The following is a 144,179-nucleotide window of genomic DNA, read 5'->3' on the forward strand; positions in this document are numbered from 1 at the left end:
CTGAACACACTCTGCTGCTTTTGCCACATGTCAGGAAGTGACACACGGTGCTGAGACTACATCTTTATTGCTTCAGGCAGCATAGACTGGAGAGCAACTGAGTTGTGCCAGCCCCATGGCTCCCCCCTGCATCCCAGCACCCCTCAGGACAGCTGCAGCAGAGCCACAGGCATGCCCAAAGGTTTACTGCATCCAGCGAGGGCAGCAGCACCTTGTCTGTCAGCTGCCGGCTGTGGCAGCACCCGCTAGGTCTTGCTGCTGCCACGGCTGTCTGCAGAGGGGAGCTGAAAATCGGTGTGGACGTGGCCTGTGTGACTTCTCTGCCAAGCACAAAGGAGGAAAACTCGCCTGATGGAACTTCAGCCTAACACAATGCAAACAGCTGGGTGGCACCCAGTGAAACGTGTGACAGTGTGAAAACACAGCAGTCACCCAGGATGTCTTACATTCTGCCATTGCTCAGGGCTGCCCGCAGCCACTCTAGTCCTTTAGCAAGAATCCGGGCACAGACAAGGAAAATCAACCACCTGTGGATATTACGAGTCCACTGAGGAGGAGAAAAAATTATATCTCTGCTTTTTTTTTTATTTCTTGTGACATGTGCACCACGTTACATCTGCATGTGTCAAAATGTATTATGTCATGTGGTGCTCTGTAACCTGGTGGCACTGAAAGGGTGTGTCAGGTTGCAGAAGTAGCTTACTCAAGACTTAAAATGAACAAGAGAGGAAAATTCAATAACAGTTTCCAAATAGGGGACCCAGCAGAATTTGCACTTTTGTCTATGAAATTGTGCCAGCTGGGATTTCCCTGCTCACAGAAATGCATCCTGAGCAAAACCAACCAATTTTGCCTCAGTTGTATCTAATCGCTATGAAGTGATGAGCTGAACTTTATTAAACAAGGGAAAAGAAAAACAATGTCAGAACCAATACTTTATTATTTGAGAAGGTTCATCATATTTGAGGCTTTCAACTGCAAATTCATTTGTCTGCCTCACACATGTATAAATGCATGTTTATGCACAGGGAGTTATTCTTTCATGCTTCACTTCTGCTAAAATAACATTAAATTGATACCATTGAATATATAGTGTTAAAATGCTAACTTTTAATATGATTTACTTTATATTGTTTGGATTTTAAAATGTTAATTCAAATAAGAATGGTGTTTGCTTTTCCATTCAGCATTTTGTAAAAGAAGAAGAATCTTAGAAATATCTAAAAGATCCAGGTAACCACAAAAGCTCATATCTCACTGAAATAACTGGATACAGGAATATGCAGAACTGTTGCAAATGGCTGAATTTAACAACGGAAGTAAAGAGCAATATATTATGACTGAGTTATATTTGCGACTGTTAAGTGGTAAAAACACATCCTTCTTTTGAAAGAAAGCCAAATATATCTTCTATATCATCTATATACTAGAAATGGAAAGTAACTCTTAAAATACGCAGTGGATTTTTCTTCCATCACGCACATCTTTATTTTGCTAAGTTTCAAGCAGCAGTTTTTGCTTGCAAAGACTCTCTGGAATGGTTACACTGGAAGCTTAGCAATCTCCTGCATACAATTAGCTCAGCCGAAGCCCTGTGGGCTTCCCACTTGGTGTAAGAATAAAGGACACCCTGGTGCCACAGAAAGAACTTTACAGCTCTGTAATAAAACTCCTGAAGTGGTAATGGCAGCAGCCAGGACAGTTGCTAATTTAGGAGAAGCAGGGATTGTTTGCAGGCAGAGCCGGTGTCATTTGTTAAACCAAACAAGGAAAGTGAGAACACATCTGTGTTCAAGCACACAAACATGAGGTTAAACTGAACCCAAAGAAGGGTTCACATCCTGCAATTTTTCCTCTTTTCATACAGTTTTAACATTTTTTTCAGGTATTCTAATAAGATGATAAACTTTTAAAAAAATCAAGGTAAAATGATCTTAAAAACATTTTAAAATTGGCTGATTAAGTTTCCTTCTCAACCAGGCTCTCTTCAGCTCTGCCAACAGGCACATTAGAAAAAGGCTCTGCTTTTTTAAACTGTGCATGAAATAGACCTTTTTAATTCTGTAGCAGAAGAGACTTTTGCTGTTCTTGGTGTGGAAATGAAAGAGGTGTTTCCTTTCAGCCCAAAATAAATGCTCTCTCTCACTTGCAGTTAAACATCAAGAGATTTTCCCTGAAGGGTGATTTTTTCTGCCTTCATGCAAATGAAAATAGGACACATGTGCAGGTCTGAAAACAAAAACATGTATTCTTATTGAATTCTAACCATTATTTATAAAGTTTTAATAATGTGAAGATATAGAAACAAAGCCATACAAACTCAGAAATTTCTTTTAGCCTATTTCCATGAAAAAAAAAAAAAAAAAAAAAAAAAAAAAAAAAAAAGAAAGAAAATACAGAAGCAAATGTGGTTCTGGTTTCTCTTTTTCCTGCGCTTAGAACCAAGGAGTTGCAATACAATAACGAGAGCTTAATGTGCACTGGTTACAAACAGCAAGTGATAAATTGTGGTCGAGGAAGTGGTTTCTGTTCTCTACAACAGCAGGTACAAGTGGTACTTGAGTGGCTGCCTGAGTCAGGCACAGAATTTCTGTAATACTAAGAACAAGAAGTCAAAATAAGTTCAGAAGCAAGTAATGAGAGTTAGACGTTTTACTCTGCAAGGCATTTACTTGGTCCTAGCCCGGTGAAGAAAGGACACAAATGTAACTTTCTTGTAGCAATTGACACCAAAAGTTGCTTTGCTCCCAGAATTTAACCATCCTTAGGGTACTTGTGTCTCCGTCCTCATTGGTTTTACCGATATCCAAAGCTGTGCAAATACAGAACTTCACACAACGTGGAGAAGTTCACATGTGCATTTCCCACCATTTACTCCAGCATACCAATATATACATATTCAGCCCTGATATTTTACTACTTCAAGATTGTCCCGGTTTGCCTATGTTGTGCTTATTTGCACCTCTAGCAGGCCACAGTAAAACCATAATTTGCACCTTTCGAGGGAGAAAATTCAGAGGCAGAAAAGAGAAAGGTGTTACTGTTCAAAAGCTGTCACAACAGAAACTTAATCAGGGAAATACATATAAAAGGGAATGTGGGACAGTATGTGATGACAGCCTCTTGTTTCAATGCCTGTGCACAGCATGAGGCTTCTGCATCACACTACTTCTGAGCAGCTGAGACACACTCTACTTTCCAGGTGTCTGAGCTTGGTAAAGCAATCTCTTCATCATCTCACTTGCTCTGTAATGTGATCGAATCCATCATTCCTTTTGTTATCTCCTTTTGTGTTTGCTTTGCCTTGCGGTAATTTACTAACTGCAAAGCAGGCAAGTGCTTTAAAAACATACAAGGCTACTGCAAGTCAAGTCATACTTATCAGATGTGCTGGTAATGAATCATGCTGACAGATTGGCTCTGTTTACCTTAAACAAACTGTCAGAAATTTTCCGTACACGAACCAAAGCATGGGAAAGGCTTTCAAATACACACACAGATCAGATCATAGCCCAGCACGTCATATTTGCATATTTCATAAAGGTATCACATGTACGTTTGCATGTAACGATCTGAACATGCTGTTTACAAAGATATTTGGTATCTCTACAAGAGAAAGCAATTAAGATTCATGCAGCTAATGGGGCAGGAGTGGATTTTCTCTCACTAGTTCTGCTCATTGAGGCTGTCTGAGGGCTGCAGGAGCTGCCAAGCTGCAGACTGCTGTGGTTCTTTCAGTGCTCTGTCTCTGCTTTGTTCCAGGCTCCCAATGGTTTTGTGTTGCCCTGTGCTGCACTGCTACTCCAGATGGACTGTGGGACCATGTGGTAATGAGGAGTACGGGAGTACATGACAGCACAGTCTGCTGGAGTGGCCAGAACACTCATGTGCCACAAAGTAATGAGCAGCACTAAGATGTGTCCGCTTTACATTGCCTGGGAATATCCCCCTCCACAGGGGGTTGTATAATACAATCTTGCTTTCCTTTCTCTGCTTTAGCCTCACAATTTTGGTTCAAAGATCCATTTTCTTAGTAATTTTAGAGACATTTTTAAACTTCTTGAAGCGACACATTCTCTTGACATGGTCATATTTCCACAGCCTTAAGCACACATTCATAGAGCTATGTTCATGTACAGTTTGTTTTCTGTGTTTACCTACTTGCCACAGACACCCCTCAGAACATAGCTCTATACTGTGAGAACAAGGTGACATTCTCAAAAATGTGCTTGGACTCCTGTGATTCCATTCCAGTGCTCTTAAAAGAAACCCTTTCTTTGTCTAAAAGATCTTTTAAAATAATCTACTTCCCCTCACTGGACTCAAAATTTAGAATAAAATGATACCAACTCCAGTTGAAATTTATGATTGAAAGTTCAATACTGTAAAATCTGGGGAATTAAATAGTTCATAATAAAAATGTATCCACAGCCTTGCCCAATATTTAAATGGAAGTAAATTGGCATGATCTGAAGCTAGAGTAGAGGAAGCAGTAGAGGATTGTTTTGTTTTTCACTTTTCTTTGGTTTATTTTTTGTGTTTTCTACCTGTGAAAGTAGTCAGAAAGCCTCTCCCTGGGGCTGTGAGGCATCATGACTGACTTTCCTGAGCAGGCACCATGCCCCAGATGCTCCAGATCTGCACTTACCCAAAGGAGCTGGAAAGCATTTAAAGTGTGAGCAACGTTTCACACTGGAAATAACTACAACTACAGTTGAGGATGGGGAATGTCCTGATGAGAAAGGGAACACTAGCTACAGCTTATTTATGTGTACAGGAAATCACTTAAGATTGACTTGGGAACCCAGCAACATTGTTGGGATAGGCTGACTTACAATGAAAAAGGCTTTCCAGGGCTGTGTTCTGCTCTAAAAACTAGCTTAGAGCTGCAGCAGCTCTCCTGTCACTAAGTCTGCCTGATCCCCGGAAAACCACAGCTTGTTTGCATCCAGTACCACTGAACATGGCAAATAAGGCACTCTGAAGGGTTCTGTGGTTATAATCACAGCAAGTGGATGTGATACTAATGCCTGTTGTGTGATCAGAATGCAGGACAGGTTTGTAAATTGGCATCTCTCCACATTAAAAAATAATTAAGTAAAAACTAGTTCCCTCAAGGTATTTTAATGCTGGTGAAAAATTGATTTGTTTATATAGAGAAAATAGGATGGGACAGGAAGTTCTTGGCTTAGTAGGGAACCGGGTAACAGTTCTTTCCCACTAGGTGAACGAAGCTCCTGACTACCCAAGGTGTAGTGCTACAACCACCAGCATCTTTATGAAATGGATTGAGAAGACTGTGCTATGACTTTTTGTGCTTGACTTTCATTGTCTTAGTTTTATTTTGGTTTTGTGATTTTTCAGCCATCAGCACCATAGGCCAATAGCTGCAGAGTGAGGAAGGAAATGATGAGTTGTTCTAACCAAAATACCTGTAATACTGTGGCAGCTAGCAACTTCCTTTCCCTACATTTATGGCTGTCTGTTACTTGCCGGGAGATGAGTCTTTGTAGAGGACAAGAAAAGGAAGGTCTAGAGAGATTCTTGTGGGTCATTCAGACCTGAAGAAATCCACCAGAAAGAAGAAAATACAGGCAGATGCAAAACCTGCCTGAGAGATTTGTTTACATAGATATTTCTTTCACTTTGTTTTTAAGGTGCTTAACGATAAAATTTTAGTTTTGTAAACATGGCAGCAGAAATTTTTCTATTTCTATACAACTTTTCACATTCATAAATCTGGAAATAACGTGCCATTTGTCAACTCCAAATGAAATTGCAACCTTCTGTTCCGTCTTGAATGCTATTATCTGTATCTATAATACAGGCTACAGGAATGAAAAAAAACTAAACTAAGACATTCTCCTCACTTTGTGATACTATAGCAAACTGCAAATACATTAAAAATATCCCCTCACTCTACATGTTACATAAAGTCCTGGAAATGAATTGTCCTCAGATGGCTGATTTTTTTAAACAACAAGCTAAAATGAAATATTTTCTGATGGCATTTACATAGTCCTGTGAAACAGACTCTGCTCAGGCTTCAGCTTTGGGCTCAGCATTTCAGGGACTGAATCTGTCAATCACCAAAGGGCCCTGGGCTCTTTCTCATCTCCTTGGGTTTGTTGACAGCAGCTTCTCAAGTCTGCAGTACCCAGATTCACCACCTACACAAACAGATGTATACACAAAACATTTAAAATAAAATACCTTCAACCGTGGTTTGGAAAAAACCCCAGCTTTTTCTCATGGGATGAGAACAAAATTGTTGTGGATTTTTTTTTTAACGCAGTTGCAAGGATGCTTCTTTAATTGTTCCTTTTCAATTTTCCTTTTTGACACAATTGAAACAATTAAAATAAAATAATTTTATTCAGTTCACTGATAAAACTGCTGAAAACCTTGAAAACCTTGGGACACCATAATAGGGCATCTTTTACATTGCTAGAGAAGACACAAGCAGAAGGAAAAGCTTTTCAACCAATGGGTCTCATGTCTGTTCTGCTGGATTTATTTATAACATTTTATGTCTAGCAGTTTCAGTGGAAACTTTCAAAACTTTACAGTGCTGTGGGATGTCCCAAGCTGCTTATAAAAATGAAAGATCCTGTTAGTTAGCAGTTCCTTTTTTCCAGTGATAGACCTGGGTAAGACCAAATTCTCTGTGGTCCCTGGTTAATCAGATTTTCTCTCATATAAGACACAGGAGATGAAAAGATTCTGACTTTTTTTAGCTATGTTACCTAGTTCACTGGAGTTGCTTGCGTTTCAGACAAATCTTCCTGCAAGTAGCTTCAGGTGTCACATGGCAAATTTCTGTTCATTTAGTCATCCTAGAACTGTCTCTTTTTCTGTAAACGCTTAATTCTCTCTCCGTTTATCTCTTCCTCATTTTCCCACTACCACTTTTTAAAAAGTAGCATTCTGCTTTTCTGTGTTGCTATGACAACATTTACACATGCCTTTTGAAGGCAAAATATGTGGCTCTCTATCATATTTTTGTCAGCCCTTGTGTTAGAGGGACACACAGGGGAATGAAGGCAATTGCAGATAAAGCTTTAGGCAGCAGACTGCAACTTCATTTATCAACATACAAGGCATTTAATTGAGTCTAGCATGGAATTACCTATGCGCTCCCTCAAGACATTTGTTTGTTTAATCTTCTGAGTCTTCTTCAGTGCAACAAAAAAATTAAAGAAGAAACCGTGACGACTTCAGATCTGCTTCTCTCCTGCTTCATCTCCTGCAGGCAGAAAGAGCAGCAACAACATTCACAATGGCCTTTATTTCTAGACCTTGTCAACTATTTACAGAGATGGAGAGCAGCTAAAAGCAACCAAAGGTTCCAAAAGGGTGCAAGTTACTTTTGAAATCAGAAGGCAGAGGCAAAGAGAAAAAGCCCTTTCATTTACCCTCCAGTTTCTCAGAAGAAGGTGTCTGAAAATGCACATTGCACCGCCAAATATAGGAACTAATGCTTACCCCTGATAAGAGTGACGGTTAATTCTACGGGCAGAGAGGGTGCTGTGCTCTCTCAGAATCCTCGCTGCCTTCCTTGCCAATGACTTTCCATATTGTGAACAGCCTGACTGAACTCTGCCTCTTCACAGGCCTAGGAGCTTGCTGGCAGCTGACCTACAGAACTAAAGAAAAAATCTCCTCCAAAGATGGAGGTTTTGAAACAATTGGGGTTTTATTGGAAATGCCAGGAGCTAAATAAAACCTCCCTTCACAAAACGACTGGGCCACAGGATCTTACTTACTCAAATAAGTGTTACAGGCTTCAGCACTCTGTGTTTGGAAGATAAAAACAGATGGAGACATCACATTCCCTCCAAGCAATGGAGTTGGGCTGGCTCAACTGACACTTATTTCAGATCTCTTGAGAAGATATGCAGCAGATATCTCTACATTTCTGGCACTGTTAGCAATCTGAACTGCCTCTTCTTACCAGGGAGCACAGTCCTTTGTTCTAACAGAACATATCTCTGACACCTACTAGCTGAAAAAAAGACTTGTTCTTGCACAGCATGGGAAAATACACTGAACACAGCCTACAAGATGTGAAACCATGTTAACAAACTATAGAAGCAACACATTTGCAAACAAAATGTGTTTCATTTAAGGAGATTATTAATATGTTCTCTAAGTTGTAATGTTCTTCAATTTTCTTTGAAATTTTGAAATTTGAAAAGGTTGAAGGAAATAATGGTGCCAGCTGAGTGGGTTTAGAAAACTCACTGCAGTTAGAACTAAGTCCTATAAGAATAAGGAAATTCCGATATTAATCTAGGCTGTCTGAGCATGTCATGAATTCCGGGGGAACCACAAGAGCCTCTCTTTCTCCAGCACAGGGATTGTTGACTGATTTCCTGTCATTTTCACACACAGAGATATCCCTCAACGACATGCAATCTACACAGACTTTTGCAGACAGTTAAATAAACTGAATGTTATCAATGTAGAACAAACATGATTTAGCACGCTCAGAGGCCAAATCAAGTCTGCACAATGCCAGTGACAGTTCCACTTTTGGCAGAAAGGCTAGATCCTGGCAGTGTCTCTTCAGCACCCATCTCCAACTGCAGAAAAGCAACTTAGCAAAATAAGAAGCAGAAGGTGACTGCAGCTGTCATGCAGAGAACCTGATGATATCCATCCCCAAAGGCTGAGGTCTAAGTCTCATCTCCATTTCTAAGTTCTGTTTTTATTGCCCTGTGACATTCTGTCAGTGAGAGCATCTATTCTCTGGATTTGATTAGTGGTGTCCAAATTGTAACCACTGTCAGCTTAATGTTTGGGGGGTTTTAATTTGAAGATGTGTGTTAGAAATTAATTCTACCACCATGAAGGACAGTGATCTGAAGAACTCACCTTTTCTACAGATTTGCAGGACTTGGGAGATACAAGGCCATTACTTAAAGAGGCAAGTTTTGGCACATATCATTAGCATGTGTTACATTAATGATGGGAAGAGCTGTTCCTGTGTAACATGAGAACTCAAGGGAAAAGACAGTAGGAGTAGGAGCCTCTCAGTTTCTAGACCTTTTCAGAGGACCATTCTCTCACAGGGTCATTTCTGTCCCCACTGGAGAGCAGAGGGCAGCTCTGGGTGGGATGTGCTCTGGTGTGGCCCCAGGCACACAGGCAGAGGGGGAACCCGGGTGCCCACATAGTAGTGGAGACCAGGCGCAGCAGGATCTCACTGCATCTCAGTCCTGCTCCCTTTTCCAACATATTTTTATGCCTCTGCACAGATTGACTGTGGCACATTTATATCCAACACTGCTCCTCTACAGCAGGGAATTCATGTTGTGAATTTATGGCTATTATGTCCCACTTTAAGTTACCTCATAGGACAAAGCAGCTGTATAACACATGGTCCTCACAGCCCTCCTGCACTGGAAGCATGCTTGAGTAATGGGCGGTAGTCTCACCCAGCCTCTGTTATGTGTTGTCACAACAAACCCATCTAATGTGGTAAGAAAATTTAGACAACATCCTTTTCCCTGAGGTAAGCACTTTAAAGCTCGGATTTCAGCTGAGAGATTTAAGAAAAAATAGGAAATGAAGTGCGCCTTTCTTCTGAAAGCATATTTTTGAAATCTAAGTTGTATATATTTTGGTTATATCATTCTGGTTTAAAACTCCATTTGGGAAAAAATCTACAGAATATATATAAAACAACCACTTGGGTTTTTTCCTTCCCCCAAGTCCTCAGTGATATTATTGCATGTATGCAAATAAGGCCATATTTATTAGTCCACAGTGCAGTCTCTCAGATCATATTTTCTGCCCCAAGGGAGCAGTCCTGGAGTTTAAAGTTTCCTAAATCAAATAATAGTAAAAAGAGAACCAACAACTTCACACTAGAGACAGTGAGGATTACCAGTTCATACTAAGTTCCCAAATCAGAAGTGCTGACCTGTGGCCACATAACACTGTGTGTATTTCCAAAGGACTAAATGATCTGTACCTGTAGATCCTACCAAGCACATATAATTAGGTATTGCTTTTGTTCTGCTTGTGCAAAATACCAGTCTGGAGACACACACGTGGATGTAGAGGTTACAGTCAGTGAATGCCTAACCCACTTAGGGCGTGTTGGTTGCTGTTCTGTTTTTATCAAGAATTTGGTTGCTTTGTTTTGGTTTTAAGACCCAAACAATGAAACTTTACTCCCCAACCATGGAAAACAGTTCATAACCTCACATTTCCATGACAAGAGCTCTCTTGATTTTCAGTCTTAATTTTCAGTCCCTTAATTTCTACTTCTTAATTGGAGCTGTGTATGTGCCATGCTAGCTACTTTGTCTCCATTATGAAGCTGTAGACCTGCACATATTTATGCATACAATTAACTTTGTTATCACAAAGCATATGAGATGAAGGTGGTAAAGCAATGAGTGTGTTCATGTGTATAGGGTGTTTGGGATCTAGATATCCTCAAATATCTTAAACGCTGCATTGTCAACCTACACATTTTGCCTAGGTTAGTCTCCTGTCTGAAAGCAATCCATCCACATCATTAAACATGTACTGATTTTTCCATGTTCAATATCCTGTCTCTTCAGTCAATTGGGCATCCTGGTATATACACAGTATTCCAGGTCTGATTTCTTTGCATCTCTTCATTGTCGTATAACATTCATTCACACGGTTGGTCACAACCATTGATGTACATCCATGTTCAGAAAGACACAGCTCCCAACTGGAAATGGTCCTGGGGGTGAACAGCATATGTTCCATTTTATGACACTGGAATGTGTGTTGCCCAAAAATTTTCATACTTCTTTTTTTTTATAATGTATGAAATACATTAAAGAGGACAGAAAGAGTATGAATATTTCATAGACTATGAAGATTTCAAGTACTAGAATTTAAAGGATTTTATGGTGTTCCCATATAAAAAGAAAAAAAGGCATAAGTAATAAGTAAATAAATAAATAAGAAGTGAAAGAATATTAAGTAGCAGCGTGCTAATCATTTTGAACATAGAAATATATAAATAAATCCTTATTTAACCCTCAGTCTTACACACTTTCAAAAACAGAAGATCTGGCATTAATGTTCAGCAAAATCCAGGCTGTCCAAAATCATCAGCCCTCCCTATTATTCAGCTGATATTTTCATCAGACAAGTTAGAAAGAGTTGCGTCTTCCCACTACTGTAGCCTTCGCAAGCAGTAGCAGGTGGAAAGTCTTAGAGCAAATACACAGCGCTGTCTTCTTTAATAATGATTCTTCCACACATTATAATGCATTTAAGTGCTGTGCTTGCTCTTTAAGACGGCCTCATCTTGATAATCAATGTAGCCAGTCTAGTGAAGTGCCACATTCCTGCTGTGAGAAAGCACAATTCTTCTTACTGCCACAGCCCCCTGCTGACATGTTTTACGACATTTAAGAAGGAAACTGTTAAACCTTACTTCTCTCTTCTCCCTCAGTGCAGACAGAAATCTTCTTTCCTGCTGGTTTCTTTCTTGAATTAAGAGCCGTTAAGATGTGCCCTGACTTTTACCCTGAGCATTGCCCTAATTTTAACCTTGTGCAACGGTTATCTTAATTTTACTCAGATTATTGGAACTGACTCATTCAATAAGACAAACTGAAAGTGTCTGGTAAAAGAATAGATTTCCTATAAGCTCGGTAAAAAGGTCATCTTACCAGGCTTTCTTCACAGGAAGCAGGAGTCAGTCTCAGTGCACTGACATACAAACCCCATCTAGTCAGACTGGGGCATTCTTGCTGCTGTAAAGAATGCAAAAAGCAAAGAGGCTGTGCTTGGAATTCTGCAGCTTCAACATCAGGCACGAGCCTTCATGCCATGAGCCCCACTTCTCACCAGCAGCATTTTTAAAGAGGGAAGGGAAAAGTGAAATATAGGAGTCAATAACTCTGTCGAGCTGCATAAGCACTGTTAATGGATGTTAAAATTATGAGAAGATGATACAGGTGCAGGTTTTATGAGTGTGAAACTTTACCTTGACATAATGAGTAAAGTTAAAGCCCAAGGCTTTTATGCCATTATGAGATGCTCTGTCAGTGAGCACTGTAACCTAATTAGTTTTGATGCAGCAAATCAGCAAAGCCACCATTGGTTATGACCTCTGCCAAGAGCATGAGAGAGCCAGACAAATGAAGCTTAAGATGTTATTAGTTGTTCTGTTCCAAAGTTCCAGATAAAATATGACAGGATGTTGCTGCTTGACTTCGGCATCGGTTCTCCAGATGGCACTCAGCACTGGCTTGTAGCGAGGCTCGCAGGGAGGCTGCCACATTGTCTCTGTCAAAACGAAAGTTTTCCAATTACAAAGAGATAATTTGAAAAGATGCAAACTTAATCTCCTGAACGAAAGGTTGCAAGCTGTGTAATAGCAGTTGAGGGGAGAGATTTCGCATAGTTGACTTGCTGTAAACACTGCTGTTCAGGAAAGCTTTATTATCCTGCCTAGTGAAACAAAGTAATCAGATGCTCTTGACTGTGCGTTAGGACAGCTGTGGCTGGTCGAGCCGTGGCATAACCTCTTTGGTGGAATTAGGGGGTCTGACCCATCTGCAGGGTTGTTGGTGAAGATCAGGAAAGAGATAAAATGGTGTAGGATCTAAAAGGAAAATTAAGGACCTTTGAAATAGCTGAGACCTGTACTTGTATTTTATGGTAGATGAAGTAAGTTCTGCCAGTTTGTTTGAAGGAAATAATGTGTGTTTTTTTCTCAAATTATTATGAAATCTTTAGTGGAAAAAAAGGAACAGAATGTCATGCAAGTGGTGAACTTGTGGAATGTTTTAAAATATCTTCATATTTATGGCACTGTACCAGGCATGTTTAAGTTATTCAGCTGCCACTCTGGCAAAACGACAAGGTAATGGCCTAATAACAAGCAGAAACAGTATCTAACCTAAAGATCATTTTGAGTTGCTAGGCGCATCAGGAACTGTATAAAGGATAGAAGACAGAGTAAAGAAAATGTCCTGCACTTGACCTATGTACACAAAGAACTGTTGAACGAATGCACCACATTCAATTTGAAAAGCTCTCAGTAGTAAAGCTTTTATATTTCACTTAGTATCCCTGAGTGAATCACAGCTGTGCTTTTCAGGGTGTGTGTCCCTTTCCACCAGACACTCTGCTGACAACTGAAAGCAACATGTTTCAGGAACGCTATTTAAAAGACTTGAACACATGAAATTCCCTTTAAGCATAAGAGAAAAATCTTCATCTAGTGAGGATGGTCTAACAAGGGAACAGGTTACCCGAAGAAGTTGAGGCATCTCCATCCCTGGAAATACTCAAAGCCTGGCTGGATGGGCAGTCAAATGGCTCTGGCTGACCCAGATTGAGCCAGTGGTGGGATTGGACCAGCTCTGGAGACCCCTTCCAGCCCCAACTCTTTTGGCTATCTATGAGTCTACTCAAATTATCATCTAGTAAAAATTATTATCTACAACAAACAAATTTTAAAAGAAAGTCACACTCTTTCTGCTTATAGGGAGGTACTCATAGGAAAATATGCAAATACAGGCAAGCAATATCAAACCATGAAGCAGCAGGATTAATTTCAATTCCCTGGTTCCTAAGATGAAACTGCTCAAGCAGCCACAGCAGCACACAGAGCAGGAGGTTTGCTGCCAGGACAAGGGCAGTACGAGAGCAGCCCTGTGTGACTTTGGGCACTGGCAGCCTCCCAGAGGGCCGAGCACTCTGTGGGTATCCAGAGCCTAACCCAGCCTGGGTCTGGCACTGCATCTTACCCCTGGTCTGGGTGCTTTGTGTGCTGCCCAGTGCCCGAGGTGTGAGGGCAGCCCTGCACACCAGGGTGCTGCAGCCACCAGAGTGGCCTGGGCAGCTGTCTGTGTCCCACTGGGGCACTGCCAGGGAAGGGGAGGCGTAAACTGAGAGTGGCTTTTTCCCTCTTTCTGTCTTTAAAAAGGCTGAGGGACAGAGAAGCTGTGGGAGGGCAGGGGGCTCAGAAGGAGACCTTACACATGACAAGGTAGAATTGCAATTTTCCCTTTGCAAGATGAGTTGTAAATAGGGATGACAAGGGAACAGGGCTTGGACCTCTGCACAGTCTTCTGGATTATGTTGTCCAGAAGCAAATCTCCAAATAGATCTTCAGGAGGGACACTTCTCTACTTATTTTCCAATTTAGTCCAAATAGCTAATTCAAAGTCAGTGACTTCTGGCTTTAAGATGTTAATTTCTTTCCAAAGTCTGTATTTGCATACTAGCTATGTTGGTACATGGATTCTTTTGGCTGTACACTTATGTCTGTCATAACTGCCACTGTGACCCAGCCCCAAATATTTAGTAGGAAAGAAACATCTACCTTTTAGTAAGCAGAAATAACTGCCTTGTAGCAGCAGCAAGTTGGTTAGTGCTCAGTGGAAGTATGAGATGTGCTGGTGGATTTCCCCAGGGAAAATCATGCACAGAGAGAGCTCAGATGTCCTGAAGCTTTTTGCTGGGGCTCTGCTCTGCCAAGTAGGGAACAGATCAGAGATTGTGACTCTGGCAAAAGCCCTCATCTCATGAATGAAGGTGTGGGATGGACATGAAAAGCCTATAAGGGAAGAAAACTCTTACATGTTTGATTTGTTAGAGATGAGGACTCTTTTTTTCCTCAGCAAATGTAATGTTCCCTCGAATGCGCAGCAGACCAGGGACTGCCAATTCTTCTTGGTTTAAATTATATTTTCCCTTTTGGCTAAAAAGAACCATGAAAAGCCTCCTACTCCAAAGTATGGCTGTAAATTCAACATTAATAGTGCAACAGAATAAGAAAAGGACATTTCTTTTCCTCAGTGAAACAGCAGGGTGTATAAATCTCCAGTGCAACTGAAAGAGGACTGAAAGGAGGACTCTTTAAATGAGATTAAAGAAATAGATAAATGCTAAATATAAAGAGAGGAAATCGGAAATTCATGCACAGAAAAATGAAAATGTCTAAAGCAGAACAGCTTGGGGGAAGTGATTCTAGTTTCACATAGGTGTGGATGAGAACAAAACAATGGTGAAGGGAAACGCCCTACAAGGCGTACATATTTATTTACTGAAAAATTTCATAGAGCTATGGGGTTTATGGTCTAATTTTGCATTGTTCACAATATTTCCAAACCCTTTTGTCTCTAACCATCCCTGCACTATGAATTGTTCCCTGCTTTATCTTTTTCCTCATTGAAGAAGTATAGGTCTGATGCAACCATATTTTTGCAAGAGCACATGATGTTCATTAATATTATCTTTCATGGAAATTATTGGAAGTTCCCTCTGTGCTTTTGATCAGGTGAAGCCACTTTGTTCTGGCTGTTTGGTTGCTGATGATGGTGCTCTGGAAGGCACACATGCAAATGGCAACACCAAAATGAAAAATACCCATCTTCTCTCGGCCCACTACCCAATAAAATTCCCTTTGGTATTCACAAAGTTTGTGATGTTTTTCTATTCCATGAATTTTGGAATGTCAACTCCTAATTCTGTTCTGGGATGAAAGGAAATTCTGAAATGTTAAGCCTGGTATTTGTTAATGTGTGTGCAGCACACAGAGAGTTCAAGGCTTAAAATTTTCTTGTGTTGGACATTCTGTATGGACATTATTTTAATAATAAGATCCTGTAGCATGGTTGGAAACATTCTTTCACAGCTGTTGATGTGTTAATCCAACATGGGAAAGAGAAACCAGAAAAAACATTTCAGCCATAGGGTTTAAATTTTTATAAAATTATAATAGTGTTAAAGCTGACAGCATGTTTACATCTGGATCGTGTATGATAGCAATTGATACATTTAATCTGGCATGTGGCATAAAACAGGATTAGATAAGGTTTTCTTCTTAGCCATGCTTCTCTTGTGCAAAAGAGTATTTATAACAGTGTTCTCAACAAGTCACATCTCAGTGCTGGATACTGTGTTAAAATTTCTTTGTGCATCAGCAGTATTTTCCAAAGGTTATGTCCCTGTTATTTGTGCTAATTAGCAATGGATTGACTCTGGGGTAGATGACATGCTCAGGAGCATGGAGGTTTGAGTTCAAAAGCTCAAACTGACCAGATCATTCCCCAAATTAGCTGGTGGGAATGCATCTGAAAAAATAGGCTGGAGCAGGACCTCACATAAAATTTGATCATTTGGAGCTAGATTACTCAGAAGTGAGAAAAAAGTATATATTAATGGGAATGTTAGGAAAGACTGCACTCGAAACTCTAAGCAAGGGCCCAGGTGCTACTTTATTATTTGATGTTTCTTATCCAAATGGCTTAATCTTCAAGTCCTCCCATAATTTGAAACTGCACTGACTTCTATTTGCATAGTCCTTAACAGCGGCTAATTTCTGCATGCTTTCCTTCCCACTTCCTCAGCTCCTACAGCACTATCGTTCCAAAACTCAACATGCAGATCCAGAGCATTACTTTTTTTTGTGAGAAGCCTAATTAATTTATAATTACGCATTCAGAGAAAACCTTCTCCCTCATATCCTGGTGCTGAGCATCTCTGTGTATGTCACCACACAGATGCTGTGTACTGGGGGCTGGAGTGCCTGGCACTGTGGTTCCCTGACAAGTAGGAAAAAGAAGAGTGTGTGCAGTGTGTATTACTGATTGCTGACCACTGGAACTCACTACCCAATACCTAGACGTGATGAGTGAGGGGAATGGACACTGAATGTACTTTGCAACCCCCAGTGATCAAGAGTGAGAAATCATGCCTCTACGTGTGCTGCAGGTGCACATTCAAATTCACTTTTAAGTAATGAAGACATAAACAGAGTTAAAATAGGTAAGGAGACCATTCTGCTAGTTATTTTCTAGGCTAAAGATATAAAAACCGCAATATTTGATGGTGTGAAAAAAATATGCAACTCACAGCCTAGAGAAAAATGCAGCTGTGTTTTTATAGAAGTCTACTAAAGACTGGAAAGGAAAATGCATATTTCTGTATCTAGTAGCAAGCACTGCTGACATCACTGTGTCTGAATAAGAACAAACACTAGTAATATAGAAATAATGAAATACAACAGGATTTGTATTTGAAGAGAAAGACAACTTATTTCACTATGTGTCTTGAGTCCATTTAAAAGTCATGCAGTCTAAAGGAGAGAGCTAAAGCACCACAGACAGGTAATAAATAAGGCCTCTTAGAAATGCCTGCTCTAGCATGTGCCTCTCCATCATGAAACGGAAGCATTCAGTAGAGAGGAAAATTGACCAGACACTGACAGGAGATAATGGACTTATCTGTTAAAGGAGTGGAGATAATATAATATATAATATGGCATTCTTGATAACTAATCAGAAAGATCTACCTGCACCAGATTTCCAAGGTTATTTGTAATTGAATGCAACTGAATAGCACTAGAAAGCAGTGTAAAAGGAGAGGTAGAACCACAGCTGTTTTACAGGAGCAGAGCAAGTCTGAAGATAGGGTCCCCATCTTGAAGGGCCCCAGTTTAGGACAGATTTAAGCAAGCAGCTAAGCACTCTGTAGGAAGAGGGCAGTTCATTTTGCTGAGAAGGGCAGACATCTTCCCATCCTCCCTGTCTCTGTGTCTCTGGCCCACAGCTATGCAGTCTCACCATTCTAGCACATATCTGACCCCACACTGACCTGATGTAAGGCAGCTGCACAAAACTATGTAATTTTTTTTCGCCTATGTTCCTTGTTTCCCTTTTTAATGAGTCGGGTTGGCCTGCCATTGATTTGTCAGCTGCTAGAGGGCTGGAAATGCAGTTCTCAGTGGGTACAGCCCTTAGTCCTCAGTGCATGGTAGTAGCCATTGAATGTGTAGGGCAGAGTGGGGCTGGCAGGGCTTCTTACTGTGATTCAACAATGTGATGCCTGACGTGTGTTGAAGGATTGCTTTTTCATTTAGTGTGGGCTCAAACTCCCCACATCTGCACCAGTGCAGTATCTGTTGGGTTTGGTGCAGCTGGTGTAGGGCCAAGAGAAAAATTTAGATAGTGATGTTCAGATCTTTCATGGAAGACATCTGGGCCTATTCACTGCACATATGTGTAAAATCAAATACTTACTTTTTCTGTTCTTACCCCTTTTTCTTCTCCATGTTTTCAGCAAAGGTGGAGTTCCTGTAGAAGAAAACCCATTCATTTCTTAATGATAAAGGCATTTAAAAAAGATGCATAGGGCAAGCAAAGTGCCAGTAAGTGGTGTGTAAACATCTAGGGATGATGACTAAACTGTGGTATTGATTTTTATTAATTTTAATTTTCCAAATATGTCTTGGTTTCTAGAGCAAAATGAAAGCATATTTTGGGCACTATTACCAGCTAGCTCTGCAAAAGTAACATTTTGTCTGCAACAATTAGAGCTGTGGTGCTTCTCTTTTCATTTACAGGTACTTTCTGTGGCCACTCAATCTCACACTTCCAATCTTCCCATAATTTCTTAATTTATCAAATAAAAAGGGCAATAACCCAACAGTTCCAGAATCAGCTTTATCCCTAACCCTAGTGGTTGTCTGAGGCTCAGGCTGAGCCTGAGACACCTGGCCAGGGAGTAGAGGATAAGCTCACACAGGGAGCAGTCTTTGGGCAGCATGGCCTCTCCTTTGGTGGCCTCCATCCTACAGTTCTCCAACCCGGGGCCAGGCTTTGTCTGCCTCCCAACCCCACTCCTGACCCTAATGGGATGAGAGCAATAAAAGCCCACTGGGATCACAGCTGTCTCAGAAGATGGCAGGATGGAAGCCAGGATGGGAAAATCTGCACTTTCCTGTCCATGTCTTTTGTCCCACAGTCAAATGACCACCCCTTTCCCTAGGAGGAGGATGAGTAGAGCTGTCCATCTGTTCATTTGCCGCCAGTCAGGTCTAGCTCCAGAATGTGTCTTATTTTCTTTGCCCTCACTGTCTTGCTCCTCTTACTTACCAGAAATATTCATTAGGCTCATCCAAGTTTTTGGGTTTTATTCAGTGGGACTTTATTTCTGCCCTTTGCATTGTCTTGGATTTCTGTAGACAGAGTGGAGGCTGGGCTGGCCCTCAGTCACCAGCCCTCTGAGGAGCAGAGACCACCATGCTGAGCAGAGCTGGCTCCTTGCCACCTGCTCCTGTGATAGAGGATGGGTGTCAGAACAAAGCTGGCAGCATGAATTGGCATGATGAGGTGAGAAAGTAGGGTGCATGGTGCTCCAGCTGATGCTTGCCAATGTAATTGCCCTTCAGGCAATAATTCTTGCCAATGTGATGGCCTCCAGGGACCTTCTGCATGCCAGCGTCAGCCAGAGCCACTTCTGCTTCCCCATCTCTCAGCCGCCGTGAATGTTAACCTTATATTAATGCAAGACTGAACCCCTACCTTCACATTAGTATTTCATAATTACAAATTGAAGGAAATTAACTCTTCTTTCAAAATGCTTAAAGTGGGTGGTAAAGAAAACATTAGTGAGGCTTGGAAGGATGGTCTTGGGAGAAAAATCTTTTGTAATAGTGCATAGTACAAATGCCATGAGGAAGGTGTACTCATCTGGTGCTTGCAACCTGCTTGGCACTTGCTACAGTAAATTAGTTGGTGTTAAACCAGCAGAAGCAGCTCCCAAAGCCTCTTTCCCAATGCATCACTAAAAATGGCTGGTTACATCAGAGTCAATTGTATGACAACAAAAGCAGGAAAGCAGGAACTACTGTAAACTTAAGGGTGAAAATAAGATGGAGACAAGACCTGAAAAGAGCTAGTTCAAGTCCCTGAATTGTCTGCAATAAAAAAAAAAAATCTTTAGTCTTAGATTCCAAGAGACAGTCACATCTTCACAGTAAAAGTTCATCCTGGCAGGTCAGAGCAGGTAGTAACCTTGTGGAATTTTAAACTTTCCTGTCTCCAGTGCTTCACAAATGTTTGAGTCCCAGGACACTGCAAGGACCTTATCCACTGCGTCTGAAGATCTGGGGCTTGAATACCAAGGAACAGCTTGTCATTACACTTTCAAATTGCTCTCAGATAACTTTCTAATTTGATTCTTGTTTCATTGGTGCTTTTATATTATTGCTGGGCAAATTCTCCTTAGCTCTGAATGACTCTGCCATTATACAAAAAATTTGTTGGGTTGTGAAATGTTCATCATCTCTTTGTAGCTCCCCCTCTAACTGGAAATTTGAAGGTTCCCAAAGTCCAGCCAGACTGAACAGCAGGTAGAAGGTACAACACTCCAAGGGAGTGGGCAAGAAGGTTCCCCATGTAGCGATGGTCTCTAGGGAGTATCGCTGTGATGGATGGGGCAGATAGGTCATGCAGTGCCTAGGGTGGAGGCATGGTGCCATGAGACCTCCCACAGTACTGCTCTGTGCATAACTTCCAACCTGAATCCTGGCCTGATTGCAAAAAACCTGGACATCTTTAACCAGCTTTCCAAGCACTTCTGCTGACTGTCAAAATTGTCAGATGTTTAAAAAGCCCACATCCAGGCAGTACTGGTTCCTCCCAACACAGTCTGCGGATGTAGCAGTACTTTTGTAGGATTTCCAGCACGTTTGCAGACATTACAACACATTCAAGCATAAATCTCATCAATTTGCATCAAACATCCTCCTTTGCAGTTTATGGCTATGTAAATGTCTTTAATAAAAACCCTACCACAGGAAACGTCTTAAGACAACTGCTATTTCACAGCTTCACTACAGGTTCCTAATGTAAGTTAATAAGGCAAACACAATACCTGACGTTTGCAATGGTAATTGCACAGGCCTCACTGTGAATGATGGCTAAATCCGACTGTGCATGACTTCCTTAGCAGAGTGTCTGAATTATAGTGTAGGTTGAAGCCTGAAAAATCAATGGCTGCTATAATCACTCAATTAAAGCCTTTGAAAATCATTAGCAATTTGGTAAATTTAAAATACTTAACCATACGTCATTTTTAAACAGAGAGTGCCAGAGCAGCACAAGTCCATTTGTTACACCGGGGAGCTGCTGCCGGAGGGGTAAACAGGAACAGCATTAGTGCACTATGGCTGAGTAGGCAAGTGTATCACGGGAGCTGAAAGGCTGAGAGACACAAGTCACCTCCGTGAGCTTTACCTGCTTTACAACATTTAGCCGAGGTTACTCTTCAAGTAGCCAAATACATGTCAAAATCCTGGAAAAGCCTTGCTGGCCTACAGAGCAGAGTGCCCTCCAAATGCCACAGGTCTGGGTGAACTCCGAGCCAGAGCAGCAGAACAGACTGTGCAAAGGAGGAAAGGAAGCAGCAGCATCAGAGTCCTTTGTTACTGACAGAAAACCAGTGGATAGCAAGGCCTGCTTTTAGTGGGACATATGAATGAATGCGGTCTATAAAAAGAGCGAAAATAACTTACTGATATCGAGAGTCTAATATTTAATTTCCTAAACAAAACAGAAACTGAACATGATATTTTACTCCATCTGGACTAAATCGATCCATCTGCAAGATTTAACTTTAAAAGATAGTTGAAAATATCTCTTCTTAACTTGCGTCTTTATTTTCTTTAACAGCCTGTTCTTTGGAAGCAGTGGCACTAAGTGCAGCAGCACCACTATTCTAAATATATGGTTCGTCTGTCTGAGAAAAAAAGAGACACTGGAGGGAATGAGCAAGTTGACAGGCACCGGCCAGCGCACCAACGCCTCGTGTTCCCCTAGGGCTGTTGGACTTACGTAAGTGCTATTTAACTTTGTGGGGCTTAGGCAGCTTAATGAACTTCACAGAGATGGAGTATGGGGCTAGGGACAGCGACTTCACTGATCAGTTGCAGTTTCTAATTTTTAACAATTTTGGGGTAAAACTAGATTTTAAAATAAAGCGAACCGTGCGTCTTCAGAGTGCAACGCGGTGGGTGTCGAGCAGAACAGGCAGCAATCGCTCCCGCAGGCGCATCCATCCCCACGGGCAGTGGAAGCCGCGGGGTCCCGCCCGCCCGTACCCGGTGTAGGCTCGCCGCCTCTCCCGCTGCTCTGCCGGGCGAGGGGAAGCGGCGCGCAGCTCCCGCACACGCCGGCACTGCGGGGCTTGTGGCGCCGGCCCGGGAGCACAGCCGGGGCCCGTCACCCGGCGGCCGAAGGCTGCTGGCCCCGCCCGGCCCCGCCCGGCCCCGCTCGGCCCCGCTCGGCCCCGCTCGGCCCCGCCCGGCCCCGCTCGGCCCGACTCGGCCCCGCCCGGCCCCGCTCGGCCCCGCCCGGCCCCGCTCGGCCCGACTCGGCCCCGCCCGGCCCCGCTCGGCCCCGCTCGGCCCGACGCGGCCCCGCTCGGCCCGACTCGGCCCCGCCCGGCCCCGCCCGGCCCCGCTCGGCCCGACGCGGCCCCGCTCGGCCCGACTCGGCCCCGCTCGGCCCCGCCCGGCCCCGCTCGGCCCCGCCCGGCCCCGCTCGGCCCGACTCGGCCCCGCCCGGCCCCGCCCGGCCCCGCTCGGCCCGACTCGGCCCCGCCCGGCCCCGCCCGGCCCCGCTCGGCCCCGCCCGGCCCCGCTCGGCCCCGCTCGGCCCGACTCGGCCCCGCTCGGCCCCGCCCGGCCCCGCTCGGCCCGACTCGGCCCGACTCGGCCCCGCTCGGCCCCGCTCGGCCCGACGCGGCCCCGCTCGGCCTCCCGCCCCCGGCTGAGGCGGCCGTCCCCGGTGCGGCAGCGCCACCTCGCGGCGGCCGCCCCGCCCCTGCAGCTGCGCCTGGGAAAGGCGACCCGAGGGACAACTTCTCATGGGATCTGTTGAACTGTTTCCCTGCCTCGGCATTTACTTTTTTTTTTTTTTTTTTTTTTTTTTTTTTTTTTTTTTTTTTTTTTTTTTTTTTTTTTCCACGTGGAAAGGTAGGAAATTGGCTGGACTACACAAGCCCAAAATTTGGCTTGTTTGGTCCTAATTTTAGTTTTTCTTCGTGGCTAGGTCCAGACACTAATATTTTTCATGTAAGAAAGGCAATTCAGGTCATTTTACAGTAAAATATCCACTGAATCAATGAATGAAGCTTAATCGATACTTTAATGGTTTTAGTTCTTCATAAAATAAATACTGATTAAAAAAAGCTGTTCGAAAACAGTAACATGTAAGAGTGAATAGAATAAAAAATTTCACTTTTCTGTAATAACTGATCATTGCAGTGAAATGGCAGCACATTTGTTCCCCAGTTAACAGGGAAACCCAGGCAGGGGCAGAATAGCACAGGGTGTATTAATATTTCTCCTCAGAAATTGACTACAGTTTTAAAATTGTCGGTCACTTTAAGTCCACTGCCTATGAATTAGGAACTGTAAGTACTGGTAACCTTTATTTAGCGTGTAGTAAAGAGTTTCAGCTGGGTGCAAATTTTCACAAAAGTACATGCATTTAAAATGCTGGAATACATAAACACAACCCTAGACTTCTGCACGTGGACGAAGCTACCTTCCTGAGTGTAAGAAATGCCATCACACTCCTCTGTACTTCAACAGTAGCTTCGTTCCCCTCCCATTTATCACTTCTACGTTTGCGGCTCCAACACTGCTGCCTGGCGCTGTGAATACATGCTAGGCTGCAGATTTCCAACCCAACTGTGTCCTTCAGACATACATCCAATGGCTGTGTTCAGAGGAACGGTCTCCCACAAGATTTGCTATTCACCCTGTCTCCCTATATGATATCCCAGAAAACCAATCTCCAGGATGACAGCTCATTCAGCACTCCGGAAATTTACCCACGCTGAGCTCCTCTTTAAATAATGACCTGACATTTGTTCTGTAGAGGGAGACAAAGCCCAGACTGATGAAAACGTTGGCAGCTGCTTTCATTTGTGCCATTCAGAAGCCAGATGAAAATTTGTCCTCGGGGAGCCATCACTTCTTGGCAGTCAGACCTGTCCACTGCACTTTGCTATTACTTTTGCTGTTACCTCCCACCCCTGGTGCACACAGCACACACACACAGTCAATATTCAAGGCAGGCAAAACTAAAATTTACTGCCGAAAGCCATGAAGGATTTCATGTTTCTGAGAAGTGGGAGTTAAGATCACATTTTAATTTGGTGCTGATAAATAAAAAGCAGTAGATATTGGGAAAGCCATTTGTTAGACCTATATAAAAGGTTAAATTAGCTATTACCCAGAAAAGAGATCCCAGCTTCTCTGAACAAGTTTAATGAAGGCATTAGCTAAGCAATAAAGGTCAAAGAGGCAAAGCATTCTGGACTAGTAGGCAAACAGATCAGAAAACATTGTTCGAGATGAACTTTGAGTTCATATTTTGCATATAGTGTGGAGCACTCATTCCTTTAAATTAGCTAGAGTAGAATTACAAAATGTACAGACAAAGGTGACCAGGAAAATCAGAGCATATTCCACACAAGCAGAGATTAAATAAACGAGGACTTTCTGGCCTGGTAAAAAAGAGGTTACTAGGAGCTAATAATAATGATGACACATAAGATCACTAACAGAATCCAGGAGAGGAGATGCAGTTCCTCATTATTTTTCACAGGATAAAACTGGAAGACATAAAATGGAGTGCTCACATACCAGGTTGCATGAAATAATTACCTAACAAAGTGCTTTTTTCCCCACAGCCAATACATAGCTAGAGCATGAACTGTCAATGGATGTTATGGTAGTAATTTAGGATGGTTAAATGAGGTTTTACCTTGGACCACAAAGTTACAAAATCCTTCCCAATGCTTGGAAACACTGTATAAATAGATAGGGCCATCCACACCTTAGCTGTGGAAGAGCAATTGCAACAGCAATGAGACGACTCTATGCATGAATATTCATGCATGTGGTCCCATCACATCTTAGATCCCTCTAGATGCAGAGCCTGTGGTCCCAATGAAGGGAGAAGATATATATATATATTCATACTGTGCCTCTTCTATCTATTCCTGGCAGTTTTTATTTTTAAGGATCCCCAAATTGCTGCTAGTATGTTGGGTGCCATCTATTCTACCCAGCAACAGAGGAAGTCATTGCTGCCCTCCAGAGACATGCATGCAGAGAGGTGGGGAGAGACAAGCTGAAGCAGGCTTCCCTTTTTAAGGATTAAAAAAGCAAAAGCCCCAGTGTACTGCAAATGTTCCAGCCACTCTTTTGCAAGTACATGATCTGCTCTCTCATCTAAGCTGAACATTCTAAACACTCAAATGTGTCCAGCTCTCAGTGACATCAGCCAGGTCAGGCAGCAGTACAGGCAGCCGTGCTGTTGGTCCTGCTTCTCCCTTTGGAACCAGTGCTCTATTACATAATCCCTCCTGTTGTCCTGGAACCTCTGCAGGCACTTTCAGTCAGGAGTAGTTAGTGAAGGAAAGGGAGTGGGGATTCAGCCTTGGAAGTTACTGTGCAGCACAAATGCAACTGGTGCCACCAAGGAGAAGTTGATGGGATGCTGTACATAAAGCAGCGCCAAGTTCTCAAAAGCATCTGTTTCCCTGAATATAGCACAGGCTGCCAAAATACAGCACTGGTTTATGGCTGAGTCAAATTGCACCTTAGTCACACTACTGTCACTGTCCTTTGCAACTGCTTTAGTCCAGGATTCCTGCACAAGCCTTCCTTCTTTCATGTAAGTATCCATTGATGCCTTTTGCTGAAGAAAATGCAGGCAAGGTGGAATTTCCTCTTCAGCCTGCAGTCAGGAGTCCTTCCTTTGCTGCTGCTACCCATGCAGGCAAAACCCCAGGGGCAGAAGGGCAGGAGCTCTGTATAGAAGCTGCTGTGGTCTGCAGCTGTCTTCCCTCCAGCACTGTGGGGACCCATGCAGAACCCTCGGGCAGTCATGCAGCCACAACTCCAAACTGCACCCCGCCACTGCAAAGCCCCTCAGCCAGAGCCCTGCAGCTCTCCTCTCATGGTGCAGGCAGGTGAGAACAACTCTGAGAGGACACAAATTTGGATCACACACATGAAGGTGAAGAAAGGAAGAAGCTTAGTCTCACTTTCTGCAAATACCCATGGCCAAAAATAAGCTGGTGCAGAGCAGGAACTGTGTACCACAAAGCCTGGAAGAGTTTCCTTTTCCACCCAGGTGGTAGGGGGGGAGCAGAGCATGAACCAGACCTGGTTCAGTGGCTTTCCTTATGAGGCTGTGCAAGCCTGGCCCAAGGCTTGGGCTGCCCTGTAGTCTTGCTTCCTATGACTCCTTTCCCTTCCTGGCTACAGGCTTGGAATGATCTCTACTCAACATTGATCAGTGAGACTATCTCTACATGAGACACACCACACATCACTGGCACACCAAAAACATTAGTACAGAAACAAGGTTGATATTTATTAGCTTCTCCATTGCATGGAGTGTCTTTATTTTTAAAACATATTTACCCATCCCTTCTCACTTGCTCTGAATGGAGCCAGCAGCTCAGCTGAAGAGGTGTTTGCCCCTTCTGCTCCTCAGCAGTGTTACAGGGTGAGGTGACTGCTGGTTTCCACACCAGATCTCTTTATGCCAGATCATCATGGAACCCAGTTTGGGCAGCTTCCCAGCCAGCTGCACACATTCCGCATTCATATCCCAAAGATAAGAGAAAAAGAAAAGACCATCCAAAATGGCAAAGAGGGCATGTGCAGTATCTTCAACTTCACACAAAAATGTTCACTTTTTCACAAATACAGAGCCCAGTGAATGGTGACAATTTTCTGTTCTATCTCCTTAAAACAGTAAAAGAGGATCAGTGCCATTCTTTGGTAGCATACAGTATTCACCCCAGCACAGCCAGGAAGGAAATAGCTCGAAACCAGATGGTCTTTGCAACTAGTGCTTTGGATATATTTCCAGCAGAGGTTTCTTCCCTCCCCACGAAAAGAGACACACATTCTCATTTAACAACTAATTGATTTATTTAACAATACAAATTTCTTTCTACTGCATGGTTTAGCAGAGAGAACTTGAGAAACAAAATTAGCCTCTTTTTCTTTTAAAGTTTAAATGTTTACACAAAAACAACCTTTACTTCAGTAAATATAAAATTTACACGCAAAAAAATCTACATTAAAAAAGAACAGAATCATGACAAACCAACGAAAAAAAAAAAAGAAGAAAAAAAAAGAGGATGGGAATTCAGTGTAAAGGATCCAATTGCAAGGAAGGCAAGATGGGGCAACACTAACAAGACATCCCATTTGTACACCTAGGTATCTGAAGTTGTAGGTACAATACAAACCCAAAATACATTAAAATTAGAATTAAAACCTGTCTTTTTATACCATATTATTTCATGATATAAATATCTGTAAATTCTGTAGGCAACACAGCTAATGTGTGAACTCCATAGTTTGCTCTCCACTGGAAGGTCACTGGAGCGGTGCACGAGCACCGCGTGGCCCACGAGTGCACTAATGGTCAGCAGGGAGCAGACTTTACACGTGCAGCCCAGATGTGATAGCCCCTTGTTTCTTTGCCAATCTGTGCTATTTCTCACACATCCAATGACATGACAAGAAATTCTGGTCACCTTCAGCAGTGATTTCCAGCACTTCATCTCCTGGCATTAGTCTGTTACCCGACTTAGGCATATTCACCTGCCAGATCCTGTTTCTCATTCCCTTTTGCACTTTTTAACCTGAACTCTAAAGCTATCTTGTAGCTACCAAGAGAGACTGGCTTCTAGGTTGAGATATTTGGGATACACAGTTCTTCAAGCCACCTTCAGGCATCTGTAGAAATATTTAAAGTAGGGTGGACAATTCATGGTCAAAGGTTTTGTGATACAAAAACCAGGGACTTGTATAGTAATGGTTAACTTTAGATCTAAATTTTTAGCATTTTTTGTATTGCTTTAATATTTAAACTTAACATTCAGTTTTCATATATTAAATGAGCAGAGCATCTTATTGAAGGAAGTACTATGTTATCTCTGAAAATACCAGCTAGTAAGGGAGACTGTAAAATTTAAAATTAAGTGTAATTTAAAAATCATTTAAAGAAATCAAGTGCCTTTTTTTAATAATCAATATTGTGACTGGCAAACTATAAAAGCTTAAATTATAAAACTATTAGTGACTCTACCTTTTAAACTGTATGTACTATAAAGCTGTATTTTTGTACTTACAGATGTTACAAAATTTCCAAGGCAGAAAGTGAAGGGGGAAAAAGGTAGTCTAAAACACTTTTAGAGATTTCATTTTTACTAAGAAAGGTTATTTTCCCCACAACTGTTTTTGTGTCATATAAATCTGACTAAATTTATTGTACTCCTCTTCTCTGGGTAGAAGATACAGTGTTCAATCATGCTTTGGAAGACCTTTTTCAATGGATAACTTGGTTCTTTAGGTCAGCAAGTCCAGAAACAAAAGCACCAGACTACCTCTGACTTGGCCCTCCTGCAAAAAACCCTCTGTAGCAAGACTGAGGCAGCCTGTTCTGAGAGCAGGACTGGCCCTGAAGCAACCAGCTACGTTAACTTCTGGAGTAAGCTATGAAATGTGATCATTTCAACTTGAGAAAGAGCTGAAAAGCATTCAATTTCAGAAAATTTTAGAAATTTCACTTGTTCTGCTAAAAACAAAACAGGGAAAACTTAAACAATCCACAGGTGTGCATTAAACATTTAATAGCAAGCCTTTGCTTATGTATATTAATTTAAAAATTATCCACAGGGATCTGTGATACATTGGCCTTGCCTTGTTACTATAATTAAATTTATTAAAATATTAATTTAAAACAGGAAAACAAAGAAACTACTCCTTGGGGAACATGTTTATTGTGTTTGAGATGATACACTGGGTGCTCTCTGAGCTACAAAGGGAAAAAGGAAATCCTTTCATTACAAACTGACAAAGGTAAAAGTTAAAACAGTTTTCACAACAGCATGTACCACATATTGGAAATAGATCTGGGTTTAATACAAATGACATAATTCCTAGTAATCTACAGCTACCTTTAATAACTTCATACAGATAATGAATTAGGCTAAAATGCACTATAATATTTGGTTGACTTCAGGAACAGTATCCTTAGTACATCACAAAATACATTTTGATATCCCAAAGAAGCAAGACTTGCAAGTAGGCATTTTAAACATAACTAATCTACAGCTACAAACTTCTACTCTTGATAGCATTTACCTTTTTGGGGGGCAGTATCCCAGTCTTCAAAAGGATAAAAGCAGAGTAGAATCAGTATAACATATACACAGAAGTCCGTATTGTAAAGGCTATAAAGATTTGTTGCACACTGCAAAGTTGCCTTCTGCACCTTCACACTGCACAAGTAGTTTGTCATTTATGTTGCATATCTCTTGGTCCACTGTCTGGCTATCCTGTCATGTTCTGCTCTGTTGGTCAGGTATTGAGTGGCTATGCTTCCAACCAGAGGGTCAGCTGCAAAAGGCAGGAGAAAATGCATCAGAATCCATCCCACAAGTAACAAAAATCCTCAAGCAAAACCACTTTAAAACACAGCATCCATTCCAAAATATAGTTTAGATGAGAAATATAGTGGAGCTCTTATCATACAAGACATTTCCAAGAAAGCACACATGAACAAAGCACAACAAAGAGGGAAAGAAAACAGGAAAATCTGTTGTGGTTATCTGCATATGAATGAATCTTGCCTCAGGCAGGTGTTGGGGTGCAGGAGACATTCGGTGAGTGCTGGCTGGCACCCTCGTGTCAGGGGCGGTGCACAGCACTAGTGTGAGTTAGAGCACTAGGGCTGCGGAACGCACCGAGGGGAGCTGCTTCAGGAGCCATCAGCTTTGTACCTAAGAGGCTGATCCGTTTCTCCCTAACTGTGACCACTTTCTGTAAATGAACGGCAGCACTATTGCTCAGTTCCTGCCCTGACCGCGGGCAATTAGCCTCCATTGCCTAATGACACTGGTCACACAAGTTGTTGCTGAGTGAGAATGTGTGCTGCTTCCGTGCAGCTCCTCCCCTCCCCACAGGATCAAGGAAGTCACTCACTTTGAAAAAGTGAGAGTTCACTCTGAACTCCCCACATTTGCAAGATTAAACCTTTCAACTGCTGTCTTAAGAGACTTCCTGCAGCACCTTCCGACTCGCAGGATTTATAACTCAGGAGTATGTTGCTCCTTCCTGGAATAAACGCTCATTTGTTGGAGCTCATTCAATAGAGACCTTCAATGACATCAGCTTATTTTCTTCATCTTATCTTGCAAAAAAAAAGGACTTAGTGCTATTTACTTTCTATTGTGTCACAGGAGGGAAAAACACCATTAAAAGTGGGACCATGTCCAATCTGGAGTGCTTTATCGCAAATTTCAAAAATATTACATTTTATTTGTTCTGCATTAAATCAAATATACAAATTAGGTTCCATGGCACCTAAGTCAAACAACTGAGAGTCTCTCAGTGAACTATCAGCTCCTTACCTGGGTTGCAGTCTGTCAGAAGAGAACAAATAGACAGCAGAACCTTTGAAATAGTCAAAGCAGGGCTCCAGTTGTCTTTCAGGATATCCAGACAGATGACTCCCTGACTGTTGATGTTGCAGTGATAAATTCTGGTGCGGAAAGTAACCTGGAATCACAGCACAAGAGACAGAGAGAGTCATTCAGTGCTGCCCAGGGATGGTGCCCCTTGGCTCTGGGCAGCCTGTGGAATGCCCAGTTCTGCAGAGGCAGCTCCTTTCTGCTTGGCTTCCAAACCACAATAGTTTAACAGAAGAATGACTAGTTTCTGTAGCCAGGGCTGCCTTTAAAAAACCTACCATGATGAGATATGGGGCATAAACTGCTTTCACACAGGCTCTCTGTATGGTACCCACAAAAATTAGAACCTACTTAAGTAGCTATTTAGTGAACATACCACATGTCAGGAACATTCTAATCACAAATGTAACTTTACTTTGGTTTTTGAAGGTGAAGAAGTTCACAGAATTTGTCTGCATGTGCAGTATTAGTTGATCTTTTTCCTTCTTTCAGAAGCCTAAATACAGGCCATGAAAATTAGTCTTGTTAAATTAACAATGAAATCTTTGTTCTTACCCTTCATTAGCCAGAATATAATATACAGCCAAAACAATGCTATTAGACCAACTAAACCCATCCTTGGTTTTGAATGATTTCAGACTAATATTGACAGAGCATGTGAACATTCTGCACAAATAAGAAGTGAGAAATATGTGACTGCTTTAATTGCACAAAGCACAAGAAAACAGAGAAATTTTTCTTTTTAGTACTGATGGGAGGGGAAGTGGAAATCACAATGTATCCTGAAAATTCGAAAACTATCATACTCTAAAATAATCTACAAGATTTGAATGAGGAATTTGTCTAAAACTATGCATCACTTCAGCATAACATTTTTAACTCAGAACATATAAAAGGAAGGTATTAGATTTATAGTAACAAAGCTAGAGCCCCCAAAGCTGTAAGTCAGAGGAAGTTGTGTGGTAGAATCGATTCAGTTGTGAGAGTTTTGCAGTGTTTTTTTCTGGTGACTTGGTCAAGAGTTGTTTTGGCAGTAAGAGAGAGGAAAAGGGAATGACCTTTAAATTCTTTCAAATCCATTAGTAAATTACAATTTATTAGGTGTCCATACTATTTCTGAGCAAGGAATTGACATTTTAATTTAAGATTAGCTTAATTTAATAACAAGCGCTTTTGCTCAAAAACTTTATCAAACAAGATTGCTGATTTTAGCAGTAGTAAATAGACATTTTAAAATAGCAGAAATTCATCACACTAATTTACTCAATTTTAAGTCACAATATAACACCTCAGTTTTCTATGTGGACTAATTTTAGCTTTTTTTTCTTATTTATTAAAAAAGACATGATAATATTTAGTATAGAATCTGGCTCATAATAGAAAATACTATTACACATATATTTTAGTAGCTAGAATGAGAAGAAGGAAACATAAGAAAGTCTTGTGTTGTCTTCTACTAGAACTACAATTTCTTGAATCTTACCTCTTAACCGTAATTATCATCTCATTTATCACTTGGTGAAGTTTGGAAATCAGTACTGACTCAAGTATCAAGAAGTAACTTAGATAGGATTTTTCTGAGACTGCAAGCCAAGATTTTCGACCTTGTAGTTTTCAAGAGAACATAAACAAATTTGATATTCAGAAAGCAACGAGCACTCACTTGGCTGCAAGCTGCATTCTTCTCACATGAAAAAATGATAAGCACAATAAAAACCTTACCCTTACCTTTGGTGGCTTGAATGGATAGTCAGATGAAAATGTGATATCCAAGAAGAAAACGCCTCCTTCATATACAGAACCTGGAGGTCCAAGTATAGTAGATCTCCATTCATAAATGTTATCTCCTTTAGGACCGGCACTGTGTAAAGAAAAAAGAGGAGAGGGAAAGAAAGAGTCAGATGTACCTTTGAGAGAGGCATTTTTTGGATTTCCTTCAGCATTCATTTCATTTAATGAAAAACCATTTGACTATTTTTAACACCTGCCCAACTTCCAGCTGATTTCAGTGGGCTCAGTGTTTTAAACTGCACAAAAGCTGGGTACTCTGCTGTCCCTTTGGAGAAACAGCAATGAAACAGAATGACCATGAACTACTGTTCATGGTTTGACACCGTTCAAAACGTATCCCCTGACGCTGTTTTACACCACAACAACACAAGACTCTGACTTCAGAAGGCTGAAAATGACTCCTTTATTTTTGGGATGTGTCTCCTTTATATACTATTCTACACAGACCAATTTGATTGGTGAAGCAAAGACAAACCTCTTCAATCATATTGGTCAGACCAGAGGGACATCAAGAAGAAGTCCCTCCTAGGGAAAAAATGTAAACAGATTTGCAGTTACAAAAACATGTCTCTTGTTTACAGAAAGTTCCCTGAGAAAGGAATTTCAGAAACCAAAACATCTCAGGCACAAACCAGGGCTACATATCCCAGATCTATTTTCTTGAGTATGTCCTTGCTCTAAGGTTCTACATCACCCTTTCATCACCCTTCCTCCACCACACTTTCAATGCCACCATATTCATACACAAAAGGAGTTTTACATCTTGACCATATTCATCTTCTCCAAGCATTTAACAGATCACACCTTCATAAAAAATGTGGCTTTCAAGTACATTGATACACATTTATTGCTACGTGTTTCATAGGCTAGAGTGAAATGTTACACCCTTGGGCAGCAAAACTAGGGAAAGGAGAGAGAATCAAGTAACATGGAATTGAGATTCTTGCAGCAGTCATTCCAAATAACTGTTTCTTCAAGATATATTTGTGTTATGCCTCTGGCAATCGGCAATGAGATGAGCCAAAAATACTTTATTTTAAGAAATACAACACTGAGTGCATTTCTCACTAAGGGTTACTGCATAATTAATTACTAAAGGTTTGAAAAAATGGATAATGAACCAGCATTTTCTCAGCTTCTGAGCTATCACAAATGCTATTATCACACAGAAGCCATCTAACCTCCTCACAAAAAACCTTAATGAAACAATAAACTCTTCTGCCCCCCCTCAAAAAAAAAAAAAAAATCACCACCCCCAAAAAAATCAAATCTTTAAGAAAGTCTGGATAAAGATTAACCTAACCTTCCACAAAGGGTCCTGAACCCACCCTGCTGAGATCCAAACTTACTGAACTGGCTGCTGCAGAGAACAGCACTGAGCTCATGCAGACACAGGGGACTGAGCACATCTATGCAGAAAAGTCAGTAACACAGCACTGGAAAAGATCCTTTCAGTTCTCCCCACCTGGGCAGTTTCCCAGGCATCACCTCCATTTCCCAGACATGCTGAAGCAGCCCCATCCTTCTCCCTCTGTGGTGCCCAGGAAGAGGCCCCGAGCACTGTCACATGGGATTGCAGATGAAGCCAGCAACAGGGCAGGGCACCACACTGCAGCCTGGGAATGTGTGGTTTCTGGAGCTCCTCGACACCCAGAGGAAACTCCCTACAAATGTTGAGGCTCTTCCTATGTCATGTCCCCACGTATTTGTCACACATCTGTTTGCAGACTGTAACACACAGCATGCTGGACATTCATCTTTACTATGTAGTCAAACATGGAGACACTCATCACAGACAAGGCATATGAACAGTTTGCACTATTGATCTACAATCCCCACATGAAAAATTTAGCTAGTTTTATATTAAGATCATATTTGAGAAAAAATGCTGGTTTTGATTATGAATTCTCTTTCAATTCATAATTTCCCAAGATGTTTTTTATCTTGTAAACATTTCATGTACCAAATGTTGCAGTTCTTTCATAAACAGGACAAAATAATGATGGAATTTGGATGACATCCTATTTGATTAAAACAAAAAAAAAAATTATGAAGCTGTAGCTATTTTCCTGTTGCCAAAATGAAAGCAGGTAATGAGAGAATGCTGGCCTCCAGAGCACGGCTAGGAAAAAAACCAAACCTACAAGTGCTGTTAAAAATAACATTTGGATCTAAAATCTTACTTTCTAATTGCAATGCATGCACAAAAGTGGAAGGAAAATATTAGATGCACTTTAAGGAAACAAACAGGTCCATTTTTGGTAATGCAACAAACCATTTGCACCTTGAGTCACTGCAGAAGATAATTTTATTCATGTTCCCTAAAAAGCAATTATTGTAGGAACTGAGAATATTGGGGCAATAATAACAATATTTAAAACCCACACAGGCCGCTGAAATGTTTCAATTAATTCTTGACATTCATCAAGCCTACAGCTAATTAGTATTGTGCTTGAAAACCAAATTTCTGTGGAGCAAGTCAAATTTCAGCATTAGATGTCCTAATGACTGTTTTGTAGTTTAATTCAGAGGTTAGTGCTCTTGCCCTGCATGTCAGGTACCTTTCTGTCATACACCTCCAACAGCTGGATGCAATTCCATCAAATTAACGAAACAGATGTATCAAATCAGTGACATGTCTCAGCCCAATGACTGTCACAATTAAGTGCAGCACCAGTCCAGGGTCAAACTATGTGGTAATCACTTACCAAGTCAGAGCACGGGCATGCATGAGCCCGGTGCCATGGCCCTCTGCCTGTTATTGTATGCTCTTCTCCTCCACGCTACCACCAGCAATACAGAAAAGGATCGGGCTATAACACGAGAAGGGTTGCAAGGCTCTAACCTTGTAACAGAGGAAAATGCTATGTTTGAAACTCATCCTAACTGCTGAGCAAAGATTGCTGCAATGTCAACAGGAACACAAAGTTGCAACAGTAACTGCACTTAAAAAAAGAAGATTTTAAAATGTTAAATCATCATATCTGATTGAGATTTCTTAAATTTCTATTTAACAGCTGAAGCAGTGTCTCACTTCCAGTGGTGTAAAAGATACCCCTGCTTCAGTAGCAGCCTAAAAATCCCTGCAATTGCTACATTATTGGTTTGAGGAGTCACAGGACTACAGATCAGAGTCAAGACATCTCACCTGGCTTTGGCAACCTGTGTATTTCCACTAGGAATCATCCTCGGCCAGCCATACTCCACTTTTGTCTTCTGTATAAATGCCAAGGTAATCTTTTCTGGAAGCAAACAAATCCACTTTTTCTATGACTCAGCAGAAGACAGCAGACCAATTCCCAGCAGCGGCAGCCCCTGCAGTGATTTGCACAAGGACAGGGCAGCGGGGTTCCACCCACTTGGCTGCCTGCAGGCAGAGCAGAGAGCAGCCCTGCCCTCAGGCCACACCTCGCTGGTGCCCGAGCTGCGAGCGGCGCTGGGGCCCCGCTGGAGGCACTGCCTTCGGCTCCGTCTGCAGAGACACGGGAACTGCTTCTCCGTTCCCAGAGAACAGCAGAAAACCCAGGCTGAAAGCTGGGAGTAAGGAAGCTTTACTCTGTCCATAATTTTCGACCGAAAGTATTTTCTCTACTGAATATTTCTATTAACATTTTATATTGATACCAGTAGAAATGCTGTTCTCCTGCTGGGCACTACAGAGGCTGGCACAGGAGGCCTTCTAGGAGCTGTTATTGAGCTCTTCATTCCCAGAAGCTCTCCTAGTATTCAAGAGACTTTCCTACTGCGAGCACAGGCTGCAGCCATCTCACCTAAAACCCTGACAACTGTGATGAGTGACAGCCTGGGACTCTTCTCGCTGTCTGCCACACTGGACACAACATCCCAGGCACAACACTGCACAAACTTCCATGGTTTTCTTCCCCTTCTCTATTCATCACTGACAGACCCGGCTCCTTACAACCTCCCATGTGGACGCTATACAGACAAAAAATCCTCCTCTATCCAGTTCTTTAAAACAAAATCTTGATTGAGCAACAGGTCTGATGACAACTTCAGTGTTTTGGCTAGAGCACACAAGTGCAGCCCATTGCTAACAGACTGCTGTCCCCCTAAATTAGCTTCTGAACATCACAAAGTCAATGAAGACACCAAAACTTCATTCTCAATAAAAAATCCACTTGATTATTTTTTTACAATATGGACTAAAAAAACCCTCAGACAATAACAAAGCAGTTTAATTGAAATGGCAAAATATTATTTGCAAAATTAGAGGGGTTTATACATTAAAGATGGATTACTTTTAAAAAATAAATTAGAGTTAACTGGCTGCATCTGCTTCCTAAGCAAATACTCATTAAACCACTTCACTGAGGGATATATACCTGATTAGGATAAGACAAAGGATTTATAACCATGTTGTAGCCAAGCTAGTCCACTGAACAGATTTAATTTACAGGTGTGACTTCAGATGGTGAATTTGAAAAGACAAGAGGTTAAACTTGAGGTGCCCATAGGTTCACACCAGGTCTTTCAAACCTAACTCTGCTGAACCCTGGCTCTCAAGTTTCCCAAAGATGAAGAACAGCTTTTCCAGCACAGTGCTAAGGGCATTCATGTGACTGCAGCAGCACTCACACCAGCAAGAAGCCTGTTAGAGTCCCAATGCCATGGTTAAAGAAAACAAAGTTCAGCTTTTGTTACAATTCATTAAATCAAAACACATTGAAGCTGCCCATATGGAACTAAATGCAGGACAAGAAACTAAGACAAGAAATTCCCAATCTACATGATGCTGGTAGCATTTTGCTTTCTGCACTTGCTAAATGCACTGCTGTCAATAGCACTCCTCTAAAACACAAGGCTCCAAATTTGGCAACAGAATGCAACTTCATAGTACTGAGACTGTACTAATTGAGAAGAAAAAGGATGAAGGAAAACGTAATTTGTCTCGATTTGATGTTAACTCTGTGTTATGCTTTATTATGATATAGAATATAGGTCTGCAACAGCATACAACTGGGGGTGGGTGTGCTTCTGTTTAGGAAGCTTCAACAGTGAAGTCTGTCAGACTCTAAAAGTCTTATGAGAAATGTCAGTGGCATTATAAAACTAAAGGTATTGGTCTACACCTCAAGAAGACCACCAGGGGTTGCCTACATGGCACAGGTTTAAGTGGTGGAATATTTTCTCATGTTCTCTCAAAGGCTCCACCCTCAGGTGTGATACTCAAGCAGGAAGAATCATAGAACTGTAAAGGCTGGAAAAGATCTCTACTGACCATTACAAAGGCAGAAGCTAACAAACCAAATGGGGTATCTAGGAAGGAAAGACCTCCCTCCATCCTTCCCAAATGTTTATGTCAAAATGAGATTCAGCAAAAGTAAAACTCTTGGAAGTTCTTCACGGACTCCTCAGCCACAACTCTGTCATGATGCAATTTTTACAGCGGTGTAAATGAAGACAGTCCTTTAAGAGAGGGATAAGATACCTCTTTTGATTCTTATTTCAACTGAAGGTACTAAGTAAAGAAAGAAAAATGCCCTCAAGCATTTTCCACAACCTTGTGCTTGAAAAATTCACTTCATAATACTACAGTATAGTGAAGTTCTGCAAAACCTTCAACGTGGCTTTGGAAATTGACTTTTACAAATCCTGCTGGAAGAAAGGCACTCAAGATGTTACCAGCACAAAAGGCTGTGTTTTGGACACCACAGTCTCAGCTAAAGCTGTTGGATGATCTAGTTCAGTGTGACACCACAAAATACTAAAGAGGTTGTGACAGATCCCATCAGCATATACAATACAGGCAAATGCACCCCATCTCTAGAGAGTCTGCCAGCTTCACCCTCTCAGGTTCTGAGCTTGACGAACTCATTTCCAGCTGAAGAAAAATGCCCCAAGCTCAGGTAACTTCAACTTATCAGAGAGGTGGAGATTCATATTTACCATGCAGGATATATAGTGTGGATGCTGATGTTTGCTTCTCAAACTACCCATACAGTCAGGGTAGAGAGAAGAGTGACTGCAGCACATGGAACATGTAAATAGTCCCTAACACTGATGTTTTCCATCTCCCTCTGGTGACACCTACTTCTCACCAACAGCATGGGGAGCCTGCCCCCTAACTCAAGCCACTAAGCTCAGCACTTGGGAAAATCCTCCCCACTCCTCCATGCAGTGACAAAGTGAGTGAAAAGAGAGCTAGAAAACACTATCTTGTAGCACACTACCTTTTTATCTAGCACCATCATGCTGCTGGTAATTAAATAACAAAAAATAATCTCAGAAGCAACCAAAGGATCTCTATCTGGTACAAGCTGTCTGAGTTGCTCAGTGAGGTCTGGAAAGAGCACAAATCACTCACCAGTAGTTATGTTTTAATGTTAAGCATGGGAACAGAAAATGCCCCAAATATCTTCTTGCTTTGGTATTTTCAACATTTTGAAGAAAATTTGGGCATTATCCTTTTTTTTCTTAATTCTCTTTTCCAAGTGTGGAGGCACTCTTGTGGTTTTGGTTATAGAGCACAAGAAAGGAAAGGAACATTAATTAAAAGGTATGTGTTTGTGGGTGGCTTTCAGCACTGTGACCTGTGACAAGCATGGATAACAATTTCCATTTTCTCCATTTTTCAATGCCTTGTTTACAAGGCTCTCCGGAGTGCTTATTCTCAGCATTCATATTATCACTACCTGGGCACTACATCCCATAGACACAGAAAGCATTCGTATTTCACTGGCAAGAGCTACAAGTGTAGCCCTATTACAGCATTTTCCTAAGGTTGGACACATGAGGGCTGTCTATAGCAATGTATCAAAACCCTGCAGAAAACATGTTTTGATAAGGTGCTCACTGTTATTAAGGTTTACATGTTATGTGCAATTTTTTACAAAGAACAAGTTTCAGGCTATTGTGTTCTTTATATAGTTACAACAGTTTTTATTTTACCTGCCACTGAACTACCTGCTACATTTGTTTGCTGGAAAAGGTTATTTACTGCTTCTAGTAGATCCACAGAGGCTCTGTGGAATTGAGCATACAAGGATCTAGTTCAGTGAACAAGTCTTTCCTTCTGTCACTTCCCTGAAGTTTATCATGTCCTTAACATTGAAATCTAGAAATTAGCATTAAAAAACCCAAAAGAAGCAACAACAGCCTATTTTTAGGCTCATGGATCCCCTGATAATTCAGCTGTTTGTAAAGCAGTGCAGGACTTGTGCCCAAGGACATGGGTCAATGCAAAGCAAGTGCAACTTGAGAGCTCCTCAAAAGCAGCGTGGCTGCTCCAAGAAAAGTGCTGATCCAGCCTAAACTAACTTGGCCAAACCATAAATGTTCAAAACCCATCAATGGATTCTGAGCTTTATGCTTAATCAGGTGTCATTTGTCCTCCTGCAGCCAGAGTAGGGCATGAACTCTAGTCACTTGCTCTGGCTTAGAAATGTGACCATGTGGCTGTGTTTGGTTCAGGTCACGTTGTACCATCAGCGGATCTAAGCCAGTGCAAATCTGCTATTAATCACCCTGATGGGAAAGATGGGTTTCAGACCAGTAGAACCTCCAGCACTAAATTTGACTTTAGTAGAAGAATAGACACTGTTTTTACCAAAGCAAGCTAAGTAACAAATCATGTGCTAATTCCATCAAAGCTATAATATGTAGAAAACCCAAGCAATGTATTTCGGAAAGCTGACAGTTTTTCCACTGCCTAAAGCCCCATTAAATTGGTTCATTGCTACAATAGCTTTAGATTACTTTCCTCCTTGTATTCCTGCTAGTTCCTAGGACCTTTCTTGCTGCTGTTAGAAGTCTGTGCAGGTCCTTTCCATCTTCCAGAACAATTACCTACCCTACCAATTATGGAGGCAGAATTCCTGTAACTTTTTTGTGAAAAAATAACTAAATACCAGAACACAGTTTGCTAAATTACAACAGAAATACTTAATTTAAACCATGTAACAAAACACATCAGATTGTCTATGTCTATGCTCTTGACAGAGGAGTTGTATCCAGGCAATACACATAAAAGTTCACCAAACATGAGTTCTGAACACAGAAATCTCAGGACTCACAGGCACAAAGAAATTTTAAATAAACCAAATGTTCAGCAGGAAGTAACTTGAAAGAGGCACAGAAGTCCCTCTCCTATGCCTACACCAGAGAAATTATCCATTCTACCTAATGAAACACAGAACAGGACAGTCTGTAAAGGGAGACATTTCCTGCAACTCCATCATGTGTTGTTCATAATAACAAAGTTTTAATTTAGCATAAAACAAAAGACCAGCTCACTTTCATCAGTATTGAAAGACCTGTAGTACTAGTGTGAGAAGACTGTTTTCTAGCTGTTGATATAAAGCTCAATTTGTACTAGGGCCAAATAACTTCATTGAAGAAAATTATCTAGCAGGTACACAGTTCCCATTTTCCTTCCACTCAAAATTACTGATACAACTGGGTTTAACAAACATGGAAAATTTTGCTTTTCTTCTGTGAGAGAGGATCCTTCTCAACTCTCTAACACAAACAAAACTAATCTGGGATACACAGATATTTGTTCTTTGGTATGTTCAGCCTCCATACTGATTCTAGCAATTCACACGAAAGAATCACATAGTACCTGAGAAGTTGTGCAGCCTGTCCAGTTTAAGGTGTCTGCCCACAAATACATCCAGAAAATGTGTGCTGTGGAATATGACTGCAGTGTAAATCTGCTAAATCCCAGAGCATCACCTTACCCACTGGACTGAGATTACATTATCAGTAAGTCATTCAGTTGTTCTGGGGTATCCACATGTTTCAGACATCAGCCACCTCCACCCTTCACTGCAAAATCTTCACGTCACAAAGCTAAGTGACACTGAGAAATCCAGGTTAGGATTTCCTACTAGTATTTTCAATGACACTTTTAATGTCAACAAAGAGAAAAACCTGTTATTCTCAACATCCCTTATGTGCACCCTTCAGATGGAGAAAGAAAGAACAGTTTAAACAATTTCACTAAAAGACCTAATTAAACTAAAAATACAACTGGCTTTAAAAATGTAGTAAACTTATAAATACTCATGCCCAAGAACAGTAAGTAGGCAATTTGCAACAGACAAAGCCTGCAAGTTAACTAAGCTGTTCAAATGAAATCCCCAGCTATCAACCTACACTAAATACTTCAACATTAGGCAATTGCAAATGTATTAAAAGTCTGACCAATGTATTAAAAAAATCTTCTACTGCTCTGCAGATTAACTTTTGTTTTCTAAGGAAGGTACCCTCATCCAAAAATTGAAAGGAACACTTATGAACAGTGTTTTTCAAGACATAAAGCACATTGGTGAATTGGAGAATCACCCCCACCTGACAATTGAAGCCTAAAGGCAGACTCTGTGATTAAACTTGTGAACAGTGTTAATGTTGTGGAAAAATTTAATTCTAATATCATAAAAGGATAAAATGCAATTTATAGAACACAATTTATTCAGGTACTTCAGGAAGGACCAAGAAAGAGAGAATTGCTGAGAAGGCACCTTCACTGAAATGTGTATGTATCTACCTATCATGAACACCCAACATGCCTGCTGCTCCCACAGTGGAACCTCCTCCTCCACCTCCAGGATGTCCAGCATTCTCTACTTCACAACAAAACAGCTAGAGGTTGCCTTTTCCCTCTCCTCTAAAAAATCAATTTTCAACTTCAGCAAAGAAGTTCCAGCTTGCCCATACAGAAGTAAAACCAAAACCAATGAATGAGATAACGCTGCCTCCATTACCACACATTAACACTCTGAATAAGAAGCACCTACCTGGGGCTTTAATGACTTCTAATATGTGCATATTAGTTTTGAACTTAGAGTTGTTTCATACTAACTTCCTGAATGTTAACCTGTAGCGAGCACTGAGTATTTTCATTCAAAAGAAGTCTGTATTTTCAGCATCTAAGTCAGTTCTTGGTCCAGTCTTCCGAATCTTCTAGCACAGGTTTTCTCTCAAATGTAATTCTATTATTACTTTTAAATACTTTCTTCCTCTTGTCTCTATCCATTTCCACATGAGACTGTACAGCCTAACAAACCAGAAAATGCTGTGCCATGCTCCCTGTGTCAGATGCCTACCTTGAAACCATCAAAGTCTGATGCAAATATCTGTAACTAGAAAAAGGCTGTATTTCTCAAAAAATTTCTCCTTTCCCAACATGCTTGGGGGTCACCATGTGGACTAGCTGAATTGACAGTTACCTGCTTTGAAGGGCTGAATCGGATGAGGCAAAACTCAAGAATCATGTTCAGCACAGCAGTTCAGTGTTCAAAAGGTTTGTCTTTAGTTATGTCTCCACACCGGCTAACAAAATTTCCTACACTGAGGGTTGATTAAATGAGCTTCTCACTTTTTTGTTTTTGCATTGAAATAAACAGCAGAACTCTGGCTATGAGCTTTAAACTCTGCTTAGAGCAAAATGATGACAAGCTTTATCACTGCTGACAATTTTTACATATCTAATTTATTATTTGATATTAATTGCTCTGTGGTGCTGAGCAGGTTGAGAAGTAACCAGTGATTACTAGCAAGACTCCTGGAAGCAGCAGCTGGCTGCAGACTGGCTTGGATGCCAGCACCAGCACAAGAACTGCTGCAGTGGGGAGGAGGGCAAAAGTGGGACTGCAGCAGCTCTACCTGAACTGGCTTAACACATGCTGGAATGATATCCTGTGTGTGCAATTCCAGAGCTAGAGCAGGGATAGCTCAGGATCCTCCCTCTGACACCATTCCACAATGTTCATTTAGTATGTGAATTACAGAGTGACCCAACGTTATGAGCATTAACTGCCCTATACCAGCACAGGGCAGGATCCATTTGGGTTCTGAAACATTAGCCCAACAATGTCCACTTCTCTAGTTAAATATGAGTGCTTGGAGAGTTTCAAAGCAAAAGCAGTTGAGGATTGGAGTCTGTTTTGTGTAATGTAAAACTGGAGACAGCTGAAGCAACACTTGGTACAGAGAATATATAAATGTAATTCGTGGATAAAAAGCATTAAAACACTCTGGGAATACCAACTTTAGTTCCAAAAGCAGAGCAATTCAAAGGAATAGAGAAAGCATCATGCATACAAATATACAGACATCAATGTCTGCTATGAGTTCATTTTACTCCACAAAGGTGTACTACACTAAAGAAAAATGTGAAAATAATAATCATTTCAGGGGAAAGAAAGGTCAATAAACATCTGAGTGAAACAAATGTCACCTAGTAAAATACGTTTATTGAAATGTGAGATCCAGCCCAACTATTGCTTCCTCTACCAACAATAATTCAGTGTTTAAAGCAAATGTTCTCTGTGGATATAGTTGTGGTGTAAGGAGCAGAGACTGTTTGGGTTAGCCCTGCGAACAGGGCTTTGTACTCCTCTTGTAAGGGAGCTGCCACTGCTCAGGACAACCCAGGGAATTTGTGACCCCCATGGAATTCTGCAGTTGAATACTGGTACCACTAGATTAAGTTATCCTGGAACTCCATCGTAAGAAAAGTAATTTTCTCCCACAGCCCAGATCCAAGGCAGCTGTTGGAAAGTGGCAGTTTACTGCCTGCAGCAGGATACAGCAGCTCAGACCTTGGGCAAATCAAAAGCACATGGACAGCACCGACACTGGGTGCTGAATCCTTCTTTCCAATAGCTCAGGTAGCTGCACCAGTTGCACCACATTCAGGAATTGGATACTGCTACAACACACACATGGAATGCCTGTGATCTTAAGAAGAAAAGGCTCACACTGTGTATGGTTTTTATTTGAGGCCATAAGCATGATTCATCAGTGGAGAGAATAAGCTTAATGTCTACTGCAGCAAAATTCATCAGGTTATATACAAATTAAGTATAATCTCTTCCAACATGTCCTAATCTATATTTATACATAACTCTACTTCCTTCATATTTTCAGTTAGTATAATTTAGTGAACGCTATTAAGCACACATTGACTTACATTTGCAGTCTAGGAAAAAAGATTCTTCCTGATAACAAATCTCAATCAAGCTTTTTCTCTGCTGCAAATGCCTAATTTTTAAGTAGTACACCGCTATAAAAATTAACTTAAGACAGGCTGTCTGATCATTGCACTTAATAGACTCAGAGCTGAAAAGATAAACATTTTTATTAGCAGGGAGTGTGCTGGGACTGATTGCTGCTGTTTAGATGGTAAAATATTTGTAAAAAAGAAAAAAGAAGTAATGAATATATCATTTTATTCTTAACCATTTTTAATGCAGATATCTAAGACAAGATTAATACTCTGTTTTACACAAAGAATAATAAACATGACAGGGCAATGACTTGATAAAAGTGCACAAGGTACAGAAATAGTCTCCCAAGCCTCTGACAATAACCAAAGCACCAGGTCTCAGCAATTTCCATCCAGTGCTTGAAGGTTTATACATCTGAACTTCAGAAGTCCCACAAACACCCCTTATTCTATAACCAGGTGTAGAGAAGCGCTCCCAAGAGACAACTTACAAAACTAGCTCAAATGGCAAGTTTTCTTTCTTGCTTGAATCTTCCTTAATGAAACCAAAAAAACAGTGCCTAAAAATAACAAGAGTAGTAGTAATAACAACAACAATAATGATAATAATAACAAAAGAATCAAGGGTCCTGGCTCTGGGTCCCTTGCACCCGAGTGTGCTACCTTCCTTCCCTGGAGAAGGTTGCCAGGTGCCAGCTCAGATGGCAGTGCCAAGCCCCTCTGGCATTTTGGGCTGGGCAGGGGAGGTAACCAGCCAGTCACACTGCAGCACTCCCAGCCGTGGTGCAGCCCCTGGGGAGCACAGCAAGCTGGTGTGGGGCAGACTGGCACCCCGGCTCAGGCAGGAAAAGCCATGAAGAGCTCTATAGGCTTGTTCCCTCTCCCCACTGCACCAAGCAAATGCCAGAACAGATCCTGCAATGAGAGGAATACTGGACATTTTATTTGGAAGGAGTTAGTTTTCCAAAGGGGTACTCAGAGTTTTCAATAGCCCACTGATAATTTGTGGCACAAAGATCCAGCTCTTTGGAGTTATGCTTCATCTCACTCTTGTTCTCCCTTCACCACAAGCAGCAGCAGCTTTCACAGGGCAGGACTCCATAAGAACTGGAAGCTAATTACCAGATGTCTTGGAAATCTTTCCAATCTGCACAATTTCATCCAGTTTCCAATGCTTAGCATTAGCTCTTTTGGAACCTCTTCATCCTTATTTTGTGTAACAAATTTTCAACAAGGCAGGAGTTCTTTGTTCTCTCCTAATAAAACAACCTAAATTGTTAACACTTCAGCATGAAATTAATGAACTAAATGCATTTTTCTGGAGATAGGAGCAGACGTATGGGCATTTTCAGATTTATGTGAAAACATTAATTCTGGAAGAAGTTCTTTAGGCTTTAGGCTGTGTTTTTAAAATAAATTCAGAAATACAAAAATGAATACAAACAACAGTTGAAATTATCTAAGTGTTTTGCCAAGCATATGGCCACTCAAGTGCTGCACTTACTGAAGATAATATAAAAAAAAAAAAAATCTTACAGGGGTATGAAAAGAGAAGTGGACCAAGTCAGGCATTTACTTAGAAGCAACAGCTTTGTCCACAACATTTTACACCAAATAAATGCTAGTGGCAATGCAGAGATACACTCTGCAGAGCATTGAGTGTTCAAGTATACAATTTACAAGGATGGAAATGATTTGAAAATATCTCCTCCTGGGGGATATAGTAAAAAAGATGAAGAGCTGGTTGAGTATTTCTGTTCCTGCTGTACTGTTGACACAGGAGACTGTCAGTTTGATACAACCTATTTCACTATGATACTTATGAAGTAACTGGATGGATTTAGTACAAAGTGGGACCATAGACCCCAATACAGACCCCACTCACATGAATCCCCCAGCTGGCAGAATTGGGAGGGGGTGGAAACACCACAGAAAGCACCTAGTAGCACCTCTGTATGTGTAGCTGATTGCAAAGCAATGTCTGAACATGCTCAGAGTGTGCCATGGTAGGGAAGAGGACCCTTAACTACCTAGGAAACTTATCCTATGCCCAGAGCCAGGAGGAATGAGTAGCATGCAGATTCGTGGCAGCTGTACAGTGGGAATATCCTGTTTAATATCAGCATTGCTTTATTTAAACCTCTTTGGACAAAAGAATTTTCACCTTGGGCAGAACACTAAGACTGCTGAATGCCACCTGCTCTGGAAAGACTGTCATGACTAAAATTGGATGCAATACCTTCACTTTTATTTTTCACAAATTCTACCCTGCGGATGTTGTCTACTACATGCTATAAAAATAAGTCACCTTTATCAGCACTCAGTTTTAAATGTATTTAGACGCATGCATTTTAGGTAATAATCCTCTGTACTCCTTGGGGGTTGAAGCTCATCTGTTAAAAGCATTATCTTACCTCCCTTCTCCAAAATACTAAGGTAAGTAACTAAAATATGGTTCTTAGTAGCTGATATTCAAAAGCATTCAGAAATACCATGTTTATAAGAACCAACACTACAGGAGGAACATCCCAAACCAAGTGACACCTAAATCACAATCTTAATTTGAGCCGCTTTTTCAAGCAAACTCTAGTACTCCCTACAAAACCTCCGTGGCTAAAAGGAAGTGGCAAACAGAATTAATAGCTGTGTTCACATGTGGATGACTGTCCTGGAAGACTGTGGTGACATGAAGCTGCCCTTTTAGCAGGCACAGAATGACATGAACCCCCTGCTGCTAGTATGGCCACAGCTGCCAGGCAGCAAAACTTGGAAATGAGTGGGCCCTTCTATTACATGTTACATCCTCTGTGCCTTTGGAAGAAAGGAAGTAAGAAGCCCCATTCATTGAAGGCAGTGCTGCTCCTGAACTGCACAGCTGTGATGAACTCGAGACCTGTGCGGGCTTTCACATGGGAGTCAAAAGTGTAATGCTAAGGCAGCAACACCGTTTTTTTTTTCAACCAGACTAAGTAAAAAATTATTTAGAATATATTCTATGAAGAGAAGTACTGCAAAATGCAGCACTATTCTCCTGCTGACAGTCAATGCTGAACTGATCTATCAGTCATTTCTGACTTTTTCCATAAGCTTTCCTTGTCAATCTTGACAGCTCTCAGGAGCCCATCCTAAGTTTTTTTATATTTAAAGACAAAAAAAAGATTTACACCATTTTCCTCCAGGGCACTAGGCTCCCCATGCTATCCTGAATGCCTTAAACACTTTTATGAGTCTTCTGGTTTTTTAAATGTTAACAAATTTCTGCCATTATAACAGCAGTTTTACAAGTGTGGCTTTTTGAAAAGACAGATCACCTAGCATGCTCTGAAGCAGTCAATCTATAACACTTTCACATGCCTCTCAAACACTTCAGAGCTTGCTCCTCCCCTTCAAGATCTGCCCTGGAGAGACCTCCAGCACCCGGCATGACCTCATTAACCACTGATTCATCTGAGCCATGGAAGATGCAGCAGTCCATCCCTTATACAAGGTGCTAAACCACTCAAGGCATAAAGACTGCGATTAGCAATATGAAGTGGAACATATCATGGTGATATAGTCCAGATGATGGTTCTTTGCATTCTTCTTTCTGTGTTGAAAGCCTTATATATACTCTGCCAATTGGCATTTCTGTGCTTCTCAGATCGACTAAGTGGTTATGCCAAGCCTTCCTATGAACAAGAATTACATTAGTCACTTAAAAATCAACTGCCTACACAGTCATAAACTAATCCACTTGGCTCAATTATACTGGAGCTACAAATCCTGACCAGACCTGCAGTGTGATGTGGAGAATACTTTGTGGAGCACTGAAAAGGGTGAACCTGCCAGGCTCTGGAGAGAGAGTGCCACTGGGATGCCCCTTGGGGACCCTTCCCAGGTAGCAAGAATGGAGCAGCAAGGACCCACCTCGCAAATATCCCAGCCTTGAAAATCTCTAATGCTCTGAAGGTCAGGCTCCACCCTCAAACCCAAAGAAAAGCCAGGAGGCAATTTTGCTGGCACTGCCAATAAAGTGCCGCCTAACTAACAGGCACAGGCTGGATTTTAGCTTCTGAATGGTCTCTGGGCATAGCTCCAAGCAGCAGATCATAGAGTCAAGGAACAAGGTGAAGCAGGAATGGCTAAGGGTTGTAGCCAAACAACATGGTACATTTGATATGCCAAGCACAAATAATCTAAACATAGCTGTCTGTTGGCATCAGAAAGAAGCCAACAGAAAAATAAATCCCAGCTTTTAAACACTGACTTCCCTCCAGACTTGTTGTTTGATTAATTTTAACAAGTTTGGTCCACAAAACTAATGTACCACTTCTGCAGACTGTATGTTTCTAGTCTCCTTATACTTCAAATTTTCAAGCTCTTTTACACCTTCCCACTCCATTCACATACTTCTCAACCTCCCTTCAGGAATGCAAGAAAAAAGGTATGTCTTCACTAAAAGTTCAGCCAGCAGAGACCGACTGCAGTTCTCCCAGAATGTGCATACATTTGCTCTACCTCTCTTCCTCCATCAGTGGAATGCCTCCCATCTCTTCCTAAAGAGATCTTCTGCCCCTTCCTTCAATATGCCCCTAGTAATCCTTCTAACTGTTATTCTTCTTACAATTAAGGCAATCCTCATCCCATGAAGACAAAATTCCTTTTCCTAGACAATCCTTCAGATTCAAGGCAGAAATATTAATTATAAATGACATAGTTATGTGCTTTCTATCTGATCAAAATACATATCAGACACACAGCAATACTAAAGTGTCATTCACCATCACTGATTCCAGCTTGCTTGAATTACTCGCCTTAGAGTCATACTCACACTGGGGGAGTTTCATTTACACAACTTTACTTCTGAGCATGCCATACAACTAACAGCAACTACTGAGAACTAGAGGGTTTTTTTGTCCTGAATTTCTAGTCAAATGACCCTCTTTTTATGTGGTTGTGAATCAACACACACAGCTGGTTGAAGACAACCAAAAAAACCACAGTTGAAATGCAAAAAGTTGATTTATTTCGTTGCCTTGCTGGCTAGAGGATCCCAAAACCACATTGGGCTGCAGATAGCTAAAATGAGGGCACAGACATCATCAGGCTCAGCCCAGTCTCAGGCAGGGCATCAGATGCTGTTTGTACCCATTTATCAAAAGGCTACACACACCTGGGCTAACACCATGCTGTGATTTTCCTCTCTGATTTTTATGATCTCTGTTTTGATCTCCCTCCCAAGACAGGGAGCTTAAGCATGTCTGAAAGTGGGCCTCCAAGTTTCTGTAAACACTTGTGTTATCTCTATACAGAAATTCTACTTCTCAAACAGACAAAGGATAAACAGCACTAGGTATAATGTATAGTTTCCCACACTGTTATTCTCCAGGCCTTTGCATTCCCAGCTGCAAGGTCACTTGATGGAACCTACCATCCTCCTTGCCATTCCTCTGCTTTCAACCCTTCCCCTCCCCACACTGGCAAAATACTTCTTTTCTTAGCTGGCTTACGTTTGTTGCATAATACAAAAATAATCATGTTTTTATTATAAATTAGGTCTAAAGAGGATGATACACTGCCTCTAGCTGTTTGCATCTTAATCTTAAAACTATATCAATGCAAATCTGCTGCAGTTACCTGAAATACTTTGATCTGTTAACAGTGCTTATATTCCTCCTGCCAACATTTATTTCTCCTTAAAAATCTTTCTTTTTAATCTAGAAATATTTCAATAGTAAGGAATAAAAAAGGAAAAGGAAAATGACAAGGAAATATTAGAGGAGATGATTAAATATTCATAAACTAGGTAATGCTAAATTCAAAGTTACACATGACAACATTAATTCTAAACTCTCCTATAAGTTCCTAACATTCCCTTTAACTATCTGACTGTACACTCTGTCTTAAATTATTTTTCACAACTTCAGAGACACTGCCTGTTAGTAAGACAAATATTTTATATCTATAACCTATACAGCAAGCTGTCTATACTGAGCTTCGTGCCAGTCAAAATACCAGAGAGCAGCTATGGCTCATATGCCAAGCTCAGTTCACCACGAACATCCCTTGAGAGAATTACAAAGACGACAGTTCCACTGCTAAAAGGAATTACGTGTTATACAACCAATAACTTTAATAAAGAAGAAAAAGTCTTGGAGAATAGCAGGGCCTTTCTGCTAGGAAAGACATCAAACTAATGCCAGTGTCATAACAAAAGAATGAGGCAAATATACAAGAAATAAAAAAATTACAGGATGTATTAAGTGCACATGAAAACAGGAAAACCCAGCATCCTCAACTTGAAAAACAGAAATTTAAAGCAACTGTACATTACAGGACAGTTGTATATGTACAGTTTTAGAGATATTGCAATTAGTCTGTTTACCATAAAACTACATATGCACATGCAGATTTGCAATTATTTTACACTTGGGTATTCGTAAAGTTATCCAAGCAGCAGCTGCATTCCTTCTAAGCTTAGTACTCCAAAGTCGTTTTTTGTAAGAAAGCCTACAAATGGTAAGACATAACGAAGCCTCTGATTTCTTCACAGTCAGTTCTCAGCCAAACACGCTGAGAGTTTCCTTGCTTGCTCTCGGTCCCCTGACCATGACATCTTGTACGCTTGCCATGCACAAGGCTGCTTCCCTGCCTCCTGCTTTCTTTCAGCTGCATGACACTGATGTTACTTTTCTGCAACTTGGATCTAAAGCAGAGCTTGACATGATACATGATAATACTCAAATATTCACAAAAAAGACAAAGGATTGAACAATTTATTCTGCAGACCCCCTGTCTGTAAGAACGGTTTTCATCTGTAAAGACATTATCTCATTCACCCTCCATTTCAATAAATAAAACCGCAAACAGTCTTTCTTTCTTTTTTTAATACAGAAACATTTGATTTGTTTTGATTTAGTTTTCTCAAATACTTTACTTTTACTTTAGCTGAGGACTTGGATTCAGAACATAGCTGCAGTACTTTGAAGAAGACAAAAAAATGAACCGAACAGCAGCACATCTGAAGTAAACCAGCTCTCCCTGAAGGACAAAGAAAGTTCTTCACCCGCCTGAGGCTGGATATCCCAGTCCTGCAGCACAGACACACCCACAGAAGACACACTGGCAAAAGCACACACAACACAGTTAAAACCTACAGAAACATTCTCAGGGATTTCTGCACAGCTACTGAATGACTGGATCCTTCAAGAACGATCAGGCCTCAGCAGCAGAAAGAAGCAACCAGAGTAAGAAGGAAAGAGCAGCAGAGAAACTCCACCATCGTGTAGTGCACACAAATAATATGGAAAAAAATATTTAAGTTGCTTTTTCCAAAACTCATCTCAGTGCCACGGTCTGCTCTGGGAATATATGACACACCAGTGCTGAGGGAGGTGGGAGCAGGCCTTGTTCATGGTGACCCCATGAATGAACTCTGGAAACAAGCTGGCTGAGTGCTGCATCAATCCATTTCCCTGCCTGACACAAAACAGGTAATGCTGAGAAGTTAAAGCTATCTGTATGGTGTTTATAGGCCTCTGGGCTGTGCCCTACTCCGTAACTGATAGGCGTTCTCCAGGTCAAATGCCACCTCCAGACTTTAACATGTCCCATGGGTGCTGTAACAACAAGAAACCAGAAAGATTCAATGCCAAAAACTAAACTCTCAAACTCTATGTGGTTGGTTTTATTAATTACAGAAACACCAAAAATAAACTCTGCTGAGGTAGAGACTAATTTGGTATTAGATTAAGTAAACTGGATTCTATCAGTTGACTCACTGCATTCCAAGGAGCTGTTCATCAAATGAAGCTACTCACACAGGATTTTAAAGAAAGAAAAATCTGGCTGGAAAGGGGTCAGTACTGTTCCCCCAGCACCTGAGGGCCTGCCTCTATGTCCTGCACCAAAAGGATGGACAAGATGCCCTACATTAGGGCTGTTACTGATGTTAGATGGGAACACCTGCTGAAGAAGAGGTTACAGATGTCATTGGCCTGGCAGATGTATCACGCACACAGGAACTAGTGACACCAAGTCTGAAATTTGACTCCAAGGCAACATGCAACATCTTTTCTATATGCTGACACAACATTAACTTTCGAAGCCTAATTACGATCATTGAGAATTCAATAAACTTACTCCACTGTTGAACAACAAACAGAAACATGTTATCAGGCAGGATTTGTTCAGAGCTGCCAAGGAGACACTTGGCATGTCCCACTCTTCTGTTCCTTTCAGCAGGGCTGTTCCAGGACAAACACGCTTTCAGAAAAATTTAAATAGTCTGGAGCAGCTGGATGCAATCTTGATTCTTACTTAGAAGAGCAGCATAGAAAGGCATTTCCAAAAATGAAACAAAAGCTGAGTGCTCAGGCCCAGACTTGCAGGGAGAATTCACATGAGTGCAGAGGAGCTGTCAGCAGATGGACCATGAGAACTTGTGGAGAGGAGTGGGGCAGAGAGGACCCTTCTCTCAGTGCTTACAGGAAGTCAGACAGGCTCAGTTTTATAATCTGAGAAATGTAACAAACGCCAGCAGCAAAAGGTCAACTAAATAGAGCCTTAAAATGACAAATGAGATCAGCAAAATACACAGTATTACCTTCTGTTCCTCGAGAGGTAAGAGGTTATGTTGGCTGAACAATTTCAGAAACATTCCATGCAGAACACACTACAAGAGGAGATCCTACTGTCCCCTTTCCTGAAGATTCCCCAGAGACCTCGACCAGCCTCAGGGAACTGGGGGGAATCTAGGCAGAGGAGCTGATTTCTCAGCCTACAGCTGGACTACTCACTGCCTGTGTCAGTGTGATGAGCAGGTTTAGCTCTTGAGCTGTTAATGGCTTTTAGTGGCAAATCCAAAAAATATGCAACAGGGCAGGAGAGAGGGAGGCAAAAAAGGCCAATGAAGAACAAAAGCTGAGGATATTTTCCTATGTAAAGACTTTCTGGGTAGATACTCCCCTCAAGTTTAATGGAGGAAGTTGAAAAGATTTCAGCAGAGCTATTTTAATCTGTAGCATTTCACAGGATGCATGCAGGGAATACAATGGTTGTTATATTTAGTTGGTATTGAAATATTTTGCTGGCATAGGCCATGTAGAGCATTATTAAAATGAACAAGTGTATTCAGTCCCTTTGACCAAATTCCTCAGTCTTGTGTAAGGCTTAACTAATGTCACTGATGTCAGTGGAGTTGCTTTAAACCAGTACACTGTATTACATATTAGACACTAGGAAATGCTAGTAAGAATTCATTTACTTAATTAAAAATTCATTAAAATATGGCAATTTGTGCATTTATCTAAGGCATAAAGTATACTTTAATGTATAGCTAATGAATTAACAATAATTAACATTTAACAACTAACAACTAAATTACTAATATTAATAATGTATAACTAATGAATTAGTTTAGTCAATGAATTAATAAACAATGTAAAAAGAGGCCATAAAACCGAAAATGAATCAGACCTCCAGTGCTTTAGATAAAAACCTATTTATAATTTCTTCAGATTTAATATTTGTTTTACAGAAAAACCTGTCAGAACCTCTGTAATCTCTCTAAATAAGATACAAAGTCTCTTAATATAATATACAATCTCTTGGCTTAAGAAACAAAATCTCTTCAGGTTAATTCTCTGTTGTTCTGAGCAAGGGCAAACCCCACAATCTTATTATTTGCTTTCTTGGTAAACAGATCAGATCCATATTCAGCTACGGTGTTACATGTGCATGTGACAACTGCTGGCATATTGCTCTGCCAGTGCTTAAGAACATTTCTTTACCAGTTAAACAATCTTTCCCGAAATAAACACATCTTTTCTGTTATCACAAGCTATGAAGCAGTTCAAGAGCCCTGAAATGATCTTTTCATTAGTTTGAGATGCTTAAGGATCTCAGTAGTGAAACATCCCCAATAAGCCTTATGAGACAGGAAGGGAATAAATCCTGCTCTCCCATTCCCTTAATGAGAATGCCTAATAAAAATGCAAACTAATTCTCTTGACTGCCACTATCCTGTCTACTGAGTGAAATCTTCCTTTTCCTTACCATATAATTCTATGACTTTAAAGCTACAATATATTTATGGCTGTTTGAGATTACTCAGCCAATGCCACAAGCTGGCACTAGTTTCCTAACTCGCCTCATTTTTTTCCCTTGGCTGAGGCCAGACAAGATCACTCACCCTGTTAGCAAATCCATCCTCTTCAAGTCGATACTGTAATAACCTCACCAAAGTCCATCCTCCATCAACAAAGCAATCACAAAGCCCTTAGCTTGCAATATTTCCTTCTTGGAGGTGTATTTCAGTAAATTTGAATTATCTATTTGATTATGAACGTTTATGTGCTTTTAAGCTCAAATGAGTATTAAATATACTTAAACTGTGCTTTCCTTCCTCTCTCTGTAAATGTCTCCTTGTGCTCCTAATGCAAACAAATATAGACAATGCTTCTCCCCACAACTTTTGTCACTGTTAGCAGCTGGGTGGACACTTCTGTCCCCTGTTCTACACAGAAGTCCATGCTCAGCTCTTTTCTTGCATCTCCAGGGTCTCTGCAAGGAAGTAAGAGCTCAGGTAAGCAACAATTTGCCTGTCCAGCATCAAAAAGAAGAGAGTGGAGAATATGGATATTTCAGTTTATCTTTATGCCAGACCTGGAAGCCAACCAAGACTTCCAGCAGGACCTCTGGACAATCTGAAAAGCTGTAAAAAACAAAATGATCCTGAAGCCTCCGACTAAAAGCCAGGGGTTATAAAAGAGGTTCCAGAAACCCTGGGATGATGCAGAAAAGCAAGTTGTCTGAGAATAGGTCAGGAAAAAGCTGAAACATGGGCTACTGTCACACGTGGCCAGTAACTGAAGCTAACTGCAGAGCAGAGCCATGCCACCCACACCAGCCTTTTACTACTCTCTGGTAAGGATCACAAGATGTGTTTCAAGGCAGAGGCACTATGGTGGAAGCTGCCAGAAAGAACATGAAGAGGATGAGACTGTTGGAGAGGTGGGCTGCCTTTCACCACACAGTGCTGGAAGCAAAAGCAGGTTCTTCTGGTCCTGATCTGCCATTTAAATTGCTGACAAGCATTCTGCTAGGGAAGCATTTCTCCAAGCTCACTCTTGAGGGCACACATCTTGCCAAGGGTCAAACAGGGAGAAGGCTGCCAACCTGCTCTATCCCCCTGCAGTAGACTGCTGCTCCTTGCAGCATGGCCAGCCCGTGAAAAGAAGTGGTTGGGCCTCAGCTACCCATGGACACAGACCACACAGCTGGACAAACTGATCTTTTATGTGTGCTTCTCCACACTTTTTTGGGGTGCTTTCCCTCCAACTGTCTCATATTTGCCAAATCACAGGTTCAGAATGGGCTGCCAGGTGCCCAAGCTTGTTCCTGGCTCTCGTAAACACTCACTCACTGCCAAAAGAACTTACCCAGGAAGCAATGATCATCCCCCTCCTTGTCTCACATCTAACAGGGTGAGTGTCTCCCTGGCCACAGAGCAGGCCTCCAGGCAGAGAAGGTGCTTGGCACAGGGCTTCAGGAACATCAAGGGAAAGCAGGAACTGAACACCTCTACTCCTTTGTGCGTTTGTACAACAGAAATCAGACCACTTAGTCTCCAACTTATTTGTTTATTGTAAGAGGTCTAATGCATAATTAGGCAGAGGGCCCTGCCTTTCAAAGTCTCTCTTCTTTCAGCCTGTGCTCTAACCTTTAGATGAAAAGCACAGAGAAGGGAAATGAGCATGTTTTGCCCATGTAATATAAGCAGGTCTGTTGGCATGCTGATACTTCCCTGTCTCGAAGGAGAGGAGAGCAGCTATCTTGCTGTTTCAACCTCCTGTTCCTGAGTTGATTCACACAGTGTCTGAAAAAAAGCTACAACACAGTGGGTTTGAGCTGGGAGACAGGCAGAGCATCTCATGCAAGTGTCATTACACTGTTCTACACACAAAATGTCCTGCACCAACCTCTCTGTATCTGCATGACTCGAGTGTTTCCTCCTGACAAGCTCCAGTTGGACCTTCTGTTTGAAGTAATGATTTATTAAAAAAAAAATTTACTCGAGTATTGATGTTTTCCTGGAGCACTAGAAGATACAAAGCAAGGGAAGAGCTCCTTCTGAGAAACACCCTGTCAGTCTTTCTGCTCCAGGACACCCCTGTTGTCTTCTGCACACAAGTGCAGGGTGTGGAGGGGGTCCCCTCTCAGGAGCACTGTCCATCTTACCCTTGTTGTGTTAAGACTCTGCTTAACTGACATCGTCACAGGACCCAGTGACAGTTCTGTACTGACAGGCAGCCTTCAAGATGAAGCTAGGCCAGCTGGTGTGCCCTTACAGTGTTGATGCCTCTGTGGAATCTGCCTTTTGGCAGTCTCTGTCAGGCCTGGCAGCTCACCTGTGCCTCCCGCAGCACAGGACAGGGAGCTCACTGCAGCACCACCTCAGCCCTGCTCCTACTGCTGGCAGCCACATCCCCCAGTTCATAGGGAGAGCAGCTCCCAGAGGAGGCAGGAAAACAAGACAGACCCCCTGGTAGATGCCCATTGCCTGCAAATCTAATATTTTCAAATATGCACACGATTTCATATAAGAGCTCACTGACACCACAGTGACCCTCAACACAGCCCTGCCTGCACCAGGGCTGAGGCCTTTCTCAGCTCCCAGCTTCCAGCACTTAACATGACTTTCTGCCATGTTCAAAGAACAGACCCAACAAAAGTCATCCAAACTGTTTGGATCTGAAAAAACAACTGAGATGAAATCACCAACAATCATAAGGGTGTGTTTCAGGTGCTGGAGACAAGCCAAAGTGGTTTTTTATTATTGCAACTGGTCAAAGCATACAGAGAAATTCTCATGCCTGGCACTGAGATAAGACATCAGATCTGCATTATTTGATTTCCTACAATGCTGACTTCACAGAGGAAAGCTCAGCCCTGTGCAGAGGAAGACAACTTCTGCAGTGATGGCATCCACGCGTAACACAGATCCTCAAGTCTGCTTCTCACAACCAGTAAAAACTCCATTTGTTTCCATTTGGCATTTTTACTACCCTCCAGGAAATGCCATGGTTAAACAGTTGGGTTTTCTTCCAAAAAGTTGTGATTTAAAATAAACACACAGAGTTTCTTTAAGAAATGAGAACTTAATCCTGATTTCAGTGATCACACGACTGCTAGAGGAACAGCACTCAGCACCCAGGCCCAGCAGACAGACATGCAGAACAGCACAGCTGGGCAGACACACTGCCCATTCCTGCCTAGTGCTTGAAAGGGACTGATGAACTTCTGGGGTGAGACATCCAAATTCTTGTCTCTTACCATCACCAGATATGCAGACATTGCCTATTCAAACACAGGAGCTACCAAGGAACGGAGTGAATGAGCACGATCTGCAGCAGCAGGGTTATAACCTGCTCCTGTGACAGAAGAGGGCAGCTCAGAAGGACACTGGCTCCTGATGTGACTTCCTATTCCACCACCTATCCAGATTACAGCCCAAAGCATTCACAGTGTACTGTGAATTTGAACCCCCTTTGGGTCATTTCCCATTTATGTGCACTGCTGATAAATTCAACAGCTGCAAATCAGGGAGGGGAAGAGGGGATTTGAAATCTCTGAGTGCTTCATCTGGCCCATGCCTGCATTTCTGGCAAATGTGCAAACTGCATCCAGATCATACTCTCTTCATTACAGACAGGGACCACAGGAATTGACTGCATTGTGTGGAAAATGTACTTAATTGACTTCTTCCAAGGACAAAGTTCCTCTGTAAGACACTCTGAGAGGGGTATGTGCTACCTCCCTGTGCAGAGCAGCAGCCTGAGCTCTGTTTCCTAATTATATCTGACCTGAAGGACAACAAGACAAGCTATCTAGATCTCTTTTTCAATCAAGCAGGAGAACCATTAGCTATTGCAGATAAACTCTTCAGTGCAAAAACTGTCCTTCTGGATATGTCTTTGTTATTAGCACAACAGGGGCCTCTGAGAAGGAAGTATTGGTAGTGTTGAGGAGGCCTGTACAAACACAGTGCAAATGAACAAGAGCCCATGATGCCTTTCAATCCTTTTACTTACTGGGTAGTGCTAGGGTTTGCCCATCCTTCTCCCACATGTGAGCCCAGAGCCACTCCTGCCCTGAGCATTACACCCTTCAGCACTTACTGATGACAAAAGAAGGTGCAGTTTACACTTACTTTTACAGCTCCATTAAAAGGTGACCTGCAAATAAAAAAAAAATCAAGCACATTTAGTATTATGTGCTGAATGCCCCCAAATAAACAGGATTAAATGAGCATTCAGCCCTCATGTAAAATTTAGGTGAAAAGACTGGCACTGAATGTGTACTTTGATTTTATGTTCATGAAACAGAGTCCTTCCAAACAGCAATGTTCTGAGCAGTTCCTCAAAACTACTGGCTCCACATTTCTGCCTTTCTCTGCTTGCAGACAGCACATTGGATGGAGGTGTGGCAGAAATATTATCCCTCTGAATGGCGTATTTCTGAAACTGAAACAAGAAGGCTGGCAAAGCGAGGGGACGGCAGGCAGGCCCCAGTTCTGCTCTCTCTCTTCACCCTGCTCGGGCACCAAAGCCTAAGCTTTTCAAATGCACTGACCTGGCACTGGGCTACACCCCGTGTGGAGGCACTAGGGAATCAGATGTATTTGAAGATGAGGTTTTGAGGTCTGGTACAAATTCTAGAAGTGCATTGCACAGCTACAGGTAGAGTTTTCCCTGTAAAATAATGAACATGATAGCTATTTCCCACTTGCAGTCACCACACTGGTTTCCCCTCCTCTGTCTATGTTTGGCCCTGCTTAACTGACTCCCTCCCTTGGACCCAGCTCAGCAAAGTGTTTCTTCATGTGCTTAAAAGCCAGTGACTTCAATGGGAGACAAGCATGTGCTTCAGTACTTTACTGCCTGGGCAGTTCAAATGTATACCTTTCGCACCAGTGCTCTCTTGTACCAAATTTTGTACCTTTATTATCAATTACCTGGTATAAAGTGATGAAAGATTAGCCTGTAAGTGACTTGATCACTTTATAGCTACTCACATTATTCTGATTTATAAACATATGGACATGTAAAGGAAGATTAAGAGATTTCCTGTCCTGGTGTTCCTACAGCGCTTCCCCGACACACGCAAGGAGCTGTTAAGCATTGTGCTGCAGTTCTCCCTGCTCTCTCCCTAAATCTTATCTGCTCTTTCTCTGAAGTGAGGCTTCACAAAGAACTACCTTAACCTACAGAAATACACTGCACAGGTTTTCAGAAAGTTGTTCAAATAAGGTCTAGCACCTAATTTTAAATCTCTTTTATAAACAGAAGCTTTGATGACCAATTTTCATCAAAATACAGTCTGGTACACACTTCCTGTTTGTTGTTTTCTTTAACTTGGCTTTTTGATTCTTCATTCCTTCATGAAATGTGATACTGCTTTATAGGTGTCCAAACTGTTAATGTAAACCCTCAACATTATCCTACAACCAAGATTCTACCATGAAGTCTTTAAAAATACTGTTGTGTAATACAAGTATTAAAAACAACCAGAGATGTGCACACTCTCTACATCTATATGTATAATTACTGGCAAATTGATTGACATTATCTAGAAATATTATTTAAATTAAGAAACAAAGCAAATTAGTTATACCAATTCCTGTCAACAATAATTCTTTAATTTTTAGTTGACTGATAAAGACATTTGCAATGGGTTAAGAAAGTATTTAAAAATAACTATAATGTCAAGCAGGAGATCTTTTAAATTAAAAGTGCTAGTGAACTAAGAAAAGGGAGTAGGTTATGCCAAATTCTCAGTTACAGTTTAAAAGAGGCAGATGCTGGAGCTGAACTGAAAGCACTGAACAAAAGCTGCTTGGTTCATCATTTCTCCTTACCATCCTCCCTGAATAAAACCACCTACCCGATGTCTTTTTGCTTTCAGCTAAATACACTACTCATATGAAAGGCGGGTTTATTCCAGCCTTGCCTGGGAAAAAGCTCACCAGAGAACAATGTGCAGGCATGGCCATGCCCCACATGCAGGCACAGCAGTGTCATGTTAGTGCTGCTGCCAGAGCATGACTGACCATGACAAAATAGAGGAAACCAGCCAGGAAAAAAAAAAAAAGTGGCATGGTGTATAAACCACAAAATCAACAACAGAACAAAAGCCCCAAATAACACTTTTGTTTTATTTCATGTTGTCTGTAATAACAGTGGACACCATACTTTAGAAAAGCAGCTTTCTATAAAGTAATACTGGCAGCGTTTTTGTTGCCTGTCTGCTCTGGCATCCTCCAAGCAGTCCTTCTGCTAATATTTTAGCATACCATTAAAAGAGGCTAATTTCATACAGAGAGAACCGTGTCTGAAACAGCAGCACAGGCTCTGGTTGAGCCTCAGTCCCTCAGCACACGACTTCAAGGAGTGTTCCAGCGAGCCAAGGAAGAGCAGAACCACAAGCAGAAACTCTAGCACACTCACTTCTTGTTTAAGAGCTGCAACAGGCAGAAGTAACACTTCAGCACAACACCCTCTCTTGATTAAAAAGCAAAAAAACCCCAAACCTAAGACATACACACTGAAAGATTTAAATGTTTTAATTACTCTACAGATTTACATTAATTTCATCAATCAGCTGTTAGACTACCAGGCAACGCCATCTAGTGATGCTAGCTGAAAAAAATGATGTTCCATTCTTGGTTGAAAAGAATTACTCTTGAAAAGGTTGACTATTGCAAAATTCATTTTTGTGGAACCACAGTATCAAGAGGTGCAAATATTTCAGTACCCATGAGCATTTTCAAACCAGCAGCATTAACGAAGCAAAAAGGTCTGAGCTGTTTCACTTATCCTGAAGTAATTTAGAGAACTGCCAACACAGAAAGTGAGCTGGGTTAATCATATCACAATTTAAAAAGGCACACAGCGTGTAGTGTTGATATGATATCGGGATACAGTGCAAAGCCCAATAAATGATCTCCAGATTTCGAAAGACCTAGGGATATTATTTCTATGATAAAATAATTCACCTAATGTTTGAAGATTTCTCTTGTGTGTGCGTAAAATACCTGCTTGAAAAATGTTACCCCATGTTACAATTTCAAGGAAAAAGAAAACCCTGTGTGGGTTTAAACTTACTTTTTTTTTTTTGAAGTGGAACCAGTCAGTCATCTGCTGGTGATAGCTGCGAGCTGTAATTAGCTTCTGGTGGAAATTGCCAGCAGATGCAACTAAAAGTTTAAGTCAATTGGCTCTGCTTCCTCCTTAAAAGAAAACTGGGCTTCAGGGCTGCATTCCAGTGTGATGGACCTTAGAAACCAAAGCTAATTTGACAAGAAAGGGAAGTGTCCCTTTTCCTGGTCTCCTTTAACCCTGCATGTTCCTGCCAAGGATATATAATTTTTTCTTTTCTTTTCTTTTTTTTTTTTTTTTTTTTTTTTAATCCCCAAAGAAAGTAGCTATGATTATACAATAAGTATTCCACTGAAGAAAGGCTGGTGTTTAGTCCCAATTATTGAAATCACAGGGGTGGAGATGGGAGAGGGAGAAGATGCAAGAAGTCAGAAGCAGTGAACAAAGGCAGCATGTGGAACAGGACTTGGAATAGGAAGCACAGCAAGCTTAGGGATTGTGAGAAGCCAAGCAAAACCCTGAAGCACCAGTACTGCAGCTGGTCCACACTCAGTCTGAACCATCAGCCTTGACAGTTCCACAGTCAGGCTTCGTCACACTACACCTTTCAATAGTTCCACAGCAAATGCAGCATGGCTATTTGCTCTCATCCTGCTTCTCACCAGTTTCCTGCATTTGATTAATATTTCATTATTTCAACATTCAGGCTTGATCAGCCTGTAGTGGTGTATGGGCTGTGTGTTCTTGTGACCTGTCCTGATCACGTCCTCCTTCATACCCGCTGTCGAGTAGACAGTGAATGTTCAGCCACCATGAGTAATTGGCATCATTACTTTGGCAGCTGGGCTTTGTACAAGCCTTCCTGGGATTTAACTTCCTTGTATCTAATTCCCAGGGATATTTGAAGACCTCAAATAGTAAAGAAACTTCATTTCCCCAAAGCCACCATCAGTTTGCAACGACCACATCTAATACGTAAGCATTTTTCACTGAGTGTTGGAACTCCTCTTCCAGCAACAACTTAGCAAATAACAGCTTAGCAAATCAAGTAAACATCTACACCTCCGTGTCAATGGCACACAAGCACACCTGCCCTATCAAATCAGGCAGCATGAAGAGAGGAAGGGTTTCTGCAGGCTGCCTTTCAGCACCCACTTTATCTGTACACTACAAAATGTAGCTGATGATGTCTTCAGACTCACCAGACAGCAAAGTGATTTGGGATACTTGACAAAGCCACATGCAAAACACACTAGATACAACACTTACACAAAAGCTTAATGGAACAATGAGGAGTTTTGTCAAGAAGAAACTCAAGCAAAGTGGCCTTTTTTTGACACTGGATAGACTGGTCGCATTGTAAACTACTGGAATTATGCAGATCTTGCTACAAAAAAAAGACAGTAGTGACTATTTTGATGCATTTCCTGAAGAGACACACAGTGACAGCACAGCAGAGCTGCCACAACTACTCACGCTCCAGCTGCCCCATGTGTGCACAACTCTCTCCTAAATACCTTTGAATACTCACTTTGTAACCCTACTTTAACAGGTCAGCTTCGCAAAAAGATAGGTTAAAAAGGGGTTATTTGCCACAACTTTTCCAGTAGATTAACCACAAAAATCATTTGTGCACATACTTGAGTATATTATCCTCACACACTACTGGATTTTTCAGAAAGTTGAAGAGCACTCTTAATGATTTAATTTCTTTTTTAAAAAGCCCATTTTAATATTAAACCTCTTCCAGTATGCTAGATGGCTTTAGCTAGATGGGATCCTTTCCCCTCCCATTAAGAAGAAAAAAATCCTGTAGATCTAATCCTGCCTACAGGATAACTTGTTCTTTCTCCTTTTTTTAAACCTAATCCTTACTACTTAATTATAAATTTAGTGTTTTGCACAAAAAATGGGATCTTTCTTAAGTGCTCTTCTGTTCTGTCTTCCTCTGAACTGTAAAGCTGTTTCCTAAGAGTTTTATCATGTCTTTCTTATTAAACAGTTATTCTTCTCATTAAACAAGCAATAGAACAAATCCTGATTTCCCCTTAAAGCAGTGGGAAAGCAAAGTTTCTGCAAAAAATCTACATAGCCAAGATTGTTAGCTAATGTACCTTCATTGCTCTTAAGGCTAAAGTAGTTTGCACCACATAGGAATCCATCCAGGAGCTGAAAATCTGAAAATAAGAGCTCTTCAGAGAAAAAAGGAGCAAGATGTATCTGCACAAAGAGAGGCAGGTAAAACTCATCCTTAGCCCCAGGATTCCCTGCACACCTAAGTGCTGTGCAGTGCTTAGCCCTCCAATATCCTGGTTTCACACTGAGTGGCTCCATCCCCCAGGTAAGGTGCGGTGGCAGGACACAGAGCCAGCCCTGCCTTAGGTCTTTCCCGATGGAAAGTGGGTGGCTGCCGCACCAAACGTGCTGTGTACAGCATCTGCAGCATTCTCTGCCCCTCTGAGACACCATTCATGCAAACCCCAACCTCATCTTCACCCAAAGTATCCATTTGGGCAGAAATATGGCTCACAGGCTTTGCTCTTCCTTTTGAGATCTCAGCTCAGTTTCTGTATGCTTGCTCTTTTATAAAGGCAGAACAAAGAGAATGTTTGGCTTTAAAAATGTCTTGGAAACTAGAAATGAAAAATTGCATGGCAAGTGTACAGCTTTAATTACATCTCTCAAGGGGACGAGATAGCATTTCTGCATCCCCATCTTGTCTTCTCTCTGCCCTGGAAATTCGTAAGATGATCGGAGGTACAAATGTTCGTATTTGTAGGGGGAAAAATGACCTACATTATATTCCTAGCAGATCATGTAAATAACAGGATGTAAAGTCTCACAATTAGTTTACATTTGAAACATTTTCAAAATATTGTTTTAGCTGGGTATAATAGAACACCATAAGATGTGACACACAGCAAACAGAGGGCTGCAATTAAACAGCTGGCAAACAGCCAGAAAGAGATAAAGGCCCAGGCTGTCACTTGCTAGACAATATATATGGCTATTTTGGCAGCCAAAATGAATGTGATAATTGAGCCATGACACATTAAAAAGGCACACAATTTCCAAGGAAAGAGTTCCTGAGCACTAAACAGGGAGCATCTATAGAGTGCTTACAGCAAACCACAGTTTATGAGTAATAACAAGACCGGCCTGATGACAATTCAGCGGTGCCAAGCCAACCTTGTCTCATGCACGGCACCACTGTATGCACTCACCACAGACACAGAAATACAGCAGTCAAGCCCACAGTGGCCTTCAGAGACAAAGGGAATCTCAAAAGTCTGGGCACTCCCTTGAAATGTTTCTCTGAATGTTTTTTATACTAGTAAGGATTTTATACAGTAGAATTTCTATCTCCAGAAGTCACAGTGACTTGATTTGATTTTCAACATTCAGAAAAGGCCCAATTCATATAATTCAGTTTAAAAAAAAAATACACAGTAACACATGAAGAGTAAATATCTCTTCAAAATCATACTTTTGCTATAAGGAAAAATGACTATTTTGTTTAAGACATGAAGAACTTTAACACTGACAACAATAGCTGTTTAGAAGACAAAGTCCAGGAGTTTTACTAGTGTTTCACTGCATGTTTTATTAAATAACTTAAGGTCACAACAAACAAACAAATGCAGCAAGTGAAGACACAGTTTTAAGTTAACACCCAACAGCTATATAAAGCCTCCTATAAATGCACTCCATCAAATGAACATGCTGACATAAATTGCATTTCCTCCTTGAGTAAAGGACTTGAAAGCCTATACACTGTCAGTCCCCAGCCCATTCATTCACTGACCTCCCACAAAGTGCAGGTAGTTAATGATCTAAAATTATGCTCATATAAAAAAAGGCTAAATTTAGGCTGTGTTATAGGAAAATCCCTGCGAAGAGTTTACTTCCAGATCTTATTCTAAACTTAACGACATTAGAGGTGTATTCAAGTAAAGAAATTGCCCCCATCAAACAGCACAGTGCATGAAGACAGCTTACGGAAAGTGTAAGAACCACTTGCAGATCCATTCACACCAGTGATAGCTAAAAGACAACTGCACAGCTCTCCATAGAATCAATGCCAGTGAACCACAACTGACATGATGGACTACTGGCAAAAATTTTGTAAATGATTCCCTGTACTAAGCATCAAATAGACAGAGGAAAAACTTTTGAGACATTAAAACAGGATCTTTTCAATGTAAATTAATTTATTTTCTCAAACAAAAGTATCAAAGTACTCTAAGCCATTGGATTTCCTCAGAACAAACTCCCTAGCCACCACAAACAAGCAACACAGACTTCCAAATCCAACAATCAGAGCAAACGGGCATTGCCACACTGGGCCAAAATAAAGAATCAGAATCAATACTTGACTTTATACTAAAACCAGTACAACTACAATAATTACATAATCTACTTTTACAAAATTATCTTTAATGGCTGTGATAGTAACTTCATTAAGTGTGAGTAAAGGAAATGGAAAGGCTTAAAGATGAGGTCAGAACATGCACTTTTGGCTGCTTCCTCAGGAGATGCATCAAATATGTTATTCGTGCCTAAGAGAGAGCAAACTCTTGAGGGAAGCTGCAGCGCCCAAAAGAAAAATGATATCATGACACACATTTTTCTGACTCACAAATTAGAAGAAGCATAAGGGGACAACTGCAAGAATAAATTAGTTGACCCTCATCTGAAAGTTTCATACTATTGAATGCATAAATGGTGTATTACAATAGCGAAATATATTAAAGAAGTAAAGTCTTAAATTTTTTTTGCCCTCAGTTCTGCAGCAGTCACACAGGCATATCATCCCACAGGCTCTGTCAAGTGATGTTCAGTGGCAGCTGAATTCACACTCCCTTTGGAGAAGCATTTAAACACACAGTTTCCTGAAAAAGGTGGGATTTCTCTAACTCTGGGTCACAAAGCAGAAAGGCAGTAATTAAAAACGTAGAAACAAAAGAGGAATTAAGAGAAGTCCCAGTTATTTAACATACCTCTTATACTTGCCCGTTGCCCAAATATCCCATGAAATCTCAGTAAAAAAAGGTTTTTTTCATGGATCTTGTATCCAGCCTGATTGTGAACAGACAGTTATGGAAAGAGTTTCATGGAGCTAAATTACAATCAAAAATTAAATTTTCACATAAGTTAGGAGAAAGTAGGATGGAAAACTTGTTTAGGACAAGAAACAAACACACTTAAGTAGCTTTGCAGTACAAGAACCTTCAAGGACTGAACAAAACCATGTCAGGCAGAAAAGACTGAATAACTCAGAAGAGGAGTATCACAAGTAGGTTATTTACCCTCACCAGGGAATCAGAGAGTGTTTCTTGTCATGGCTACATAAACTCAAATCAACCTTTGGCCCCTAGTAATGAGCTGTAATTGCAAAAGAAAATTTGGAAATACAAGGAATTATAGGAAAACTTTTTAATCTTCTGCTGCATTGAATAGTAGCTGTAGAAAGGTGTGTCCCAATATAATCCTCCCCACAAAGCAGAATACCCTGGAGTAGATAATAACATTCTCTGCAAAGTAAATCCTCTATTTATTTATACTCTGGCACAGTTTCCAAGTGTTTACATTTATTCAAGAAGCCAAAAAATTACTCAGACTTATTTTTTCTTTATATTTAACATATAGAAGAACAGCAAAGCTCTGAGCACCTGGACCATAATTAAATCTATAATTCATCCAGCAGCATGAAGACTAATACATAAATTAACTCTACCTGCCAGAAGAATTAATAATATCAGGAACAGCTTACTGCAGATTCCAAAAATGAGAATAGAAAGGTTTTACAGTAAAGCTTCTGTCTTTCAAACTTCCCTCAGGAAAATCTTTTTGCCCAAATTTCCATTCCAGTGGTGATCCAGACTCCACCATTAAAACTTCAGAGGCTAGAAAAAACCTCAGAGAAACTACTGACAGACTGAGAGGCACAGTGCCCATTAGCACAGGCACTGGGGCCACCCTATAAGCAGAGCATGGCTGCACCATCAGCACACTGGGCCCGGCACAGCTCCTCGGCAGGAGCAAGAGGTGCCCTGGCCTGGTGCTGCACTGCTGGCTCCGGAGCAGAGCTGGGGTGCCCCAGGAACACGCTCACTCCTAACAGAGCTTGCAGCCTCTGAGGAACACGTGCAGCTGGTGCCATTTCATACTGCAGTTTATCCACCCACCTAGGACAGAACAGCGCAATGGGGTGTTTCTGTGTCCTGCTCTGCATCCAAACTGGATAAAAGCCAGGCTCTGGCTTGCACCTAGCTAAGAGACTGTAGTTACACACTCCAGCAGTGCCAGGATGACTCACGGTGCTTTGCACTCTGCCAGATGACTTTGAGGGGAACAGAGAGTTGCATATGGAAAGCACAAGCAGATGTAGCACAGCATCTCTCAGACACTCGTCAAGCATTGCTTATGGCATCGACTGCAAAGGCCAACCAGGACTGACCCCTCAGCCTGTGATCAGCAACCAACTCCAGAAAAAGATCAACAGAATTACTTCCAGAAATAACATTCAGTGCACTGCACGGACTGCTCACTGCACAATTTAGTGTCGCCTTTTTTTTTTTCTTTCCTCATTCAGGCTTCAAAAGCCAATGGCTCTTTCAAAGTTAACAAACATGGAACTCTTCTAGGCATAAATGGATTTGGGCTAAGACCTTTGGCAATACAGTCTCTCATAATTACCCATAATTCTTCACATACTTTCAAGAAGCAGAAAACCAATGTGATATTTCTATTGGTGCATTTTTTTTTTCAAACAGCACTCTTATCTTCCTGCCTCCTGAAACCAGCTGCTATCACACTTGTGGGCACGTGTCATCTTTACTGGAAAGCTGCCTAGGCTGGATGGATGATTTTAGCAGGGAGGTATCCAGCTTATCTCAGGTGTGGGGAGAGGTGTGTTCACTGTCATTCCTGTCCCCTTACTCGCATGTTTGAAAACAAAAAGAGAGTGCAAGCACAACTGAGTCTGACAATCCAGATAAGAGATTTTATTTATATTTATTTTTCCAAGGTCAGAATCTGGGAGTAAAGAAAAATTAAGCACACCAACTTGCATTTGTCAGGAAAAAAAAAAGCAGAGTTACCAAAATCTCTTTTACAGTTCTGCCTGAATGGAAAGTAAGCAGTAGCCATCTACAGCAAAAATATCAAGCAGGGTCTGCAGAGAAATTCAGAGGCAATGCAAACAGCATAAACAGCATCCAGACGGATGGAAAGTCATTTATCAGAGTAGTGCACATCGCTCTCCATTTCCTCCATCCCTGACCCCACCTGCTCAAATTTCTAGTAAGGCACACTGGTGATCATACAGGAATTTTGCCAGAATGCCTTTTTATATCTGGGAGAACCACAGGGGGCTCAGCCTACAATAGCTGCTGTAGCATTGACAGCCACTCCTGTTAGCTGCCTTCTAACTGGTAAGAAATTACTTTGCTTCTTCTATTCTTAAAACAAAAAAACACAAGCAAGTTTAACAGAAAACAAAGACTTTAAATAATGCTAGTCTGCAGTATTACCATGGAAAATAAAGCAAACAAAACACTTGAAAGTAAAATGCTTTCACTGCATTTGTTTTCAGAGAACCTTGAAAGTAACCAACTTCTCCACATATGGATCTATTTAAGGTTTGTTACTCCGTATTATCAAACAAATCACTGCTTTGTTTTGATTATGTCCCTTTCACTTCAGAAACTTGTTTCTTTAAAAAAAAGAAAGTTGTGGTGTGTTTGCTCTGGTATAACTAAGTACACCACCTGGAATTCTGGCTTATAAAAAATAAAGGAAGAAGCAAACCAAACTCAAAATACACAACAGCCAGGTTGCTACTGCAATTCTTCACACTACGCCAGCAATCCAAGACTCTGTGGAAGAAGAGAAACGTGAAGCTCTACATGGAGCTAAACTAAAGGTATACTTTATACATACCCATAAAACTTGTATGGGTATCATACAAAATCTCTACTCCAGACAAGAAACACTTGTCCAGCCACTGACTGTGCTTCAAATAGTTTATCGTGTGAAGACCACACTCTCAAATTTATGTTCAATCATGCCTATAGAATTTTAGGTTCTATTATATTTCTGCCTTTTGCATAACAATGTATATCACTTGAGAGATGCTTAATGTGCAGTGGGCTGTGCTGTGTAACTTAGATCACTGAGATTTGCTTCCATGTGAATACAGCTTTAGAGTGTTCAGTGAACGCTGATTTTTCTTAAGACCTCTCTTGGCATTAGCTTTATAGAAATCAACCCAAAACTCATTATTTTCCTTCCAAGTCCAAAGCTCTGAACAGAAAACCAGATATTAGCATAAGGGTGTTGATTCTCTGGGCCCTCAGGGTGTCTCTAGAGGGAGATGTTGCTAAATCTGTAACGTCCAACTACAGCTTTTGCCATTGGTATTAATGAAGTAGACACAGATAGGCCCTAGGTCTCTATGAACGAGTTAGGACAGGCACTGATGCACAGACAACACAGAGCTCTGTGTCAACTAACCATCCCTGCACCAATTCACTTGTCCCTCAGATCCTCCAGCCTGAATGAAATCATGGATGTTGGGACACCAGGAGGAAGGACAAACACCAGCTAAAGTGTTACCAAACACCAGGCAGTGGGGACATGGTAGACAGGTCCTTTGTCAGAAAAAGTGTATTTGGGGAGGAATCTGCCCATTGTCTGCTGCAATAGCAGCCTTCACTGCAAGAACCACCATCAGCTGAACATCTCTCCTATTGCATAGCCAGCTATTGAAAGACTTTCCCAACCCCTCAAAGCCCACTCTGCTCAAAGCATTTACAGCATAAACATGGCCACTAGCCTCCCCTTGCAGAAAGGAGAGCACCCATGTTTCCATTTGCCCAGTGAAATCTGACCAGCTGATGCTCTACTGATTCACTCTGTCACATTTTGGTGACTTCCATGTCTAGGCTTCAGAGTGAAGTGATAACCTGAGTTCAGACCTAAACCCCGCTCTGCAGCTTTGAGCTCAGTGAACTGACCAGCACTGGTAGAGAACCCTCGGCTTTACCTGCACTGCTAAGCCAGTCACAGAGTGGCCTGAGTGCTGGCCATGGCTACCTTTGCTCAAGCTGTGTTAAACAAGCTCCCAAAAGGCAGGCCAGCTTTGCACTGAAGGAGAACCTTAATTTGCTTACTGATGTCCAGCCCTGCCACTGAAGCTACAAGAAGGGTTTCTGGCAAGGGAGGACCTCACCTCCAAGACAATTCGTTGTGAATCCCTGAGGCTGGCCTTTAGCTTTGCTGTCTGTTCTTTGACTTTGCTGGCTACCTTCCCAGCGCCTGCACCCTTCTGCATGCCTCAGAGAGGAACTACTCAAGTTTATAGCAGCATTAACTCATCAGCTGGAAACCTGCCAGGCTGCTTACATTTTCACTACAATCGTCTGAGCTCTGATTCCAGAGGGTGCCTCGAGACAGGATCCATGGTCACAGACAGTGCTTCACAACTGCATTCTGATGTGCTTGAATCTATTTGGGGTGCTGGGCAAGATGCATTAGTGCTGCATAGCTACTGCAAACTGCCTCTGTGTAAGGACAAAAATGCCCCTTGCTTTTGTTTAGCTCAGTGTTAGAGATACTTATGTGCCTGTGGAAGAAACACAGAGAACCCAAGCACAGAACATATAAAATATTAAAAAATCAAGATCTACTGTGCTATTTGTTTCTTACAGTGTTGTCACAAAGGTGACACACTTCTGGAGAACTTAGGACATATGCCTCGTTTATTTCTAGTTAGCAAAAGGTGACAACTTTCTGCAATTAAAGTAGGATTAGGTAAAAAATTAAAACAAAGCCAAAATCAGGGGGGACGGAGACAGAGTGGAATAACAAATCAGTGGGAAAATCACAAGACATTTGCTTTTTTTGATTGACAAGAGGATAAAATCTGTGCACTTCCAGCGATTTTTTAATAATTTTTGCTGCTGCTTGGAATTGTAGCACCTGTATATTTCCAGGGTGATTATACTACAAAACCCTGACTAAAATACAGTTTTTAAATGAAGCGAAAATCACTTCCCCACCAGCTTTCCTTTAGCATTATAATTTAAATCCAGTATAAATGCTAGTCTGGCCAAATTGGTCTTTAAGAGGTCACTTAGTCAATTTCCTCCTTGAAGTAGAATCAACTGTATCTAAACTGCTCCTGTCAGTCTTTTGTTTCTTAAAAACCTCTGGCAATGCAGACCCACCACCTTTTGTATGCTGTCTTTATGTCCAGGTATTCCTGCATCAATATTAGGTTTTCACTATGCCAACCTGAAGTTGCTTTTCATAAATACCAACTGGACTAGCAACAATTGCTTTATTTCCTGTGCCACAACTTTCTTCTGTATCTGAAGATCTTTTCCTTTCTTTCCTCCTTCCTTCAAAGCACATGATCCTCAAACTGGCTACACCTATTGTGAAGAACTGCTCCTCATCCAGACTTTTTTTCCTCATGGATGTGTGCAGCTGATTACGCCTACTAAAGTGCTATATCTTGCAGTTCTCATTATTAAATTACACAATATTTTAAGGTCACTTCCTACATTTGCCCCATCACTAAGCATTTTAGTCTTGTCCTCCAATGTCCCTATAATGCTTTTGTCCTCACTGTTAACTCCAAATGCAATATTTATATGCTCTAGGACAGTATCCTTGCCAATAAGGAAAGCATCGACTACTAGGGACTGTCAGATGGTCCTCTACAGATTCTTCTAACCTGAAAGTGACTCACTGTTAACTACAGGTCACTTCGGTGCTTCATCAAAAAAACTTATCCCTCCTTTGTTTCTGAAAGCAATGCTTATAATGGTAGTTTAATCATTGACAGCTAAACTTGTATATGAGTTCCTGAAAGGTCTGCCCAGTCTGTTTTACAGTAAGTGCTATAAAATTAACAACTGCTCCAGCCACAGTTCTGAACTAGGTAACAGTATAGCACACTCTCTGCTCAGGGAAAATGAATCCACATTAATGCAAGCAGGCTAGGACTCTTATCACCTACAGGCACTGGCTCAAAGTAAGGCATCAACATAAAGAAACAGCACAGTTCCTGGCCAGCTTAATGGAGACCCCTGCTCCTGCCTACCCAGCCCTGAACTCAGAGAATACGCTCACAGTATTTTTCCTGATCTCAAAATGTTCCACATCTATGCAAACCCGAGTTACACCAGCTCCAGGAAACCTCCACACATCGGTAATATAGGAATTAGGTAATTTTACATAAAGGGCTTGATGCCATTTAGCTGATTCTTTTGTATTTGCACTTTGTTAAATTGAATTTGAAGCAGGTGTCGCAAGTCTGTAATAGTAAAGGAACTGATACACAGAGACAAGTCAGTCTGAGGGGAAAGCATTCAGTGCTAGGACCTTGCCACACACACTGTTGATCACAAACTAAGTATGACAGGCTGTCAGTGGTGAGCAATGCACAGTTTGAGTGTAAAAAGGAAAAAAACCCCATATACATGGGATATTTTAGTCAGTTTTATCATAGACCCTGAAGGGCCTTTGTACAGTTATACAAATCCAAAAAGCAGACCCATTACTTAAGACCCATTACTTGGCATTTTTCACAAATTTTAATGCAACAATACCTAAAGAATTGTTTAAAAAATTGGTCAGATTTTTCTATTGTTTCCAGATAAAGCTCAAGACAAAATGAGCATCAGTTCTTTAACACCAGTAGCTGAATGAAAAGTGTTTGAAATATTTCTGCAACTTTAAAGCAGGCAGACAATCGTAACATTGTTTTTCTGTTCATTTTGACAGTAGTTCTATTGAAAACTAGTGAAATATCTGTATAATGTTTGGGCTAACAGACAGATTTCAGAGCAGGTAGGACATTACTGCAGGTAGGACAGTGTCTGCACTGCTCACACAAATGTCAAACCTGCAAATCTGCAGGCATGAAAACTTACTCCCATGAGTAGATATGTTGATTTGTGTTGCATAACCCTCTCTTAATTATGCCAGTGAGAATACTTGCATGAGAAATTCACTGTGTGGGGGCTGATAAAACCCCTTAGTTTATAGCTTGCAGGAGGTCAATACTAGCAGAGAGGGGAAAAAACCCCAAATTTGAGACATTTTGAGGATCTGTCATCTAGTCTCAACTGAAAAAAAATAATAATTTAAATATTCTCACAATTCAAAATGTTCAGAAGTTACACAATCTTTCACTGTTGCACTTCTTAAATGAAAGTATAATAAACAACAGTGCACTCTGTCTCTAGTTAACACTTAAATGTTTTACTGAAATGCCTTTCTAAATTTGCATCATCCTTAATCCTTTAGCAGTTTCACTCACTACCAGCAAATAAGGTAAAAGCCGCTCTGTAACATAAAGGTTGTTACTACAATTGGACAGAAATACAAAAATACCAGACTTCTGATTGCTGTGCTAAATTACACCCTCTTTCCTGCTCTGACCTAGACTATAGCCTTCTGGTTAGAAAAAAGGGAGGAAGAAGGAGAAGGGAAGAAAATGCTTAGGAGAAATAATTCTATATAAATCAGAGATGGGCAATATTAACAAGTAGAATTCCAATATTCCCTTGAGAGTTACTTCAAAATGCTTTTAGAGGAGCCATGAACCCTCTTCATTGTAGTTTTTTAACTGTAAACTTCTGTATAGGGAAGGAAGTGTTAGAAAAAATTGTGTAGGTTGTATTCTCGAAACCATTCCACAATCCTCAGCTTTCTTTTCATGCAGAATGCATTTATTGCACTCAGTGGTGACAAAGTGCTGGGCAGGGAGAGACAATAAAAAGCATAATGAAAGGGTCACAAGATACATTACCAAGTAGAGTTTGGGTATTTTTTAAAAATTTTGCTTGTTCAGCTTCAGCACAAGCATTTGTGGACATAGTGTTAACATAACTATCTCACACAACTTAATCAACTGCTCTTCTATAGGGAACCATTTAGTGTTCACAACTGGGTTTTTACTGCAGAGGTGGAAGCCAAAAAAACTCACTTTTTTTTTTTTTTTTCTCAGTGGCATTCAGTATTTAGTACTATGAAGACATTTGCCCAACAAGAAATTAATAGAATAAACACAAAACTGGGGGACATACACCAACCTGAAAAGTCAACAGTTTGAGTGGAAGAAAAAACATGCACGTGAAGATGGGCAGACACTATTTGACTGCATGCAATATATTCTTTCTCCTCCTGATTTCATAAAAGCAACAGAATGCCTGGTTTTGACAAAGGGGAGACGGAAACTTACTACATTTGAGAGACAAAGGAATGGATCGGCTTATTCATATCCTGGTGTGTGTGGCAAAAAGCTTTGTGTGAACAATGCTTGCTCTGACAGGAGAGAGGAAAAATCCAGCAGAGTTCATTTGAATCACCTATTTAAACCATTTAAGCAAACTTGGATTTTTTTTTTTTTTTTCCCTCCCTGGGGAACATTACAGAGTAATCACATGAATCTGCATCACTTTCTGAGTGGAGCAGTCACCTCTGTGGCAGAACCGGAGCAAACCACAGCTGTTGCAGTAACATCTTCAACAGGCACAACTGTTTGCAGAGTAAACATTTGCCTATAACCTTACTGCAGACAGAGTATGTTAACAAAAGGAATGCTGCTGCAAGCTTAGCTGCAGCACCTTCCTCACAAACACAAGGCTGCTTTAGCTTGGATCCAGTGCTACCTCTGCACGTGGATGAGCCTGCACCACCAGCACAACCGTTCATTGCTCCTCATTGTTTCAGACAGCTCAACTGAAAGAGCTTAAATTGCTGGTCTGAGGAATACCTTCACAATATTGCTTTAAACACACACTGCAGTGCTCCCACACTGATGGAATAACAAGCCCAGTCCGACAGTTACAAACATCTGGATTCATGGGTCCATAACTGAAGCAGTAATAGTGTTCGCCTGCCAGGGTTTTGTAGGCATTCTTCTTTGTGTCAACCTCCAGACCCCGGCATTGGCAGCACTCTGCAGGGTGGAATTAGCCCAAGATGTGGCACTAATGAAAGGGACAAATACAGCTCTTAGGAAGCAGAAGAGTCTTGTACTAAAACAAACCCCTTACACGTCTTGCTTCCATTTGTTCTTAGTCCACACACTTTGGAGTGTTACTTTAAAATAAATAATTTCAAAATGAACTACTCATAAACCATGAGCCTATTTGCAAGTCTCGGAGAAGCTACAAACAGCAAAATTATCAACTGCCACCTTTTGTAGTGCTGCTCAAGAAATCACATTAGTATGTATTAGCATACAATGCCTTAAAATAAATAGGAATCAAAATAATAATCCCTATTAAAGAAAATCTTTCCAAACTATAAGGTCAGGCACTCACTGGCTAGAGGATGAGACAGAGCAGGGAGCCTTTGGGGTATCCCTTAGAATTGAAGCCCCATTTCCCAGCAGCTACAAAGAAAGCAAGTTGTTTCTCTGACCAGTGCTCCAAGGCATGTGTTTTGCCTGGCCTTTCCACTTCACTTTTTTCTTTTTAACCACTTGCTTTAAAATATCTGATTTTCAATTTAACAAAGAGAAGAGATTAAAGCCAATTTACAGTGCAGGATATAAAAGACTTACATACTCTCACTTGGCTGGGAAAAATACACTATTTCAACTCACCACTTTTTAAACCACATGAATTAAGCTCTGAGTGGATACATTGAATTTCGTGTTTGCATTCATTTCCTGCAAAGTTTACACTAAAGTGAATTTGTTGTAAAATTGACTGTAAACTATAAACAAAGTTGACATGAGTGTTATTAAATTGAACTTCAAAAACTTTTCCACAAGGAAGAACAATATTTAATTTAGGAATGGAAATGAGGAAGAGTGAGCAAAGGAAACTGCAAGTACACATTTTTGTTATTGCAGATCAGCAGGGCAGCCAGGAACAGCTAAAGGAACCTGCTATAAATCACAGCACCCCTGGGAACAGCCCCACTTGTGCCAGCCCTAAAATCCAGGAAATACAATGAGCACTGGAAACAGCAGTGCCCTGCTCCATCTGAGCTGCAGCCTCCAAGTTGGGCAGGTCGCAACAGCAGTCTCAGACACATCCTCAGCTACAGAACAGTGACCTCTGATCCAAACAGTTTTTTGCTATGAGCTGAAAATAGTTAATCCATATATGTCAAAAGTATTTAGGAGCATCTCTGCAGCCCAGATTTACCATGCACTATGTGCATAACCTTTGCAGTATTTACCTGAGAGTCTGTAACAGTGGGGGCTGGCACACTTCCACACCTTGAAGTATGTACAAGTGCTTGGCCATGGTTTGAAACTGAGCTGCCTAGGAGCAATACGGCCAAGATCTTTTTAGCTTTGCTTTATGCTATTAAAAGCACAAAAGAAATTAAATACAGCACACTGCACCAAGTAGCACAGCTTTGAGTTAAGCTAGCAAAAGAAAGAAAAAATGGAATCAGATACCTGTCCTCAGTTTACCTATGTGTCCTAGTGCTACAATGCATGCAGGACTGTAATTGACTTGTTTCAGGCCTTTCTGCTGGACAGAAGAAAACATGAGTAGAAAGCAGCACTTAATGTTTCTCCAACATCTTTTGTGGCCAAAAACTGAATATATTTTATCACTTTTGATGTCTTATCTTTCTTGAAAATCACACCAAAATCACAGGAATTTAGTACTACTGCATGCTAAAGAGTAAAGCTATCAGCATGAATATAGTAAGTTTTACATTTGGTACCCCCAAGATGCAGCTCGTATTCACTGCTCACAAACATGACAGCATGATGCATGACAGCACGATTTTTTCAACAGTTCATTGTCCAATTAACAGAATCAAAAATCAATCTTTACTGTTGAGACAGGCAAGCAAAAAGCTACTGTTTAGTCAGTTTTACTGTGTCTGTCATTCTGCTATCCCAGTGCCTAAAATAGAAGTTAATGTGCAGCCCAAGCCTGCTCAGCATACCCATGAAGAGGGTTTTCTTGGACATTTTTATAAAGCAGATGTTACAGTAATAGATATGACTGCAGGAAAAATAACTGCTGGGGAAATCTACACCTCTTTTACAGGAGAATCACAGTGCAGCCAGTCAGTGTCATTTTAAAGTAGCTAAATCAGCCTTGGGTCACTCCCATGGTGGCTCTGGGCAGTTGCATTGGCAGGTGAGAAGTGGCAGCAGATATCAGTGTTTAACATGGTATGAGAGTTCAACATAATCTTCAGTATTTGTACTGTATCCTGTTAAAGCAACATTTAAGATTTTATAAGTGTCATTACTGCATTCTAAAAATTGCTAACTTTTCATTACTTATGTAACTGAATAACCAGAAGGACTATCAGCATCCAAGAGCATTAGTTGCCAGTTGTATTCTTGTGAAGCTTGCAACACGTGGACTGCAAATGATAAGGGTGTGCTCTAGAACTGGGAGAGAAACAACTGTGCATGCAAAACTGTTTCTGGGACAACTTAGACACAAGGTTTTTATTTTTAAAGCACATGCGAATATGACCAAATTATCCAGGTTTTTAAATGTTTTGGGGTTTTGTTTACAAATTCTTTTGCTTTCACAAGAAATGCAGTAAGTAGCATTCTGCTGCTTGATAAGCAATGCAGAGGTGTCATCAACCTGCTGTGTTTGTCTGTAGCCTAATCTGCGCTACTACACCCTCTAAGAAAGTAAAAGTGTCAACTGTTTCTGCACATAACACACAGTTGTATTTACTTCTCGGTACCAGAAAGGCTCCTTCTAACAAGTCAGTTTTGATGGAACAGTAAATACTGTGGGCACTGAAACTCTGATTAAACTGTTTATCATGAAACCCCAGATCTCCTGTAACAGAAGCTTGTTTCTCCAGTAGATTTTATTTTTTTTTTATTTTGCAAAAGGTAAAAATGCACTCATCATAAAGTTGTTACTGAGTAAATCCACTGAATTCCTCTTTAAAATACCTATGGGAACAGAAGCATTGACTTCCTCACTGGCAAAAAATAACATGTTTTCCTACTCTCTGTAGGAAAGAAACTTGAATAATTTTAGACACATTGGGGGGTTTTCATCATTCTCAACAGCATCCCTGGGCATCTGGCTGTACCAGCTCACAAGCAAAAAGCTCTGCAATACTCTTGTGCTAATATGAGAAGAGCACACTTTCCCAGGGAGCCAAGTATCAGATAGTGCTGCCGAGTGTGAAGGGGGAAGCTTCTTCTTCTAAAAGCTATAACTTGCTGTACCTGAAACTGCTACAATTTTCCTTTTGGCAACTGTAAGTAAAGCGTCAGGGTTCTATTTCATTTAAATAATTTCTCTTCTACTATGCCCCTTTGATGGTCCAAACATAAAGTGCAGGACCAACATAGAACTAGATCCCAGTAATTTATTTGCAGTTATCTAAAGCAGTTATTTAAAACCAAACCAAACCCATCTCCCCATAAAAATACCCCAAAAAAACAAACAAAACAACCAAGCCAAACAAGATACCAAATCCTAAGCAAACAGAGACGCTGACCCTGCATGCAAATACATCCGATTGCCACAGGCAATCTACAGCACAGTCCTCAGGACAAGACGCCTTCACCACGGATTCAATAAAACACTGCTCTGGTTTAGCCCCTGTGCTCATGGATTAGTGAGCCAGAAGAACAGCTCATATTTTATCAGATTCACAAAACACCCACGTAACCTTTCCACCTATTCAAAAGCCAAACAATTCTAACACAAAATCAGAAAGCATTTCCAGCTTTTTTTTTTTAACATGTACATGGCTCATGGTTACACGAGTTATTAAGCTACCTTCCAGTCAGAAATCTTACTGAGATGCTTCAAATGAAAGCAACATCATTTAAAACTAGCTTTACTGCAAATCTAAACACTGGATGCTCACAGCTAATGAGAATTTTAATACATCTTTTAAACAAAAGTAAAACATGCAAAAGCTTTAAAGAGATCAGCTAACTGTGCTATATAACTTCCCTACAGATCAAGTGCAAGTGCTTCAATTCCAAACCATCACTTTAAAACTAAATCACTCAGTCTTCCAAGCTAAAATTTTCATTTTCTAAAACCTAACAGAAGTGCCTCCCAAGCTGGGAACTTACTTAAAGATATTCTTTATCAAGAGACTACTACTTTGACCAACAGACACATAAATTTAGAGGCAATACTTCAGTTTATCTGTTAAACAACATACTAAGAGAAAGCATATAAAAATCACATACAGTTCTTTACTTCAGAATGAAAATCACTCTTGAAACTCAGCACTAAAACCCCAGTTCAAACTACATACAGACATTAAGTTGAAAGCTTCAGCATATTTTGACATTCACATAATTAATGTTTCGAGAAGGCACTGACCAGCTATGAACAACAAACTGAATAGATCTTACTGTGTACATCAATCACTAATGACTACTCCTCCAACATGCAGACAGAATATCAAACTTCAGTTTCAAACATCTTGTACGTTTGTTCAGTCTGCTGTATGCAATTCCTGCCTAACAGTCTCCCGTCATGAACACTAACTTTGCCTTTTGTTAACCTGAGCACATTAATTTCCAAGCACCGACCACAATTTAAGAAGCCATTACATACCTGCAGTTAGGAGGAGGATCAAGGGTTATTTCAGCTAGCTCCTTCTGGATTCTGTTGGTGAAATGAGAACAGACACAAAGCATTTGAGATAGTCTATAGAATAAATCAGGGAATTACACTGCCCTCTACCACCATGCAGTTAAATGCAAGATTGGCTTTGCCTTCAGTAATGCTAACATGGCTGCTTCCTCTTTGTTCTCAGAGGCATAAACCAAATCCCACAGCTGAGAAACTTTGCAGCTTTTTTCCTGCTCCACGCTGTATGTAAACAGAACACTTACAGCTGAGTTGGGTAGAAATTTCCCACAACTATTCAGAAAAGTAACTCTTTTTCACATCCGAGCACTTTTTACCAGGCAGATTTTCTTTTCAAGCTAATATGCAAATGAGGAAGGGGGGGAGCCTGCACAGGCAGATTTGACAATGACTTTAAACCAGAGCTACAGGACCTGTGACTGAGGCTCAAGTGAACCGTGCTGGCAGCACACACACTCTTTTCACAATATTTTACCTACTACTTCGCAGTGTGTTTAAAAAATGGATTTGCAGATCTGCCAGGCTGTCTCTGTTACTGGAATAATCTCTCTGGATCAACTTTGCTTCTCTCCATAGCTTCTGCTGCCTTTACTCCTGCAACCTTATACAGTAGCTGTATTTATGTGATAAAAAGTGATACAATAACTTGAAATAAACTGTGATAACTTTACTCTATTACAACTATTCACAAAGGACTTAAGATCTGAAAAATGAGTACTGAAAACTTCATATCAATTTAAGTTCATTCGGATACATAAGAGGTGCAAATTCAAAATATACATGTTAACCTCCTCTTAAAAATATCTAGTAAGACTTCTCTTCACAAAAGGACCCCTATGAGCAATACTGTGAATTTCATGCAAATAGCAGGTGTTAAAAGATGAGCTAACAGAAACTACTCTGGATGTCCTTGCATTAATACCAGTAAATTCAGTCAGCCTACTGAGCTATCTGACATGCATGGAATTAGACTTGCAACAATTAAGGGAAATAAAGACAAGATGGGAAAACTCAGCATCAAAAACCTGTATCTCAGGCTTGTCAAATACAGACAAGCTACAACAAATTACAAGCGCTACACAGCAATAGCAAAACTTTTTTCTCTTTAGCCAGACCTATTTCAAAGGATTTCTTTAACAAGCTCAAAAGTCATCAATGCCACACAGCCATTCTCTGCAACATTTTTAACATGTTTCAAAAAGAATTTACTAAGTTTAAGTACAAAATTACTAAAGTTTTCCTAAAAGCCAGAACTACAACACCCACGCTGAATAAGCAAAATTTGAAGCTACTACGGCTACTTTACAACTTTTGTTGCTGCAGGATACTTGTAAATGTTTGCGAAAAAAAGCAGCTTGAGGGAAAGCACTGGAAAGTTATGTTTCACCTCCAAAGACTGCTGGAATTAAAGAATTTAAAGTTTGAGTATTTCACACAGCTGATCTTTGAGAAAATTACCAGACTATACATATTGAGAGCCAGACTGTCAATAAGCTTATATACAAATGAAAGTGCAACCAACGTAACTAACCAAAATTTCTGAAGATCCTCATACTTAAAGGTAGAGGCTACCTGTAGACTGTCATGGTTTAAATCCACAGATCCTAAGGGAGAAAGCTCACCTAAGTTTCTCCCAAGAGAACAGCAGAATGAACCCATTCCTTCAAGGTGCGTAAGGCTCTCCTGTGCATCATCATGAAAAGCTCTCATAAGGCCCAGAGAAGCCACTGGGGTTTTACAACTTCTTTAATTAGACAGCACTCATAAGTCTACAGACCTGTCATCAGTCTACAGACCATAATAAAATACTCCAGGAGGACTCCACCCTATACCAATCAGGCATGGAAACCTAACTCAGAAAAAGTGCCAAAGCTCTCTCACATATTGCAAATACAAAACGTACCTAGGTGCCCCTCTCCCAGTCAGCCTGTAAGGTACCAAGTTCTGCACCAACTATTCCAAAGACATAGGACAAGTCTGTGTAACTGTTACCCCAACAAGACTTGGATTAATTAAAACACTGCTTAGCAGGCTCCTGTACTACCAGAGTTGATAGTTCACTCCCTTCCACAGAGCTTTACAAGAAGAATCCCTCTGCCTGACAAGTGCAGCGCAAGTACTCTGACTCCAAACACTGTGCAAATACACTGCAGGATGCTTCACTCTCCCCTTTACCTTTTTGCACTAGTAGATAGCTTAGCAGTAGTTTTGCTGGATAGTTTGGTGTTCTTCTTCTGCTGGGTGGCAGAGGGTTTTCGTTCTTCTTGCTCTTCAGGTTCAGGTGCAGGCGGATCCCTCTGATCGGCATCTGAACTACCACTGCTGGTACTTGGACTTTCATCGTCTGACCTCTGCCTATCACTGGACATCGTGGGGAACTTTTTGGGCAAGGAAAAGAGGCAGAATTAATACACAAGGAAGGAGTCTCTCTTGTCATTCCCTAAGTTCCACTGACCTCTGCCTACCACTAGACATCACACGGAACTTTTTTGGGGTAGAAAAGAAGCAGAGTTCATACAAGAGACAAGACTCTCTCTTGGCATTCCCCAAGTTCCAGAAAACTTTGAATAGGTGGCAAGTTGGTTTCAGTGAGAAATTAATCAAAAGATGCTTCTTTGACTCATACCCAAGGGCTGGAGTTTGACAGCTACAAAGCAATATTTACACTTCTGAAAATACAGATATTTCCAATTTTTAAACCCACTCGCATTTTTTTCATACTTTAAACAATATGCCAATTGTCGACTTTGTTCTAAGGCATGAGACAGATTTAGCAGGATACTTAGGCAATGAACATTAATAACTTATGACACACTGTAAATAACAGACCTCACTGAAAATGTTTTTTAAAAAGTCACTAATAACCTGTAAATATTTACACTGGAGCAGAGCATTTTATTGGGTCCAAACGCCAGATCCCCCCTCTTCCCCTCTCTCCGAGAAAATACACTGCCAGTAACACTTGGGTTGATTTCAGATGGAAATGTACACTTGCTCTGAGCATTTAAAGGGCTACACGGGGGGGAACGAGGTTTGGGTTTCCGTCGGTAGTAGGGCTTTTTTTTTTAGGAAGGAGAAAAGCCTCGCATTTAAAGCCGCTGGGGTAGCAGCAGCCCCGGTTATTTACATGGCCAGCAGCGAGAGCCGCATTTGGCCACCACAGAGCTGCCGGAGGGGGAAGAAGCATAATTCAAACTGCACCTTCTGCACAGCTCTCCCCGCCGCCGCTCCCCGCGCAGCTCCGCCAGGCAGACCGACATTTTTCCGCCGATCGGGAAAGGCGGGGGCCGGGGGGGAGAAGGAGGGGGCTGCCCCGGCGGCCGGGGGGGCCCGAGGAGGAGCGGCGGGAGCTGCGGCAGGGCTGGATCCAGGCGGCCGCCCGGCCGCGCTTTGTGGGGAGCGCCAGCCCGCCTCGGCTCGGCTCGGCTCGGCTCGGCGGGCGGCGGCGGCTCGCCCGGCCCCGCTCCGCACCGTGCGTGTGCACCAAGTGAGGCGTGAACTCGGGCCGGCCCCGCGCCCCCGGCCGCCGCCAGGCAGCGAGCGCCGAAAACAAGAACAAAGCTCCTCTACCAGCCCCCCCGCCTCCTCCCCGCCTCCCCCCACCGCGCTCGCCCAGCCGCCGCGGCGGCCGCCTCGCCCGCCGCTCCCTTACCTTCGCCGGCGTCCTGTCCCGCTGCTGGGTCGGAGGGGCGGGATGGCGGGGGGCCGGGCCGGGCCCGCGGCGCCCGAGGAGGGGACGGAGGCGGCCGGGGGGCTCTACGGCGGCGGCGGCGGCTCTGTGGCCGGGCAGTGTGGAACATTGAGAGCCGGAGCAGGGGGGGACGGGGGGAGGCGCGGTGCGGCCCCGCGGCCGGCGGGTGGCGCTGGCGGGCCCCGCTCTGCGGCGCGGGCTCCCGCGGCGGGCCGGGGGGCCGGGGCGGGGGGCGGCGGGCGCGCGCGGCGGAGCGGAGGCGGGGAGCGGCCCGGCCGGCCCCGGGATGCCCCCGCCCCGCCCGGGCTCCCCCGCCCGCCCGCGGCCGCCGGCGGAGCTCCCGGCGGGCGGGGGAGGGGAGAGGGGGCGCTCGCTCCCGCCCGCCGGGGTGCGCGCAGGCGCGCTCCCGCCGCGGCCGGGGGCGCGCGTGCTCCGGGCCGGGCAAGGACAAAGCGGCGGCCCGGGGATGGCGGGGGGATCGCCCCTCGACGGCCGCTCGTCCCGGCCGGGCGGCACCCGCGGCCCTCCGCTGAGCCCGGCTCCCGAGGGCCTCCGCCTCCGGCCCGCCGCGGGACTCGCCGGGCCCGGGGGTCGTGGGGTCTGCGCGGCCCTCGGCCTCGGCAGCTCACACCTCACACGCGGCTCCTGCCTTCTGTGAGGGCAGGGACACGCGGGCATGGGACCCCGCCGCCGCAAATGCCTGCCCTTGGCACTTTGTCACACGCGGGAGCTGGAGAAACACCGGCCACCCTGCAGCCTCACCCCTCTGAAGAGGAGGTAGTTGTTCTGCGAGCAGCCAAATCACAGAAAAGAGGAAGGGCATAATTGATAGCAATCGTGGTGTCACAGAAAGGTGGTATAATGTGGAGATGTAGTTTATTTTCTGGCCCGTCCCAAATTCACAGTGGTGGTGTGCACTGAAACAGCTTCTCACACTGCCCAAAGCAATCCACCAATTCAGAGAACGTAAATGCTCCAGTCTTAGAGCCTGATCACACTGGCATTAAAACCCAGTTTCTTTATGAAAGATCTTGTCTGTCTCTGTAAAGTAGACGAGGTTGAGGTGGTGGATAACTGCCTTCTGCCGAGAAGAAATTAACTATTACTGTGTTTGGGAAATTCACGCGAAATCTCAAGAATAACAGTTGCTGTCCAGCACAAGGGCTTTTGCCTAGATAGCTTTCATTATCAACAGCCTAATGACTTAAAACTACTGTGTTTTCTTAGCTTGTGCAAGATCAAGGGGTCAGAGAGCATATACCGTGCTCCAGAGGGAATAAACAGTCGGTGCGTCAGGGAACGCCCTTCTCTGGGGTTAGCTGAAGTTAGCGCAGTTGAAAAGTATACTGAAGATTTGGCAGGAAAGTTGAATGATATGATGTGGAGGAATACTGGAGGTTTGTTTGTTAAAGTAGGCTGTAGAGAATTCCCAGCTCACCACTACAGGCAATTTGCCCCTGAGGTATGCTGAGAAAATTCCTAGCATAAACAGTATCTGGCATGATGAGCAATCTGGGCATAATTAGTAAAAAGGAAGCACAGCAATATCAAAAATCCATCAGTCAGCACTGAGAGCCTTTCCCCCTCCTCCCATTCTGTCGATGATGCTCAAGAAGAAGCTTTCTGGAACTTTGAAAGTCAGGATTAAGTCTTTAAAATTATTTCAGGTGAAAATTTGCAGTCATCATAAGGAAGGAGAAGAATGTACATCTACAGAATGAAAGTAAGTAGTCTGGCCAAGAGTTGCACACCACATCAGCTACGTGTGTAGTTTTTGTGGCTTTCAGGATACAAAGTGAAAATTAAATAAGCCCATTTAATGGAGACTAATAGAAAATAGATTTTATTTTAATAGAAAATAGATTTTATATTTTCTCAGCATTTTTTACTATATTAAAATGTATTTACCACAGCAATGTGTGGACATAACATATATTTATTTGATTGAATATTCATTCATTTGACATCAGGTCTCAAAGGTTATGAGGTTGTATATTCCTTGGGTATGTTTGTTATGTTGTCATCCACAGAAAGAAGGCTGCACTGAAAGGTACAGTTTGAAGGAGAGGAAGAAATGACAATTTTAATAGCCATTGTTACAAATCTACATATAATAATTTCTGTGACTGTGCATATCCCTCATAATTTGACTTCAGTGTAATTTTAACTGATGTACCATTATTAATGTGTTTTCTCTGTCAGTTTATTGTGTGCTCCAATTGTGGAAGGGCAGCTGGCATTGCAGAGCACTCAGGGTGAGGCCTACTTATTTTACCAATCAGTTCCTTTGTTGTTTGTGTTTTGTCGCTTTTGTGTTCTTTGGGGTTTTTTAGAGCCCTGTTTGCAAAGGTGCTAGATTGATAGGTGTTATTTTCAGAGGCCCAGTGTCTTTTGGGGTCTGTCTCCCTCCCTGTTCTGGCGGAGCACAGGTATGAAGTTTCTGTTATCACATGGAAGTTGAACAGCTGCCTTGGACTGCACGGACATCTGAAAATATTTCTCTAGGTTTAGGAATTCACAGTGGAGTCTCCTCCCTCTGACATGAAGTGCTTCAACAGCAAACAGTGGGACCAAAACTAGGTGAAAAGCATTTTGGTCTCCTGGCCCAAATCATTTTAAGGGTGTACAGATGGTAAAATAAGGCCAACATACATTTTTCATGATTAAGAGCAGCTCAACTGAAAATATTACTCAGTGTTTACAGTTGTATACTTCATCTTCTTATTCACAAAGTCATTGTTTCCTGACAGTAAATTCAACTCCCCCTGGCAATGCATCTCTCTGTCCTAACTGTATTTCCATTCCAGGTTGTGTTAAATCCCCTGCTGGAGCCCTACTACAGCACCCTATTACGGTGCTGCAGATAGATGGGCACAAGCTGCAGAACCAGGAAATGAACAATGTCATTTTATTTTTAAGTGGATGGGTAAAATTTAGATTGTGTTTTATTAGCTGGTGTCATAGTAGCAACTAGTGCTCCTGGTGAGGTAGCTCTTCTTCAAATATTCAGCGTGTCTTTTCCCAAGATCTTAGCAATTTTAACAGAGTTCTAGGAAAGCAGATTAGGCAAAAATCTTGGGCCAGGAAGGAATGTAGTGACTTACAGAAGGGAGTACAGGAAGCCTGCAGTAGCTGCAGCTCATGCTGTTGTGCCTTCATCATGAATGGGATTATTCTTAGATTGTGATGCTGTGGATTCTTTGAGGTTTTTGAAGGAAAAATAAGTCCCTAAAGAACAATGTCTCTACTATGTTTCATTTGTGTTCTCAAGAATTTACAAGAACAGCAGAGGTAAGTTTTTTAAGAAATAAAGTCAATGTGGTGTTGGGCAGGAACCAGCCATTAGGAAACCACCTCCTGGTCCCTTTGTCATGGGTGTTTAGCCCATCTGTTGGTTTTGTGTTGCCACCTTACAAAGTTTGGCATGGGAATATGGTGGTGGAAGGATGGGAAGGGGGCTGGGCAGAAGAGATGAAGGCAAGAGCCAGAACACTGCTGTGCTTCGATTGTTGTTTGAAGAATGACTTTTTGGAGGCTGCTGGAGCTCAGCAATGATCTTGGGACTGCTGTAATGCAGCCTGTCAGGAGGCCTGGAACATGGGATTATTACAGGACTTTTCAGGATATCTTTCCTTCTCTGAATCCTTATGTGCTTGAACAGAATCAGGAGGAGAATTTTGCCAACTTGTTTTTTAACACAGGAGTTAGCTGTTTTGCTAGGATTCTTCATAACATTGAACACTGCTGTATCTAAATCCATAGAAAAATACTTAGCATTCACTAAAGCACTGCAGATATTAATTAATCTTCATCATAATCCTAAGAAGGAGAGAGTAAGCCCTACTGTTCAGCATACACTGTATTTGACAGTTGTATTTTACACACTGCAAGACTAAATGGTCAGTTGGTTTCTGGTTTTTAATGGGCAGATTAGCATTAAGTGCTTAAAAACCTAACAGATAAATGCATGCTTTCAAAGCACAAAGTCATATGGATATGTTTGTATTACAGTGTTCCCATGGAGTTCTTGTGTCTTGTTGGGTAAATTCTTTCCTTGTGTGTGGATTACTGATGCAAGGAAAAAACACAGTGGCCCCACTGGAATTCCTGTAGTCATTCATATGAATTCAGTGCTGTGTGTGTGTCAAATGAGTATCAGTGCTTTAAAAAAAATCCATACTTTATTTTTGTTGAAAGCAGCTTACATTCACCAGCTTTTAATCACTACAGTTTTCATTTTACTTGGAAACTTTAGGAAAAACAAGAAAATTTTAAAGAAAATTCATGTGGAATTGTTCTTGGCTACTGGACAAAGTAATTTGACTTTTGTGAGGATATTTCCCTTAATAATTAAGTGTTATTTCATCTGTAAGCAAGAGGATTTTTTCCCTTGAAATTTTAATTGTAAATTTCTCCTTGATGTATTGATATGCATAGTTACAGTTGCTTTAATACATTTAATTTTTAGTGCAGTGTCTTGAATATTTGTCTACCGTAGAGTAAATGTAAATACTGGCAGACTTCTACCTGTAGCAAAGTGTGAGAAAAAGGTCTTTAAGTAACTCATAAATTCCATTAAATGATTTTGTGGTGTATATTCAGCAGTATAGGATGTAAGTCATAAGTTAGGGAGAGCATGGCTCTACAGATACAACCCTGGCAGATCAGCATTTCTGGAAACTTTCCGTGTGAAATCTGCCACTTTTCTGCTCACAGGGTGTAGTGAAATAGTGTTGTCATTCTTGGTGTGTGTGATAATCTGCTATGAAAGCTCTAATAGTGAATAATGTTGAAGGCCTAGTAAAATTACATTTCCCTGTTACAAATAGAGACATTCCACCCCTAACTATCTCAGACTGAATTATGTGTAAGTCTACACACAAGCATATGTCTTAGTGCTATCTACAGACTGCTTAGATTGGAAACCTTTGGCTCCGTAAAAGCTCTGGCTCCAAAAGACCACAGTTTGAGTGAAAGAAGAAGGTGAATAGGCTGGTAGTAATCGAGCTGATATCCTCATTCATGCCAGCCAAGGGAAGGCAAGATAATTATAAAGTCCAAATTCACCTGATCAAGTTGAGGTCAGAAAGAAACGTACACATGAGGCAGACATTATTCATAAGCTGATGGATGTTTTTATAGAGAAGTAATAATTAAAAGTACATGACTAAATTGGCCCATCCTGAGTGTGTTATTAAGAAAAAGGATCCTGGACAGCTCCTTACTGCTTCAGTCTGACTAACCTATTTATTTCCCTGGGGTTAGGTAAGTAAAAGATTTCCTTCATAGCCTTTAGGGCTGGTGACAATTGGCCCAAATAGCTTCATCTGGCTTACCAGGGTTTTAACACTTCAGTCCCCATCAGGCTCTTCAAATTCTGACATCCCATCGAAGAAGGAAGCCATCAGCATTTAAAGAAAATCTTAAAAATTTCCTAAGAGCCATCCCACCTTCTAGTGATGAGTCACAGTGCTTAACATTTGCCTGCTTGGAAAGCCAGGGACACCTCTGAAAGCACCCTAATTATAGGGTAAAGCCTGTACATATTTCCCATTATCATGTCTGTCCTGTTAAAGACCAGCTTGACTGATGCTGTTTGCAATTAAGAAAAGCAATACCTTTTTCAGCTTGTGAAGATCAGGATTACCAAAGACTCCTGTGGAGTAACTTTGTGGCATTGTGCTTTTTGACTGGGAACAAAAAACTAGCTGTATTTGTGCATACCCTTCATGCACAGGAGCCCTGATCTCCCTACAGGGACAGGAAAAGGGACAGGAAAGTCAGGTCAGTGCCCTATCATGATAAATCACTCCTGCAAATAACTGGGCAGGGCTCCAGAGCCCTGACTCAGCATGCAGGGCAGTCTCTGCAGTAGAAGGTGTTGCAATTCCCAGCAGTTTCTTTTGTGCCCTGGTCAGTGGCACGTGTTCCCACAGTGGGACTTGTGTCCAGTGTTTCCAGTTGCAGCAGGAGAAGGAATGTCAACCATGATGGTGGTGAGGGCTGAGATGGGAGGGCAGCTCAGCCAAAGGGATCCCACATATTTGATCTGCTACTTCCTGTGCTGCAGCAGTTGCATACAAGCAGAGAGCCTAAGTGGTGAGGTCTCAAATAATTGTAGCCAAAGCCATCTAAGATGGAAAATCAGGCCCTGGAAATACACTGGCAAAACTCAAGAGCAAGAAAGGATTGGATCCTCAGGGCAAGTGGACGCCTTCTCTTTGTCATTCAGTATGTTGAAATGCTGCTCTGAAGTATTTGAGTGGTTAAGTGGTGCAAACTTAGAGTTGAGCTGCTTTAATGTTACAGGCATTTTTATCACCCCGTATGTGTGATATCAAGATGTGACCATTTTCAAGTAGCTCATTTAGTATCACCAGCCAGAAATCTTTGCACAGGAAAGAAGTTATGATTAGGAGGTGTGAGACCAGTCTGATTTTAGCCTTGTCCCATGGTTTCAACAATAAACTCTTCTTTGAGCTTTTGTTCCTTTTTATAATGAAAAGCATTCTCTTTCTGAGTGAGAACTGAACCAGGTGCTCTCTGGAGTCTGGCTGGGTAGCAGTTGATGGATGAGTGTCCTTCCTGGCCTCCCAGCAGAGAATGAGAGACCAAGGATGTTCTCTGGGCCCCCGTGGAGCACAGCTGCACTGCTGAATGAAGGTATTTCTTTTTTTTTTTTTTTTTTTTTTTTTTTTTTTCTTAAATAGCCATTGTGTAGTTTCCTTACCTCTGTTCACAGGTATGTCAGCAGACTGACTGTTGTGTGTTTTCCAGTGCGGTAATCCCAGCTGCTACTGGAGCCCTCCTTCACAATGCAGTGTGGCACTGCAGTTAGTGCTTTCACTTACAGTGTTTAATAAATAAGTCAACCTACTCCATCTCTTCAGGTAGGAGATTTATATGACTGCACTAGTGTATCATGGAATATGCTATTCATGAAGATGGCACGGTGGGCAGGAAGTCTAAAATACAATTAGCACAATGAAGTGTCAGTTAAAGCCTAAGTTTAAAGTGCTTAATGTCTCCAACTGGAGTTGAGCTGAAATTATGCTCCTGTGTTCTTTGCAACACTGGCGAGAAAGTGTAAGAAATGCAAGTTTAATTCATGCCAGTTCTGCTTGGATCAGACTAACTGTAGTATTGCCTATTCATACTGGAATTTCTTACAGTTATCGTTTACTACCATTTATTATGTTTTTACTAGTATTAATGTGAATATTAACATACGGTGATTTTATGAATGCTTTTGGGTTAAATAAAAATAGCGCAGGACTGTGCTATGACAGAACAAATAAGAACATGGTGCTAACTTCAAAACAGCAGAAAAAAATATGCCAGTGAAGCTGCTTCCACTCATCTAACATCAAAAGATTGACTTTACTTTGTACTGTATCCATGATCTTGCAAGCCACCAAAAATCTCTCAGGGGTATTCTTATTCCTGAGTTACCTTACGTTGTTTTAATTAATTAGCTAAATGGAGATCATTATTCCTGAGGTCTGCTTATTTTTGTCTCTCTTTCAGCTATGTGTGAGAATGAACTTCTGGCCTTTGCTGTCAGGCTGATCATGATTTTTAAATAGTAATGTTCTTCCTAGTAGACTGTATTAATCCTACTGGTAGAAATTTCAAGAGGGAACATCTTGGTCAATCGAATTAATCTAATTAGTGTTAACTGGGACATAGGTTAAGTTAAGTGTTTAAAGGCCAACATATAAACAGCATGGCAGGTTGTTTTGAGAAAAGCTGGTAATTCCTATCAATGTTTTACATATGTTATCTCCTAATATCAGTATATAGTTATTTGATGTATTGATCTGATGCTTTACTGTCTCCTTTATCAAATCGAGGATAAGGAGAGGACCAAAGTGGTTCAGTTAATCAGAAGTATCAGCATAACTATTTAATAATTTTGCAATGTTTTTTGCAAAACTTAAATTTTCATTTTAAGTCTCCAGAAATAAATAGGCATTTCTATTTACTTATCTTTCTCAATCTTCACATTGAACTATTATGGTGCTAGTATAGCCCTGGCTGAAACACTTGTTTGATATCTCTTTCAATGAAGAAATACTGAACAGATAAAACTCTTCTTAATTATATATTATTTTTCATTAGTTTCTTTTACCGGGGAAGCAGTCAAGTTAATCTTTACTTTCACAAATTATCTTTCACAGAATTCTACCCAACAAGTAAACATTGAAATGGAAAAAGAGTTTTAAAAGTGCAATACAACTTCTTTCTTTGCATTATCTCCTAGCAGTAACTATGCTATTGATGGGGTCATTCTGAACGATGGAAAAGCATGGTTCATACAGCAATATCCAGCAGAATAGGGAGGGCTTTTGTGCCTGAGGCTCAGGGCTGGGAAGTGATAATCTCTGGTTCTACCCCCTGTAAAAACAACAAAAGTGAGAAACGAGTGGGAGAACTTGCAGTGAATGGGGAAGGACTGTACTGCAGGGCGACCTGAGCATATTTACCGGAATAGATCAACCTTCTTTGGTGGCAGTAACCATGCAGCAGTCACAGGACTTAATGTCTTTCAAAGAAGTTGACAGATTTGCGGAAAAGGCACTCCTTAGAAGTGTACAAATGTCTCTAATTTGGGGTAATGTCTGTCCACCCCAGGCATTTTGCTACAAATGCTTCAGCACCTGGCAAAGGAGCCGAGAGATTGGCAGGATCCTATCTGAAGAAACAAACTTGTATTTTGTTCAGAACTGTGCTCAAGTTAGAAACATTTCCTCATACAACAGAACTTGCAACTAAAAATAAATATCTCTTTTCTGCTAGGCATGAGAAAGAGGAGATTTCTATTCTGTCTTCGGGTGTACCTGTTCACTAATAGTTACCCTGCTGCCTGCAATCTAAGAGGTTTGCTTCCCTCTGTAGGCTGGTCCTACACGGAATTGGGTCAGTTTCAGAATAACATTACTCAATTTAAAAGCTTGTTTTCTAGTCACTACCTGAACAGCTTATTTTCAGACAGTGTTCTCTCATGCCATCTACTTTACATTATAAACAGTGTTTCTCCTAAACTCAAGGGTAAGTCTCATGACAGTGGAAGACATAGAAGACTTCTGAGCCCTTGCAGAAACAGAGAGGACCATGATTCCACACAGTCATAGCCTTCAGGGTAAAGTATAACATGGTATTTTAGCTTGCTAGCCCACAAGGTACGCAGCTTAAAAAGAAAAGAGGAAAGCAGAAAAGCTCAGGATGGAGAGTGAGAAGAGGAAGTAAGTCACGTAAACCCTGTCTGGGAAAGGAAAGAGTGAATGGAGGATTGTGGCCTGTTGTAATATCGGTTATTAATTTGTGAGAGAAGATCATATACTGTGGGAAAGGGCAGCAGAGATTGACAGATGAGATGGATAGCATTGCTACACTTTGACCTCAGAGGTCACAGAACCCTTCTGTATCTGGGTTCCCTCATCTGTAAAATGAGAATTGTCCCCTATTTACATTTCCAGGTCTTTGGAACCATTAATCAGTGCATATTGTTAAGGCTTATTGAGACCACTAGTTGGAAATACAGAATAACCTGTGTCTTCTGGGCTGTATTTTGCATGGCCATGTAATCTAGCCAAAGTAATTTTAAAAACAGGTACTGTCGATTCAGACTTTGTTGGAAAATAATCAGTTTTAACAATTAGGAGAAGAAAGGGTTGTTGTGAAACACATCTAATTTTCAGGCAGGGGAGCACTACGAATACCCTCCCTGCCCATTTCCATGAAGCACGGTCAAGCCTCAGACTTGACTGCCTCAGGCTTCCTTTTGGGATGTTCTCTGGAAAAAAAAAAATTTACATTTTCTTTTGAAGGAAAGAGTTCATTTTTTTTGCAAGAGCTGAAACTGAGATGCCAACCTTACCTCTTCCCTCCATATCATGTACTTTTCTTGCCACCGAAAGAGACAAACACCTGTTCAATAGTTTGCTGTTGAAAGGGAAGGTCAAACTCTGGCATTTTTTCTGGAAAAGGTGCAATAGAGAAATGGAGATCTCAGCTCTGTAGGGGTAGGTGATGCAAATAGAGCTGCAGCCCTTGTGCTCCTCTCTTGATGTCTGCCTTTCCACAGTTCTGCAGGATGGGGCTTGCACCAGCGACTGGTGGTGAGGAGCGTGGTGGGCATGGGCAGTTGTGGAGAGGATTTCTTTTACAATTCAGCACTACCCACCACAATGCACTTAATAGCCAGGAGAGTACAAGTGCTGATGAGATGTTCTGGCCCTCATTAACCTAATGTCAGGAAAGGATTAAAATCATTCAGTTGCATTTTTCGGTTTTAAATTAGCATTAACTCACAATAAATTACTAAATAAACCAAAGACCTTTTCATCTTCAGATCAGGTTAGTTGTAATCTTCACAATTATTCCCATTTTTGTAACATTTCCAAACCAGTTATAGTGTCAGTGACTATATACATTTACTGAATATTAGTTACTCATTAGCTGTTGCAGAGCTCCAGAACTCTCTCCCATGACCTCTTTCTCATGGCAATCTGGAGCATGAGCCTTCTTTAACTGGAGACTATTTCCAGCATTGTTCAATATCTATTCTGAACCCCTTCTCATTCTTGCGGTTCAGTATGCAACATTCTTTCTTTTTGCCCTCTCTGCTCCACCTTGGAGAATATCAATTACATCCAGAGCCTCTGATCATTGCCATCTCTTATGTCACCCAAAATATATAGATTTTTTTTTCTTTTTGTAGTTCCATTGCTTGCATCATTCCTCTGTGCTCCCACATTGATATTCTCCACAGGAGAGTTCTTCAAACTGTTTGTTACAGCCCCCAACAAGCTTCCAATGGATCACAGGAGCTGTGAATTTTTAGACTCTTGAAGAAGCAATGAACAACTTTGACTTCCTGGCAGTCTACATCTGCAGCTGTTATATAAAGCTAGTTTTCACTTCCTTGCCTTGGAAGTGGTGAGCAGATGCTGTTTCCTCAGAGAAGCGGAAGGACTGAGTGGATAACATCTCCTCTGAGATGCCCTCCTCTTTTTCTTTGTATAATTTGCATGAAGATGAATGAATGTTCTAGCAAATAATTTGAGATCGTATCCTCCAGAGGGTCTAGTTGTTAAGTACTGTCAGTCTTTACTCCCCCACAAGCTAGGTTTTAATCTCCATATTCTCATCCATTATTTATTTATTTATTTATTTATTTTTCCCTTCTCTGATTTTTTTTTTCATCTTCTTTTTTCTTTGTTTGCTTTTCATGTTCTTGAATTCTCAATGTGTCAGGTTGGCCACCCACCTCATTGCCTCATTTGACCTTTCATTCTGGCTCTTTCTAGTTGAGTGCCTGCTTGTCCAGCCTTGTCACCTCTCACCATATAACCCAACTGCCTCCTTGTTAGTTTTTCTGTCGCCTGGTTTTAGGACTGGTTTCTTGGGTAAACAAAATGGTCTGTGATTATACTGTACAAATGCATCTTAAGCCTTTGGCAAAACTTGGGAGTAAAGGATTTAAAGTGTCTTTAAGTTTTAGCAAAGAAGATGGCCACAGAGAAAAAAAAGAAATTTATTTTGTAATCATCTGAAAGAAAGAATGCAGTTGATCTTATTTTGCTAGACAGTAGAAAATCCCTGCAGAGGGCTGAGGGACTCAATGTATTAAGTATTACAGAGATATATTCTTAGTCTGTGTTTCTCTCCTCTGTGGACTCTCCATAAGCAAAGTTTGATTTTGGGTTTTCCCACAGGTGCAATCTTGAAATTATTTTTCTGCTCTGTGTATTCTTTGGTATCCAAAAAAAGTGAACTTACAGTATCTTATTAATATTACTGAGTATCCAAACCAGTCATGTCATAATGTCAAACTCTAATAGAAAGAAGACTTCATGGACTCAGATATTCACAGAACTGCTGGCACTTGTTTCTTAATCTGTTATGTTGTTAGATAATAAATATTTTGGATAAGGCATCATCTTGGGATTTTTGATCACTATATGTATTGGAATAGTACGCAATAGTTATAGTTAGAAAAATAGTTCCCATAGCTTTAAACATTTCTATATGTTACATAATGTTTTACGTATGTATGTTTTAGGAGATTAAAGAACATATATGCTTTTGACAGTCTTAAGATGAAGATTCTTTAACACATTCTTGGGATATTTAAGTCTTGTCTTAGTACTCTGAAATTCTTAATACAGGTGTTTCCCAGGAATATAGAACTTACAAGTGTGAAACATGTTGTAAAAAATAATGAGTGAAACTAAGTAATACACCAGTTGAAATCAAAGCAAAAAATACCTAACTCACTTGAAAAGACATGAATACAGTAAAAGCAGCTGAGCAGTGTATAATGATGAGAAATGACTGGAGTCTACAGTAGAATGGACTCATCTTGCTGTGGATGAGTCCAGGTCCTACAAAAAGAATCACTCCTGGCCAGGAATATGTACTGGACAACAACAGAAAACATGTAAAAATAAAAATCTGGGTTTTTGTAAAGATAATTTTTCACATATCTTCCTGGAGTACTCTTGATGCACCTGTGTAAGTTACCCTATTTTGTTTGATGTATATAGGAGCAGTGAGTACATGTGAGGTATTTTCATACACCCACACAAACACACTAAGCTAACCCAAGGATATGGAAAAATGGAAATTGTACTTAGGTGGATTTATGCTGACGGTTAAATATTAATCCAAGTCAAAATGGGAACACTTTTTGCATCCCGTGGCAGTCTGTCGTACACTCTATGTTCAGTGTGTAATTATCATTTGCACCTGTGTGGAATGCCGCAATTCATATTTGTAACATTTTGTACCTGGGTAAGTTATACCATGGCTGCAGGGCTTTGGTAAGTAAATGACTTTCTTATTTAGTTATTTGTTTTCCTCAGATAGAATATATTAAATGTGATTCAGACCTGATCTTGTTCCAATATGAATAGGTTTTCAGTAGCAACATCATATATCTTAGTTGGAGGACGGTGAAGAGAAAGAGAAAAAAAATGGTTTAACTCCAGTGCAGTGCTTTCATGCTTCAGCATACTTGTGTTCCCTATGTGTCATGTAAGTGATAAATTAACACTTTTGACAGCAAGTATATTTCTATATAACCTCTTCACAGAAGTGACTAGTTATAATTTTACTTGCTCTCTGGCCTCTGACTTTGCTAAATTCTTGTACACCACCGAATTTCATGGGCAGGTTTGCGGGGGGAAAAGGGATGACTAGATCCTAAGAGGGGGACAACTGTGTATTGTATTTTGAGTCAGTGTTAAGTAAGTGATAAGATAAAGATAAAATCTTTTCAATTAAAACCAGTTTGTTTTTACAAACCTGCCCTTGTCAGCCAACATCTTCAGTCATTAGTTTGCTTTTCCTTTGAAGATTCTTTCTCTAGGAAAAAAGCTGTATGAAATTTCCATGTGGAAAATTACCCCCCCAACATATTCCTTTTTTATGGAGCTTATCGTAGATCACTGTGAAAGCGGATCTCTAGGACTTTTAATTTTATTCAGGAAAAAAAGTTGATGATGATATCAGTTGAGTCACCAATTGATGATCTGGGACCGGAGGATCCTGTCCTTTAAAGACAAGCTGAAAGAGTTGGGGTTTTTCACCCTGGAGAAGAGAAGGCTCCAAGGAGACCCTAGAGCACCTTCCAGTACCTAAGGAGTCTGCAAGAAAGCTGGGGTGGGACTTTGTGCAGGGGTATAAAGGGCAGGATATGGGGTAATGGCTTCGGACTGATAGAGGGTAGGTTTAGGTTAGATACGAGGAAGAATATTTCACTAAGAGGGTGGCGAGGCAGTAGAACAGCTTTCCCAAAGAAGCTGTGGATGCCCCATTCCTGAAAGTGTTCAAAACCAGGTTTGAGGGGCCCTGAGCTGCCTGGTCTAGTGGACCCCTCCAGTGGGGTTGTACCTAGCTGATCTTTAAGATCCCTCCCAACCCAAAACATTCTATGATTCATGAATTCAGCTCTTCCTTGAGTAGCACAGAAGAACCATGAAGAGTCCCAAGTTGCTGTTACTGTAATCTTCCCATGTTGTTGGTAGCACTCAGACCAAATATGTTATCCTGTGGAAAAAAAATTGAGGAGGCTTGTTTAAAATTGGTATAAAACCTGGAAGATTTAATTCAGATCAAAATTGCATGGTTTAAATGTTTGATTCCATGGAGTTTCAATTACACTGCAGCAGGTCTGGATCTGGATACACATCTCTGCCCAGGAGCAGTTGTACTGCCAATGGCTCTCTGTGTCAGCGTGTGTCAGTTGCCTCTCCTGCTTTGTCAGCTTTTGGTGTCACTAAATTGCCAAATTGCCTCAATGCAGAAATGTAGCTGTGATTCAGGGATGTAATAGCTCCTTTATTTTTCTTAACTATATTCACAGTGTTGCAGGCTGCTATCATCCTTTGGGCTGCTGAGACAATGACTGAATTTAGACCTTCAACAACAGCAGCTTCAGTATCCTTATTAAAAATGAGATTGTCATTGCTACAGTCTACATTTCACCACACATTGGTGTCTTTGATCACATCCTCTCTATCTCAGCCAAACCTATGTTACTGTTTTCTTTGAGGACTGATGTGCAAATTGAACTCTCTGTTTCTGATGTAAAAGCTTACTTTAGTTTGACTCCTCTTCTGTCCCCTAAGTTGAAGAGTTTTCCAGTCCACAGATGAGCAGTGCTAGCCTGTATATTCTTCTCTACATTTCTCATTCATTGTTTACCATATTTAATCCAAATCCAGAGGTATAAATCCAGCAAGTGCAAGCTGTGCAGAATTAACCAACTAATGTGGTCATCTTTTCCTTAAGATGTCAGATATTTTGATAAACAAGTCACTTAGCAGCAAGAAACATAATATGTTAGTTGGTGTCTCTTCCATATGTATTTCTTCTCTGATTATGCAAGAATAGTTGTTTTTAGAAATCTTTAACCACAGGAATGAAACTTCTTAATTTACCAAAATAGGAAATCATCATTTTGTGTCAACTAATGCTATGAAAGGAGTATTTTTTTCTAGGTGTATTCAAAAGAATCAAGGAACTTATGCCCTGCAATTTTGCACTCCAGTCTTTATTGTCTATTAATATTAATCTGCTACTTATAAGGACTTTTTCTGTCGGCTGTTCAGCACATATAGAAAAACGTTTTAAACATGGAAATAAAAACTTGCATGTTTTCCTTTAGGATCTAATTTTCATTATATGAAAACAGAGACATGCCCTAAAATACTATCTTTGAGATTGTATATTGTATTGCACCATATACATATTGTATATTACACCCTGCGTATAACTGAAAAAATATCCGTAGTAGTAAATTATATTTCATTAAAATCTGGACTGTTCCCTTCAGATGAATATGTCTTTTCAACTAAGTGATCTCTAGTGAAAAGATAAACCACCTGTCTTGTAAGAGTAGCACATTGAGGAGTGTTCATGTTTCTTTGCAAGTTACTACATGGTCATCCACACATCATCTCCTGCTGAACCCAGTAGCTTGTCTTCAAGAGATAATTCAGCATAATAGCAGGAAGTGAGATTCATGTTTGACATCAGGAAAAACACCCTAGCCCTAAGATTACCACACCTTCCTAAGTGCAGTGCAACAATAGAGCAGGTTGTCTTGTGAGATTGTGCAGTCATGGAGGATTTCTGAGAAGGTGCAGAGGAAAACATCTATCAGAAATAGATTAATTCTGCTCTGGAGTAGGGAGATATACTCCTGTGATTCCAGTCATGATTGTCTCCTTGTGGCCAGAAGAGCATGATTCAACTTTAGCTCAAAGACTGAAAAATGAAAGCATTTGACATCCATGAGAAATTAGATTTTTCCTTTTAGCTACAAAGGAAAATGTTAGCTGTGAAAATGTCCCATTTGTCTTCAAGGCAACACTTGCAGATAACAAAATAATGGGTTTTTCCAGATTATTCCACCTTACCTATGGATCCTTTCCTGGAGGAGGAGAACTCTCCACGCAGGTCTGGCTTCAGACAAAGCACAGCTGTTCCACCTGGTAGCCAAGGAGTGCCACAGAGCTCATCTCTCAGCCCTGCATACAGGTCTGTAGGTGAAAACTGTTGTTCCTTTTGAGTGAAACTACTTGTTGAAGGGAAAACTTCCCACTGACAGGCTCCTGGCTTTCTTCTCCACTCTGCTGCACTTCTGCCACAGTAAATCAGGCCCTATGTCAGCATAAGGGTTTGTACACACAAGTGGAGAAATTTTCTCAAAATAACCCTGTGCTTACATAGTGTTTTGTATTGCTGTATATGCTGCCTACTTTAGTCATTTAATAGTGCCTCTTCTGTAGTATGTTGATCTCTCTGCTTAGGACAGTATTGCATGTGTTATGGATGTAACAATTTTTAATTTACTGACTTTTTTTATAAACTTAGAGCCTTACTTCTCATTTCAACATCTGCCTTTATACACTTTCATTGAATACTGCCTCTTCCTCTGAACAAACTTCTTAATGCAAGGTGTGATATTCATACACACTGATTTGTCAAGCATGACAATCCTCTCAAAAAACTTTTCTAAAGTGTTTGCTAGTAACAACAGACTTGAAATATTTAAACTAACCAGTGAGCAATTTAGAGCATTTGAAAAACTTTGAAAGTTAGAAGGACCTGTATAGATAGAAGGCTTAGAGATTTCTTCCAACTATAACTTTTAGGTTGCTATAGCAATGTTGCCAATAATGTCTTTATTAATAGGAAACTACTAAATATGCCTTGAAAACTCTGTAAAAATTTGTACAATATTTTTTTAATTTCTATGCTAGGTAAAGAAGGTAAAGGTAAAGAATCTGAAGCATTAGCCGTGTTGTTTTGAGTTGCTTCAAGCCAGGATGGAGCATCCTGATTTTAACTAATTGCTTAAAGGAGATGATTATCTAAGTTTTGTAGATAATGGAAAACCCTGGTTCTGTCTTCAGTCTTATTGCATACATTAACTACATACACATACCCAGCTCTTCTGCTGTGCACAGTGTCTTTTGAACACTTTTGTTGCTTTAAATGGTGCCTGGCTGTCATCCCCTTGTTAGAATGTGAACTGCAGAATGATCCTCTATGCTGTGTGCTCTTCTTCTCCTCTTTTTGATTCTTATCCCTCCCAGTGTGCTGGTGGCTGTACAACCCTCTGGAACTGAACAGAAACAAACCATCCAACAAAACAATATTTTGCTAACTTTGGGTGAAGGGTCTGTGAGGGGGCTGGGAGTTGTAATTGCAGCACTTCCTATTCTCGTTACTGAACACAATAATGAATAACAGCAGGTAAGATGTCACACTGCATGAGCAGTAATACATTTTTCATGCGCTTTGCAAAAACCTTTTGAATGCCTACCACTGCTTTGAGGTAATTTCCTTTGGGAAGGAAATAAGGCCACTGGGACCAGAAAAACAATCTGCCCCAAGCCCTTAGAAAGAGTTAACTCCATAATCCACAAGGCTTTTATCCATAGGAACTATTGCAGTCTTGATTTTTATTGATGTGGATTAGATTACATATTTTGTGAGCCAGGCTACTTTTTCAAGATTTTAATTTCTGCCACTGCTTCATACTTAGTGAAAGGTGAAAGAGAGTATAGCAAACAAGAAAAAGTGGGAAAAATGAGAAGAACCATTGATGTCATGACTCACTGATTTACCCAAATTCATAAAGCTCCTGGTATAGGGAAATAAATTTTTCTCTTTCTGTACTGAAAACAGGGCATCAGACTATAGTGTTGATGATAGTCACTGAATCTACTTATTATTTTTAAAAGTTAGTAAGTACTGAATAAGATAAATGTCTTTAATTTTGCCTTGCAAGATTTTACACATTAAACAGAAGACATTTAAATCTCATCTGTAGAATAGGACACCTTTCCAGGAATGTTCTTCTGACTCATGAGACTTCTAAAAAATTGCCAGATTTTTAATTTTTTAGTAGAACCACTCCTCTACCCTTCTCAAGCCTTTTTTTTAGAAATTGTCATTTAGCTTACTTTTTCTCCTTTCTGTCCAGAACATTTTCACAGGCTTTTGAAGGTGTTAATCACACATTGCAAAAAAAAAAAAAAAAGCAGTGCTGGTATGTAGCAATAATTGATTTCATTTTCATGGCTTCCAAGTTAAATTCAAAATAATCATTATTAGGTGGTGATTAAGGTTGAATGATGATGATGAAGATCATTAAGATGATGTATCTTATAACCAAGGCTGACAGGGGGACCAAGGAAGGATTTCTGTGTTTTTTGATGCTTACTCTCTAGATTTACCTTAAGAGCTTTCTACAATTTTAAGCATTCCTAGATAATCTATAATAATTCAGATAAGTTTTTCAGAGGTGTATTCTGCTACCTTGGGTATTTAATTTTTTAATGAAATATTTTTTTGTTATGATGCTTTCTCCATGAAATTAAGTAAGATTTCAGACATCTATTTTTAAAATCCTAAGGTCACTAATTATATTCAATGCTATTTTTGCCTTATTTGGGAAATTTTAGTACTTCTACATAACTTTTTCTCGTGAAATTCTTCGGGTTCTAGCTAAAACCAGGCCTTCATTATTACTTAAGCAACAAACACTGAAGTGCATTTACTTCCACCTTTTTGTCAGGTCTTTGTATATGCAGTTTCTCAATATTTACAAAAATTAAAAGATAAAAATATTCATCTGGACATAGGTATGCAAAGTGTATTTTCTTTATTATTTCATCGCTGTTTTATATGCACATTCTCAAGACAGACTAATCTTCTGCATCTGCTTCTCCCTTCCTACTAAAAGCTGATTATATGGACAGCCTAGGACAAGTAGGACGCAAAGGTATTTTTCCACCAAGCTGTGAAATCTAGATTTGTGATGACATTTCCAGGCTGAGGAAAACAGAATCATGTTGCTGGCCACTTTCAAAATCAGTTTTCTAATGTTTTTTTTTTTAGATAGTTTGAACCTGTGGCTCTTTTAAAAATGCATTCAGACAGATTTTTGTAATTGGAGGACAAAACTTAAGGAAGCTATCTGAAAGGAAACAGACACCCTTACATACTGTAAAATTATTGCATTTATTATGCTAAAAATTAATTAGAAATTCTATATTTATTAGATTTACTGTAGCAATACAAATATTACTTCTTATGTATCATAGGACACATTAGCTGTTCTAGGAAATTTCTGTGGGGAATAAAACCTACTGTTGATGGCAGTTTTGGATGAATGAAATTAAATGAAAAGTTGGTAGTTAACTCTCTTCCTCCATCTGAAGGGAACTTGCTATTGTGTGCATATGACATTCATGCCTAAAAAGGATTGCTATAAATGATCATGACCTAGCAGTGGAGCATAGAGAAAAATGCAACTCTGATACACAATTATTATGGAGAGCTATCTGTCTGAAACCATTGCCTATGTTCACCATATCTCAGCATCAGCTGGCAATATCATATCAAAATCTAGAGATAATAAGTTAAAATAATCAATAGTAATTTAATTTAATTTATTACTACTTTCTCAAATTCTAGAGAGTGCTTGATATAATCACTGAAGATACATCATGATAATTTAATACATTAAAGAGCTTCAATTGAAGCTCCAGCTCCTTTCAGGGCTTGATTATACATGTGTAAATATTTCTTTCCAGCTACATTAATTGGTAATTTGGCAGAAAAAAAATACAGCAAATTACCTTCTAATAATTATCTTTTATTAAATGTGTTTTATCTTCTTGAGTATGGAAAGACAGAATATTTCAATGCATTTTCCCTATTGCACAGTGGGCACTTGTGAGACTGTGCCATTGGGCCCCATGTCTGGAGCCCAGCCTTGGGACCAAAGGCTGCTGCGTCCCGTGGTGCTGGCCCGGTTGGGAGCCTCCCAAACGCCTCTGACTAGGCTGGCCCTGAGTCCAGCCTTACACTCAGTTGTTTAGGCTCTTCTGGACTCATCCCTGCCCATCAGGAAAAATTGGCTGCTGAGTCAGATGATGAGGGCACAGAATGAAACACACCTTTAGGACTCAGGCACTGGCTGCAAGTATCTTTTGGTCACTAGATGGAGTTGGGTAGGCCTGGGTTTGAGACTAGCTGGGTCTGTGGATCCTAGCGTTGGACTGAGTTCTGTTGGGCATTTGTGTGGAAAGACAGCTCTGACTGGTTAACCTGAAGAAAATTGTTAGCAATTAAAATATTAATTACTATTATCCTTGTGTGGCAGGTGACCAGAGCAACATCAGTTTGCCATAGGATTGGACCGGACTTTCCAAAAGAAGTTCGGACTACAGTTCTCTATTTAAGATTTGGCAAACAAATACTATTTCTCTTTTCCCCTCTCCTCTATTTTATCCCAAAAAAAAGATCCTCAAAATGGCCTGGCAATGGGTAGAGGAAGACCTGGAGGCTCAGCTCCCTCCAATAATTGGAAGTGATTAAGGACAGCCAATAAGCATTCTACCAGAATTTGGCAATATTCTCTGCCTTCTGAAATAGCATGCTAGTACTGCTGGTGAGACCATCCATCAGTCCCACAGACATTAAAAATGTGAATGACTCTTTCTGGAAAAAACATTTGCACTATTTGTATTAGTTCTAGTAATAAAAAGTCATGGCAGCAAACCACTCCAATTCATATTGAAGCGATTCACACTGAAGAAATGTTTCTGTGGAAAAGATGAACAGAATAGCCAGAAAGAAATTTCTAAGAGCTACAAAGACTGTAACAAAAGCAGACATTGTGGCAGTAGAAAACAAATTGCCAGCTATTGTAAATCCTATTATTTTCTCAGTGTGCCTAAATAGCATACTACCAGGACTCCCACTGACTTTACTAGCATGGAAATACAATATTATTGTGAATGCATTTTCAAAATATTATGGAAGCCAATAGGGTCCACATACTGTCTATGGAATATGCAATATAAGCTATCAAGCTCTCCTTCTCCTTTGGAGCCAAGAAAATGTGTTTCTTACACAGAGTGAGGCTAATTTCTGGCAAGGCCTCTGTTTTGTCACAGAAATTTAAGTAAATAAACTAGTGTATTCACAGGTTCTAAAGATGTTTTTAACACCTGATTTCCATTGACTCGTGCAGTCTGCTACAGACTTTTCACTTGAGGTATATTGTGAGGAAATGCGACATCGGCTGAACATCCTATCCATCTCTTCATGCTCACCCATGAACTATTAGAGATGTTTCAGATCAGTGTTGGATACATAACAGGTGACACAGAGTGCTGCAATAATGTTGAGAAAAGTTTTCAAAAAAAAACTGTAAAAAAAATGTGTTTTGACCAAACGTGTCCCATCTATCTCAAAATTCTTTCCTCCCTCCATGCTAAATTATTGGTTTATACACAGCTTTCAAAAGAAGTGAAAAGGTTTTTTTAAATCCCATTTCTCTTTTCTGCTGTATAGTTGCATCGTAAAGAGCTCAGTCACACTTCAAAAGACAGACGGTTCGTTTTGTTTGTGACCCATTGAGGAAAATACGTTCACACACAAACATGTGTGCTTGCACACACACATTCTGCACTCTCTAGAATAAGCTTGCATCAGAATATTTTGAACAACTTCCAAGAGACTTACACATTTTAATGATCAAAACAGTTTGAGTATTTAGATTCTAAAGCAATCAGGAAAGTAATGATTTTTACAAAAAGCTGAAGAATTAATGCTGGCAAGTACAGGGATAGACTTGGGTTCACCAATACAATTTTAAATTCAGTTCTTACAGCTCAATTGTTTTCACTGTCATATGACACTAATTTAGATGTCCTCATTTCCCATGAGAATTTCACAGTGTTAAGATAAAATAAAGAATATTTGATTTAGATATGTAACTTTAAAAAATAAACCCATCAAAGTACTATATAAGGAAAAATATACATTATTTTAAATTCTGATTACACATACACTCTGATACTGTTTCTTACATGATCCTTTCTTACATGAAATTCAGATTTTTTCAGGTTTTTTTATCTTACCTTAAAATCCATGGCAAAGCAGCCTCTTAAAATCATCATTTTGAATAGAAAGATAACTTGCTTGAGAGATATGACTTTTAATTTAGAGAATTTAGTATTTACTATTTCTCCATAATTTCCAGAGTAGAAGCTTTTCTGTCACTAAAACAATTTAAAGAAATAAGTTTTCTGTAGCCAGTGGTGGCTTGTTTTCATTTGGTCCATGTGCATAAAGCCTTGAATTTTCAGCTCTTGCTTTTCAATTTTAACATGAGTAATTTACTTAAAGTTTAAAGGGTTCCATGTATATTTGCAAGAGGGAGATGGGGCTGCATGAAATAGCATGTACATAGAGACTTAGGGAGATTGGCAGCACTGGCTTTGAAATTATAATAGTAAAATTTTCCAGAATAAACTCAATTTATAAAACTTCCATTATGATTGTCAAGTCCATTAAAAGCTTATAACAAAATATGCCTAAAGTATTTTATGTGAAACAACATTTCCAATTTCATGCAGAATCAGGAGGATTTGAGGAAAAATCTTCTAACCCTCTAGGTAGAGTTTTGGTAAAATTCTATAGTATCTTCAAGACCTTGTTGTCTGTGTGTGCATCTGTGTCTTTGTGTACTTAGCACAATTTTACTACGGTGTTTTTTGGTAAAATTTGGTGTCCTATTTACAATGAAAATTTCATAGAACACAAATGTTGTCAGTACCTTGTGGGAGAGTTAAGTGGTGCCTTCATGGGAAACTCAGTGCAAATTCCTCATTGTGCAGCTTGGATTTCTCAGCATGCATATCTAACGTGGACCATTGAACACAGGCCCTACCACACCTGAGGGAAGTGCAAAGGTTCACGTGAGTAGCAGCATGTGTGCAGTCTGAGAACAGATTATCAGTGTCTGAGGGGGAAGAGATTTTAACTTGCCTGATAAAAATTCCTCAGCTCATTCAAGAAAGAACACAAATTTAGTAGCCTAAGTTTCAGGTTGCACGCAAAATTGATTGCAAACCGCACACAATTAAACTTTTACAGCAGATCTTGCACTTCTTTATTTCGCTGGAACATCATGAGCCATGCTATGAATATTCCACATCACATTACATGTTTTCACAAAATATGCATTTTATTGCACCTTCCAAACTTTCATGCAGAAGGAGTGTTAATCTCCTAATGCAAACTTCAGGAGATCCATGTGAATCTCACTAAGCAAGACTCACTGAATATTGTAAGATAGTTTGGACACTACAGCTGACCAAAACCTTAAAAGTATGTATAGATTCAAATAAATGTGTCATACTAACATTTCTGAGAATTGCAAAGAAGTACCAGCAGTGTTTTCATATACCAGCTGCAAAGTAATAGATTTTACAGTCTAGCATATCCCATACCTTCAAGTGAAGGCACACCTCTGCTCACCTACAATTACTGGCTTTTTCTTTAAAAAACAACAGTGAAAAAAAGAATTCCACAAATACAGAGTCATTATGAGAAATGTAAACAGTTCAAATGAGACACAAGTAGTGTTTGGATTAGGGAGTGGAAAGCCACTATCCTGCACTTGAATACAGTGGTTAGACAGCTAATGTATCAAGCAAATTCCAGCAGCTTGGAAATGGGCACAAAAACAATGCAAATTGAACAACTGTCATGAATAATTGAATCATACCCTCAGTGCCAGCTTCCCTGCACAATTTTGCAGCTTGACACAGATTCAAATTTTATAGTTTGTACAACATGAGTTTCACAGAACACAACTAAAATTATCTCACATGGAGAAACTCCTCCACAATGGAGCTGACGTTGTGTTGTGCAAATGCCCCAGTGGTGTGCTCTAATCTTGACTTTAGTTCTCTACTGATGTACTCTAGTAAACAGAATTAAGAAGTACCTGCTGGACACAGATGTCACCTGTTCACTTCCAGTTGTTTCACATGCATCCTGTGAATTTACCTGCTCCACCTGCAGCTTGTTCTGTCTTGATAGAATCCAGGGTTTGTCAAGAATTCATGAAACGTGTTGTACAACCATATTCACAATTTTTGTTGCAAGTATCTTCATGTCTTGATGCTAATTTGCCTTCAAAATAAACACAGAAATAATGAATGGGAAAAAAAATATAATGCATGTATTTATTACTGGTATCTGTTTAGGTTTGGAGGGACAAGCCTGTCTTATCAGTATATAATATTGCCCCTCCTGACTTGGGAGCTGTTGTTCTTCCTCATTCCTAGTAATTCTGAGGGAGCAATGACACAAACTAGAGTACATTTCCTCTGTCCGCCAGCCAAAGGATTAGAGCTGGGCTGCTATTCACTACCCAACCTTAGCATCAAAACAAGTTGGTTTTTGTTTTTTCAAACTACCGTCGAACTTGCTAATGACAAAGGCAACTCCCAGTGGTGTGACAATCATGAGATAATCAGCTTAGAGGATAGAGGGACCCCAGGGGTGTGATTAGCTCAGGTTGGCCAAGCCCTCTGTCCATGAATTAATCAGAATTAGTATTTGCATTCTACACGCATCTTAGTGAAACTGATTTCTAGCCTATGATTTTTTTTTCATGAGGAAAAGCAATTCACATTGCACAGGACAATTGGCAGATGTGCTTAATGAATGTGAGATGATTAAGCAATAAGGATTTGAATTTTGTGTGATTTATTTCTGCCAATGATCGTTCAATACAAAGCACACTTCATTTATTTTTAGTCCATTTTTTTCCTACACTTTCGTTAAATGCTTGCTGGAATATTTTCAATTCATTTGATTCCCTGGTTGACAATCAGATAACTCTTCCTTCCATAATTAGCAATTATCAACTGTACAGAAATACTGAATGCCCATTGGGTTTGCATCATAACAAAAAAGCGAAGAAGTGATGATAGCAAGTTTGTCGAACTGAAAATATACCTTTTGTGCAATTGTTCAGCTATCTGGGAATTTGGAATAGTGTTCCGTACTTATGGAGGTACTGGTGAAATGGCCTATGTGTCTGACAGTCTCATTAAATCTACAGGCAAAATTGTCACCTGACACACCTTGAGCTGATGTGTTTGATAAAATAGGCCAGAGTAACATAATCTGACAATGCAGCTGTAATTTCAATCTGTTTTATCAAGTGAAGGGAAAACCATTATGTGCAATAAGAAACAGATAGAGATTTGTATGGCTACCTTTTTGCTTTAAGGGAGATCATTATGTGTGGAGGATAATAGACAAATAGTAACTATGGGGGCTTATTATGGCTCTACATGTGCACTCCCTCTCTTCATTATATCCATTTGCCTGCTGGTTCCACAATCTGTTCTTCAGTGTTGGCAATTTCTTGGATACATATTTTTTGTAACCTACTTCTTCTGATCATGTATCTCAATTTCATGTCTATAAAATGAATATGATACTGGTAGTGAACTCCCCAGTGCTTTGAAATATAGGTATGAAAAGCATTAAATACCATCAGTAAGAAAATTATTTCACAGTTTCTTACATGAACTTACTTTTTTTTTTCTCTTCGGGGTAATAAAAATAATTCTATTCCAGTATTGCTTACATTTCAATCAGAAATTGCTTTTTAACTGAATAAAGATATCTGATAGTAGTCACTTCTGGCTTTCTGCTTTTACCATTCCATTCTTCTGTCATATCTACCAAATTCTATAATCTGTTTATAAAGTGTTGACCTTGAATTGTGTATATTTGTGTGTTACATTCCTGGGGAGAAAACCGATTATTATTTTATGTTTAATTGCATTGTCTGCCTAAAGGCTTCAAAGTACTTGGCAAAAGCTGAACTTTTATTTCTTTACCAGTAGTAGCAATTGTCATAGCTGAAGCTCTGGTGACAGAAAGCAGTAAAATTGTGTGTAAAAAGCCATACTTAAGCCTCTTAGCCCTGGGTATAAATGGTTCTTTGCTATGTGGACCTGGAGAAAGGAAAGAAGTAGAGACTGTAGTGATGGGCTTCATGGACTTACTTGAATCGTATCACATGTTAATCCAAACCTGAAGGTAGCTACCATTTGTTATTAAGGTTTGCATCTGTCTTGTTCCCTCAGACGAATTCTCTACTTAATATCCTTTATTAACATGTTAAATGGAAATTTTTAAGGGCGCTTCTATAGTCTGTATCCTTGTTGAGATTCTATCCCTTAAATCCCTTTTGGAAACCTGTTTGTCTTTTTTCTCATATTAATCTCTTTTTGAGTACGCTCCCACCCACTGAAAAATTTATCCATAGATTTTATGGTTTTGAAAAGTGTGTCTTAAAAGCTAAAAGTCTAAGTATATACCAAATGTTATTGGTATATATTGCCATAAAGCATTAAATATAAAAGTAGACTTGGAGCACTGCAGTCATTAACAGCCTGTGGCTGTAGAAAGTTTTTAGACATAATTCAGCTTGATTTTAGTGGGTGCACGAGTGCCTCCATAATTCTGGCTTCTGAGGACAGATGAAGCAACAGCTTTTAGCTGTGAATGGTCTTACCTTACGCAATGGGAAGCAGTCAGTAGTGAAGGCAGCTTCATTGATACCACTGCAGTTCATCCACATCAATACAGCACGCTGCCAAGATTGTATTCTGTATTCTGCCTAATAACTGCTACAAAGTCTGTGTCCACTGTACAAGGACAGCACCTTCCGAAGGTGCTCGTTGCCAGTAGAGGAGAGAAGAGGAATAACTGGGCTCCTTCCAACATGACTTCAGCCAAAATCATCACCTATTCGGCATTTTTTTCCCTGTAGTCAAGAAAACCTGCAGAGTTTCTGCCTGTCAGAGGACAAGCTGCTGCTGTACACAACTGAGCAAATAATGCTGTCAAAGAGAAAGTGCTTTACAGGGCTGCCCTCTGCCCTTCAGAGCAGCCCCCAGTTGAGCCTGCTCAGATTCAGGCAGACCAATGACTCCAGGAAAAAGGCAGCAGAAACCTGAAAAAGAGGGTGTGAGAAATTGCCCTGTTTCCTATATGGGCTGTTTCTGTGCAGAGCTCTTATGTTACAAACAAAGGAATGGAGGGACCAAAACTTAGAGGTGCAGACATATATGTCCATCGTGACATTCATACTGACAGAAATGTGGGTTGAAAACATGTGTGGAGACTTTTGAAATTCCACAATGTTCTTTTCTGTATCTACAGGTGCTGCTGTGTTTCCAAACTGTGCACCTTAATGTTTCCATTTCAGGTGTTAAAGTACTTTGCAGGTTCCGTTTTTTCACCATTCTTAAGTACTTATTCTCTTGATGTATAGGGAACAGACTTTTTTTTTTTAGTTTTGCAACGCATGTTGAATGATCCACACCATTCCATTTTAGCATGATATACAACTGTAGTACAGCATATCTTTTGTATTTCCCTTAAAAGGGTAAAGAAATCTTAAAAATGTTTAAAGCTGAGTTTATCCAAATGAAAAAGCATTGACTGCATGCAATTAAATAGCATGGATAGTAGGTCACTGAACTGGATAGATTTTTTCTCAGGCCCTTAATGCTGTGATGAGCATGGATGTGAAATTTCTACTGCACATGTTACAGATAATGGATTTTCAGCTGTCACTCAGAAAAAATATCTTTTTGGATGCAGTATTTTGTTTGAATCTTTTATTAGAATAAATCTTATGGCAATTTTTAAAATAGGTTTATTCTGCAACCAACTTCCTAAGCTTAACTGGAAGGGTTAGGGTAGGTAGCAGCAATGCAGCAAATATGATGGAGATGGATATCTGGGTTTTCTAATGGTATTTTACCCAGTCTACTGTTTGAGAGCAAGGACCATCAAGAAGGTCATATTTAGCACTCACTAACATACAAGAAATCTGTCTTCTGTACCAAGTGTGTTATAAAATATCTATTCTGGAATTTTTATGTGGTGGTGTATGTTCTATTTTTGAGCAGTCACAGCCAGAGCAGTTTGCACCAGTGAGTTGCTCTGAGGCCTTGGGGCACTGAGGTAATGGTAGGGACCAGCATCTGGGAGGCTGAGGGTCCTTTTACTCCTCAGCCTGTGTCCAATCCATGAGTGTGGGCCACATCTTGTTACCAGGGTCAGCCATCATTTCTGCTCTGTGTCCACCTGGCCCTTGTGTGAGAAAAATCTGGTTCTTGGAACTTCACAGGAAGAAATTACAGAGAAGGATTACAGAAAGACAGGTACCCTGAACAATATTTATGAAACATGAATTAAAGCTCCTGGTCCTCTTTACAGGATCCAAGGGGCACAGTGGCTCGGGGGATATTTGCAGACGTCTTGATTCGGCTTGCAAGAGATGGATCTTACCTTTTAATATAATATCTCTATCCTGGACTGAAATTTTCTTTGAAAAGATGGGAGATCACTACGTTTGCCTCCTGCAAAAGTAACTGTCAATAGGTAGGGTTTTTGTGAAACTTTTGTTCTCAACAAAGGGTTTTCATACAACCATGCAGAAAATGCAGTCACTTAGCAATAACAGAAAGGACTAAATATCCACACATTATTTAAGTTGTCTTTACATTGATTTTATTTGTCTGCACCCTATACAATTTGTAGAAAAGTTTTTCAAAGACACCTTTTTATTTGTAAGAAGTTGCTAACTTTGAATTTTGTGAAATATTTTAGCACTGCTCTACTCTTTCCTCACACAAAAAAGTAGCTGAGTAAGCATCACGGACACTTACAATCCAACATTTGACACAGCTCGTATGCAGATTAGCTTGCATGGTTTTTTGCATCTCTGTCTCCCGGTGAAGGAACTGCCAAAGTCAGTGTTTCACATTCCCAGAAGATTTTTCTTAGCAAAAATGTAAGTACTAGATAGCCTGCTATTCTGTGTGTAAACACAAAGTTGCAATTAATACATAATAAATTTCAAACCTAGGGTAAAGGGTCAGTTTCCAGCAAGCATCCAAAGTATATGAAATGCTATGTCACAATTGTAACACAAATGTTCCCACGACTCAGTCCTCTAGAGAAAAATGCATACTTGTTTTCATTCCAAAAAATGTGAGCGTGTACAAGCTGATGTTTAGTGCAGCAACAACTTTGCAGTTTGCAGTTCTGCAGTGTAATTCTGAATCATTTTAGAATGTAGTTGCAAGAACTATTTTGGTATTGTCACTCTCACAGTAGCAAAAGTAATTTTCTTGCTTTTCAGTAATAAGTACTAGCTGATCAGTATTCTCCTACGCTCTCCCCCTTCTCCCCAAAATATAGAAGTTTTGGGTTAAGAACACAAAAATAATGACTTTTCTTGGTATTTATGAAACAATTTGTTCTACAAAAAGTTGTCCTTTCTGAAAAGGACATTCAAATCGTTGCTTCAGTGATAAATCAAAAATCTTCTCATGAGAGGCACATTGTGGGGTACACACAACTTGAAGCATCTTACAATTAAACTTAAATGTATGGTTGCACTGTAATTTCAAAAGACCTCCTGTCCTTTCCAAGTGTAAGTCTTCTTTTAAAAAATAGAAGTCTTTGAAGATACATGACATAAAACATTGCTATCAGCCAACACCCACTTGAGAAAAACAGGCCGATTCACCAACTGACAGCAAGGTTAAAAATGAGATTTGATCAAAAATTTTCTCCAGAATTAATTAACTGAAGGATAAAAGCTGATTTTTCAAGGCTAGACTTTCTTAGATTGTTCTACATTTATTTTCTGTGTTTTAATATTGTGATGACAGTTCTATGTCTGTCTGCTAGCAATGTCCAAATCCCTTTTGATTACTTTTAGAAGGAGCAGAGTGTCTGCTTAGCTGCAAGAAAGGAGCAGAGGCACAGAGCTTCCTGCTCTCTGCTTGGCCTTGTTTGGGTTAGGAGATGATCAGCTATGGATCTCATTGCTGCATTTTGGATCTTCAAGAGTGGAAACTTTTAATAATCTTTCACCAGAAGGAATTTTTTAAAAAGTGATTGTCTTCTTAATTGTCACTGAGTTGTTTCTTTTCCAAAATCATGCAGATTATTGGTTGTTTTCCTAGTGTCTCTAAAGAAAATGAAGGTACAGATGCAAATTTTGCAGCTTAAGCCTTTCTCTAATATGTGTCTATTGAAAGAAAAATCCTTTGAAAGTGCATTTAATTCTTTGGATTAAAAGTTGAAAGGTAGAAGTAAAGCACAAAGGACTTTGTACTTTCAATTAATAGTAATTCATGGTGATATATCTGAAAGGGAAGAAGATGCAGATTTCTTGACAGAAAGAAGGTGAGGTGAGACAAATTATGCTAAGACTTTGCATTATAATTAAAACTTCTAATTGCCAATTCTAAGGCGTACCATTTCAATAAAGCATACTTTTAAGCAAAAATACTGTTTAAAGACAGAAGGTTATCTGGCTAGGATTGAAAATAAAACCTCCCTGATCCATTTCTGATCTGAGTTACGTCTCTACTAGTATTGGATGATGTAATAAATTAATACAATACCGTCATAACTTAATGGTTATTATCTTACTGATTTGTACTATTTCCTTGAAAAAAACCCAGTGCTCTAAATTCTCTGAATGGAATTCAAACCTATTAATATTAATGAATTTGAAAAAAGATAATTTTAGATCTTGCAGTTATTCATAAGTTGAAGTAGAAAGGTATCTTCGGAACAAAATTTATGTCACTCTAAATAAATACGGGGAATGGAATGAAATATCTGACATCCTATTGAAGAGGTCTAGGGACAACTTTGCATATCAGGTTTCTTTTGCATCAATTTATCCATCTTCTTAGTGACACTTTTACTATTGCAATGAATTGTGACTGTACATAGCTGAAGTTCATAGTGGCCTTAATCCCACTGGTTAACAGAAGCAATGGAAAAGATCTCGATTAAAACAAATAAAGTATCTTAACATTCAGGAAAAAAATTTGAATATCATTGAGTGATTTTAAACAACTCTGGCATCTCAATTTTCCCCCCATTCTTATAAGTTTATTGCAACTACAATTTTGATTTTAAATAGTAAACTACACTTTCTTTTCTTTTTCTTTTCATTCATAAAATATTGAATTTCGGCTTATATTTCCTCAGGAAACATGGACTCTGTTAGTATAAAAGTCTAATGGGTAACATTGTGCATGGTGTATAATCTGTTGTTAGCTGTCAGGGCTGGCTGTGGGTGATCTAGTAAACTGGATGAAGAGGAGCCCATAACCCGCCCAGCAATATTACAGTGAAATCCTGTTAACTGGAGAGAGGGACAGTGAAATATGACATTGGTTTCTGACTGTTGAGTTGGTGGGCCAGAACATTCCTTGGAAAGATGAAATATGGCAATGATCCTGTAAATTTGGAAGGGCTTGAGGCTCTCATCACTAGAGAAAGGTTGTTATGTCCCATCCCGTCCCACCAGCTATCCAGCTTCTCCAGCTATCCAGTTTTCCTAGTATTAATAATAGCCTTAAAATATGAGATCATCATGGGAACTAGTTGTTGTGTGTTCTAGGGAGGTAGAAGCTGTTATTACATCTCTCCAGTCTGTGCTGTTCTGTGTGAACAGTTTTCTGGAGCTGCTGAATACTTCAGTTTCTCTCATTTAGCAGAGTTATGTTTGATCAAAGAATTGATCCTTGAGCAAAGGATTTTGGTTATTGGAGATGAATTTTCACTGATGCAGGGGTGTTTGGTCAAGTGTGAGATGTGTGACTGGATCTCAGCTAAGAAAATGATGTATTAATTGAACCTAGAGCATCTTCAAGTTCAGTCCTGATCCTAACATGCTGAAGCAGGCCAAAATGGTACAAATATGGAGCAGAAATACGGGGAAAATGTTCCAAATTCTTATAGTAATGAAGCTCTGGAACAGATTTCTACTAAGAAAAGGATTGTTTTGAATTCAGGATTCTGTTTCAGTAGGGCATTGACTGACCCTAGAGTTTCAGTGTTGGAATACTGGCCTTCTTTGACTACAAGTTTCCATCCGGTGTTTCTAAGGCTGCTAACATGCAGGTATGTATGTATTTTCACTCACCTGAACTATAAATCTGGTAATAAATCAGTGGGAATGTTCACAGTTCCATTGTTAACATGGTTAAAGGCTGGAAGGATCAGGACTTTGACTTCCCATAATTTAGCAAAAGGATCTCATGAGTCTGAACTATTAAATATTACCAAAAATGCAAACAGTTTCTAAAATCTGCTGTGATACACACAGTGAAGATTGTGGTCTCACAACAGAAATCAAAAATCTTGAGGAATTCCCTTAGAGTGTTTTGGACTTTTCTTGTTTGCTTCATGCCTCGAAAGAATGAAAACTTTGGTTTACCAAGTTGTGTGACATATAGTTTTTCTTGAATTCTGCATTTCACTTGCATGCTTTCCACGTGACTACTCTTACCAGGGAACAGAGTGCATATTTAGTAAATGCCCTTAGTAAAAGTTGGATTTCACAAAAATTATTTAAAAGTACATCTCCGACTCTAATCACACATTACTTCATATTAATACAGGTTTCAAGTCTGAGTAGATTTTATAGTCTAAATAAGCACCTGCTTTGTCTCTATATGAGTCAAGTGAATAATTCACCATGAATAATTTATAAGATGAATTGAGGTTCCTCTTTCATGTACTACCTACATGAAATAATTTCATTTATTTTACTTTTTTTTTTTCCTTTATATTCTGAGGTATATATGCAAATATGTGAGCAGAGCTTCCTTACCTAATGGTTCTTGGCCAAATAAGATCCATGTTTCTGTATCTTGAATGGATGAGCAGAATATAAATATGTTGTGGAAGCAGATGTTATAATTACAGATTTTAAATCTACTTTTGACAAACACTGCTTAATAGGAAACCTGCTCTCAGAAGTTATTACCAGGAGTAGCGTGAACAGGGTAAGATGCTTACATAAATCAAATACAACAGAGTAATCAGAATCACCTCTGAATTCACGTGCAGGTATTTTTGTGGTGAATCCTCTTTTGAAGTAGGTAAAGAGGAGGTGTGCTCCCTACTCTGAAGCTGCCGAAGTGCCGCTGAGGCACAGGGCAGTGCGCAGGGGCAGGGAGAGGGCAGTGGCTCTGGGGTGCCTCCGGAGAGGGCAGCACCAGCTGGCAGACAAGGCAAGGCTGAGCATTCTCTTGGCACATCAAAGACTGCCTCGGTGTACGGGTGAGGACACTCAGTCTCTCCAACACACACCAGCAGCCAGACCAAGTCCCAGCTGCCCAAAAGAAGGAAGTAGGAGCTGCCTTCCTCCTTTTTCCCTACTCTGTACCAGCTCAGAAAGAACCAGACTTACGACGCCTACTTTATGGAGAATTTTAGACTCCTAATCCTATTTAAATTTTAATGGGAAGGCTTGTTATAGTTTCTATAATTTGAGGCATTAAAAGCAGATGAAGCATCTTTAATCATAAAAGCTTCATTTCTCTAATTTACAATACCTGCATTTTAAGCCCCACAATAAAGTGGATTATATTTGGGGCCATAATAGTTCTCAGCAAGCAAATTTGATCCATCAGGAAACCTGTTTACATTAAAACATTTTGACAGCACCAGTAATTAAACTTGTTTCCCAGGTGCAGAGCAGTATTTTAAATGCCCCTCTGGCTACAGTGCCATTCAGGTTTGTCTGTCTTTCTCCCTTATCATACACTGCAATAACAAGATAATGAGGAGATGGGAAAATATAAGGAGAACTGGACTAGCAATTAATAATCTAAGTATGCAATCAGAATGTTAAAATATTGTTTTAACTGCTTTGTGTATTAGTTTGTATGACACTGAAAAATTCCTTTGTGCATTTCCATGTGCTTGAGAAACAGTAATAGGAAATCATGGCACCAATGCTTGCTGCTGTGAAAAGTTACAGTCTAACTTGATCATTTCTGACTTTGAAGTGTGAGTTGGCTCTAGAACACAGCTATGCAGAGTTTTTATGCAGACAGTATGTGATTTTTTTCTGTGAACTTCGCTTTGAATAACAGTGCATGAAAACTGGCAAACCCTAAAACCTGATGAACTCATGAAAGCGTGATTTGGACAAGTTCATACTTGTGCCATGAAACCAAGGGTAAGGTCTATTTGACTTAGACACAACATCGTTCAGATGCTGCTTTCCATCAGACCAACTAAATTCTAACATCGCTGCCCATGGTAACTTGCTTCCTATCAGCATCCATCCTAAAAGCCCCAAACTGACAGGTAACCATCCACTTATTGATATTTTTTGGGAGTAGCCAGTCAGTTCTACTCTTCTCTTCATCGGCCACCACAACAGGCTGCAGTGCTGCATTTCCAACCACGCATCAGAAGCCTTTGGAGGAAATCTTTAGAAGAAGAGTTCCAGGCATGGGTGTGCTCTTGGTGCTTTGACCAACATATAATTCTGTTATTCTGAAGATGAGGCCCTGCCTCAAACAGCCCTGCCATGTAGCTGTTTAATCCTTTCCTGGTTTTTACAGGATTGTCAAGGGTTTTATATGAAAAGTGGACAGCTCGGCCTGGGAAATCTGATTACGTTGGGAGAATGTGGTGACTTCTGGCAGTGGGCTGAAATCAGGAATAGCAATCCATCATGAGAAGTTAGAGAGGGAACGGGACATTCACAGGAGGTGTGAAAAAGAAAGGATTTAACACTACCCTATTGCACAGACAAATATGTTGCTCTTTACAATACAGTATTTTCTACAGCTGATGCACAGAGAATTTTCACCACTTGTAAATGCTTGAGAGCATATCTATCATGTGCTTAACTGAAGTATTTATCATTTAAGAACACCTTTAAAAATATCAGAAACCTATCATTTTGGAAATGCAAAATACCATTATTATTCCTACACAGTTTATATGCAAATACATGCTTCCCCCCAAGCTGGAATTCACACAAAATTTAATGGAACAGCTTTTTTCCCCTTTCATGTATTTTTCCCTCCGTATTGTGAATTAAGGCATTGCACAAAACTGGCATGTCACTTTTACAATCTACAGTCATTACAATGCAATCTTAAATGCTGAATCAGAAACCCTGAGATATCTTCATATCCAGTGCTAATTGAATAATTTCTGTGGCTGCTCACCAGCTCTGTATTGTGTCAGGAAGCTATGTAGAAATATTAGTATCATGGGTTTATGCCTGTTGCAAATGAGAGCCACATCAGAGTCAAAAGGATTTTTGAGTAGTTATTACTTTCTCTAAATCTATAAACATACAGAAATATTTATTAGAAGCAGAAGCGACTGTTCACTGTCCATTTTATTGATAATGGAAGTGATCTGATTAAGCACAGCTATAAACAATCATGTTTTTATACATATGGTACAGAAGCTATTTGTTTAAAAACCACAACCCAGCAGATCACCTGAGACATTGCTCTTAAAACAGAAAATATGATCATTATTCATAAAGCTGTTGTCAGAGGGCAGAAATGGACTCCGTGTGTCCTAATGCCTCTACATGCTGCTCAGCTGAAGCACAGCACAGTCATTTCTCTCTGGGTTTCTGGGGTAAGAGGCTGCCTGGATCACCAGAGAACTGGCAAAGACTGTCTCCTAAGCAGCGTAAGGAAGATCTGTTCGGAGCAGTTGTAAAAACCTGTGCTACAGGAAAGTTCATCGTTTGCAACAATGACTTGTGTTTGTTGTACAAAATACTAGCTCTGTGCCACGCTGTGTGCTGGTGCTGTATCTGTTTAGTGTTTATATACAAACAATCAAAGTGCTCCTGTAACCGCAGGACTGGGTCATGTCCTGTCTTGTTCATTGTGGAATTAATTGTACTTGTTTTAGAGTTAGCTGTTAAGGAGATTAGGAAGGTGAAGCATAGCAGGGTGGCTGTGGTTGCATGGCAACTGGAAAGAACAGTAACATCTGGTATTCTTAATTTTCTTAGAACCTATAGGTCTTTGTGCCATTGTGTGAGTATTATTATTTCTGCAACCATGCCTCATTTTTGTTATTTGTTAGCCAACGGGTAATGTCCTTGATGTTACCAGTTGACCCAAAGGCAAAGTTAGATATGACATTAGATGCTGCGATGTTAAAGTCAGCTTCCTAATTGCCAGGCACAGTTAGCCCCAGAGGACACTCTCCAGCAGCAGCATAGAGGAAAAGGTCTTTCCTCACAGGAAAAACCGGCTTTGAGGTTAGTCAGCCAGTGCTGTTAGCTACTTCAGCATAGGGTGTGTCTCCTGAAACAATCGATCTAGTTGAAGTTTTGTTTACTGTCCACCTGCAGGACTTTTTCTTTCCTTTTAGGAGGATAGAGAGACCACGCCATCTGTCAGAAGAATGGCTTCTATAAGGAAAACTGCATGAAGTGCACTTTAACTCCTCTTCCTTCGTAATTTCCCCGCTTGTGCCTCTGAATGCTTCATGTTTCATTTCTGAGAAACAAAGGAGCCTTATTAAAGCACTGCTTTACTTCATTCATTTATGAAATAAAAAGTCAGAAAGTGATGCGGTGTCAAGTGTAGACCAGACTGGTTTTGCTCATCTGCCTTTAGCATTTTGACATCACTCCCCCCCAGCTTTGTTCCGTGGTTGCTTTAAAATAAAAGGAACAACAGGGTTTTCCACAGAGCTTCCCACTAGGGAGCTGCAGACATTGAGCAGACTCAGCAAGTGCCGCAGCACTTGGCTGGTACAGAGGCTTGGAAAACCTCCCTGGCCTTGCCACACCAGGAACAAGATCTATTTTAAGCTCTCCTCGCCTCTGTGTAGGCACCCAAACCAGCCCATTTCTAGGGCAAAGCTGCTGATTTCATCAAACCTGACTGACAGTGGGGCTTTGGAGAGCAAAAGCTTGAAGGGAGGGTGAACATCCTCCCCACACCACTCAGCACCTCTCTCCTCTGGACCCACTGATCTACTCAACGCTGGACAGAAAAAAAAAAAAAAAAAAAAAAAAGTTGAAAGCATACCAAAGCCCCCTTTTCAGTCTGAATCCATTGCTGGAAAGATCATGAGGAGACCTGGAGCTTTGTGAACATCAACCAGGAAATATTTTCTTCAGTCAGTGAACTTCAGTGAACCTTGAATGTGTGTTTGCTTGGCTGCTGCAAGGCTCATTGTCTCCCAAGAAGCTGTTGAGAGTATTTTGAAAAAGTTAAGCAATAAATATAGCAAATTAATTTCTTATATTTTAAAATATTGACTAGACTAGCAGATTTTATAACTGATGCATAAAGATTTCCTTTTGCATATTCTGCCTTTAAGACTTCATTTTATAAACTACCTTTGTAAATCCTCTTTTGCTACTTCCTATTCATCCTTTTGTTCAGATCTTTTTGAGACTCAGCCCAGATTAGAATTCATCATGTCTAAAAAAAATGAGATGCTAAAGGTATTCTTTCTTCAATGTGCATCTCCAGCCTTTCTTGACAGGCTGTCAAGAAATATGTCTCTAAAAAGCCAGGTTAGATCCTCAGAGACAACCAGTGATGCAGTTCTTAGTAATGTGCTAAAACCCAGTCAGAGTGCACCTTATTGTTGCTGTGTGCAGTGATGTGACATGTGAGTTATTTGTTTGCTCTGCCATAAGATAGCATTAGGGGATATAATGTGAACAGATCACTCATTTGTGGAAATATTTATGGTGCTGCTTTCGAGGGATCATTCAATTCGAAAGCAGATGGCAAAGCATGGATATTCATGGACTATTTTAAAAGCTATCTAAGGTAAAATGTTTTCACACAGAGCAGCTAAAGCCTGTAACATTCTGATATTTTACAACATTTATTACTTAATGTTTACATATATTTACAATAAATCTTCATAAATGCTACTCAAGCAAGAATTTGCTAGTTCCAGTTTTTATTACAGTATATCCCATGAGCTCTTTATTGCTCAGGCCCATGACCCTGCAAATATCTACACATGACTTAAATAATACTCAGCTGAGGGGGGCCTACTGTGTTCAGCAGTGTTTCTAGCATGGTGAACTCTGGGATCATGTGGTGTGTGTCAAGATTTTCAGTTATATGGGGATTGGAAAACTCCATCTCATGACAACTAAAAGGACTCTAGCTCTAGAAGTGATGATCTTGTCTGCTCAGAACTGCAGAATCCTTCTAAGGGGTTCCTTTGAACATCCAGAAAACAAATCTTTTTAAAGATGATTTCTGAAGGCGTTACTATTCTGCAAATACAAATTCAGGTAAATGTGAAGTAGATGTTTTGATAATTTCATGTCATTCTTGCCCAACCACTCTAAGCCCAGCTTTCCATAGTTCAGTGTTTCAAAAAGGAGGTGAATAAAAGTCCAGTATTCATGTTGAGTTGGAGGACTGACCTTTCTATATAATAGATGATTTAACATGTATTAAAATGCCACAAATTTTTCAGCTTCCTGATTTTGTTTGGTATCCCTGGGCTGCCTCTTCCTTGCTGCCTTCTGCTCCTTCAGGAACTTCCACATGCCCTTTCCACAGGGTGGCTTTAGAGATCCACACACTGAAGTTTGACATAAAAGGAAAAAATAATCAGAATGTACTTTGAAATTATTCTCTCACAAGTAAAACTTGTGACACAGCACTTTGCATTACCCATTTCAGCTGTGTTCACTTGTTTCCAGCTGACTATTTAGGATAGTCCCCGTTGCATTGCAGTGCTTCAGGTGTGGGCTTTGTGCCTTCCTTTGGTGGGCTCTGGGTCCCAGCTGGGCTGTTGGGATTGTTCCTACTGCCCGGTGTTTGTAATGAGCAAATGAGCTGTGCCAGAGCCTGATTGGTTGGGATGGGCACGGCCTGGGGCTTTTCCCTGTGCCTAGGAGTAAGTGGGGGGCTTTGCCTGTAGTACAGGAGCTGCTGGGAACATGTGGCTGTCCTCAGTTTTGTGGAGGCTCCTTTCCACAGGATGGACAGGTAAGTTATTCTGGTTTTATGTTAGTGAGGCTGTCAGGCTCTAGATGATGAGTGGCTTTGCTAGAGGATGTAGAGGCTGAAGTGCATTAAGATAATATAAGTGTTTCTTAAGCAAATGTCTTTTGAAGTGGTTTGTTGGTTGGTTGGTTTTTTGGGTTATTTTTGTTTGTTTGGTGCTTTTTTGGTTTTTTTTAGTGGCTGTATCAATATGGAGGTATAGTGCTGGGTGTGGGTCAGATTATTTTGGTTGTGTTCTGTGCCATTTCTGAAAAACTACTGGTACTGGGGTTTGACCAGCTTGAGCTTTGCTGAGTTGAATGCACTGGTCCTTGCCCTGCTGGAATATCTTCAGACATTAGGGAGAGGTTTTTATCCTTTTTACAGCTTCCATTGGTCTTGTTTTGTTACAGCTTTTGTGGTAATAAAAATTACTATTAGAGTATCCAGCTTCTTCTCTCTCACTTGTCTACTCCAGCCTTAGTATAGTTATTTCATGTTAAAACTGAAATAAGCCCTGTGAGTGAATGTGACCCCTCCTTACCCACTGCGGCCTGTGCTTATTTTTAAGCAGCCGTTTTGGGAAGGGACTGTTCTTCAGACCTCCATCTAACTCATTGCTTTTTTTTGTGTGTGTGTCTTTGTTCTGCAGCCTCACAGTGCTGCTCTCTTTAGTCTTTCTACTCTGACAGATTGAACTGTCTCTCAGCTAACAGTGAATGTTCTTGGTGCCCTAGCAGGAATGGTATATGCTCTGGGAAATACCTTGCCATGAGCATTCAAAGGCTGATGTAGAGTATGTACTTATATGCATATGTATGTGGTGTTTATTAAAATGTGCTTGAGTAAGTATTAATAATGGATACAATGCTAATGTTTGTTATGGGTTTTCAACCCACTGGGAGAAAGTGGAGTATAAACTACAACTTGAACCATTTCCCTGTTGAGAAATAGGTGGTTTACAGCTATTGCAATGTGCTCACTTTTCAGGAAAGCTATTAGTTAAATCTCATTAATGCCATAAATTGTCTGAAGGAGATAATATGCCTCTGAAAAATGCTCTTGAGTAGGTAAGTACTTGTGTACAGCCCTGTTAACAGCAGAGTGAAGGTGGAAGCTGTTTTATCTGACTTAAATACACTATCTGTGTTTGTGCTTGTAGAGAAAGACCTGGATACAACAGACCTGGGATTTGCTGTTCTTGTCTGCTTTGGCCCAATGTGGCACTGACTTTTGCAGAAAAAGTTGGAAACTTAGATTGGCTAAGATGGTGCACAGAGTTTGTGAGTTATTTGGGTTAAATTATTTAAGCCTGGTTTCCACCATCATTCATGCTCTGTGGTGGTTTGTGCTATGAAAGCCTGTGAAATATTACAACAGGACTCTTTCAAAGTCCTCATCTTGCCTGGCAAAAGAATACTAAAAGCAAAACAAACAAATGAGACTCCACAAAACTTTCTGACTCTGCACAATGTTGATGCAGGCAGTCTATGGTAGACTTTAAATGAAACAAGAGCACAGGGGACTATATTTAATTTAAACACCACTCATCCTAAAATAACTTAACCTGTGGAATGATTGCTGTGCAAACACTGTAATAATATAGCAGAGCTGTCACTTCAGTCAGTATTTAATAGTCTCTGGCCGATTTCATTATTAACACTTAGAACACTTCATAAAAAGTGATGAAAGTATGGATACATAACCTGTACTGAAATCTCTGAGATGCCACAGAACGTTGTTGTAGCTACTGCCTGACACCTCTCAAGGCGGATTGCAAATGATTGTGAACTTGAGCTGTTAGCAGCAGATGCCAAAACTCCTCTTGTTTCAAAATTGCAAAGTAGATGAAACTGGCTCCTCACAGTTTTGCTTCCATGTGGTCTGTGTGGAAGCATGGTAAGGGAGGGGAAATGTTTATTCCTGCTATTGCAAATGATTGGGAATTATTTTTTACTCTTGATTTTAATTTATTTGAATACTGTGTGGATATATTGTACTGGCTGGAAGATATATTGAAGGAACAACCCAAAAATAAATACAAAAAAAAAGACTGTAACCGCAGAAAAAGTGCCTGTAGTTGTGCTGCTAATGTTTTGCTTTTAATACCCTGTATTCTAAAGTTCTTTTCCATAACACAGATCCTGATGATCATAGAAAGAAGCAGACTAGCCAAAATTTTTATAATACTTCATATTTGTGTGTGTACATAGACACTGTAATTATGGTGTAAGTAGAAGAGAGTACCACTAAATTTATTAGGGTTCCTGTGGTTTTCTTAGGGCTCCAGAAATAGACTTCCCTTATAGTGAGGGAGAGTGTGTGGGTTTCTGCTCGTGTTATCACTGGGCTTTGGTGGAGATTGTTGATGTAGCTGTGGCTGAGTTGATGGTTGCTGTTAGTAACAGCTGGCACATGGCTTAGTCCAGGGCTTGCTCATTGTCTGAAGCAGCCAAAATGGAATCCCTAGAGAACCTGGGTATTTCCTTAGTTCCTGGTGTCAGCTCGAGCTCTAAGTCACAACCTTCCTATGTTGACTTGCAGCAGCTGGGAAGCTTGTGCATTTCCATTAGTGACAGATTAGGCAGCGTTGATTGGAATGTGGAGATGTTAACTTTAGGTGCAGGTGTGCTGACACCTGGCATGGAATATATGTGAGTATGGAGCTTCTAGCCTTCCATGCAAGAGGGGAAGATGGGGCCAGTGATGCAGGGGTCTCCATGCTTAACATGCAGAAAGCTCCTTTGGGAAGGACATTCCTTTTCTGCCTCCTTCAACTTCTGTAAGTATCTAGGAATGAATGCCTCACGTAATTTGACTGGTATTGAGTGATCATCTGAGTTACTGGGTTCTTCTCTGAAGCTTATGTCGTGAAATTGAGAAAACATTGTTAAAAGGGTAGGGGATCACTAGTAACTGGATTTTAATAATGAGTTCTCAGCTGAGGTGTCTCCACTGGATGTATTGGTTTCTCTTTCTGGACAAGTGCATTTCAGATAATGAGGGTGAGAAGGTGGCTAGATTCTCTTTTCTTTAAAAAGAAAAGTTGTAACATCTCACTGAGCTTCTCTTTGGTGTCACTTGAATGTGGTACAAACTATGAAATTTGGGAATCTCTGTAATTTAGTAGTGTTGGATATCTGCAGTCTAGAGGTTGGCTTGGTTGGGCTTTCAGCTGATGTTCTGGAAGCACTTGGACGTAAGCCATGCTTGATTTAAAGAAGAAATAATGCTTAGAACTTTTGCAGGCTTCATATAATGGTTTGGATGCTAAAAAATCCCAAATGAGCTTGAATCTTAGATTAATGTACATTCACTGTGTGTTCATAGCAGTTGGACTGCAAGAGCCCAACCTTTTCTGTGCCTCCTTGCATGTTTCTTAATTGTCCTGTGCTGGCTGGCTCCTGTTAGAAATGAAAGCTTGGCAGGGTTGCTTGCAGTAATAAAGGGTTACGGGATCAGCCCTGTAGTGTGCTGACAGAGAAGCATGGCTCTTGGGGCTGGTGCTGGCTGAAGCAGGAGGGAGTTCTTGGTGCTCAAAAGCAGGAGAGACAGGTTGGGTGCTGCCCCAGCGGGAAGGCAGCTGAGGAGTCTGGCAGAGAACCTGAGATGTGGTGCAGGAGGAGCCTGGTGCCTGCTCTGGCCTGTGCTAGGGTGAGGTTCATGGGGACTGGGGGGAGGGCAACGGGAGGCCACTGCTTAATCTTGTTCTGCTCTTAGGGATGCATAAACTAAACTGGGCTTGCTCATTTAGTAAACTACTGAAGAAATTGTCTTCAGGGTGTTTATTTCAGGCAGTTCTAGTGAAGTAATCCTTTAATTCCTCAGAATTAAATGCTGATGAGGATTTGCGGCAGAGTAAGCCATGTGGAGGTCACTGTGGGAGTGGTTATGGAGTATGTTTGGGAGCAGTGTGGCTGCTGGGCAGTGGGAGCTGCAGGCTGTCCCCCCTGCTGACCCACAGCAGGGCTGTCCTCGATGGCTGTGGTTGGGAATGCTTGTGTCTGAGCCTAGAGAAAGAGGCTGGTTCTGCTTTGGCTGAAACCACTCCTCCTCTCAATGTTCTGCTGTTTCTTCCTGTTGTGCATGCTGCTCAGCCTTCTCTCTCCTGCCTTGACCTTTCTTTTCCTGGGTTGTCCCAAATAATGAGAGAAGCCCAGATGAAACCATGGTCTGATGTGTATAATTGAACTTCAGCACAGTTCTGTCTTTATGCATTATTTTGCCCACAAAATCATAATGGTTTCTCATTGTTTAGGCAGTGATTTATTCATTCTTCTCAAGAGCGGTCTGTACTTAGGAGGCCAGGTGAAGGCCTGTGCTCTTCCACTTAATCAAAATGGATGTGTAGGCTTCAATTAGCTAGATTTGCAAGTTAGGAGTTATTTATCCTCATTTTGGTATTGCTGGAGCAAGTTGATAGAAATCTGAGGGGAGCTGCAGCCTGTGGTGAGCAAAGGAACAGGGACTTCATCCAACTCCTTTTCCTAAGGGAGCTGGTTTCCTGGGAACACCAGGGCAGTGTTGAGGCTGCATGATAGGAAGGCAATATGAGTAAAATCTTATGCCAATATTTGGTTTGGGAAGCTGGTTACAGAATGGCATTTGGTATTGAGTGATGGGCTACTTTATGAAAAGGAAATGATTGCCTGCAGTGGGAGAACATGTAGGTCCAGTAAGTAACTTATTTGCTCTGGAAATTCCTTTGCTCATGGAAAATTTGTTAGTGGCCAGACCATGGCTCTGATCTGAGCTGGTACTCCTGGTCTCTCCCCAGCACTGCTCTGACTCCCTTTTGGCAAAAATTTGGTATTAGACGCTTGTTCTTGGATAATAATAAATCAAAACCTGAACGTATTGGAAAAGTAGAGTTGTGCAGAAACTTGAAACTTTTACCAACTTTTCTGCTGTGGAGGAAAAATGATGAACAACTTTTACAAGTTCCAAATTATTAAATCAAAATTTAAACTATCCTTTTCTCATAAACTGGATGCTTTCAAATTCTTCCATTTCTTATCTCAGACATGGAACTGATTTACATGGGAACATTTTGTGTTAGAAGTCACAACGTGTTATGTTTTCTTTCTGTAGACAGAAAAAGGTTACATTAGAATTTTTTTGAAATTAAGTGTATTAGAAGGCACTTGAAACTTTAAATTGACTAGCAGTAATTTATTACTGTTACACATCACTTGAAATGTAATGTGCTTTTATATATAACTAAAACATACAGGGTTTGAATTATTTCTGAGTAATTGTAGTAACTGAAAGATCCCATAGTTAAAAGAGGCTGTTTTAGTTTAATACAAGAAGCTCAAAGATATTGAAAGCAGCTGTTCTTCAGTTTAGAAATTGTTTGATCTGAAAAATAACAATAAGTCTTATTATGGAGGGGAAAAGGAAATATTTTGACCTAGAAAATAAAGTAAGAAGTTTGAGTTCCAAGTACCAGTAGTCACCCTTAAAAATGAGAATATTTGTGCCTTAACCTGACATGTCGTTATATTTATAAAGCTTGTGACATGGCTTAGTACAGTGTGCTGTATTTAATGTTATCATTGACCTATGTTATGAAATAACATGAATAATAACTATAAAATTGAATATAAGGGTTTAGTTAAAGTATAATTCAACATGAAATAAAATTTTAAAACATCCTGCTTCTGGAAATTGATCTGAAAGAAAAATGCAGAATGATGCGGTTTGAGCGACACAGGACAATGAATATGTGCAGGTTCCTGCAGCCTCCAAATATCAGTGTGGCATTAGAAGCGAGTCAGGGCTGTTTACATGTCAGCAAAGGGTGAGGTTTAGCCTCATGGGCGTCATTGGCGCATTCCCATTTGACTCAGTGAGGCCAGGATTTTGGCTGTGGCTCGAACAGCAGCTTTGTCTGAGCTGTTCCCATTGCCCTAGTGGAAGAGGGCACACAGGAAGCCCCACCTCTGTGGGGGCCCTGGGCTGTGCTGTACCGTGGGCAGTCATGGCAAAGCCGGGGGCTGGTGGGGAAACAGAGGGATGTGCTGTGGGCTGGGTGAGCCCTGGTGTGACCGCCCTCTCCTCTGGCTGCAGCTTTATAGACCATACCTAACACTGACAGGCATGGGAACCTCAACTTGGTACGCCTAAAACAGCAACACTGGTTATATTTTGTAGCACAAAAGTGATCTTTGAGTGTTTGCGGCCTAAATGCACACCTTGGAAAGGGAGGACAAATTGATGCTAAGGCCAGCATGTAGCAGCCTCACTCTTCGTTTAACCTGTTGAGATCAAAGTGTGAGGTTACCAGACCAAGTGCTTTATTATTGGGAAGTTTTTATTTAAGCTCTCTCAGGGTGTTAAACTTACTTTCCTTTTTCTGGTGATTAAATCAGTAGCAGATTTTTATCTTAGAGTGTAGGGTTTCCATTAGAAAAAAGAAAACTCCAAGGGCAGTGAAATTACAGCTTAAAGTACCATAGAATGGTTTGTGTTGGAAAGGACCTTTAAAGGTCATCTAGTCTAACTCCCTTTCAATGAGTGGGGATATCTTCAACTAGAGCAGGTGGCTAGGAGCCATGTCCAGTATGACCTTGGATGTTTCCAGGAATGGCACTTTTATCACCTCTCTGGCTATTCTGTTTCAGTGTCTCACTATGACTATAAATTTTTTTCTGTATGTAGTCTAAATATTTTTTTCTATAAGTATTCTAAATCTTCCCTCTTACAGCTCAAAAACATTACTTCTTGTTCTGCAGCAAAAGACCCTGTTACAAGAGCATCAGCCTACCAGCCTTCTTCTCTTGTACTTGTTGCTGGCTCAGTCTTTTCCTTGAGAGCCTTCAAGAGTTAGTGAGTTCTAAAGAGCTCTTGTATAGTTATCTGTATTTTTGCAGAGGAGAAAAAGAATCAGACAAATAAATGACATACCCAAGGTCACAGAGGAAAATCAGGGAAAAACAAGCATACTTGTGTTCTGTAACGCTTTTGCCTACTGGCTGCTCTGGCTAGTTTTAGAAGAAAAACACTGCTTGTCTTTCTCATGGCTGTTACTGGGATGGATGTTTTTCACCTCACATCATGAGGGCAAACTGGGTGGGGAGCTGGAGAGCATCGCTGCATATAGAGTTATGTTCCGAAGGCCTTAACTGCTGCCATTTATCACAAGCCTTTTTGTAAGGTTTGTCATGATTGACTTCTGCTCCATCGCTGCTAGTTGTTTACCTAACAAGCAGGAAGAAATAAGCAGTTATCACTGTTAGAAAGAGAAACAAATCTTTAGAGTAGAAGTGCTAATAGTTGCAGACTTTATAACCCTCAGGATATTTGTTAAGGTGGATAATATTGTTAATGTAAGCTGTGCTAGAGATGCTCTTTGTGGTCATTAATTTTGTGTCATATATATATCTCACCTTTGGTCCACATTTGCCGTGCTTCTCTCACCACTAGCTTCATGTCAGAATAGCTACAGAACAGCCGTAGTGCTGGTATTGTTTATTTTTTCCAGGATCTTTGTCTCCCACTGCATGGACTATTTGTAGTACCAATATCACTTAAAAATACAGTTCTGGGAGGGCACACTTGCCTGTGCCTACAACTGCTGCTTGGGTCTTTCCACACCTTCTTTCCCAAGGCTCAACCAAGGCTCCACTTTGCAGGTGCACTTGTTTAGTCAGGACAGGTGGAGGTCAAGTACAATAATGTGTTGTGATGAACAAATAGTTCATGCAGTTGCATGCACACACATCTGAGTGTTCAGCAGTCTTCACCCGTTGCATCTCTCATACATACATTGACCAATTTCCATTATGTAGTTTTATATAACCAGGTAAGACTTATATCATCCAAAGAATTTTTTTTGGCTAATCTGTTTATCCACAGTCAAAGTGGTCAAAATAATATGTTGTGAGTTTGTGTATTTTTTTAAAATGCTTTATTTGAACCTTTTTATATTTTCCTTTATAAAATGCTACAGATGTCTTGGATACCTTCATTAGCCCTTTAATTGACTACAGAAATTTTACTCATTAGTGTGTTATCTGGCTGCTTATCAGCCTTGCTCTTGAGTTCTGAGCATGTTGTCCTGTTACAGTAATTGGACTTTTTTTTTATCAGGTTTGTGTAGCATTGTATTAGAGTAGGAATGTTTTTGAGTAGAAATAAAATGAGCATGAATAATGCTCTCGTGTTATAGAGAATTTGTGAGGATTACTGTGTGTAAAATGCGTTTGTACCTTTAACTGATAAAGTTATAACAGGGCACCACACTGAGAAACTCGATGATTCAGACCTGGCAAAATGGGAGGGAAAAATACAGATCCTCTAGACATAAAAGAAGGGAAGGTGTTCAGTGGGGATAGCCCTGCCTTTATGTCAAACTATAGAATTTCCTGCTGAACTGAGATGTGTGGACAATCTGCTGCTGTCTAACTATCAGGAGAAAAGGGGAATCATAGATCAATTTGTGAGCCTGCAGTGAAGGTGACACAGTCAAGTGCAAGGTAAAAGTAGCTATTGACATAGGTCAGTGCTGTTGGAATTTGTCTGAGGAATTGGGGTGGAAAAAGCAAAATAAAAAGTGAAAAGTCTATACTTGTTCTCCCATATCCTAAATGCCTTTAAATCTGAGTTGGATTTTTCGTTTCCATCACCGCAGTGATGGTTCCTGGTGGTGTGTGGTAGAAGACAGGTCTGTAACCTGGCTGCCTTGTACGTGGTACTGCGGCAAGGTTAGTGCAGAGGGACAGCTGAACATCTGTATTATTTACAAGGTTTCCTATTGGTGAAACTGGGGAAAAGCCATGGGGAGCCAAACAAATTGGGGTGTGGAGAAAACAAAATGGAGAAAGGAAACCACAAAATATGAAGGATGTTTCTAATCTATCTAGGAATATTATCAGTAGTGTTTAACTGCTTGCTACTGAGTAAGATATCACATCAAAGATGTAGGAGCAATCAGGTATGGGAGTTCTTGCTAATCAAATATGACACCAAGAGCCAGTACTCACCCCTGCCAGTATTCACCTGTATACCAGTACTCACCCCTGCCAGCAGTACCCAACCCCAGCCCCAAGGTTGCATGCAAGATCATAGGTAACTCATTTTCCTCACTGGGAAGAAATAGGCGCTTCCCAGTGGCAGCTGAAAAGGTGATCATGGGGAGCTGTCATCCCAAAATTGATCCACTAGGAAATCAACTACCCTGTATGTTGCAGTCAAAAGTAATTTTGTGCATCAACAGAAATACTCCAAAGGTTTAGTATACCTTCAGTGGTTTCAGTACTTAGTCTGTGTTCATTTGGACCTGTGGGAGAAGGTAAGTCCAAAAGAAATGCCCAGTCAACTGTACTGAAGATCTCATTTATTACAGTGTGATTGAATAAACAGAATGGTGCTAACCCAGAGTGTCTGACTAATAACTATTCTGAGCTCTGGAATTAAGCATAATGACTCTCCATACTGATGCTGATTGGTACAGCAGTGAAAGCAGTAATGTGCATCCGTAGTCTGGTTAAGAGTGAGAATTAATCTGTGCAGAGCCGAGAGCTGTACAGACCTTCATTTCCTCTGCATGTGCCTGCAACACCTGTGTGTTCTGACCAGCTCTTGGCTGTGTCCTTTCTGCGGCTCCACATATGGACATTTTATTTCTTTGAAGGGGAGATGACTGTGTCAGTCTGTGTTGCTCTGAGTGTTGCATGAGACTAACAGTGCATGACTCTTAATATGAAGACAGAATGTAGTCAAGACTTACGTTCCTTTTAGATGGAATAAATACAATTTAGCTTACAGTTAAAAACAAATGTGATCTGAAGCAAAAATTAGCTGCACTTAAGTAACTCAATCTTATTAAAGAGGGAGCTTGGCTAAGCAAAAATTTTTTTAAAAATTTTGAATGCTTTCATTGAAGTAGACAGTTTTTGTTGTCATTGCTCAGTATGACTTTCTCTTTTAAAATAACTTGTTTGCCTTTGAATATTAACTTTCTGTATATAAAGAAGAATTAAATCAGATTCTTTCTGGCAGAAAAACTTCCTTGTGAAAATGTTGAAATAAGACCATAAAAATACTATTTGTTGCAAAACTTCGAAATGGATGTACAAAGTGTGATAAATTTTGCCAATTGAAGTAATTTTTGAGTTTGAAAAAGTTTGGGTTGAAAGGGGCCTTAAAGACCATCCAGTTCCAATTCCAATCACCATCAGGAAGGGATGCTTCCCACTAGACCAGGTCCTAGACAATCTGACCTTGAACACTTCCAGGAGTGTGGCATCCAGCACTTCTCTGCTGACACTTGTTCCAGTGCCTTATCACCCTCATGGTGAAGAGTTTAGTCTTATATCTAATCCAGACTTGACTTCTTTCAGTTTTAAGCCATTACTCCCATGTCCTATTGATCTATGCCCTTGTAAAAAATTCCTCTCCACTTCTCTGGCATGCCTGAATCATCATGGTAAGTGTTTTCTGGCCAAACTGAGTCTGCCCAGTACTTTTGGGGAGCGAAAAGTGTTTTTTCAACATCAGCAAATTTTGTCGAATTATGTAACACTGTAATAGGCTGTTTGTGCCACTTGAGTTTCCTTCTGTTTTTTTGATGAGTGGGACGTTGCCCTTTCTGTGAGGACTCATGTAGGTTGTGTTTCATTTTGTACACACTAGCTGTGTGTTTGACAGGTGCAGACTCGTCTTATAGAGGATCTTTAATGCCCTGATGAGATCATGTCTCTCATTCAGGAAATACAGGAGTAGATTCGATTCTGGCCTGGGCTTTACTCTCATCTGAAACCAACCAAGTTTGGATTTAAATGAGGATGGAATTTGGCCTGAGTTTCGTGCATTTTGGAACAGAGGAAAACAAGAAGTGATGTCATCGGATATAAAACCTGTAATATACACTCAAAGTTTATGAATGCTAACTTTGAAAGAAGTCTTTGACTTAATCTCACCAACTTGAGACTTTATAGGAGGGTCTGAGTACATTAACAAGTAGACATTTGTAAGGATCATTGTTTAATATTTTACAGGTGCACTCTAAAAGAATTTATGGCCGTTGAGATTTGTTTTAAGGTTGGTTTGGAGATTTTCTGAAAAACTCTCCAACACTGCAGATCAGAAATAACTTTACTTGTCTCTTCTCAGAGAGGCACCAACCCAAGTGTGGAAATATGGAAAGATAAAGTGACAAACTGTTCCAACTAGGTCTTGCTTCCACCCTGTCTTCCTCGTTCTCAAGTACTGTAAATCACCACTTTCTCTATTAATGCTCTGTTTTGGGATATCGTGTCCCACTCAATACTCTCGCTAGGGCTGGAAGCCTTTTACCTTGAGCAAGGTAGAAGTAATTCACCCTTTTCTCCTGCCCGAAGAGGTGTTCTTTCTTTTTATTTTTATTTTTTTAATTACCATTATAATTTTTTGTTTCACTTTTGAATAGATTGGAAAATTAACAAGTCAAGATATTTCCACTCTGGGACACCCAGAAAAGCTGTAGTCTGAGCCGATAGAGCTCTTCACTCCTTTGTCATGATTTGCTTATCAGATTCCTAACAAGTTAAAGTTCTTCTGGGTTTAGTTGTTTTTGTTTGGAGATTTTCCTTTTCTGAATAAGTTTGGTTTTTAAAACTGTGATGGTTTAGTGTGGTTGGGGATGTGCTTATGGAAGCAATATAATGCTGATAGCAATAGTGCCTTAATGAATCTCTAATGTCAACTACAGTATTACAGAGTTGGGATAAGCCAGCAAATGAAGCTGTTTCAGTGCAGCTCAGCTGGAGCTGATGACTGAGAAGATGGAAAGCAGTTTCCCCTTGTCTCTCAGGCCAGCTAAAGAACCCTGGCAATGTGCCAGTCCCCATTCCTTCCTTCCTTCCCTGCCAGAGGCAGGAGAGCAGTAGTAAATACTGCCAGATGTGGAGGCATCCTGCTGTGGGTCTGTGTCCAGGACTGGCAAGGACCCTTCTCAAACCACCAACTGCACAGGGACTTGCCAAGCCACTGCAAACATGGTTTGAGTAATCCCACAGCCTCAGCCTAGGTTTAACTACTTTCTGGAAGGTGTTTTTGTCTACTAGTTTTGAGATTTTAGTGTATTTTTTGTGGGTTTTTTATACCCTAGACCTTTAAATTCTTGTAGTCCATACTTCAGCTTAGGAAAAGCATCACATACAACAACTATCCTGAGCAGGTTTGATTGTTTCCACCACTGATTTTTTTGGGATTTTTCCTCCAGCATTTGGAGACTGCCACCATCTCCAAACCTGCAAGAGCAAGTCAAACTTAAGCATCCTCAGAAACCATACCTTTCCCTTTTTCACCTTGCTCAGTGCTGGTTGACACAAGAAAAGGAAAAAAATCTCTAGTGGAATAGCTCTTGCAGTGAATAAGCAAAGTTTGAGGTGAGCACCCTGAGCACTTTTCTGTCAGTTCCAAGTCTGAGATTTCTCCTCCTGGAAGTGTTTTCTCTCCTCATAATTATATCAAATTCAGTCCAGCATAGTAATCCTGACTTTGGTGATAAGTGGCACATCTTGCCTGAAGCACTCTAATTCCTGAGTTACTGATGTATTTCTCATGTACCTTCCAGACTTTGAGGAACATGAAAGACAATTATACCATCAGCTGGTAGAGGAGTGGGAGTTTGGTTTTTTTCTTGGTGTCTGCTTGGTCTTAAAAAACTTTGTGACTGTAAAGTGAAGATTAGGTGTGACTTCCTTTGCCTGGTATTTTATGTTCTCACTGGCACCAAGAAATGCTTGCAGATATGATAATAATGGCAGTCTTTAAAGCATCATAAAAGTATAAAATAAATGGCTCCTGCCAAGACCTGCCTAGTTCTAGCATCTCCAGGATATGGCAATGCAGGTAGAGCCATTATTTCTGTGAAGGTAGAGTGTCCTGGGAAGCCCAGTCACCTCCAGATATAAAAGTCTCCTTTCTCATTAGAAATGTTTGGGGTTTTTTTCTGCCAAGTTGGCACTGTTTCCTTGAGTGTGTGATATCTCTGCCTCTGTTTGCTTGTGATCAGTGTGAGTAATCATTTGAATGATGCATCACATGTACCCAGTTTGTAGAATATTGTTGCTCATTATTACATTACAGCTCCTTTCCACAGTTCTGTAAGTGCACTTCAGTAATTGCTGCTTCATATCTTGGGTCCAAGTGTTCTCCTGGTCAAAGGAACAGGCATCATTAATTACATTCCCTACTTAATTTTCCAAGGTTTCTGCTGCTGTCAAGCAGCTGGTCTGTGCAGCCTCTCTGCAGCTGGAGCTTTCAGCCTCCCAGCAAACAGCATTGAGTGTAATTGCAAGACGAGTCTGCACAAGGCAGAGCAGTCCAAGTGCCAGACAGTATTGGTATGATTATCAAACAGAGGAAAGAACACGGCAAAGCAACATGGCTTAGACAGGCAGCCATTTCTCAGAAGTTCCCAGAAGTGCTCTGTAGCTGAATGGAATGTTGAGAAATAAAGTCATGCAGCCGAAACTCGTTGCCTGTTTTTATCAGCAAGCAAGGTGAGAACAGTGTCCTGTGTTCAGGCTGCCCAGCAGCCTGTGCCAGGACAATGCTGGCCCAGGGCAGTTTTTGTTCCAGGCAGCATTTCATTTTTCTGGTACTAAAATGCAGCCAGTAAGAAGTGGAGCAGCACAGCTGGCCTGCTGGCTGCAGAAGGCCAAGGAGGATCCCTGTAGATGGGATAGGAGTTTGCAGCAGCCTGCTGATGGAAAGCTGCTTTTTCATTGCCAATCTGTATTTCATTACCACTCCTCTGTAGTCCAGTCCCTGAGATATAAACTAATACTTGAGCAATCAAAAGAAAAGATTCTCATTTTATGTGATCCATTATAGATCTTATGCTATTATAATTCAGGATAGACATTTTTTCTTATGATTGTTATTTTTATAGTGATTATAATATGATTTTTACAGATTTAGACTGTACAGTGGCTGAAGCTGTAAGATCAAATAAATCTGGCTATAAACCATCCGGCTGGTCTTTGTGTTGCACACATCCTAGCTCTGTGTAGGCAAGCAATAGGCTTAGATATCAGCAAATCTGTTTAAATGTAAATAGTTTGCTTGTTTGGGTTTAGGTTTGTAGAAGCAAGAATCATTTTCAGTAGTATTGACCTGGAGTTGAGCATTTAGAGCCCTGTCTTTGCCACTTCTCATTTTAGGTCAGGTGTTTCAGCCTACTTTGTAGTATAAGCAAGAGATCTACATCCTACGAAAATACACTTGCCTGACAGTGCTCTCTGTTTTGAGTTGTCTTTCAGTGATGCCACTAAGGTGCTTATTTATAGCTTGCTCGAGAGCAAGGTGTGCTTACTCTGTTCTGCCTTCTGAAATTTCAGGCAAAATTTCTTTTGCTGATCTTTTCACGCTTTGTCTTTGCTAGCTGTTAATTGATGTGCCATTATCTTTTCATTGCTCAGTTTTGTTTCCTGTACTCATTATTTCACTAAATATAAAGGGTCCACTCCAGAGAACTACATGGGGACAAATTGTATGCCTGACTTGTGGCTAATCTTTTATATCATGAGGCCTGTGAATGCTGCAGCTCAGCAGCAGTGTAGTTGATACACATTTGCATGTTAACTTAGTGCAGAATCCTCTCTTCCCCCAGTGGTGCAGCTATGGCCCATCTCCTCCTTTTCTGCCAAGACTTCCATGTCCACCCCCTTACTGCCCTCCCAGTGTTTTTATAGATTCTCAAGTTGAATACAATGTAGAAGTAGTTCAGCTCCTTTGGAGAGGGGTTGTTAACTTGAGTTGGAATAGGTAGCTCTGACCCATCTGTTGCCACATAGCATCAATCTTCAAATCTTGGTCAGATGGCAAATTCTGAATGTATCAACTACTTTTGTTTGAGCTACTGGGGCAGTTCCTTTAAATTATGCAAAGGCCATACTTTGAAAGAGGAAGTTACATGCCTCAGCTTGTCAGTGGACAAAAGAAATGTGTTAGAAGGAAGCAGACAATAAAGAGGAAATGATGATAATTTTTAGTCATTTCAGAATTCTTTGGACTTCACCTATAGTTTCTTTCTTAGAAATTATTCTAAAACTTAGCAGCTCACTGAAACCAAATTTTTTGACATTCAGAAAAACTAGTTTCTCTTCAGGTTTTCTATGCTGAGACATGTGTATGGAATTTCAGGGTTTGGTTTTCTTGCCTTGATATCAGGCTTATAAAAGGAGTCTTTATATTAATTTCTGTGGATTTCTGCACTGGGATTGTATTAATTTTGGGCTGACTTACTGGAGCAATTCTTTTTAGAATAAACCTTCCGCACTGCTTTTATCTTTTCAGGGGGTAAACAGTAGTGCAGCCTTGTTGATTAAATGTAACCAATCTCATGTTTAAATCTGAATGTGCATGGGAGCAAATATTTGCTAGGATACTTAGACTACAGAAGAGTGAAACACTAGCTTAGTGCTTGAAGAAATTTGTGTGGTACTAATGATACCTTTTCTGTGGACTTTCATAGCCAAGCATGGATGTAAATATGAATGGGCAACCTAATTCATGTATTTTATGTACTAATTCACATAACTTCCATTGCTTAAGTTTCTAAAATGTTCAAAACGTACACCTAGACACCAAGTTAAAACATCTCCATGTTCTCAGCCGATTAAGTGTGTTTGGTAGTAGGGTATGTTGTTGTTCTCACTACATCATCATTTTGATCTACATAAGTACAGATGCTTTTTGATATGTTAAAATAGCTAGATACCTCTAAGGTATGATTAAAGGGTTAACTTTATTATTGTCTTTGTCCTATCTTAATTTCCCACCTAAACACCTGACAGGCTTATTCTTAGTTATCTCACTTTTCAGAGTAATGAAAAGTGCTTTTTTTGCCCTTTGAGCCAGGAGCTTCTTTCTGAGGCTATTTTCTTGTACAAACACTACTTCCCTCCAAGGCCCTTGGCAGTCTCTCAGCCTCTGTTACAATTCTTTCTGCGGCGTAAGGTGAGGATAATGGCACCACTAATCTCCCCTTCCTCCGGTGAGGGAAGAATGAGCAGTTACGGTGTGCAAACTGCTTTTATGATAACATGCCTTATTGGCTCTAGCCTCATTCTCATTGAAGTCAATGGCCAAAATTATGTAAATAAGTGTAGTGTTCTTCAGCATGCATGCATTCCCAGCCCCTCCCAAATTAAGAAGCAAAATCCCTGAAGGCATTAGTCTATCAAGGAAACAGAAGAAAAAAGGAAACTAAGAAAAAAATCCCGAAATTTTAGTCAGGAGGGTATAAATTTTGGCTGTGTTGTATCTATAAAACCTGCCACACTATTTCTATTAAAGTTTAAAAAAAAAGGCAACTTGCTTGTCTTCTGTGTTATATAGTTGTACTTGAGTGACCTAGGAGATTCTGAAAAGCAATGAAGAGTGAATTTAAATTATCCATAATGAACTTTTCCATATATGTTTCTGTAGTTGTATAATTATTTGAAGTATTTCATCTGGCAAATAAGTTTACCACAAGGATAAATCTTAGAATATTATAATAGGCACTGTATATATTTAGATGATGTTTTTGAGAACTGATCTGTAGTCCTTTAGCAGCAGTCTTCATATATATCATCTTTAAATAATTGAGCTAGACTGTTGTTCACAAAGCTAAAGACATTGAAAAGAGGAAGGGCCATATCATTCACTGTCTGGAATCCCATTTCACTTGTCTACAAGAAATAAAAATGGCTTTCCTGTAGCCTTGTACTGTGCTTTTGTGTACATTGCCTCGTGTAGATAAGGTTGGATGTTTGTTGTTGTTACATCTGAGTGAAAAGCAACTGTTTTTGTTGAAGCTACATTTTTGACTGATAGGAGTGTCCGCAGGGTGCTGCTGGACACAGTGTGACACCTGGCTTCATCCTTGGAGGGCTGGGAGCTTCGCTCACACTGTCCCTTCCTGCAGGGGACTGTGCAGAGACTGCCCGCAGGAGTAGGACTCGAGCCTTTTAATTTGTTCTGTTTCCTGTTAAGCTGTGAGGCTGCTGAAACACAGCTAGCAGATCAAATACTGGGCAATATGGCACCTTTTCCCACCAGCACAGAAAGTTAATGTTCTCAGTCATTATTAAGTAAGCAAGTAAACTTTATTCTAACCTCTGGTGAAGTACAGTATAGAAGGATTTTTGCAATGCAAAAGAATGTTTCCTACGCAGCCTAAAATAAAATTCAAGTGTGTTAGTTACAGAAAGAGGCCCCAGCTTTTTAATGGAAGGAAGTGCCTTAAACTGTTACATGATCCACCACATGCATAAGATCCTCTCAAACACTTGCAACAGCTTCATTTGCCAAGATCTTATCTTGTAGTATAGCAAAACCTTCAGTCAGTTTTCAGTAGTATTTCATTTTATCAGACTGCACAGGATTGTGAGATTTAGTTTGACAGGTTCTCTTTTCTTAAAACGACTGCTCAGAATTGTGTTCACTTTTACATCAAGTATCATGTATGTTTCAGAGTAAGAATATATAATTATTGCTCCTTGATACCTTTGCAAAACAAATGTGTATCTATTGGACTAGTCCATGTATAATTTTTTCAGGCAAGTTTATCAAGGACTTACAATGCTTGAATTAAAGGAAGGTTCTTTAGAGGTAGTGGGTACTTGCATCCGAATTTAACTTTGGGGAAACAAGCACTTTCTTTGAAATATCTTTTGGTGCTGGCTCATGGCTCAGAGTTCAGCATTACTTTTATCTACTTTAGAGGCAATCCAGGTGGGACTGGATCCTGGCTGTGAACTAACAGAGCTTTATCAAAGGAAATATGCTGGCAGAGGCACTAGCCCTCAATATTTTTAGGTCTTTAGCCCAGAAGTCTCATTTCTTTTATAATCAATGCATCACTTCAAGTTTTAAAAAAAGTTTAAACGAGAGCATCAATCTTGGAACTATCAAATGGAATTGTAGGTCCTTCAAACATTTACATATGTAAATGAGTAAACCAGTTTGGAGAGTTAAACCAAGATTAACCATATATGTGAATGTGGTAGGGAAATGCATCATCTGAGATATTAGGATATTTTCCCTGGCTGCTGGGGGAAGGGAAGGAAGTACCATTGACATGTTAGTGAACTCTATACTATTAGAGGTGCAAGCCTTGTGCAGGGTTGAGATAAGAAAATGGATTAGAATATTATTGCAGGGCAAACTGAACTGTTGCAAACCATTCAACCTTTCTATTGCTGTAAGAAAAGATTAATTTTCTCAATTAAAATGGCAGAGTGTAATATACTCTAAAATATACTGGGAGTATAGGTCAAAAGTAGGAAATATAATGGCTGAACTGCTTCATTACAGCTGACCTGCTGAAATCTTTGCAATCAGTCTAGTCTCATCAAGAGTTCTATCACTATGAATGTACTCAGTCTCCATTACAGCTTCAAGTTAATTCAGCATTACCTGATTAGTGTTGGATATAATGCAAGATGAAGCTCAAAGTTGCAGCTGTTCTGATTTGTCTCTGATAACCATCCCATTTTGTGTTAGTCTCCTGACAGCAGTAGCCAAACTCTAAACTTAACGTGGGCACAAAAAGAGAGGAAAGGCACCAAGCTAAGTTTTGTTAGTAACATGACAGAAAAGATCAGCATTGTCTAACACTCTTCCAGTGTAGTTCATGTATTTAACTCCTGTGAATTGGTGGGGTTTTCTCACATGTCAGACTGAGGCAGTGACCATCTCACTTGCTCCAGAGAGTGAAATTCAGTGCATTAGGGCTGATTTTAGTATGTTGATTTGGGGTACAAAAGTGGATGATCTTGTGCTGTTCCAAGTGGGAGACTGACTTTGTTGCAAGCAGCTGTCTTAAGTAGACAGAGACAAACATTTCTTCCTGGAAATGTTCCAGTGGTTCTTTCAGCTCTTAGTGGGGGTGGGGTGATTTCATCTTGGGTCTCAACTTGTGGCTGATCAGTTCTTTGTGTTTTTATGAGCTGGTTTTTAGAAAAGGTCAGGTGAAATACTAGGTGAAAAGTGGTTAGCTACTGTGGGTAAAGAGACTGGGGATGATTCTTGAGCAGTAATCAAAATTCTTTGAGGGTCTTTCATTTCTGACATGTCACAAGTGTTGGTCTGCTTGGTTTACACACTGAATTTGTCTGATCTCTGGTTTTCAGCCTTGGGTGAAACAAGTTGATTTCTTCTGTCAATTTGCTAGAACAATCCTAATAGTATGTTTTGCACAAATAGACCTGAAGAGTCAAATAATGAGATAGTTTTTACTTACCAACGAATTCTTAGTAATAAACAGTTACTGTATTTATAGAAGAAAAAGCTTTGTTCAGGAGAAGATCCAGGTGTGCTCTGGTGGCCTGGCCTCCTGCATAAGGAGTTCTGTGGTTCCTTGGCTATTTCTGCTTGGGAGCTCCAAAACTCTTCTACTGATGAAAGGGCCAAGACCTGCTATCAGAAAAGAAAAAAGCGCTCTCATAAATGTGCTTCTTGGCACTTAAATATTTTTTTATTTTAACCAAAGAGATGAACTCCTGTACTAAGAGAAACTTAAGTTATGCACAGACTGGAGCTAGCACAAAACCCAAGAGCTTATTTAAACACCTCCTGGGCAAGCAAGGTGATACCTACATTCCTACCAGCTGCACTGGTAGCTTTGTGGTTAGATGATGATTTTTGACTTGTCAGAAATTACCTCGCTATTACAATGTATATTTTATTGTTTTTCTCTGCTGTGCCTGTTCCATAGAAGGAAACTCAGGTGTGTGAGAGGTGGTGAGGACCAGTGTTCTTGTCCTGGGCTCCTCCTCTTCTGTTGCCCTTCCCTCTGTCTTGGGGATAGGCTGGCAAATAGGAGAAGCTTCAAATCCAGTTGTGTGGATTATGCCTTCATGGAGTTGTAACAGGATTTTTTGTAGCTGGAATATGACAGCAAACCCCTCTTCCTCTGCAAAGAATTTGTTGCTGATTTTGTTCATGGCATTTTATGTAAAGCTGAAGGACAACCTTTTCATTTCTTAAAACCTTGTTAGCACATTACCCTCTGGTATTGATCATGTTGTAAGAGTGGGAAGATCCTATTTTTGAAGTGTGGGGGCCAGAAAAACTACACCTTTATCAGCTCTTCCATGGGTCTTTTGTTAGTGTTGTTTTGGGTTTTTTTTCCTAAATTGAGAAAAAGATGGTGATACAGTAAAGCATTAACTCAGTGATATACCATTTCTCTTGGGCTGCTTTTCCAAGCAGAATTGCATCTTACACTTTAATGTATGAGGCTATAAAAGTCTTGATAAATGGTTTTCCTAATTTTAATATGCAGCAAATACGGTTACACCTTCCCTAGGCCAGAAATGGTATATTATGCTCCTTGATCATTGTGTTCCTTTCTGGGCCTTTCATGTTATTTAAATAAGTGGCACTTGAAAGCTGTTTGTGAGAGCCTGTGGTCTGAGAGGTAATGTCTGAATCACCAAAAAGTATAGGTCTTCTAACTTAATATACAGCCTGTGTTCCAGAAACAATGCAATGAGGGAAGCTTTTGATTTGCAGAAAAAAAAATATCATGTGGGGAAAAAAAAAAACTGCTCACAATTTTATTTTGGTAAAATAAATATTTTGGTGAGTAATAGCATGTGTTACTTGCTGCTGCTTTTTGCTCTGGACCTGGTGTTATATGAATGTTTAACAGAGACCTTCTCCTCCTATAATGATCGCTGCAACTAATGGGGCGTTTTGGTTTTTTTCCAAAAAGTCAATTCACAGCAATGTCTGTGTGTGTGTCCCTGTGTGTGTCTCAGCAGGGGGAAGCCCAGCACGTGCAGATGGGCAGAACTTGACAAAAGAGAGGGAGGAAGGAGTCCCTGAGGCAGAGCCCCTGCTCTCCTGAACCTGCCCCTGTACCCCAGGGGTGTCCTGGCTCCCCACCAGCCTGCCAGGCTGGTTATTGCCTGTTCTTGTGCTCTCCGAGCTGGGACCAAAGTGGCAAATAAAGCAGGAGCTGATGCCAACCCACAAAAAGAACAACGAGTGTGCTATGGATGTGACAATTTTTAGCTTTTCATGTTGCTCTAGGCCATGCAAGTCCTGGTATAAATTAGGGAGGGGAAAAAGCTTTGACTATTTCTTGCTAAAACTGCTTATTTTTGTTTCTCATCCTTTCAGCATAGTTCTTACTGAAATAGCTTTATATATTCTTGCTCTGTCTCAAGGAAATACTGTCAGATTGTTCCAGTCTGAAGATGTAAGCTAGGCTGACTGAAAAATTATACACTTCAAATATCAGAGGTGCTGTGAGCACATCGTTTCCAGAGCTCCATTGCTGGAACTGTGGGGAAAACAGATGAACCAGATTAATGTCACTGGTTTTCCACAACTCCCAGATATTTTCTTGGCAAGTTTCTTCTTCCAGCAAGTTTTTCATCCCTCTTCTGTTCCTACTAAATTCCTAGCTCCTCTTTCCCAAGAAGCAGAAGCCACTCTCTAGCTTTCTGTGCTCCTCTGTGGAACACGCCCCTTAGTGTGGCAGTGCAAAAATGCTGTACCATGCCTTATTTCAGAGCTTGATCAGGGTTATATGGGGCAGGGGATCCTTAGTTAAGGGCTGATGAGGAACATGGACTCCATCTGAATTCCACATTTCAAACTGTGAGAAGTTCAGCCTATGTTCAGCTCTAATTTGTGTGTGGATATATATGTTACATAAAAATCTAGCCTGAAGTGTGGTTATTCCCCTAGTGCAAATGCATGAGTATTCTAGATGCAACTTATCCTTGAAATCATCTGAGTGTAGCTTTGGCAGCTTGTTTTCACTTGATCAATTTTTTTGTTGTTTGGGGAGCAGGAGAGGAAAGATGTTTTATCACAGAAATGAACAATTAATCATTTTCTGTTGGCATTAAATTTTTGCTGATATTAGAATTTGAAGGCTTTGGAAATATCAGGCTTCGGAAATATCAGGCTTCTTTCTCAGCCTTTGGTTGACCTACCCCAACTGCCCTTTACTGAAGG

The 144,179-nt window shown here is 40.6% G+C and overlaps 1 protein-coding gene and 1 long non-coding RNA gene across 4 annotated transcripts; one reads left to right on the forward strand and one right to left on the reverse strand.

The window, feature by feature from the left end:
• Nucleotides 1-26,742: 26,742 nt before the first annotated feature.
• Nucleotides 26,743-83,668, reverse strand: UBE2E3 (ubiquitin conjugating enzyme E2 E3). 3 transcript variants are annotated; one of them, XM_066322714.1, is made up of 6 exons: nt 83,470-83,668; nt 81,993-82,195; nt 79,782-79,832; nt 32,044-32,176; nt 30,256-30,403; nt 26,743-29,242 (listed from the first exon to the last, which is right to left on the reverse strand). In XM_066322714.1, exons 2-6 carry the CDS (start codon nt 82,184-82,186, stop codon nt 29,145-29,147), a joined length of 624 nt encoding a protein of 207 aa, XP_066178811.1. In that variant the 5' UTR covers nt 82,187-82,195; nt 83,470-83,668; the 3' UTR covers nt 26,743-29,144. The 3 variants fall into 3 exon arrangements, with proteins under 3 accessions (XP_066178811.1, XP_066178812.1, XP_066178813.1); XM_066322715.1 differs by lacking the exon at nt 83,470-83,668 and adding an exon at nt 83,019-83,039; XM_066322716.1 differs by lacking the exons at nt 79,782-79,832; nt 81,993-82,195; nt 83,470-83,668 and adding an exon at nt 35,255-35,372.
• A 38,384-nt stretch (nt 83,669-122,052) lies between these two features.
• Nucleotides 122,053-125,494, forward strand: LOC136363832 (uncharacterized). The gene is made up of 3 exons (XR_010744061.1): nt 122,053-122,225; nt 123,213-123,292; nt 123,385-125,494. It is a non-coding gene; the product is annotated as an uncharacterized lncRNA (long non-coding RNA).
• The last annotated feature ends 18,685 nt before the right edge of the window (nt 125,495-144,179 follow it).

The sequence above is a fragment of the Sylvia atricapilla genome, chromosome 7 (genome assembly GCF_009819655.1).
Source record: "Sylvia atricapilla isolate bSylAtr1 chromosome 7, bSylAtr1.pri, whole genome shotgun sequence".
In the NCBI taxonomy this organism is placed as follows: Eukaryota; Metazoa; Chordata; class Aves; order Passeriformes; family Sylviidae; genus Sylvia; species Sylvia atricapilla.

Excerpts from the sequence above, each read along its gene's own strand:
- UBE2E3 (XM_066322714.1), bottom strand. The coding sequence starts at position 82,186 with ATGTCCAGTGATAGGCAGAGGTCAGACGATGAAAGTCCAAGTACCAGC. Across the intron at positions 32,177-79,781 it reads GATCCTCCTCCTAACTGCAG|TGCCGGTCCTAAAGGAGATA; the intron begins GTATGTAATGGC and ends TTCTTTACACAG. Across the intron at positions 30,404-32,043 it reads ATCCATTCAAGCCACCAAAG|GTTACTTTCCGCACCAGAAT; the intron begins GTAAGGGTAAGG and ends CTGTGATTCCAG.